The sequence below is a fragment of the Dendrobates tinctorius genome, unplaced genomic scaffold, assembly GCF_039654945.1.
Source record: "Dendrobates tinctorius isolate UK_male_01 unplaced genomic scaffold, ASM3965494v1 ptg000046l, whole genome shotgun sequence".
Classification (NCBI taxonomy): Eukaryota; Metazoa; Chordata; class Amphibia; order Anura; family Dendrobatidae; genus Dendrobates; species Dendrobates tinctorius.
This window is the reverse complement of record NW_027361714.1, coordinates 48,581,241-48,725,419: the sequence shown is the minus strand read 5'-3', so window position 1 is coordinate 48,725,419 and position 144,179 is coordinate 48,581,241. Positions and strand designations below refer to the sequence as shown.

At 44.8% G+C, this 144,179-nt stretch overlaps 2 protein-coding genes across 4 annotated transcripts; one reads left to right on the top strand and one right to left on the bottom strand.

Moving 5' to 3' along the window:
- Positions 1-55,748: 55,748 nt before the first annotated feature.
- On the bottom strand, positions 55,749-109,146 carry RSPH3 (radial spoke head 3). Of its 3 annotated transcripts, none has more exons than XM_073575900.1 (10): positions 108,934-109,146; positions 99,753-99,916; positions 99,403-99,490; positions 82,683-82,824; positions 81,378-81,523; positions 80,697-80,900; positions 80,445-80,607; positions 78,875-78,961; positions 76,628-76,712; positions 55,749-55,867 (listed from the first exon to the last, which is right to left on the bottom strand). In XM_073575900.1, exons 2-9 carry the CDS (start codon positions 99,863-99,865, stop codon positions 76,642-76,644), a joined length of 1,014 nt encoding a protein of 337 aa, XP_073432001.1. In that variant the 5' UTR covers positions 99,866-99,916; positions 108,934-109,146; the 3' UTR covers positions 55,749-55,867; positions 76,628-76,641. The 3 variants fall into 3 exon arrangements, with proteins under 3 accessions (XP_073432001.1, XP_073432003.1, XP_073432002.1); XM_073575902.1 differs by lacking the exon at positions 108,934-109,146 and adding an exon at positions 108,852-108,925; XM_073575901.1 differs by lacking the exon at positions 108,934-109,146 and adding an exon at positions 106,063-106,134.
- Positions 109,147-111,530: 2,384 nt separating this feature from the next.
- LOC141089468 (uncharacterized) lies at positions 111,531-120,357 on the top strand. The gene is made up of 2 exons (XM_073575899.1): positions 111,531-111,751; positions 116,986-120,357. The coding sequence occupies exon 2, from the start codon at positions 116,992-116,994 to the stop codon at positions 119,653-119,655; it is 2,664 nt and encodes an 887-aa protein (XP_073432000.1). The 5' UTR covers positions 111,531-111,751; positions 116,986-116,991; the 3' UTR covers positions 119,656-120,357.
- The last annotated feature ends 23,822 nt before the right edge of the window (positions 120,358-144,179 follow it).

Here is a 144,179-nt window from a genome sequence, read left to right as displayed (position 1 = left end):
TGGTAGCATTACGATCTGGCCATGGATCCCACCGGTACTTCTGCTGCTACCCAAAAGTAGTTGCTCTTTTTACGGGAGAATCAGGGACGCATCATGTCTGTGATGAAGTCTATGGACAACTGTTTGTCGGCCCTGCAGGTGGCTGATCCTGGAAATGCCACTCAACTAGCCAGTCTTCAACAGGAGCTGGGTCAGCAACGGGATACTCAAGCCCATATTTTGAGTTATATGGCCTCTGTTGATAGCCGTTTTTCGGTCCTTCAGTCTGCCGCCGTGATCCCGCCTCCGCCTCCCGTGTCTACAGCTCTCCTGACCCCCCGCCTCGCCAAGCCGCCTCGGTTTAGTGGCGATCCCAAGCTCTGCAGGGGGTTCTTAAATCAGTGTAGCCTCCATTTTGTATGGTTGCCTCAGCAATATCCCTCTGACTGGGCCAAAGTGGCCTTCATTATGTCCCATCTGGAGGGAGAGGCCCTGACCTGGCTGAACCCTGTCTGGGAACGGGACGACCCCATTGTCTCGAGTCTTCCGGTCTTCTTGGATACTTTTTGCATGGTTTTCGATGAGCTGGGACTGTTAGCCTCTCTTACCAAGTCTCTTTTTAACCTTCATCAGGGTTCTCTCACGGTCGGGCAGTATGCGATCCGCTTTCGAACTCTCTCCTCTGAGCTTGGTTGGAATAACGCGGCATTGGTAGGGGCATTCTGGCACGGTCTTTCGAGCAGAATAAAGGATGAACTCGCAGGTCGGGATACCCCGACCACCCTGGAGGACCTTAGCTCTCTGGCCACCCGCATCGACCTGTGCTTCCAGGAGCGTGCCAAGGAGTCAGCGAGAGACAGGAGGTCCACTAGACCGGCTTCCCTTTCCAACCGGTCTGCTAGTCCCTGTCCTGCCGGGTCCTCTTCTCCCTCCTCGGTCGAACCCATGCAGGTGGATCGCCTCAAGTTGGCTGAGTTGCATCAGAGGGAGAGACGGGCACAAGGCCTATGCCTCTATTGCAGGGGTTCGTCGCATTTTGTCCACACCTGTCCTCAGAGACCGGGAAACTCCTCCACCTACGTCAGGTAAGAGAGGCCTCCCTAGGTGCTAATGATTCCTCTCAACCTCTTACTATATCTGTTCTTGTGGTTTCAGGGCAGAGACGTGGGTTCGAGGTGGCCTACGTGGATTCGGGCTCAGCAAATAACTTCATCCGGCGTGAAGAGGTGGACAAGTTCCAAATTCCCGTGGTTACCCTATGTAATCCTTGCCTTATTGCCGCAGTGGATGGCAAACCGCTACAGGAGACGTCACCTTGGTCACTGAGGACGTGGAGTTGCAAGTCGGAGGCTTACATCGAGAGAAGATAGCCTTTTACGTTTTGCCCAAGCTCTCCCATGTGATTCTACTCGGTCTCCCTTGGTTAAGGACTCATCAGCCTGTCCTCGACTGGTCTTCTGGGGAGATACTCCGCTGGGGCCACCTGTTGCTTTGCTGCCATGTGCCTGATCATGCTGGTGGTGGTAAGGCTGGTAGTTTTACTACCCCTGCAGAAGCACCCATAGACAGTAGTGCAAATGTCCTTTTGGGGTTATTGGCAGAGTCTTTAAAAAACAAGAAGACTGGTAGGGGGACATTCATTGTCTCCCTCTACCACACCACCTCCTCACCTCGACACCTGTCTTTCATTGTGGCCCAAGGCTCAGTTCTAGGAACCCTACTGCTCTCCATCTACACCTTCAGCCTGGGCCAGCTGATGTAATGGCACAGTTTGCAATATCACCACAACGCCGATGACACGCAGATCTACCTAGCTGTACCTGACATCACCTCCTTACTGACCAAAATCACACGTCTTCCCGCATAATCATCCTTCTTTTCTGCTCACTTTCAAAAAGTGGACATGGACAAATCAGAATACATCATCTTTCAAGCATCTCATGCTGAATACCCCAGAGAGCTGTGTATGCCTCATTTGGAACCACTTTAGTAGGAGGTAAACTTTGACCTAGAGAAAATGATTTTCAAGACATTCACTGCCTTTTTGGAACATTTTTTGCATCTGTGATGTTCATCTTCTTGGTGTGGATGTGGAAAATTTCTAAGTCGTCATCAATACCATCATCGTCCATACAGTCATATGTTAAAGTTTGGGCACCCCTATTAATGTGAACCTTTTTTCTTTATAACAATTTTGGTTTTTGCAACAGCTATTTCAGCTTCATATATCTAATAACTGATGGACTCAGTTATATTTCTGGATTCAAATGAGGTTTATTGTACTAACAGAAAATGTGCAATCTGCATTTAAACAAAATTTGACCAGTGCAAAAGTATGGGCACCCTTATCATTTTCTTGATTTGAACACTCCTAACTACTTTTTACTGACTTCCTGTAGCACTAAATTGGTTTTGTAACCTCATTGAGCTTTGAACTTCATAGCCAGGTGTATCAAATCATGAGAAAAGGTATTTAAGGTGGCCACTTGCAAGTAGTTCTCCTATTTGATTCTCCTATGAAGAGTGGCATCATGGGCTCCTCAAAACAACTCTCAAATTATCTGAAAACAAGATTACTCAACATAGCTTTTCAGGGGAAGGATACAAAAAGTTGTCTCAGAGATTTAACCTGTCAGTTTCCACTATGAGGAACATAGTAAGGAAATGGAAGAACACAGGTACAGTTCTTGTTAAGCCCAGAAGTGGCAGGCCAAGAAAAATATCAGAAAGGCAGAGAAGAAGAATGGTGAGAACAGTCAAGGACAATCCACAGACCACCTCCAAAGACCTGCAGCATCATTTTGCTGCAGATGGTGTCACTGTGCATCGGTCAACAATACAGCGCACTTTGCACAAGGAGAAGCTGTATGGGAGAGTGATGCGAAAGAAGCCGTTTCTGCAAGCACGCCACAAACCGAGTCGCCTGAGGTATGCAAAAGCACATTTGGACAAGCCAGTTACATTTTGGAAGAAGGTCCTGTGGACTGATGAAACAAAGATTGAGTTGTTTGGTCATACAAAAAGGCGTTATGCATGGAGGCTAAAAAACACAGCATTCCAAGAAAAACACTTGCTACCCACAGTCCCACAGTAAAATTTGGTGGAGGTTCCATCATGCTTTGGGGCTGTGTGGCCAATGTCGGCACCGGGGATCTTGTTAAAGTTGAGGGTCGCATGGATTCAACTCTGTATCAGCAGATTCTTGACAATAATGTGCAAGAATCAGTGACGAAATTGAAGTTACGCAGGGGATGGATATTTCAGCAAGACAATGATCCAAAACACTCTTCCAAATCTACTCAGGCATTCATGCAGAGGAACAATTACAATATTCTGGAATGGCCATCCCAGTCCCCAGACCTGAATATCATTGAACATCTGTGGGATGATTTGAAGCGGGCTGTCCTTGCTCGGCGACCATCAAACTTAACTGAACTGGAATTGTTTTGTAAACAGGAATGGTCACAAATACCTTCATCCAGGATCCAGAAACTCATTAATAGCTACAGGAAGCGACTAGAGGCTGTTATTTTTGCAAAAGGAGGATCTACGAAATATTAATGTCACTTTTATGTTGAGGTGCCCATAATTTTGCACCGGTCAAATTTTGTTTAAATGCAGATTGCACATTTTCTGTTAGTACAATAAACCTCATTTGAATCCAGAAATATAACTGAGTCCATCAGTTATTAGATATATGAAACTAAAATAGCTGTTGCAAAAACAAAAATTGTTATAAAGAAAAAAGGTTAACATTAATAGGGGTGCCCAAACTTTAACATATGACTGTATGTTGTAAAGAGGAAATGAGGTTTTTCAAAGGGTTGTGCTTATTTTCGTTTTGTGGCATTCCTTTAACAGTGTTGGTTACACTCGGACAATTAATATTAGACTGTGACCTTTGTATATTATTGGTAATATGTATGGGTGTAGATGAAGAAGCTTGTTGCACGGGTGTGTTTATAGTTATGGTTGGTGCACTCCTCTTTAAACTTAGTTTTTTAAGAGCATCCATCAGTTTGTTTGGTTTTTCTCCTACACTGATCTGCTTTCTATAATTCAGCATTTTAATAACATGTTGCACTTTGCCCTTTATACAGACACGTGTGTGTTTGGCAACATATTTTGGACTGGCATTTCTTAGGGCAAGTCTCATAAGAAAACAGAATGGGAGTACAAAATGAATAATGTGAAGTGGATTATCCTGTGCTAATCCAGTACCTGGGTCCAAATGCATATTGGGGTGCAGATGACTTGGCAGCAGGGCAGGCCTTGCTGTCCATGCATAAGAAAACAGAATTGGAGCACAAAATGAATACTGTGAAGTGGATTTTCCTGAGCCCATCCAGTACCTGGGTTCAAAAGCTTATTGGGGTGCATAAGACTTGGCAGCAGGGTAGGCCTAGCTGTCAATGCATAAGAAAAGAGTATGGGAGTACAAAATGAATAATGTGAAGTGGATTTTCGGGGGTTATCCAGTGCGTGGCTTGAAAAGCATATTGGGGTGCATGTAACGTTGGGGCAAGCCGGGCCTTGCATTCAATGCAACATTTTTTCTGGAAGCCCTCCTGTACCTCTCGTGAAAGGGGTATTGTGGTGCGTCGTAATTCTTGGCAGCCCATCCACTCACTGCATAGGCAATAACGGTTTAGGAGACCCACTGTTTAATAATGGCCCTTTAAGAAGATTAATGCCTGATGCCCCTCTAAAAATAGGCTCTGTGACTTTAAGAGTCCCTCCTTCATAAATGAAGCAAGATATGTCTGCTTATGTGTCACACACCACATGGATAGGTAGGATTTATATTCATGCACACTCAAGTGGAATGACTTGCATAAAGAGTAAATTTTATTGTGATACAAATATTAAGCCAGGGAGCAGATTTACATATGCGATTAAAGACACACCACATGGCCAGCTAGGGTTGTTAAATGTTACAATGATATTTCCAAGTAAATGCATTGGTATTGGTTGAAAGCAATGTTAAAGTTGAAAAACGCTTCAAAAACGCTGCATCTGAACATAGCCCAAGTGGGGGAGGAATATTTTGGTCTGGGGTTAATTATTTTGCCTTATATACAAGACATTAACCTGGAAAGGATGAACCTTTACATATTTCCCAGCAAAATCCGTTTTGGTATGTTTTTTGGTGCACCGGTAAAAATGGCATGAAATTCTGACAACATTGTTTCAAACTGTGAACTAAGAGTCAGAAATGCTTCCAGGGGCGATCCCCATGATGTCCCCGTGTCATTTGAGCCATGTTTCCATCATTTTTAGATGTTTTTAGACCTTAAAAGGACCCCCGGTGGGATCGCTGTAAAAATGCTTGGGTCTCCCATAGACTTACATTGGGCTTGTTGTTCTGTTCGAGTACCCTAGTATTCCAATTTGCTCGACCCGAGCAACGAGCATCCAAGCATTTTAGTGCTCACCCATCACAGCACTAGATCCTTTATTTAATAGACCCTTAATGTCTCTTTAATTGAGTCTACCAATATACCCACGTGCTACATTTATTGCACGTTGCCCTCATATCAATACACACAACATAATCTAAAGGTTGTGTATATATTAACTACAAGCACTATAGCACACTGATTATCATCACCAGGTGTCAGTAGGATAGACTCATTGGTTGAGCTCTACATACAAAGATATTTGTGAAATGGTGCTAAATGTTACATGAATAACTATCATACATAACATATCATTTCACCTAAACAAAAGCTGCTCCCAATATTCCGTATAAAGGCAGCGTTTTAACAAATCAGCCTATTATATCAGCTCCTCATATTATAAGCGAGAGATGTTGCATATCACATGATATTCCATGTCATATGTCACATATCATTCTCCCTAGACATTTGCACTGTTCCTCATGATTATGCTGGGACCAGAGCTAAAGCCTGTGAGCATCTTCAAATTGCGCACACCTGTTACTTGCCACAGGTGAGCTTGAACGAACATCAAATGCTTGAAATAAAGTTGTTTACCAACAATTTTAGAAAGGTGCCAACAATATTATCCTGCCCATTTAGGGGGTTTTGTGTGAAATTATGCCCAATTTGCCTTACTTTCTCTGTTTTTTTTGTGTTGTTCCAATACACAGAGAGGAAAGAAACGTGTGCGAGGGGGCTGCTGATAAGTCTTTGGCTTTGTGTTTTTTTTTTTCTATTGTAACAAATGTTACATCACATGAAAGCCTTATGGGTCTAATATATGTTTTCAAAATTTTTAGCTTATGGCAACAGTGTTCTATGCACGTGGGAAAACAAAATGGTGGAGTCTCATGCGATATTCACAGCAAATGAGAGCAGGGGAGTGATAAAATTCTTGTTTCTGCATGGAAAGTCCACAAAGGATATTCATGGTGATATGTCGCAGACACTGGGGGATCAATGCCCTTCATATTCTACAGTTAAGAACTGGGTTGCCAAATTTAAAGCAGGCCACTTCAGCACCAACGATGAGGAACATCCTGGACAACCGAGAGTGGTTGTTGTTCTGGAGAGCGTCGATGCTGCGTGCAACCTCCTACTGGAGAATCAGCAAATTTCAGCTAAATGTGTAATTGTAATAATTTTCTTGGAGAAATATTTCATTTTCTGAAACAATTTCAAGGGTGTGAACACTTTCGTCCATGACTGTAAGATATGCCGGGACTGCTTTATACAGTACATCAAAAAGATACACTGAGGCTATTGTATATATACATCACATAGGAGACACAGACTGCTTTATACATCAGATATGATAAACTGAGACTGTTGTATACACATCACATAAGAGATACTGAGACCTGTTTATACAACAAATAGGATATATTGAGATTGCTGTATATTGCTGTATTTACATTACATAGGAGACACTGAGACTGAAGTATACATCACATAGGAAACACCAAGGCTGATGCATACATCACAGAGGAGACAGTATGACTGGTGTATACATCATGTGGGGTTCACTAGAACTGCTGCATTGGAGATTGGACCAGGAGAGGAGTACAGAGAGTGTTGATTTTGCCCACAAAGGATGTCCTGACACTGGAGTTCTAGAAAGCAAAAATAGTGTCTGTGTCTCCTTGCCTCTCTCTCTTTCTCACTGTGCACCCCCTTCCTGCTCCTACTTCTTCTCTCCATAGACTTCAATAGGAAGCTATAATCTTGCAACTGACAGTCTATCCTTTTTTGACCAAGATATACCATTTTATTAAAAAAACTTTTTTTCCTATTTTTCTCCTCAAAATTTGGGGTGCGTCTTATAATCCGGAGCGTCTTATAAAGCGAAAAATATGGTATTTAAGCTCTTTTTCACAATGAACAGTGAGTTCAGAATAATGAATGGGGTGTGAGAGGTTTGAGGAAGGAGAGGAGGGTTGCTCATAACTTAAGAATGCATGTTTCTTGTTGATATATCGCAACATTTTTCATATTCATTTGTACTATCAATTTATGCAAAGTTTGTTGAATGGATAGTAATTTTACTATTATAAATCAATTCTACTTGGACAGAAGTATGGCAGATATGCTATTAGGTGTTGAGAAACACTAGTTTAAATATAACTATATCTTTGTTTCACATTTTGTTATGATTTCACAGATGCAGTGGAATTTACTGTGTATTTGGAAAGGACAACACTTAACCATTCTGTCTTACATCATTACCTTGAAAGTGGTTGTCTCATGAACAAAACCCTAATCCATATGCCTTATACAGCTCTAATCAGTAGATCATCATTATTTTATGGTCTGCATGAAAAAGCAAGTACTCTGACAGAAGTATAATTGTCGTGTGGTGTTTTTTAATCACTTATTGTAAAAATTAGATGTGTAAAATTGTGGCACAATTTGGAATCGCTGCTCATTTTACTTCATATTTTATCCAATTGCCACAGCAATTTCACACATACTACCCAGCTCTTGTCTAAAGGAAACCCATCCTACACTTTGGATGGGGTCATATGTTCTACTTCACAGCACATACTGTACATCTAAAGCAAAAAATGCATTTGAGCAGAGTCCTAATCAGGCATTTATTATGTGAGGATAATAGTAAATCACACTGTGGACATTTGGCAAGGCATAATAAATGACAAAAAAAGAAATAGTGGAACCAATAATGAATAACGGATTCAGGAGTAGTTTACAGACTGCAATTGTACAACCATCTGAATGAAATGCAGCCAGCATATTCTACATCTGTTACCTTGCATGTGCATATTTTTGCATTGGAGGTGTACAAGAAAAGTTTGCACAAATGGTATAGACTTTTTTCTTACCCTAAGGTTATGTGCACATGGAAGTTTACTGCGGCAACAAGCAGCGCAGACGTAAATGCAGAACTGCTGTAGATTTGCAATACATGTAACTTGGATGAAAGACGCAGTGAAATTGGCAGCATAAATTGACATGCTGCAGATTTAAAGGAAATCTATCACCAGGTTTTTGCTACCCATCCGATAGCAGAGTCATTTAGGGACAAAGACCTTGATTCCAGCAGTGTGTCACTTTCTTGACTGCTTGCTGCAGATTTGATAAAATCACTGTTCTGCCTGCTGCTGATCTAGCAGTTCTCTGATTTTTCAGCGCTCTATAACCCACCCATAGCACAAATTGACAGTGTGGCGCCCCTGAGGGTTCAGTCGCCACAGAGGTACTGCACCTCCTCCTGAGGTGAGGTGCCCCACCATTCAGGTAAGGTGGAGACACCTGACCACACTCCAACACCTGCATCCCACACAACATAGTAGTGTAGCAAAACACCCTTTGGTGGCTCCCTGATTGGAACACGAAGAGCGCTGGGAGGTGGGTGGAGCTTAGTCTGCACCAAAAGATTGGGAAGAGTTTAGGATTGGGGGAGTCTGACTCGAGGAGTCGGAGAGAGAAGATCCCCGGAGAAGGATGGACGAGGGAAGTGCTGCAGCGGACCTCAGTGACCTCGGTCTGCTGGCACAGGAAAGAGACATTGATGGAAAGCCTGACTCTTTATAAGAAAGATAGATTTGAACGGAACATAAGGAGAAGAGGAGGACTGAGGATTAGGGTTAGAGCAGAACCCTTCCCAATTTCACAGCGCAAGGCCGGGGTCCGGTCCCCGAGGTTGTATGGTTACTAATGGTCCTGCAGCAGACACCGGAGGAATAGAAGTTGTCACCACTTTATTCCCACACAAGACTTGGGGGCACAACAGCAACATGAGTGAGTCGGGACTTAGTAGCAAGGAGTCCCCGAAGCAGGCTACAGCTGTCTGCCGTACAAGTAGAGTTCATAGGAACATCTGACAGGAAGAACTCCAGTGTAACTCAGTACTGAGAGTACTTCACTATAGGCGCAAAAGGGAGACGTTCAGAAAAGGCACATATGTTGGCGGAGTGTTGGAACGGAGTACTTCATCTTGCCTGGAAGTTGGCTGAGCTCCTGACCCGGAGGACACGGCACGGATGCAGGCACCTGTATGCACAACAGACTGTATGTAAAACTTTGGAACTACATGCTCTGGTGTCCTCCGCTTATTCTTGCGCCAACACCCTCAGCACTGCTACATCTCTGTGCCTGACACTGCACCATCTATGTCTCTCCCTTATCTCTTCACCTACACTGCCCTGGGACTACTGCCCTACCTGTGAGGGCCACAACATCATTGCTGCACTACACCATCTGTCCCAGAGGATCTGCTCGCAGCGTCGGCTTAACACCTTTCTTGCCGAACACCACAGGTGGCGTCACGAATCATTCAATGAACATTTCTGCTATTTACAATGGGCACCCAGGGCCACGGACCGGGTCATAGCTGCCGTGACAACAACCCCACTCGTGGAGATCCGCGGGCCCGGTACCGAGTACCCCGCCGCCCTGGGTGTGAGGGCGACCCAACAGCTTTCTGTGTACAATGTGGATCGCCCGCCAGGGCAGTGGGGATACCCAGTACTGGGTCGCTTCTTAAAGGGGCAGTGTCACGGCAGCAGTGACCCGGTCCGTGGCCCTGGGCGTCCAATAAAAGGGGATATTTACAAGGGATAAATAAAGTTTGAAGAAAGTTCGTAATAAAGTGTTCGTGACGCCACCTGTGGTTTCTGGTCAGAGATGACCAGCGCTGCAGGGCAGATCCTCTGGGACTGATGGTAATGCAGTTGAGTTGGTACAGCTCTCCACAGGCATAGCTTTGTCCAAGAGCAGTTGTCATAGAGAAGATGTTGTATTTGATGATGATAGATGTAGCAGATTTGGTGGGTGACACAGGAATCATCAGAAGACACAGCTGGATGCAGTTTCCAAAGCTTTACTCACAGTTCTGCAGGTTACTGCCTCCAGCCGCGTGCTGTGTCCGGCCTGTGGTCCAGCAAACTCCCAAGTAGATCAGGATACACCTTTCCAGGACTCCTTTCAGGGTGTACCCTTTTCGGGCCGTCTCACTGTGTTGGCTTACCGCCTCTCCTGCCCAACACCTCACAGTCAGTGTCCCAGGCCAACAGCTGCGGACCTTGTCGGCTAACGTCCTCTTTGCGTTCCCTTGCTCCCGTATGGCTGCCTTTCTGGCGAAGATAACTGTGGCTTGTGGCTGAGGTACTTACAAGTGCCTCTGCCTCCGGCTTGCTAGTTGAGTCTGATGATTTCTCCACTAGGCTAGGGGGCCGGCAACCCTTGCGACCTGGTCTCTCCAATACTGGATTGGGCCTCACGGGTAGCTCTCACACGTCCTGTTCCTCTAAGACCCCTTCTGCTCCCCTCCGGAAGCTTACTTCTGTCTCGTTTCCTTTCTGCAGCCCCTTCTGACAGGGAGCTGCTTCACAACATGTCTCTCCACTTTCGCTTCCTCCTGACATTCTGCCTTACTCTGCACTGTCCTTCCTTATTTTCTACTGTGACACTCCACCCTCCTCCCAACACCCTTTATTACCCAGCAGGGATGACAGGAGGCGCTGTTACTGTAGTGTGTGTGGGGTGCTCCCTCCTTACCTGAGAGTGAGGTACCACACCTCTGGATGAGGTGCAGTACCTCTGTGGCGACTGAACCCTCAAGGGTGCCACAAATGTACATAAGCAAAAACTTATGGTGTGGGCGGGGTTACACAGAACTCAAAAGATTTTAGGACACACTTGTTATTCACTGAATTTTGGGTTTTTCATTCAGTGTCATTGCCACAGGTGTATAAAATCCAGCCCCTAGCTTTGCAGTCTGACTTTCCTAAGATTTGTGGGAGAATGGATCATCCTAAAGAAATCACTGAGGTCCTGTAATAGCCACTATTGCAACAAGTCAGTTCATATAACTTCTTCCATCTTAAATATTCCATGAAGAACTGTGAGTGCTATTATTGAAAAACGGAAGTGTTTGGAAACTTAGTCACAAAGTGACGCAACTTGTATAGCTTCTATAGATACAGAGTGACACTGCTGAATGCTGAGACGTGTAGTGCATAAAAGTTCCTCTGCCATAAGCAGCAGCACAAGAACTGAAGGCCTGAAGCTTTATTTTGTGCGCATCGAGCTGACATTTTTATTGATACCATTTTGGTGTAGATACGATGTTTTGATCACATGATATTGCATTTTAATGCAGTGGTGTGGCGACCAAAAAAACGTAATTCTGACGTTTTGATATTTTCCTAATTATGTGGTTTACTGATCTGATTAATTCTTTTTTGTAAATTGATAGGTCAGGAGATTTTGAATGTGGTGATACCAAATGTGTATACTTTTTATTAACTTTTTTAAAATGTTTTATTTTGAATGTGGTGTGATTTAAACTTTTATTTTTTTTATATTTTTAAAAACATTTTTTTTTTACTTTTTACTTGCTTGAATAGTCTCCATAGGAAGCCTGAAGCTGCGATCTTCTGATCGCTTGTGCTACACACAGCAGAGCTTCATCCCTGCTTTGTGTAGCAGAAATGCCCACTTGCTATGAGATGCTAACCACTGGGTGGCGCTCATAGCTATCCAGCTATGACAACCACAGGGGTCTTCTGCACCATCCTCGCTATTCGTTCACCAAGTGTAAGACTTGGACTCTGTTGTGCTGGTGCACGATGTCTAAAAAGAAAATGTGAAAGGACTCACAGAAATTGCTTCTTCCACTTACACTACTGCTGCTGTTGCTAATGTTTTGGCATTGGTGAATTGACAGGCCGGAGGTTGGAAGTCTAGAGCTGAGATGCGAACTGTGTGCATCACTGCTGTCTTGGGGAAAAGCTCTCTTAATGTTGTGTAAAAGCATGTTTCGATACTCCAGCATTCGCGGGTCCCTTCCCAGGGTGGGAAACATGTGGCAAAATTTTGGTTTCATAACGTGGATTTAACAGAGTGGCAACCCAGTAACCAGCAGTACTCCTAATTATAGCTATACAGGGATCATGTTGCAGATATGAGTGCCTTCTTGCTGCACTATGTGGGCTCTACCATGAGGTCCAAGCCCATGCTATGTTGGTGGCTGGGTAAAAATGAGGCTTGTTTCCCACCAACCATGAACAACAGAGAGGGGAGGATTATCCTCTTCATCTGACAGTTGCTCAATACTCACCCATCACTTCTTCTTCCTCCATTTGTTCCTCGGATCTTGCACCTTCGATAACAGTTGGTTATCACTAGCCCCCCTCGATCATAGTTATCCACCCTCCCTTGGCACTCGCCTGTGTGATGACAGTCTGGAACTTAGAGACAATGTTATCCCTTCCGCATCCTCCTCTGCTTCCTCCTCTTCTTCTGGGACCACCATCTCCTTCCACAGGCTATTCAAAGTCTGTGCCAGCATATAGATGGCCGGAATAGTGATGCTGATGACGGCATTGTCAGAGCTAACAATCTTAGTAGCCATTTCAAACCTGTGCAGAAGGGTGCAGAGGTCCTTAATCTGTGCCCACTCTGTAAACGTGATATGCGCCACGTCCGTACTGCATTGGACCAGGCTATACGACATGACATACTGCGTCAGGGCTCATTGTTGCAGCCACAGTTGCTGCAACATGTGCAGAGTGGAATTCCACCACGTCGGCACATCGCATATCAACCTGTTAACTGGCATGGACAAAGAACTCTGTATCGATGCAAGTCGATGACCTGAGGAGTGCAAACGGTGGAAATGAGCACACAGCTTATGGGTTTTCTGAAGCAGCTCAACCAGGCCATGATAGTGGTGGAGAAAATGCTGTACCATCAGGTTGAGGATGTGAGCCATGCAACACGTGTGTGAGTTTGCCTTGCCATAAGATCCCCATCAGGTTGGCACCATTATCGGACACGGCCGTCCCTGGATGCAGGTTTAGCGGAGACAGCCATTGATCAAGCTCAGCCTGGATAGCTGTCCATAACTCTTCAGTTGTATGACAGCAATCTCCAAGGCATATTAATTTTAAGACTGCCTGATTGCGGTGAGCCCTGGCTGCTCAGTACAGAGGTGGTGGGGATTCGCTCTGCACTGTTGGAACATGTGTCTCATTAAGGCAGTGGTTGAGGACGCAGGTGGAGGCCGTAGAGGAGACAGAGGAGGATGCAGAAGTGGGTCGCCCTCCCAGGGCTGTGGGGTACTCGGTACCGGGCCGGTCTCTCAGAGGGGATTGTCACAGCAGCGGTGACCCGGTCCATGGCCCTGTGCACCCATGTAAAAGGGGTTGAGTTGGGAATAAAGTTTATAAGTGATTTGTGACGCCACCTGTGGTGTTCGGCAAGGGAGGTGTTAAGCCGACGCTGCAAGCAGATCCTCTGGGACAGATGGTGTAGTGCAGCAATGATGTTGTAGCCCTCCACAGGTAGGGCTGTTGGTCCCAGGGCAGTGTAGCGGAATGTTTAGGAAGAGGGTGCAGTGTTTGGCACAGAGATGTAGCAGTGCTGAGGTTGTTGCAGGAAGGAGGCAAGGACACAACAGGGTGCAGTTTCTTTACCTTTACTTGGCAAATGCAGTCCAGGGTCCCGATTACAGATGGCACAGGAGCAGGCTAGCCTGGAAGCAACTCAGGAATCTCTCTCTCAGATGGGTTGTGTAGTCTCCTTCCTAGCGCTTAGTTGAGGTACATGCAGCACTGTGTAACACTGAAGTTCCTCCTTCTTATCGTCTCTTAGAACTACCTCGTATGGCAGACAGCTGTAGCCCTCTATCTCTCTTGGCTCACCCGTCACTGTTGTGCCTCCGAGTCTTAGGTGGGAATAGAGCATTTACAGCTTCCTACTCCTCTGGTTTCTGTTGCAGGACCTTCAGTATCCATACAACCGTGGAGACCAGGCTCCAGATCATGCGCTATCACTGGGAGGGAGCTCTCTATCCTCAGCTCAACCTCCAGCTTCTCTCCACATGTCTACACTCTTTGCTCTCCTCCCACTAACTCCTAATTTCCCTTCCTGGCCCTCAGAGAGCACTCCTCACCCAATTCTGGTTCAGAGCTCCCTCTGCTGGCCCGGAGTGGGAACTGTGTTGCATGACATGGTTAACTGTTAGAGAGACCCTTCATTGCCTCCAAGCCTGACATCACCCTCCCTGGAGGAAGGCAATGCCACTGTGGCAACCATACTCCTGGGGGCGCCACATTCCCCCCTAGTGAAAATCAGTACTCCTGGACTGATAAAAGAAAACATGAAAAACATATAAACATATAAACAGTATAAAGGTTACAAGATTTAAGAAAAAAATGAAAAATTTACAAAAACCAAAAGCTCCAAAAATAGTCTTATGATGATAAGTCCAAACATCAATGTCCATGGTCCATTCCTGGGCAAATGGTGAACTATTTACAAGGGTAGTGACCACACACAGTCCTGTGGCCAGAATGTCCATCAAAACTAGACTGGAATATTCAAAAAGGGGTTTCTTACAGATTATCTGTAGGCACAAACTTGAACAGTTACATATATACACACAATTTCAACATTTACATAAACTTATCTATACACGATATCTGATGGGCGGTATACCTTGTGTAGTACAGGTAGACCTGTGTAACTCTGGTGTGGGTATACTGGATAGTATCCTCCTATGGACTCTTAGTCTCACCATGGGTATGACAGATTCACCACTGGCAGGGCGAGGGTTCTCTGGCTCCACTGCTGGTATGGCATCTGCTACCTGAACTTCCTGATTTTCAGAGTTCTCATGAGTCACTTCTTCTTGTACTACCAGTTGGGGAAATGTCAACACTGGCACCACTATGGCATCATTCACTTTAGTCCAATTTGCAGGGAATTCTCCAAATATAGTGTTGACCTTTTCTTCTTCTATGTGTTGGATGTTATTTTGTTCTTCCGTTCTTTCTCTTAACTGGTCAGGGCATAATTTCAAATGCTCCCTTGATACTGCTGCTGAGGTTTCTCCTCCATCTTTACTAATAAGGCACACCTTGGTATTGTCAAAATTTGAGGGTAGAATGGTGTAGGGTTCAGCTTCCCATTGGTCATCCAATTTATGCAGTCTTCTTTTCCTCTTGAGGACTTGTTCTCCTGGTGACAAGGGGACTGCAGGGGCATGTTGGTTGTAGTGCCTTTCTTGTTTTTGTCTTGCCTGAGCTAGACTCTTCTCCACACACTCTTGTATTCTACGGTACTGTTGTTGTTGTTCTGTATCCCAGTCAGCATCTGGTGATGTTACTTCTGGTGTCAGGACTCCCATATCCAAATCAATAGGCAATTTACCAGGCCTCTCTCTCATTAGGTGGCTGGAGTGCAGTTGGTGGAATTCAAAGGAATGTGGTTGTAGAGGTCTACCAGATCTGGCAACTTTTCTGGCCACAGATTCCTCTCTTCCAAAGGCAAGGTCTTCAGCAGGTCGATCACCACCTGGTTCATCTTTTCACACATGCCATTGGTCTGTGGATGGTACGGTGTTGTCCTGATCTTATTGCAACCATACAAGTTACAAAATTCCTGGAACACTTCTGCCTCAAAAGCTGGACCTTGATCTGTAAGCACTCGCTCAGGATATCCATGTGGTCTACAGAAGTGCTGTTGAAAGGCTCTGGCTGCTGTCTTGGCTGTTTGATCTTTGACAGGCACAACTACCAGGAATCTTGAGTAGTTGTCCACGATGGTAAGAGCATAGATGTAGCCTGAGCGGCTTGGGACCAGCTTCACATGGTCTAGGGCGACCAACTCAAGTGGCTGTTTGGTTATTATTGGCTGTAGAGGAGTTCTCTGGCTATTTCGATCCCTTCTGTGCAGGTTACATTGTCCACACTCTCGGCACCACTTTTCAATGGCTTTCCTCATACCAGCCCAGTAGAATCTCTCCCGGAGCAAGGCTTCCAACTTCTTCCATCCGAAGTGTCCAGCTCCATTGTGGTATGCTTCCAAGACCATTGATGCCTCTCTCTTTGGGACTACCACCTGCCAGACCAGCTCATGAGTAGGGGCATTGATTCTCCTCCAACACAGCTTTCCTTCATAAATGAACAGCCGACCTCTTTCACACAACTACTGGGTTTCTTCAGGAGCATTCGACTCTGGGCGTGAGTCAGCTTGTGACAGTAGCTCCTTCACCAGGCGGACTGTGGGGTCACTATCCTGGGTTTCTGCCCAGTCATGATGGGGCAATGGCTTTAGGGTGGCCTCTTTCAAGCCAGACCTTCTGTTTCTCACTCCTTGAGCACGCTGGGCCGCAACTGGCCAGTGGAAAGGAGGTAACAGTATTTCTTAAAGAGCTTCAGGGTCTTCTCCTGCATCGGGCAGATTAGGCATTCTGGACAGCGCATCAGCATTGGCATTCTTGTGCCCTGCTCGGTACTTGATGGTAAATTCATAGTTAGACAGCCGAGCCATCGACGCTGCTCCAGTGCACCTAGTTTTGCAGTTTCCAAGTGAGTCAACGGGTTGTTGTCTGTGAAGATGGTAAACTTGGCTGAAGCTAGGTAATGCTTGAATCTTTCAGTCACAGCCCAGACTATGGCAAGGAACTCCAGCTTGAAGGAACTGTAGTTGTCAGGGTTCCTTTCAGTGGGACGAAGCTTCCTGCTGGCGTAGGAGATCACCCTTTCTTTGCCATTCTGTACCTGTGACAGTACTGCTCCAAGTTCCACGTTGCTGGCATCAGTATACAACACAAATGGTTTGTCATAATCTGGATAGGCCAGAACTTCATCCCCTGTGAGAGCCATCTTCAGTCGAGTGAAGGATCTCTCCAACTCCTCAGTCCATTCAAAGGTGGAACTTTTCTGTTTGGCCTTCTTGAACTGCCCCACCAGAAGATTTTGCATAGGAGTGGCTATTTCAGTGAAGCCCTTGATGAACCTTTGGTAGTAGCCTACCAACCCAAGAAATTGGCGTACTTCATGGAGGTTGCTGGGCTTCAGCCAGTCCCAGATGACTGTGACTTTGTCAGGGTCTAGTGCCACACCTTCTGCACTCACTACATGACCAAGGTATTGTACCTTGGGCTTCAGGAGGTGGCATTTGGAAGGCTTCACCTTCAGGCCAAATTTGGACCGGGCTTCGAACACCTCAGCCAGGTGCTCCAGATGGTCTTCATAAGTCTTGGAGAAAACAATGACATCATTAAGGTACAACAGGACTGTCTCAAAGTTCTTGTGTCCCAGACAGCACTCCATTAGCCGTTGAAATGTCCCAGGAGCGGTGCAGAGCCCAAATGGCATATAGTTGAACTCACAGAGACCCATTGGGGTGGTAAATGCTGTTTTCTCCTTGTCTGCCTCTGCCACGGGAACCTGCCAATACCCACTAGTGAGATCCAAGGTGGAAAAGTAGTTAGCAGTTTTAAGTGCAGCTAAGGACTCCTCAATTCTAGGTAATGGGTAGGCATCTTTATGTGTAATGCTGTTAATTTTTCTGTAATCAACGCACATTCTCTTGGTAGCATCCTTTTCTTTACAAAAACTATTGGAGCTACCCAGGGGCTACAACTGTCTCTGATCACCCTAGCCTCCTTCATTTCTCTCAACATACTTTTGGCACATTGATATTGTGTTGGGGTATAGGCCGGTACCTTTCTTTTATGGGTGGATGATCTCCAGTGGGGATATGATGTTGAACCCCTTTTGCCTTCCCAAAATCTAGAGGGTGTTTACTGAATACCCGCTCATACTCCTGGGTCACTCTGTAAACCCCATTTTTCTGGTATGAAGGTGTGGAGTCAGTTCCCACCTGCAGTTGCTGGCAACACTCCTCCAGCTGCTTGACAGAGCCATTGTCCTCCACCTGGTCGGATGAGACCAAGGGCTCTGCTGTCTGCATTGCATTGTTACTGACAGTGAGCAGCTTAGCAACTGTGGCATACCGAGGTATTGTGGCCTCCTCCTCCCCACAATTCAAAAGGCGTACAGGTACTCTCCCTTTACGGACATCAACTACCCCTCTGGCTGTCAGGACAGTGGGCCTGCTATCAGAGTATACTGGTTCTACCATTGCCTGGTAATCTTTTCCTCTGAGGCCTATGGCTGCCCAACACCAAATCAACATTTCACATCTGGGGGGTATGGCAATGGGGAAAGCATCACTCACTCTGACGCTGCCAATTTCTCCGCCAGAGAGTTCTACCTGCTGTCTTTGCATCAGGGCCTTGATCTCCTTCTGCAGGACTCGTTGTTCACTGGAGCCAGCAGTCTCAGCCACCTGTTGCAATAAGACAATAACCTCAGGAAAGACAATTTTCAATTACATTTGTACCAAGAGTCATCATGGGATTACATTCTCGTCGATCAATATCCACAGCTATCAGACCTTGAGATTTTAACTCCACCCTCCCCACTTTAACAGTAATTTCTTTACATCCCACTTGTGGTAAAGACTGACCATTACTGGCAACTACTGTTAGTTCATCACTTGGGCCACGGGTGAGTTCAGAGTCAGCCAAATACCGCTTGTAGAGGATATAGGGCATAGTGGTCACCTGGGAGCCAGTGTCCAGCAGAGTGTTCATGGGGATGCCGTCAATCACCACAGGGAGAATCGGTCTCCCTCCAACATACTTGGCTCGCCAGTTCCTTGGGCCTTGTGGTCCTACTCCTGGGGGTTGGCGCTCTGCCCCAGGGGTTGCTCGTTTAAATAACAGAATCTTGCAAGGTGGCCTGCCTTGTGGCTGTGACGACAGATGGGACGTCCGTCCTGGTCATAGCGATCGTTGTTCCTCCCTCGGAGTGGCGGGGTTCTCCTCTTCCGGAGCCACGGGACATCCTCTGGACTGAAAGCAAGCTGGATCTTCTCCTTGGAGGACACCAGCAGGGACTGCACGGTTTTAGTAAGTGCAGCCATACCTTTGGTCAACTCCTGGACCTGAAGACGCAGTTCTTCAGTTGGATCTTTATCCAGAGTCTGTGCATCAACCTCCACAGGGATGGAAGGGAAAGATGTTGCTTCCTGGTGGTAGGTGATCGCTGGGCGCCTAGGGGGCGCTGGACAGCTGACATTTGGTTCATGCAGCACCTGGATAGCCCTGTCTTTGAAATCAGCAAAGTCTAGATCAGGGTTCTGTAGGGCTATGATGCGCAGCTGGGCTCTGTGGGTGCTGGATAAGAGTCCCTCAATGAATTGCTCCTTTAACAGTCCGTCTCCATCTTTCACACTGTCTGAGTCAATCTGCTTGACAGCTCGCAGCGCCTCCTGCAGGTTAAGAGCATAGTCCCGTATATTGTCCTGCGCTTTCTGTTTACATCCAAAGAATCTCATCTTGATTTCAGCGGCAGTGCGGGTGTCAAAGGTGCTCCTTAGCTTAGCCAGGATCTTTAAAACAGTCTCTTTATCAGTGTCCTGCCAGGCTTTTACTTCTCTCTGTGCTGCACCTGTTAGCTGCCCAGTCAGGATGTTCACCTTCTGGCTTTCAGATAGAGGATACACCTCAAACAAACTGCACAGTCTTTCTTTAAGTTCACTCAGGGTATGTGACTCCCCTGAATACTGCAGTAGCCAGGCTGCTCATGGTTTCTAAGACATAGACAGCGGCATTATGGGGACCGCTGCGGTGGGCGCTGTTTCTTGCAGTGCCCTGGAAGCAACACTGGCTGCTGGATTCAGCGGCGCTGTGGAGTCTGCGGGGGCATCCGCCGCTGCATTGGCATTGTCCTCAGACATTTTCTCTCCCCCCTAGTTAACGTGGGCCACGCCGCCGGGTTGCGCTGGTTTACCGGATGCCGCTCCTTGGCTGGATCCGGGGACGCCGGAACTGCAGGCCTCAGCTTTTCACTTCCCGAGCGCTCTTCTCCTTTCGCGCTTCTCGGCTGGCTCCGCCCATGAAGGCCTGCCCTTTTCTTCCCGCGCGCGCCAATTAGAGGGATAATGGCGGCAATGGCGCCAATTTCGCACACAGTCTATAGCACCAAACACAGTCTCTGGCACACAGGACACGGGGATACCGGGCTCCGTAATCCTGTTCGTGACACCAAAATGGGTCGCCTTCCCAGGGCTGTGGGGTGCTCGGTACCAGACCGGTCTCTCTGAGGGGATTGTCACAGCAGCGGTGACCCAGTCCGTGGCCCTGGGCGCCCATGTAAAAGGGGTTGAGTTGGGAATAAAGTTTATAAGTGATTCGTGATGCCACCTGTGGTGTTCGGCAAGGGAGGTGTTAAGCCGACGCTGCAAGCAGATCCTCTGGGACAGATGGTGTAGTGCAGCAATGATGTTGTAGCCCTCCACAGGTAGGGCTGTTGGTCCCAGGGCAGTGTAGCGGAATGTTTAGGAAGAGGGTGCAGTGTTTGGCACAGAGATGTAGCAGTGCTGAGGATGTTGCAGGAAGGAGGCAAGGACACAACAGGGTGCAGTTTCTTTACCTTTACTTGGCAAATGCAGTCCAGGGTCCCGATTACAGATGGCACAGGAGCAGGCTAGCCTGGAAGCAACTCAGGAATCTCTCTCTCTCAGATGGGTTGTGTAGTCTCCATCCTAGCGCTTAGTTGAGGTACATGCAGCACTGTGTAACACTGAAGTTCCTCCTTCTTATCTTCTCTTAGAACTACCTCATATGGCAGACAGCTGTAGCCCTCTATCTCTCTTGGCTCACCCGTCGCTGTTGTGCCTCCGAGTCTTAGGTGGGAATAGAGCATTTACAGCTTCCTACTCCTCTGGTTCTGTTGCAGGACCTTCAGTATCCATACAACCGTGGAGACCAGGCTCCAGATCATGTGCTATCACTCTGAGGGAGCTCTCTATCCTCAGCTCAACCTCCAGCTTCTCTCCACACATCTACACTCTTTGCCCTCCTCAAACTAACTCCTCATTTCCCTTCCTGGCCCTCAGAGAGCACTCCTCCCCCAATTCTGGTTCAGAGCTCCCTCTGCTGGCCCGGAGTGGGACCTGTGTTGCATGACATGGTTAACTGTTAGAGAGACCCTTTATTGCCTCCAAGCCTGACATCACCCTCCCTGGAGGAAAGCAGTGTCACTGTGGTGACCATACTCCTGGGGGAGACAAAGAAGCAGTGGAGGAAGTGTTAAATGGAGAGGTTTGTCCTGTAAGCCTAGAAGATTCCAAGACTTGTGGAGCAGCGCCTACCCCCACAGCCACCAGAGTCACCCATTGCCCAGTCAGCGAGATGTAACGCCCTTGGCCATGCTTACTCAACCCAGTGTCTATGGTGAAATACACCCTGGCAGACAGAGGTTTAATCCAGGAATGGGTGATATTGTCTGTGACATGCTGATGCAGTGTAGGCACAGCTTTCCTAGAAAAGTAACTGCGACAGGGCAATTGGTACTGGGGGACTGCAATAGCCATCAGCTATTGGAAACCATCTGTATCTACTAGGTGGAAAGGCAGCATTTCCATGGCCAACAGATGGGAGATGGTGGAGTTCAACCTCTTAGCTTTGTTATGCGTAGGGAAAAACAATCTTTCATGTGATCACAACTGCAGAACAGTGGGCAGGCTGCAGTGCTGAGAAAGGGTGGAGCACGGTGAACCGGACAAACTGCTGGACCGTGAAAGAGGTGCAGGTGGAGATGTTACGGTGGATTGAGAAAGTTGTGGTGTACTTGTTCTCTGAGATCAGTCAAAAACAACAGGCATGACAGCTTCCGTTACAGCTGACGGCGGGCTCTCAGTCAACATGACTGGAACGAGTAAAGAACCCGAGGTACTGTGGTCGAAGACCTGCGTCTCAATAGTTGCAATGGTAACAGAGGTGAAGGAAGCGGCAGACGCGATTGATGGGGTGGCTGATGGTTGTTGAGGTCTGCTGGTCCACATTGGGATTCCCACAGTAACACATGTTGATTGTGCATGTGAAGGTTCATACATGTAGTAGTCAAATTATTGTACTTTTACCTTGACTCAGTTTTTTTTTTTGCAAAGTTGGCAGATTACGCGAGTTGGTTCATCCTCTGCAGTGTCACAAAAGGCCCAGGCTAGGCAACCCTTGCAACCCCTGCGAGTTGCAGACTCACGGACGCTGCTGGTCACAGGCTCAGTTGTGGCTGAAGATGCGTTGCTCGTCATTGCTGAATTACTACGTGTCTGCATTGTACAGCTCAACATAACCTCGTCTTCCTCCTCGGATGACCTACTCAGCTGTGTGCCTCTGTGTTCATGCCAACTGGGATCTAACACCTCATCATCATCCTCTCTGTTATCACATTCCTCGCCCTTGGAGTCACCCTCCTCCTCTTCCTGCCGTGAAAGCACAGTACAGTCCGCATGAGCCTCAGATATCTGAGTTTCATCAGGATCACCTCCCCCCAAGGATTAAGATGCTGTTTAGAACTTACTTCGGCCTGCCCTGGATCCAAGCTAAAAAAATTTTTGGCATCGGTGCAGATTTCCTCCTCTTGACTCTGCTTTTGAGTACACTTCTAAGGACCATGGCATAGAATGTGTGAATAGCTGTTCAGACTCACCCATCTGTTGTTCCGTACAGTTAGTTGTACGGTTGGAGAGTTGGGACGCGAGGGGAAATGGGGAATTTGGGTACCACCTCTGTGGACTATACTGGGTGTGATGTTGAGGTGGAGGAAGAGGAGGAGAGGCTTCTTGAAGCTGCCCTTGCCAACCACTCGAGGACATGCTCTTTCTGGGCCTCATCAACAAGGCATACCACTGTGTGTCTGCCAAAGAAAGGTAGTGGAGTAGCCTGTCCAGTATCAAAAGCTGTCTTTGCATAGGATGTGACATTGGTTCACCAGTGCTTTCACAAACATTACCACCTACCCCACATACACCTTGAACACCAAGACTAATTCCCCTTCCACCATGACCTCACTTTTTCCAGTCATGTTGCTCAGATAGTGTGCTAGGAGCACAGTATTAGCAACAAAAAATGGATTTTAAACTCTGCACCACCTCTGCAAACAGCTGAATTTCAGCGACAGTAAATTCCAAGGTAAAATATGGCACGCTGTATCGTGTTAGTCACAGAAGAAAAAATTGTTTGAGTGTGGATGAGGCCTGTATGACAAAGAAGATATGCTACAATTCAAAAGTCAGATGTCCTACTGTATGACGTTAGGAACACGAGAATTTTTGTGGCCTTTGGATCAGGCCTCTATAGCCCACAAGATGCTACAAACTATTTTAAAGTCAGGTTCCCTACTGTATGGCACTAGGAACAGAAGGATTTTTGGTGGCCTGTGGATCAGGCCTCTATAATACACTAGATGCTACAAACTATTTATGTACATTTATTGTAAGTACATTTATCAAAGTATCTGGCAGTTAAACAATGGCAGTTACACAGGGCAGGATTCAGGTAAGACAATTAAACAAACCTATTCCCAGTGCATTTGGATTACAACAAATATTTACCATATGCATTTGTATCATTTATATCCTGGCTACTGCATTCACTTACATCCACCGTCCTTGCATTAACTCTTTACACTCCATCCATATCAGCCCCTCAGTTCCATCCTCTCCTATGTTTAGCACTCATGCTCTTTTCACATTGCTAAACAGCACAGATCCATTAAGTCGCACCATCCAACACAAGAGACGCTCTCACAAATCACTTAAACATCTGTTTACTCTATCTATCCTCCTTCCCCTAGTCGCAGGAGATATCTCTCCCAACCTCGGCCTCCCATGTTATAGCAAGTCAAACCCCCCAACTGCTACACTCAGAAACCCCTGTAACCTTATTATAATATTCCCTACGTGCCTTCTGTCTCTTAATTGTGCCCTTTGGAATTCTCGCTCAGTGTGTGATAAACTCTCCTTCATCCAGGAATTCTTCCTCTCTGATTCTCTTAAACTTCTGGCTCTTACTGAAACCTGGATTCAGTAGTCAGACACCACCGCTGCTGCTGCTCTTTCATATGGTGGACTACACTTCTCTCATACCCCAAGATCGGACAACAGAGCAGATGAAGGCGTTGGTCTGCTCCTATCACCCAAATGCACCTTTCAGGTTATCCCTCAAATACCCTCACTTGCCTTCCCTTCTTTTGAGGTCCATGCTGTCAAACTCTACATCCCCTTCTCCATGCGAGTGATGGTGGTGTATTGTCCTCCAGGCCCCTCCCATCAGTTCCTGGATCATTTTCTCTCCTGTGACATCCCCACCCTCATTATAGGCGATTTCAACATCCCTTTGCTTTTACCCTCTCCCCATCTGACACCTTTTATCTCTAGCCTCCTCTTTCGGCCTTTCGCAGCTTACTAACTCTCCTACGCATGAAGACGGAAACTCCCTCGATTTGGTCTTCTCCCAGCTTTGCTCAGTGGATGATTTCACAAACTCCCCTCTTCCGCTCTCTGACTACAACCTTCTTTCATTCTCTATCAAGAACTGCCATCCTGCTCAGGTCACCCCCACTTTCCACACTTATAAAAATATATAGGCCATTAACACCTAGAAACTTATGAAGAACTTGCAGTCATTATTGGCCCCTATCTCCTCCCTCTCATGTCCTGATTCTGCACTGAAGCATTACAATGAAACACTGTAAAGTGCACTGGATGAAACTGCACCTCCTATACATAGAACAACTCGGCACAGTTGGCAACAACCCCGGCACACACTGCAAACATGCTTCCTACATCGGTACTCCAGGTGTGCCAAACGTCTGTGGAGAAAATGCAATCTACCCAAAGATTTCATCCATTATAAGTTTATGCTTAAACCATTTAACACTGCCCTTCACCTCTCCAAACAAACCTATTTCAACATCCTCATCACTTCACTATCCAATAACCCTAAATGTCTCTTTGACACTTTTCATTCTCTACTCAACCCAAGAGTGCAAGCGCCAACCACGGATCTAATGATCTGGACAATTATTTCAAAGAAAAAATTGGCCATATCTGACAGGAAATTATCTCCCAATCCCCTGATACTATTCACTGTCCTCCCTCCCCTACTGCATCTAGCTCACTCTCTGATTTTGAACCAGTCACAGAAGAAGAAGTAAGCAGGCTACCTGCATCTTCTCGCCCTACCACTTGCACCAGAGACCCCATTTTGACACAACTCCTCCAGTCCCTTTCCCCTGCTGTCACCATTCATCTAACAAAAATATTCAACCTCTCTCTCTCTCTTCCGGTATCTTTTCCTCCTCATTTAAGCATTCCATCACACATCCATTACTTAAAAAACCATCCCTCGACCAAAACTGTGCCGCTAACTATAGACCTGTGTCTAATCTTCCCTCCATCTCTAAACTCCTGGAACGCTTAGTCCACTCCCGTCTTATCTGCTATCTCTCAGATAATTCTTTTCTCGACCCTCTAGAATCCGGTTTCCGCTCTTTACACTCTACTGAAACTGCCCTCATTAAAGTCTCTAATGATCTACTAACAACTAAATCTAATGGTCACTACTCCATGCTAATTCTCTTGGATCTTTCTGCAGCATTCGACACTGTGGATCATCTGCTCCTCCTCACTATGCTCCACTCCATCGGCCTCAAGGACACCATTCTCTCCTGGTTCTCCTACTATCTCTCTGACCGCTCCTTCACTGTATCTTTTGTTGGCTCCTACTCCTCTCATCTTCCCCTTACTGTTGGGGTTCCTCAAGGATCGGTTCTAGGCCCCCTCCTCTTCTCTTTGTATACTGCCCCTATTGGACAATCAGTAGATTTGGTTTCCAGTACCATCTCTATGCTGATGACACCCAATTATAAGCTTCTTCTCCTGATATCACGCCTGCCTTTTTAGAAAACACCAGTGATTGTCTTACCCCTGTCTCTAACATCATGTCCTCCCTTTATCTGAAACTGAACCTGTCAAAAACTGAACTCCTTGTGTTTCCTCCCTCTACTAACCTACCTGTGCCCGACATTGCCATTTTCATGTGTGGTTCCACCATTACTCCACAGTAGCATGCCCACTGTCTTGGGGTCATTCTTGATTCCGAGCTTTCATTCACCCCCCACATCTGATCATTAGCTCGCTCTTGTTATCTGCACCTCAAAAACATTTCTAGAATTTGACCCTTTCTTACTTTCGACTCTGCAAAAACTCTTACTGTTTCTCTTATTCATTCTAGTCTGGACTATTGTTACTCTCTACTAATCAGTCTCCCTCTTACCAAACTCTCCCCTCTCCAATCTGTCTTGAATGCTGCAGCCAAGATCATATTCCTCACCAATCGTTATACTGATGCCTCTACCTTGTGCCAGTCATTACACTGGTTTCCCATCCACTCCAGAATCCAGTACAAACTTATTACCCTCACCCACAATGCACTCCATGGCTCAGCACCACCCTACATCTCTTCCCTCGTCTCAGCTTACCACCCTACCTGTGCCCTCCATTCTGCTAATGACCTGAGGTTAACATCTTCAATATTCAGAACGTCCCACTCCCGTCTCCAAGATGTTTTACGTGCTGCGCCAATTCTTTGGAATGCACTACCCAGGTTAATACAATTAATCCCCAATCCCCACAGTTTTAAGCGTGCCCTAAAAACACATTTGTTCAGACTGCCCTACTGCTGCAATGCATTAACCTAACTATACCTGTGTTGCCCATTCAAAATTTTTACCATAACCAGGTTCCTCGTACCATGTTTTTACATGCTTTATGCATGTAAAAGCAACCTGTGTCTGTACTATTACATACTTAGGCTGATAACCGGTTCATTCAACATTACATGAACACCCGATTCTTACACTATGGCTGGTCCGAACAACAAAAGCAATTGTTACAATCCACCTTTCGTGTCTCCCCTTTTTCCTCATAGATTGTAAGCTTGCGAGCAGGGCCCTCATTCCTCTTGGTATCTGTTTTGATCTATGTGTTTATTGTTATGCTGTAATGTCTATTGTCTGCACAAGTCCCTCTAAAATGTAATGTGCTGCGGAATATATTGGAGCTATAGAAATAAAATTATTATTATTATTATTATTATTATTATTATTATTAATAAACTACAGTGTGTCCGTAAAGTCATGGTGCACTTTTGACCAGTCATGGAAAAGTATACAGTATACAATAAATCCCCAGATCTGATGCCCTTAGACTTTTACTTTTGGGGTTATGTGAAGCAACATGTGTACATTAAACATATCAACGACATTAATCACTTAAAACAGAGAATCACAGATGTTATTCACTCTGTTACACCAGACGCCCTTACCCGTGTGTGGCAAGACCTTCACTATCGTTTGTATGTGTGTAGGGCAACAAATGGGGCCCACATCAAACTGCACTGAATAGGTATGAAACTGGGAGAGTTTTTCCTTTATTTGGAGCAGATTTGACATTTCTATCATCTTTTGTTGCTTTCCAGTGACTGGTCAAAAGCGCACCATGACATTACAGACACACTGTATTTTAAAGTCAGGTTCCCTACTGTATGACACTAGGAACAGAAGAATTTTTTGTGGCCTTTGGATCAGGCCTCTATAACACACTAGATGCTGCAAACTATTTTAAAGTCAGGTTCCCTACTGTATGACGTTAGGAACACAAGAATTTTTGGGTGGCCTGTGGATCAGACCTCTACAGCTTAATTTCAACCCAACAAAATGACTGTGTGATGCGGCTAGTTGTCTAACTTTTTGCAACTGAAATTTATATTTTTTTACTGTGCCTTCACACTAGACCTCCAGCAGCTTGGATTATGTGCCTCTCCTCTCTTCCTCCAGACTCTGGAACCTTGATTTCCAATGTCTAGTGTAAAGTTTCCACAATCAGTGATGGTTTCAGGAGCCATGTCATCTGCTGGTGTAGGTCCACTGTATTTTATCAAGACCAAAGTCAGCGCAGGAAATTTTAGAGTACTTCATGCTTCTCTCTGCCAATAAGCTTATTGGAGATGGAAATTTAATTCTCCAGCAGGACTTGGCACCTATCCAACCTGCCAAAAGTACCAATTCCTGGTTTAAAAACAACAGTATCACTGTGCTTGATTGGCCAGCAAACTCGCCTGACCTTAACCTAATAGAAAATCTATGGGATATTGTCAACAGGAAGATGAGAGACACCAGACCCAACAATGCAGACCAGCTGAAGGCTGCTATCAAAGCAACTTGGGTTTCCATAACACCTCAGCAGTGCCACAGGCTGATCACCTCCATACCATGCCACATTGATGCTGTAATTGATGCAGAAGGAGCCCCGACCAAGTATCGAGTGCATTTGGATTTTAAAATCATTTTTTCAAGCTGGTGTTATAAAGTATTCTAATTTACTGACTTAATAACTTTTGAGTTTTCATTGGCTGTAAGCCATAATCACCAACAGTAACAGAAATAAACTCTTGGAATAGATCACTCTGTTTGTAATGACTCTATATAATATATGAGTTTCACTACTGATACATGTAGGCACAAACGACACGGCAAGAAATGACCTACCAACTATCTGCCAAGACTTTGAAAATTCTGGGGAAGAAAATAAAGGAGCGGAACGTACAGGTTGTTTTCTCATCAATCCTCCCAGTCAATGGTCATGGCATCAGAAGATGGAATAAGATACTAGAGGTGAACAACTGGCTACGAAGGTGGTGCAGGCAGCACGGATTTGGATTCTTGGACCATGGCGTGAATTACCTCTACAATGGACTTCTCGCAAGAGATGGGATACACCTCACAAAACCTGGGAAACACACATTCGCCAGAAGACTTGCCACACTCATCAGGAGGGCTTTAAACTAGAAGAAGAGGGGATGGGAGGAAAAACAGCAGACAAGAACATGCAGCAGAAGGACAAACTAATCAAGGATACTAGATGTGGTAAAGAGGACCCAAGACAGGGTACTCAGAAGGAAGCTAAGAAAAAGGAAGCAAAACTTCTTTCCTGCATGCTGACCAACGCAAGAAGCCTGACCAATAAGATTGAAGATCTGGAGTTGGTAATGTATGAGGAAAAATACGACATAGTAGGAATAACTGAGACATGGTTAGACGACAGCTATGACTGGGCAGCTAACTTGCAAGGATATGATATGTTTAGGAGGGATCGTAAAAAAAAGGAAAGGGGGTGGAGTCTGTCTATATATAAAGTCCACATTAAAGCCCACACTAAGAGAAGATATACAAGAGGGAAATGAAGAGGTGGAGTCTCTATGGGTGGAGATACAAGGAGGGTAAAGTAATAAAATCCTCATAGGGGTTTTATTATAAGCCACCAAATATAACAGAAACCACTGAAAATGTATTATTGAAACAAATAAACAAAGCAGCAAATCACAATGAGGTGATTATTATGGGGGACTTCAACTACCCCGACATAGACTTGGAAACTGAAACCTGCGTATCTCAGAAAGGAAACCAATTTCTGTCAGTGACCAAGGATAATTATCTGCACAACTTGTGCAGGGCCCAACTAGAGGGACAGCCCTTCTGGACTTAATTTTAAGCAACAGGCCAGATTGAATAACAGAAGTACAAGTCGATGGGCACCTAGGCAACAGTGACCACAATATAATACAATTCCACTTGTCCTTCGTGCCCTGGAAGGGGGTTACAAAAACGCTGAATTTCAGGAAAGCAATGTTTGATCAGCTTAGAGAGGACCTTCACCGAATTGGGACAATGTCCTCAAAAATAGGAGCACAGAAAATAAATGGGAAATATTTAAATCAGTTTTACACACCCACTGCGAGCTAGCCATACCGTACAGAAATAAAAGGGCTAGGAACAGGAGAACACCAATGTGGCTAAATAAGGATGTAAAAAGGGCAATAAATAACAAGCACAAGGCATTTAAGAAGCTAAAACAAGAAGGCAATGAAGAAGCATTAAAAAGTTATAGAGAAAAAAATAAAATGTGTAAAAAACAAATACATTTAGCAAAAGTGGAAACTGAGAGACTTATTGCTAAGGAAAGTAAAACAAACCCCAAACTATTCTTTAATTATATAAACAGTAAAATAATGAAAATTGATGGTGTCGGACCTTTAAAGAACAATGAGGGTGAAATCATAGAGAGCCATGTGGGAAAAGCAAATGTTTTAAATACTTTTTTCTCAACAGTGTTCACACAGGAAAAGGATTTGCCAGGGGAAATACAGAGTGATAATGTAAACTCCCCATTAAGTATTACCTGCCTAACCCAGGAAGAAGTGCAGAACCGCCTTAGTAAGATTAAAATTGACAAATCACCGGGCCCTGATGGCATTCACCCTTGGGTATTAAGGGAGTTAAGTAATGTGATAGACAGGCCTCTATTCCTTATATTTAAAGACTCTATAGAAACAGGGTCTGTTCCTTTTGATTGGCGGCAAGCAAATGTGGTACCAATATTCCAAAAGGGGTGTAAAAGGGAACCTGGAAACTATAGGCCGGTAAGCTTAACATCTGTTGTGGGTAAAATTTTTGAAGGGTTTCTAAGAGATACCATTATGGAATATCTCAATGTTAATAAATGTTTAACTCCATATCAACGTGATTTATGAAGGATCGCTCCTGTCAAACTAACCTGATCAGCTTCTATGAGGATGTAAGCTCTCAAATGGACCAAGGAGAATCATTGGATGTCATTTATCTCGACTTCTCTAAAGCATTTGGCACTGTCCCACATAAAAGATTGGTAAGTAAGATGAGAAAGCTTGTGCTAGGGGAAAATGTGTGTAGATGGATAGGTAGCTTGTTTAGTGATAGAAAACAAAGAGTGGTCATTAATAGTGCATACTCAGACTGGGCCAGGGTTACTAGTGGGGTACCACAGGGTTCTGTATTGGGCCCACTACTATTTAATATATTTATTAATGATCTAGTGGATGGCTTACACAGTAAAATATCAGTATTTGCAGATGATACAAAACTATGTAAGGTAGTTAACACAAAGGAGGACAGTTTGCAACTACAGACAGATTTGAGTAAATTGGAGAATTGGGCTAAAAATGGCAAATGAGGTTTAACACAGATAAGTGTAAGGTTATGCACATGGGAAGGAGAAACAGATGCTACAATTACTTACTAAATGGGAAACTGCTGGGGAAATCAGACATGGAAAAAGACAGGCATCTTAGTCAATAAGAAGCCAAATTGGAGTGCCCAGTGTCAGGCAGCTGCCACCAAAGCAAATAGGGTCATGGGATGCATTAGAAGAGGTCTGGGGACACAAGATGAAAACATAATTCTCCCTCTGTACAAATGAATCGTCAGACCACACTTGGAGTATTGTGTGCAATTTTGGACGCCGGTGCTCAAGAAAGACATTACTGAACTTGAAAGGGTTCAAAGGCGGGCTACTAAAATGATAAATGGAGTTGGTTCACTACAATACCCAGAAAGGTTATCAAAATTAGGTCTATTTACTCTAGAAAAGAGAAGACTTAGGGGAGACTTAATATACCGTATTTTTCGGACTATAAGACGCACCGGACCATAAGACGCACCCCAATTTTCAGAAGGAAAATAGGGGGAAAAAAAATAATGTGTCAAATGGGGTCCGTCTTACAGTCCAAATTCAGCTTACCTGGGAAGGGATCCAGCACAGGTGGAGAAGTAGTCACAGGGGTCACTCAGTAGTCCAGGCTCGTGCGGTGGCGGCTTTGTGCTGGGGAAGGTTGGTTGTGCTGGGGCAGCTGCACTGGGGTAGGTGCAGCTGTGCTGGGGCTGTGGCAGCTGTGCTGGGGTAGGTGCAGCTGTGCAGAGGCAGCTGTGCTGGGGCAGGGGCAGCTGTGCTGAGGCAGCTGTGCTGGGGCTGGGGCAGCTGTGCTGGGGCAGGGGCAGCTGTGCTGGGGCTGGGGCAGCTGTGCTTGGGCAGGTGGGCTCTGTGGTGGTGGCAGCGGGCGGCGCTCTGCGGTGCGGTGGTGGCAGCGGGCTGTGCTCCGGTGCAGGGGCGGCGGCTCCGCCGGCATTTCTTCGCAGCACGGAGGCCCCCGCACTTCCCTTGCTGGCCGCCTCCATGTTGCGGTGGCCTCCGGGAGCATGGACGCCGGGAAGATGGCCGCCGGTCGGGACGGCGCATGCGCGGCTTCAGATCTCATCCCGATATCTCGGGGGACGAGATTCAAATCTCGGCAAGGAGATCTCATCCCCCGAGATCTCGGGACGAGATCTGAAGCCGCGCATGCGCCGTCCCCTGATCGGCGGCCATCTTCCCGGCGTCCATGCTCCCGGAGGCCACCGCAACATGGCGGCGGCCAGCAAGGGAAGTGCGGGGGCCTCCGGGCTGCGAAGAAATGCCGGCGGACCCGCCGCCCCTGCACCGGAGCACAGCCCGCTGCCACCACCGCACCGCAGAGCGCCGCCCGCTGCCACCAGCGCACCAGCCAGAAGGTTAGTACCGTGTATTGCGACCATAAGACGCACCCCCACTTTCCCCCAAAATTTTTTGGGAAAAAAGTGCGTCTTATGGTCGGAAAAATACGGTATATGTACAAGTATATCAGAGGGCAATACAGAGATCTCTCCAATGAACTGTTTGTACCAAGGACTGTGACAAGAACAAGGGGGCATTCTCGTCGTTTGGAGGAAAGACAATTTCTTCACCAGCATTGAAGAGGGTTCTTCACGGTAAGAGCAGTGAGGCTCTGGAATTCTCTTCCTGAGGAAGTGGTGATGGCCAACGCACTGAATGAATTTAAGAAAGGAATGGATGCTTTTCTTGTGAGTAACAGTATAGAAGGTTATAAATAACATAATATTATAGGTAGATGGTTGACCCAGCTTAGGGGAAGGAATTTTTTTTCCCTTTTGGAGAAAATTGGCTTCTACTCTGTAGGTTTTTTGCCTTCCCCAGGATCAACAATGCAGAACAGCTGCACTAAAAATAGGCTGAACTAGATGGACTTAAGGTCTTCCTTCAGCCTTCAAAACTAAGTTACTATGTTATTTTTGTATTGAAGAACTGAAATAAATTAACTTTTTGATGATATTCTAATTTTATGAGATGCACCTGTACAACCACCTAGTCAACTAGTTAACTAGCTAAAATCTTGTCATGAGCAGCCTATCTGCGATGTTACAGTATCAAAATGGCGCTAAAACAAGATGTCCGCTCTTTATATGGAGATCGACATGTTATTTCAGCAGCCAATGACACAAGCAGTTGTGTCAGGACATTGTAGGTGTTTCCTGTGCTCTGATTGGCTAGTCGCAATGTGCACACATCAATTTAGGGGGAAAAAATTACTGCTTACAAGAACACCGCACCACTGAGCTTTGCAAACCCCCACCCCTCATCAACCACATGCCAAACGCTTATGATACACCACCATTATCATTGCTAAAGTGCTGAAAAAAGATTTGTGGCAACACAAATATTTTCCTGCACTATTTACTGAATCATACCGATTTTTTTCCGATTTTATAAAATTTTGCTCATGTTTCCAATCACGAATCTGAATGAGTCATATTCGAGACAAATTTATGTTTGGTGACCGTTTTCCAAACAAATTTGCTCATCACTAGCATTGACGTCAATCCCCAACATCTATGAATGGCAGGAACTTTACTACAGAGACAGATTTGAGGAACGTGGACTAGATCGGACCTGCGTGGCAACATTCTGGGTAACAAATTGGTGAACGAGGGATAGTCTTTTGTGTTTATTTCTGTCTTTTTATGTTTTTCACGTAGCCTTTTCTGGACTTTTTCAATTTCGTTGGATTACTTTGGACCTGCACGAGATTTTCTTTTTTTTTAAATAAATTTTGGTGAACGAAGAATATTGAGGGAGAGTCTTTATCCAAATAAAGTGTTTTTTTATTACCAGGTTAGTAATAGGGTGTCTGGTAGACACCTCTCCGTTACTAACCCCAGAGGTTGATGGAATATGTAATTTTTCACAAATCACTGCTGTCATCAACCCCAACTGCCATTATCCCAATTGCCACAGTACCAGGGCAAAAGTATCAGAATTGGCGCATCTAATATAATGCTCCTATTCTGTGGTGGCTGTGGGCTTGTATTATTAGGCTAGCAAGGGCCCAATAACCATGGGCTGCAGATGACTGTTTTACCTTGGCTGGTTATCAAAAATAGGGGGTCCCCAAGTCGCTTTTTTCAATTATTTATTAGGTTAATATAAGTACAGTAAACTACACACGCACAGCACTAATTCTATATTTTATGGATATCTATCTACCCCATTTCTATCTATATATTTGCACATGCGGCTTATTCACTTCACTCAATAAATGCAGGGAAGTGCTAGGAGAAGTCCCCACACTTAACTGATTTCAGTCAGCTGGATGAGATCAAGACGGGTGACACTCAAATGGATCAAATCTGCATGGCCAGTTGAAATGGAGAGGGAACTGCGCATGTTCGGCCTCTAGAAAGGGCTAGATGGACCGACATAGATACCAGTAATGCTATCACTAGGAGGCGCCATACTGACCTTTAAAGGTACATATGTTTTAAATGGGGCATAATTTGCAATAGGTTTAATTTACAAAAGCATTTCTTTACATGCTTTCTACAGCATTACCTATATATTCTATGGTGGCACAACCTCTTTAAGGTTTTTGATATTTATAGTGATTACTAGATGGAGGCCCGATGCTACCATATCAGGAGGGCGGTAATGTCACGATGGGGTAGGCTTTGCAGCATTCAGAATCTCTCCCCATGTGCTCACCCACCTATCCACTCTCTCTTTCCCCATGTGCTGACTTCTCCCATCTGTGCTGTATTCTTTGACCTGTCTACCCCATGTGCCATCCCCCTTGTCTGCGGTCTGTCTCCTTCCTGTGCTGTGTTCTCCCCTCATGTGCTGTCCCATTTGAGCTGTCTCCCCCCTGTGCTCTGTCTCTATCACCCATGTGTCTGACCATGTACAGAACATACCTCAGCTCCTGGGCAGGGGAGGAAGCAAAAGACAATACTGACATTTCAGCAGGAGATCGCAGAGGATACATTTTGTGAGGTAAAATATTGTTTAAAAACAGTCAGTGAAATATTTTACCTCACAAAATGAATCCTTTGTGATCCCCTGCTGTAATGTCAGCATTGTCTTTTGCTTCCTCCCCTGCCCAGGAGATGTGGTATGCTCCATACACGGTCAGACACAGACAATTTTTAAAATGAACTTTCATTTGTGGGAAAACCACTTTAATGTGACCGGCTTCCTCTGCCTGTAGACACACCATGCATCTGCCACCGGGATCATCCGAATGATTCACTGCGCCTGTGTGGAATTCGTGCAGGCGCAGTGCGACGGTATTCCGCTGGTGGTACCGTACAAGAGGCTGCATGGGTGTGTGAGTGTGTTTGTGTGTGAGTGTGACTGTGTGAGTGAGTGTGAGTGTTTGAGTGTGAGAGTCTGAGTGTGAGAGTGTGAATGTGAGTGAGTGTGTGAGAGAGTGAATGTGGGTGTGTGAGAGTGAGTGTGTGTGTGTGTGTGAATGTGAGTGTGAGTATGTGAGTGTGACTGTGAGTGTGTCAGTGTGAGTGTATGAGTGTGTGAGTCTGAGCGTGTGATTGTGAGTGTGATTGTGAGTGTCAGTGTGAGAGTGTGAGTGTATGAGTGTGTGAGTCTCAGTTTGTGATTGTGTGTGAGAGTGTATGAGTGTAAGTGTGTGAGTGTATGAGTATGAGTGTGTGAGTCTGTGTGATTGTGAGTGTGTGAATGTGAGAGTGAGTATGTGAGTGTGAGCGTGAGCGTGTGTGTGTGTGTGTGAGAGAGAGTGTGTGTGGTGCGACGGTGTTCCGCTGGTGGTACCATGAAATAGGTTGGTACCAGCAGCAGTTTCCATATTGAGACACCCATCACTTGGGTGTCCCAATATGGCAGTCGGTGAACTTCCTCCTTTTGGAATTCGGGGATAAGGTGACATCTGGACAGAACAGGAAATGAAAACATTACAAGGTAAGTATATACGGTAAATAGATTATTACAGTGATTATCACTATAGTAATTATACTGTATTTGTCTATAACGTTGAGAGATAAAAGAATACATACCTGTTTACTCAAATCCATAGGGGCTGATACAGAATTATTGTTGCCAAGATACATACTTATAAGTGTATTGTGAATTACAGGAGAGAGAACACATTGAGGTGATCTAACGTCTCGATATATCTTTTCAGCAGACTGTTCATTATATACACACTTTTTATGTTTAAATTTTGAATAAACTATTTGAATACCACAAAAAATATCTTTCTTTCTTTCTGATCTCTATTTTGGGCTACATTTTCTGTGGCTATTATTCCACATATTATCCTTAATACCCGGTTTATAATATTATTCCATAGGATGTAATGGGAGAAATTCTTTATCACATGAGGATTTTATAGTTTGTTGGTGTTGCAATGTTGCTGCAATACAGCAGAGCTCATAAAGCGGAAAAAAATAAGTTTGCAGGAAAACAAATTTCATTTTTCCTGTTCTGAGTTAGTTCCTTGTTTCACACTGGTAACTCCCCTCACATGTAAAATAAGCTCTGGAGGCAGAGTTATCTTCCAGGCAGCATCCTCCCCATAGCCTGGAAGAAGTCGTACATATAAAGTGATAAAAGATGATTTCTCGGCACAACACATCTGATATGAGGCACACAGGTAGGACTTTTCAGCATTCTATAACCTGTATGCCCATATTAATGGTTTAGATAGGTCAAATGTGGTGACAGATTCCCTGTAAGAACCATGGCATATTATGGATATGCTCCCACCATTGCTTATATAGGGAACCTTTATGAAAACACTATGGCTGGCACTCAAATGTAAGAAGAACTTTGGCACTCATTGGAAAACTTTAGAGGTCTTTTGTCCATACCTCCATGGGTCTTAGCTGTTTTGGCAGGAGAGCGCCTTCACATTATCAGGGTGGAAGAACTTCATACAGGGTTATTGTGGTTGGCAGTGTGGGCAAATTGTGGGGATATTATTTTGCTTGGTATTCTTTGGCGCCCTAAAAGCTTGTCCCACCTAAGCAATTGTAGCCCTATTCATTCAATGTCTGACATACAGTGTTATGACACCATATAGGTAAGAAATATTAACAGTTTCGCAAACAAAAATAAGTTAATTTCCAATATTCCTTTCTCAACGATATCTATGGATTTTGAAGTAGATACCTATACGCAATCACAAAAACTTGCTCTGATCAATGCTGGAGCGCCATCTAGTGGGTAATACCAATATCACACATTTCTAAGGACTTGTCTAAGCAAAGTAGGCTTTCTTGAATGAAAATTGTGGCTTTAGTAGTGCTTACAGCATTGCGGTTTATCAGATTGCATTATATGTGAATGCCTTCTATCGTTGCAATGCAAAATTCTGATCTACTAAAAGTCTTTTTTGCTCTGCATTGCCCACAGATAATACTATCGGATTGATTTACTATCATTTCATTCATTTATATTAGACTTCCACAGTGGAGATGACTTTCTCAGCCTGCTGAGATAAAGCATTAAGTGAATGCACAGTCATTTTTCAAACCAAAAGATATATAATGTTAAAGTAATTAAGGGAATGTATTGTATGAAGGCTTAACCAAATTGGGCTTTATGTTAACATTAACATATGCAACACAAGTCTTCTACACTTCCAATCATATAATTCAAGCCTTAAAGGGAATCTATCACCAGATTTTTGACACTTAATCTGAGAGCAGCATGAGGTAGGGGCAGAGACTCTGATTCCAGCGATGCATCACTTACTGGCTGCTTAGTGTAGCTTTCATAAAATTACAGTTTTATCAGCAGGAGATTATCTGATTATCAATAGGGGACTAGTATATAATCCTCCATACTCATGAGCTCTGTATAACTACACCCCACCACTGATTGGCAGCTTTCTGCCTATGCCTAGAGTACGCAAAAGCTGTCAATAAGTGATGTGGGCGGGGTTATACAGAGCTCAGTGTTCAGAGAACTGCTACATCTGCAGCAGATAAAACAGTGATTGTATCAAAACTGAAGCAAATGGTACAGTAATTGACAAGTCTCTGTAATCAGGGTCTCTGCCTCTACAACATGCAGCTCACAAATGGGGTAGCAAAAATACTGGTCACTGAGTCCCTTTAATACATGGCCTCTTTGGATGATAACTTAGAAAATTTACATAAATACCCTTTTACCCCCGGAAACACAGAAATTATTTTGTTTTCTTTCATTTTTTTCATATACGTCATAACTTTACTTTTCTGTCAACATGGCAGTGTAAATACTTGTTTTTTTGCAAAATGATATCAAATTCCAGTAGTTATATATGTAATATAAAAAAAATGTCAGGGTAAAAATACTGCGTATAAGGGCAGGAGCAGATGATGGTTTTATCCACATCTGAAAAATATCGGTCCGATTATGCTAATCACACTCTGTTCAGAGTTTGATGAATGTGTGAGCTGATTTTCTCGGAAAAGGAGAAAAAAAAAAGTTTCCCCACCTTTTCTATATACCGTATGTCATCTGAGTACGGTCTGATTTTTCCCACGGATGCTTAGAGTTGAATTCCGATTCTTGGAGGCAAATTGTGCAAGGTTGTGATATTTTCCCTAGGGCTGACATTGGTCAGAGGAAAAAAAATCTGATATGTGCGCAGCCCATAGAATAGCATAGTGCCAAGTGGCATCCCTAAATGACAGATAGCACTTGTCTGAGTTCTATGGTCACCTGCACAAGCCCTAGGCAGACTGGTTTAGTAGTGATACCACTGTAGAAACTTTTCAAATAACGTTCAATTCCTCAAATATCTTTCTGTTACAATGCAGCTGCGGCCTCCAGTATGTACAGTGGTTTTGGAAAGTAATCACCTCCTTGGCATTTTTTCACATTTTGCTACCTCATAACCTGGAATTTCATTTTTTTTTTAAGATTTGCATCAGTTCATATAAAGAACATGTCTACAACTGTGAACATTTGATTTTCTTTTTATTGTGAAGCAAACAACAAATAGGACAAAATAACTGTCAGTACTTTGTAGAGCCTCCTTTTGCAGCAATTATAGCTTAAAATTGATAAGTCTTTATGATCTTTCCACATCTGGCCACAGGGATTTTTGCCCATTCCTCAAGGCAAAACTGCTCCAGCTCGTTCAAGTTAGATGGTTTCCACTGGTGAACAGCAATCTTCAAGTCTGACCTCAGATTCTCAATTGGATTAAGGTCTGGGCTTTCACTAGGCCACTCCAAAACATTTACATGTTTCCCCTAAGGGTATGTGCACGCGTTGCGGATTTGTCTGTGGAATTTTCTGTGCAGATTCTGCATCTCTTGACAGAAAACACAGGTAAAAATCCACACATTTTTGATGCGTTTTTTCATGCGGATTTGTAAGTTAAATAAAGATATATTATACTGCTCAAAAATATAAAGGGAACACTTAAACAACAGAATCTAACTCCAAGTAAATCAAACTTCTGTGAAATCAAACTGTCCACTTAGGAAGCAACACAGATTGACAATCAATTTCACATGCTGTTGTGCAAATGGAATAGACAACAGATGTAAATTATTGGCAATTATCAAGACACACTCAATAAAGGAGTGGTTCTGCAGGTGGGGACCACAGACCACATCTCAGTATCAATGCTTTCTGGCTGATGTTTTGGTCACTTTTGAATGTTGGTGTGCTTTCACACTCGTGGCAGCATGAGACGGACTCTACAACCCACACAAGTGGCTCAGGTAGTGCAGCTCATCCAGGATGGCACATCAATGCGAGCTGTGGCAAGGTTTGCTTTGTCTGTCAGCGTAGTGTCCAGAGGCTGGAGGCGCTACCAGGAGACAGACCAGTACACCACAAGATGTGGAGGGGCCGTAGGAGGGCAACAACCCAGCAGCAGGACCGCTATCTCCGCCTTTGTGCAAGGAGGAACAGGAGGAGCACTGCCAGAACCCTGCAAAATGACCTCCAGCAGGCCACAAATGTGCAAGTGTCTGCACAAACGGTTAGAAACCGACTCCATGAAGATGGTCTGAGGGCCCGACGTCCACAGATGGGGGTTGCGCTCACAGCCCAACACCAAGCAGGACGCTTGGCATTTGCCACAGAACACCAGGATTGGCAAATTCGCCACTGGTGCCCTGTCCTTTTCACAGATGAAAGCAGGTTCACACTGAGCACATGTGACAGACGTGACAGTTTGAAGATGCCGTGGAGTGTGATCTGCTGCCTGCAACATCCTTCAGCATGACCGAATTGGCAGTGGGTCAGTTTTGGTGTGGGGTGGCATTTCCGTGGAGGGCCGCACAGCCCTCCATGTGCTCTTCAGAGGTAGCCTGAGTGCCATTAGGTACCGAGATGGGATCCTCAGACCCCTTGTGTGGTTGACTCTGGGTTCCTCCTAATGCAGGACAATGCCAGACATCATGTGGATGGAGTGTGTCAGCAGTTCCTGCAAGATGAAGGCATTGAAGCTATGGACTGGCCCGACCGTTCCCCAGACCTGAATCCAATTGAGCAGATCTGGGACATCATGTCTCGCTCCATCCACCGTCACGTTGTGCCAAACTGTCCAGGAGTTGGCAAATGTTTTAGTCCTGGTCTGGGAGGAGATCCCACAGGAGACCATTCGCCGTCTCATCAGGAGCATGCCCAGGCGTTGTACAATAGGGAGGTCATACACTCACGTGGAGGCCACACACAATACTGAGCCTCATTCTGACTTGTTTTAAGAAACATTACATTCCACTTTAATTTTGTGTGTGACTCCAAATCCAGGCCTCCATTGGTTAATAAATTTGATTTCCATTGATGATTTTTGTGTGATTTTGTTGTCAGCACATTCAACTTTGTACAAAACAAAGTATTCAATGAGAGTATTTCATTCATTCAGATCTAGGACGTGTTATTTGAGTGTTCCCTTTATTTTTTTGAGCAGTGTATTTAACAAAAAAAAAAGAATTGTGATGTCATTTCCTTGTCCAACCTCTTCTTTTACACACTTCATTGAAGAATAATGTTTACACACATAGATCGATAGATAGATATATCTGTAGATAGATGGATAGATATATCTATAGATAGATAATACCAAGCCCGATGTTTAGTAATAAACATAAAATGGTACATAAAGAGCTAAATAAAGCCACACACCCACACAATCTGCATTAGGCTGGGGTCGCACTTGCGAGAAACATGCACGAGTCTCGCACCTCAGTACCCGGCACTGCCACCGGCACTCGGACCGGAGCGTACAGCTACATAGAAATACATGCAGCCGCACAGTCTGGTCCCAAGTGCCGGCGGCAGTGTCGAGTATTGAGGTGCAAGACTCGTGCGAGTTTCTCGCAAGTGTGACCCCGGCCTTAAACACAATGTTTAATTTTAAAAAAATGGCACCAGAGAGGGAAAGCCAGCGACTGAGGGATGATGTTTATAGCCTAGGAAGGGGTTAATACCCATGGATTTTCACAGGCTATGAATATCAGCCCGCAGCTATATATTTAGCATTTACTTGCTATTTAAATAGGGGGACCTCCCAAAAAAAACAAGTGGGGTCCCCCTATAATAGCCAGAAAATGCTATGCAGATGCGGGCTGATACTAATAGCCTAGGAAGGGGCCATGGATAATGCCCCCCCCAACCCCGGCTACAAACACCAGCTCACAGCCGCCCCAGAAATGGCGCATCTCTAAGATTCACCAATTCCGGCACTTAGCCTCTCGCTTCCCAGTGCCGTGTAGCGGTGGCATAAGGGGTAATATTTGTGGGGTTGATGTTACCTTTGTATTGTATGGTGACATCAAGCCCAGATTAGTAATGGAGAGGCATCAATAAGATACCTATACATTACAAATCCTATAGTTGGTAAAGGGTTAAACACACAGCCAGAATAAAGTATTTTAATGAAATAAAACACTGAACAGTTTCCCATCTTATTACTCCTGATTCCTGCAATGCCCTCGATCACCTGTAAAACAAAATAAATAAACCAACAGTATACTCCCTGTTCCGACATAATCCATGTAATAATGAGTTCCCCACGATGATCTCCCATATAGAGCTGTGGATGGGACCTTTCTATAGGGCCTCCAGTGACACACTGACAGGAGACAATGGCTCCTGCAGTGTTATCACTGAGGATTCACTGGAGTTCATGCTCTCCCTTTACGGCACTGCTGCATGAGAATTTTCCCATGCAGCAGTGCCGCAAGTGACAGCCTGAACTCCATTGACCTCTGACGGCGGAGTGATACACTGCGGGAGGATACCTGCCGTCATTGTATCACCGGAGGCCCCTGAAGAGCAGTCTCATCTGCTGATGTGACAGCTCTCCATGGGAGATCGTCGTGGGACAATCGTTATTACATGCATTACATTGGAACAGGGAGTATACTATTGCTTTGTTTTGTTTTTTTTACAGGTAATCGAGAGCATTGGGGATTAGCAGTATGGTGAGTATGTACTGTATATGTGTGTATGTGTTTTTAATGCTTTTTTTTTTTTACACTTGAACACAGTAGCCGGATGATGGGACTACTACTGACTAGAGTTGAGCGACTTTGGTTGGATCGGGTTTCATGAAACAAAATTTGTTTCAGATGAAACAGGTCCGAATAGGGCAAAAAAAAGTCGGAGTTTCGTCCGAAAGCCGACCCCAATGCAAGTCAATGGGGAATAAAAGTTGGCATTGAGCGGATGACATTCATCCACTCAATGCCGATTTTTATTCCCCATTGACTTGCATTGGGGTCGGGTTTCGGACGAAACTCTGACTTTTTTTGCCCTAGTCGGACCAGTTTCATCTGAAACAAATTTTGTTTCATGAAACCCGATCCGACCAAAGTCGCTCAACTCTACTACTGACCCATCATCATCTAGCTGTCACTGTAGCAGGCATATCCGGATGGGACTAGTAGTCCCATGGGATGATGCCTGCCTACATACAGACCCGCGCGCCCACACACCCTCGCGCATGCGCAGACACACACACACAGCATCCACCCACACATTCTTCCATCTCCCGATCTGCGTTTCCCGCATGCAGCTCCGCAGCAAAATATCAGATCTTTTTAAAGCTGCGGTTTTGCTGCGGATTTGCCTGACTCAATGGAAGTCAATAGGTGCAGAAATGCTGCAGATCCGCAAAAAGAATTGACCTGCTGTGGAAAATAACACGCTGCAAATCCGTGCGTATTTTTCCGCAGCATGTGTACACCAATTCTCAATTTTCCATAGATTAACATTGGTGGTGCACCACACTGCGGATTTGATGCAATTCCGTGCGTCTAAAAACACTGCAGAAACGCATCAAAATCTGCAGCGTGTGCACAATAGAGCCTTAAATTACTCCATTCGAGAGTTGCTTTAGCACTATGCTTTGGGTCATCGTATTGTTGGAAGGTGAACCTCCGTCCCAGTCTCAAATCACTAACAAATAACAAACGACTGACTGGCACATCCAGACTAGTGTGAATACGTGCATACCAGGAGCAGCTACAGCCATACACAATATACAAAAAGGGTTGCACTATCGTGCTAAAGCACTTTATTTTGCTAGGATGTTAGAGGGGTTAAAAGTTTAGCAGCAATTTCTCATTTTTTTAAAGAAATTTACAAAACCTGTTTCTTTAGGGATCTATTCACATTTAAATGGACTTTGAGGGGCCTATGTTTTGGAAACTCCCCAAAAGCGATACCATTATGAAAACACTCCCTTCAAATACTTCAACTGATGTCAGGAAATTTTTTAACCCTTCGGGTGCTACACAGGAGTTAATGCAAAGTGGAATGAAAAATTAAACTTTACTTCTAAAATGTTGCTTTAGCACCAGATTTCACTTTTACAAGTGCTAGCACGACAAAATGGACTGCAAAATTTGTTACTTAGTTGTTTTTTTAAGTGTGCCAATACCCCACATGTGGTCAGAAACCTCTATTTGGACAAACAGCAGGGCTCAGAAGGGAAGGCAAACATTTGAATTTTGTAACACAAATTTAGCTGAAAGAGATGGCGGGTACCACGTTGCATTTGCAGGGCCCCTAAGGTGACTAAGCAGCAAAAGTCCCCACAAGTCACCCCATTTTGGAAACTGCACCCCTCAAGGATTTTATCCAGGTGTATAATGAGCATTTTGAATCTACAGGTACTGCACAAAATTTGATAACATTAGGTTATCATTAGAGTTGAGCGATACCAGCCGATACTTGAAAATATCGGATCGGAATGGATCGGCCGATCTTAAAAAAAAGTATCGGTATCGCCGATTCCGATACCGGGAACCAATGCAAGTCAATGGGGCCAAAATATCGGAATTAAAAAAAACCCTTTCTTTCCTTGTAGGTTAATTCTACATGAAGAAAAACAACTAAGAATAATGTAGAATGTATTGTGGGAGGTGGAGGAGACATTAAAGCCATAGAGGTTTAGCCCAATCAAATGGAATAGCAGGAATTAAACTTTTTTTTAAAGACGTTAGGAGTTACAAAGATATTGACTATGTTAGCCTCATTTATATTTTGCCAGACATGTATGTCTTCTTCTTCTTTCTTCTTCTTTCTTATTCTTCTTCCTTTTTTTACCTTCTTCTTCTTATTCCTTTTTTTACATTCTTCTTCTTCTTCTTCTTCCTTTTTTTACATTCTTCTACTTCCTTTTTTTACATTCTTCTTCTTATTCCTTTTTTTACATTCTTCTTCTTCTTCCTTTTTTTAAATTCTTCTACTTCCTTTTTTTACATTCTTCTTCTTCTTCTTCCTTTTCTTACATTCTTCATATTCTTCTTATTCAACAATTATTATTCTACATATTCAACTTCTTCATCTTCTTCCTATTCTTCTTCATCATATTCTTGTTTGTGTCAGGCATTCCTGTAGTTGTTATCTAGAAAAGTTAGAAGTTTACACCTTCCGTTCTGCCTGTCACAAAAGATTTACAACAGGATTTGTCCGCGTTTAGTTTGGCCTGCAGCAGCAGGCCTTTTCCAGGGGCACCACGAGGAGGAACGGACTCACCCCCATACACTGCTTAGTCTTCTTCTGCTTATAAATAAGATAATATCATTTGCTCAGAGTATTAGTCTTATGCTTAATGTTCTTCTGCTTTGTTTTTTTATGCTTCTTTGTCTTCTCTCTCTTGTTGTTCTGCATCTTGGTGGTTGTCTTCCTGTTCTTTGTCCTCTTGAACCAGCTGACGGTACTGGCACCCAGAGGGGCAGCAGAAGGAACAAGAGCCAATGGCACTACCGAGGACCAGCTGACGGTGCTGGAACCCGGTTACTAAGCAGGAGGTACCTGGAGGTACCTGTGCTACAAAGCACTACCAAGGACCAGCAGACGTTGCCGGAACTCGGATACCGAGATGGAGGCACCTAGGCCAAAGGCTGACGAGAACCAGCTGACGGTGCTGAAACCCGGAGGGGTAGCAGAAGCTGCAAGAGCAAATGGAAATAGCGAGGACCAGCTGACAGTGCTGGCACCCGGAGGGGCAGCAGAAGGAATAAGAGCCAATGGCACAACCGAGGACCAGCTGACGGTGCTGGAACCCGGTTACTAAGCAGGAGGTACCTGTGCTACAAAGCACTACCAAGGACCAGCAGACGTTGCCGGAACTCGGATACCGAGATGGAGGCACCTAGGCCAAAGGCTCTGACGAGAACCAGCTGACGGTGCAGGAACCAGGAGGGGTAGCAGAAGCTGCAAGAGCAAATGGAAATAGCGAGGACCAGCTGACAGTGCTGGCACCCGGAGGGGCAGCAGAAGGAATAAGAGCCAATGGCACAACCGAGGACCAGCTGACGGTGCTGGAACCCGGTTACTAAGCAGGAGGTACCTGTGCTACAAAGCACTACCAAGGACCAGCAGACGTTGCCGGAACTCGGATACCGAGATGGAGGCACCTAGGCCAAAGGCTCTGACGAGAACCAGCTGACGGTGCTGGAACCCGGAGGGGTAGCATAAGCTGCAAGAGCAAATGGAAATAGCGAGGACCAGCTGACAGTGCTGGCTCCCGGAGGGGCAGCAGAAGGAATAAGAGCCAATGGCACAACCGAGGACCAGCTGACGGTGCTGGAACCCGGTTACTAAGCAGGAGGTACCTGTGCTACAAAGCACTACCAAGGACCAGCAGACGTTGCCGGAACTCGGATACCGAGATGAAGGCACCTAGGCCAAAGGCTCTGACGAGAACCAGCTGACGGTGCTGGAACCCGGAGGGGTAGCAGAAGTTACCCCTGAAAAGCAAAGTTGGCATGCCGCAAGCTGGCCGCAGTTACCGAATCACACAGTCCTACAGGGGGTGCTTGTCCTACTGGCACTACAGAACAAGCCTTTCTTACCAGAACTCGCAGTCCACATAGGAAGCACCTAAACTGCTGGCACCCTAGCCTCGGCTAACCCAACCGCAACACGACATGGCAACTTGGGGTGGCAAACTGACATTGACACTTCCCGGAAACAGCAGGCAGGGCTGGAACCAAGCTGGGCAGGAGGGAGTACCCATGCCAAAGTCAGTTATGAGCAGCAACTGGCGATGTTGGAGCCCAGGGACAAGCACTTAGCAGGCTGAGGCCTGATGTGCTGTCAACTGGGAGGCAGCAGGACAGATTGCCATCAAAACAGCAGGGGAACAGCTGACGTTACTGAACCCCACAAACACAGGAGCTAGTGTTTTACTCTGTGAAGACGGCACTTCCGAGCAACAACTGGCTGTGTTGAAGCCCAGGGACAGGAGACTTGCCATCTCCACAGCAGGGGAACAGCTGGCAGTGCTGAACCCCACTAACACTCGAACGAATGTGTTTGGCTCTGTGGAGACGACACTTCTGAACACCAACTGACGCTGTTGGAGCCCAGGATTAGGCGTGGAGCAGGCTGGGGCCTGTTGCTTTTGGCAGGTGAAGGCAGCAGGAGACTTGCCATCTCCACAGCAGGGGAACAGCTGGCAGTGCTGAACCCCACTAACACTTGAACAAATGTGTTTGGCTCTGTGGAGACGACACTTCTGAACACCAACTGACGCTGTTGGAGCCCAGGATTAGGCGAGGAGCAGGCTGGGGCCTGTTGCTTTTGGCAGGTGAAGGCAGCAGGAGACTTGCCATCTCCACAGCAGGGGACCAGCTGGCAGTGCTGAACCCCACTAACACTTGAACGAATGTGTTTGGCTCTGTGGAGACGACACTTCTGAACACCAACTGACGCTGTTGGAGCCCAGGATTAGGCGAGGAGCAGGCTGGGGCCTGTTGCTTTTGGCAGGTGAAGGCAGCAGGAGACTTGCCATCTCCACAGCAGGGGAACAGCTGGCAGTGCTGAACCCCACTAACACTCAAACGAATGTGTTTGGCTCTGTGGAGACGACACTTCTGAACACCAACTGACGCTGTTGGAGCCCAGGATTAGGCGTGGAGCAGGCTGGGGCCTACTGGATTTTGGCAGGTGAAGGCAGCAGGAGACTTGCCATCTCCACAGCAGGGGAACAGCTGGCAGTGCTGAACCCCACTAACACTCGAACGAATGTGTTTGGCTCTGTGGAGACGACACTTCTGAACACCAACTGACGCTGTTGGAGCCCAGGATTAGGCGAGGAGCAGGCTGGGGCCTTTTGCTTTTGGCAGGTGAAGGCAGCAGGAGACTTGCCATCTCCACAGCAGGGGAACAGCTGGCAGTGCTGAACCCCACTAACACTCGAACAAATGTGTTTGGCTCTGTGGAGACGACACTTCTGAACACCAACTGACGCTGTTGGAGCCCAGGATTAGGCGTGGAGCAGGCTAGGGCCTACTGGATTTTGGCAGGTGAAGGCAGCAGGAGACTTGCCATCTCCACAACAGGGGAACAGCTGGCAGTGCTGAACCCCACTAACACTCGAACGAATGTGTTTGGCTCTGTGGAGACGACACTTCTGATCACCAACTGACACTGTTGGAGCCCAGGATTACGCATGCCGCATGCAGAGGCCAATGGGCAGCGGTTTTTATGGAGGTTGTTGACTACTACTGATTCTAACCATGCTCCACTTAGGCCTCTGGCTCCACTGTCTCTACTATTTACCCTGGCCTCCAACCTCACCAGCTACATCTCTGAAGTGGCGTCAGCACAATCTACACTTGTTCCTGTGTTACTGGTGCTCAGTCCCGTCAGTTGATCTCCTGTTTGTCCGGCAAGTTCGCCAGCTCTGTCCTCATTCCCACTACTGGTTATGGGAATGTGGACAGAGCAGGAGACCTTGCCGGACACACATCAGGGGATAAACTGATGGGACTGAGCCACAGGAACACAGGAACAAGTGTAGATTGTGCTGACGCCACTTCAGAGATGTAGATGGCGGGGTTGGAGGTCAGGGGAAATAGTAGAGACAGTGGAGCCAGAGACCTAAGTTGGGCACGGTTAAAAATCAGTAGTGGTTTGAATGTTGATGGAGCTGGTGACTTTGCCGTCCACACAGCAGGGGATCAGCTGGCGTTACTGAACCCCACTAACACAGGAGCTAGTGTGTTTCTCTGTGCAGACGACACATCTGAGCGACAACTGGCTGTGTTGAAGCACAGGGATTATAGTTCAGGTGGTAGAAAAATGAACACACCAGCAGACCTGGATACAGTTGCCAACCACTAATTTAGTGTGTAAGAGGAATGGCAAAGTCTTTGGAGATCCAGGCCTTGTTCATTTTCAGAAAAGTCAGCCGGTCAACATTATCGGAAGATAGTCGCGTGCGACGGTCTGTTAGTACACCACCTGCGGCACTAAAGACACGTTCCGATAATACACTGGCAGCAGGGCAAGCCAGCACCTCCAATGCATACTGGCTAAGCTCTGGCCATGTATTCAGCTTAGAGACCCAAAACTTGAAGGGGGAAGAGCCATCTGGGAGTACAGTGACAGGGCAAGACATGTAGTCTGACACCATCTGACGGAAGCGTTGCCTCCTGCTGACTCGAGGCGTCGCTGATGGTGTAGACAATTGTGGTGGACACACAAAACTTTGCCACATTTGGGCCATAGTGGTCTTGCCTTGTGCTGCGGCACTGCCTCTGCTCCCTCTTTGTGCAGAGTTTCCTCCACTGCCTCGACGCACAGAGCTGCTTTGTAAAGCACTAGCAACAATACTGTCGGGTGGAATGGAAAACATTATGGACTGCACCAGTGACTCTTCGTACTCCCGCAGTTTACGCTCCCGGTTCAACGTTGGTATGAGCCTTTGTACGCTGTCCCGGTAGCGAGGATCTAGGAGGGTGTACACCCAATAATCAGCCGAGACGAGAATGTGGGCGATGCGGCGGTCGTTTCTCAGGCACTGCAGCATGAAATCAACCATGTGCTGCAGACTCCCAACTGCCAAAGAACTGCTGTCCCCTGTTTGAGGCGTGACCTCGGCCTGCTCTGCATCACCCCACCCTCGCTGTACATACTGAGTAGAGGTTTGTGTACCTCCCTCCTCTGGAGAGATGTCTTCCTCCTCCATCGACTCCTCCTCATCCTCCTCACAAAGTGTCCCCTGCCTAGGCCTTTGTGAGGAAACACGTAGCGCAGACTGTCCAGAAGCAGATGGCATTTGGGACTCCTCATCCTCCACCTCTTCCGAAACCTCATCCCTTAGTGCTTGCAGTGTTTGTTGAAGCAGGCAGATAAGGGGGACAGTCATGCTGACTAGTGCATCATCTGCACTCGCCATCCGCGTGGATTCATCGAAGGCACGCAAAACGAGGCAGATGTCCTTCATAGAGGCCCACTCAATGGTGCTGAAGTGTGAACGGCGCACAGTGCGACTTGTTTGCGCCTGATGCAGCTGGTACTCCATGACTGCTGCCTGCTGCTCACACAACCGCTCCAACATATGTAACGTTGAATTCCACCGGGTGGGTAGGTCACATATGATGCGATGTTCCGGAAGGCCAAATCGTCGCTGCAGAGCCGCGAGGCGCGATCTTGCCGTGCTGGAACGCCGCAAGTGAGCGCACTCTATGCGGACCTTGTGCAACAGTGCATCAAGATCCGGATAGTCCCTCAGAAAGCTCTGCACGACCAAGTTAAGCACATGTGCCAGACATGGGATGTGTATGAGGTTGCCTAGGCCAAGAGCTGCCACCAGATTTCGGCCATTGTCACACACTACCAAGCCCGGCTGGAGATTCGCTGGCCCAAACCACACATCGCTCTCCAGCTTGATAGCATTCCAGAGCTCCTGCGCTGTGTGGCTTCGATTCCCCAAAGAAATTAATTTGAGTACAGCCTGTTGACGTTTGGCCACGGCTGTGCTCATATCGGTCGTAACAGGCTCCTGCTCTGCTGTTTCTGAGGAACTTGAGTAGGAGGAGGAGTCTATGTGTACAGACTGGAGTCCTGCAATCCGTGGCGTTGGAAGAACACGTACAGCGCCACTCTCCAGATCTGTACCCGGCTCCACAACATTGACCCAGTGGGCAGTGAGGGAAAGGTATCGTCCCTGTCCATGGTTACTGGTCCACGCATCGGTGGTCAGGTGGACCTTGCTACTAACGGCATTTAGTAGCGCATATTTTATTTTGCCCTCAACATGTTTCTGCAGGGCAGGGACGGCTCGCCTGCTGAAATAAAAGCGGCTGGGCACGTTGTATTGGGGGACTGCCAATGCCATTAAGTCCCGGAAGGTGTCAGTGTCCACCAGCCTGAATGACAGCATTTCAACTGCCAGAAGTTTGGCAATGCCAGCATTCAGAGACTGTGCTCGGGGATGGTTTGCCGAGTAAGGGCGCCTTTTATCCCATGCCTGTGCTACCGATGGCTGTGATGGATGGGAACGTGCTGCTATGGGTGGAATCTGACAGGGTCTCCGGACAACAGTGGCAGAGGTTCTTCCTTGGCGATCCTGTGAGGAAGCCGAACCAGCAGTGCGTGAGCTGGAAGAGGCCCAACACGAACTGAAGAGGTGGTAGGTGGTGCTGTACGTTGGCCTACGTCTTCAGGGTGTCTCTGCAACTCCAACTCGTGCTTGGTGCGCACATGTTTCCACATATTTGTGGTATTGAGGTTGCTGACATTTCTCCCTCTTTTGACTATCTGATGACACAGCTTGCATTTGACAAAGCAAATGTCATCTGCAACTGTGTCAAAAAAGGACCACGCACTGCAACTCTTGGGAGCGCCCGTTTTGCCTTTGGAATGAGGAATGCTCCTAACGGGTGCCGAAGTGGAGGGTACAGGCAACCAAGTCTTCCCCCTCCCTCTGCCTCCTGTTTTGGCCGGTAGGGGAATCTCTTCCTCCGAGCTGCTCCCACCACCTTCCTGTTCCTCACGCCATGATGGGTCAAGGACCTCATCATCTTCCCTCCCCTCTTCAAACAGCTGCTTCTCCGGGATTGTCTCGCCAGCACCGTACGCACCAGAAAGTGGCAACTGAGTCTCTTCATCATCTGATGCGTACTGAGGTGTGCTGACCATAGGCACTGGCCCACTCGCCTCTTCAGATTCAGAGGGACAAAGAAGTTGCGCATCACTGCATACTCCCTCTTCTTCACATTCAGGAATGCTGCTTGGCTGGCCCCCTCTTTCCAAGCCAACAGATTCCGAGAACAGAAGTAGAGACTGTGATGGCTCCTGTCCATGTCTCTCTGACGGCCTGGGCACTTTGGCAGGTGGTGAAGAGACAGATGGTTGCTCTTCGGTGCTCTGGCCCTGAGAGGATGTGGAAGTAATTGAAGTCGATGCGTTAGCTGCCATCCATCCGACAACGGCTTCAATTTGTTCCTCCCGCAGCAGTGGGGTACGTTGAGGTCCTACAAAGCTGCGCATAAAGGACTGTTGCCTGCTAAAACTGGGGGATGCTGATCCACTGGTGCCCGCAGCAGGCCCAGAATCCCCACGTCCTCTACCTGCAGAATCCCCACGTCCTCTCCCTGCAGAATCCCCACGTCCTCTCCCTGCTGAAACTCCACGCCCACGCGCCTTACTCCCTGCCTTCTTCATCTTGCCAGACTGCTTAAGATAGGCAGAAAAGTACAAAGGGGGGCCTTAGTGTGCTTATTCCTGAACAGCTGGTTACAGGTACAAGAAACACTAATTTTATGAAGTGTGTGTGTGTGGACTACACTTTAATAGGAGCTGATGTGGCCTACACAAGTTCCAAATGTAGTGTTTGGTGAACTTTTTCTGTGGTTTCTTTGTTGGAAACAAGCTCAAAGTATGTGAACAAAGAATTGAAACTGATAGTATCACCAACTTTTTGGAGCTATTACAATGCAGGCAGGTAACCTACAATGCAAAAGATGAGGCTCCAAAAAAATTGGGAAATACTAATCTGGCTGCGCCGGCAGGGCACAAGCCAGAAAAAAAGGCTCCTCTATCTACTCCTATATAGTGTTTGCAACCAACCAATGTTGATAGATACGGATGGATGCACACTAATAGAAGAAAAAATGAGCTGCACTCAAAGACAAATATGTGTGAGGCAGTGACGCACGTTGAGCGTCCTACAACCAGACGTAGCTGCAGGACACTCTACTCTGCGTGAGCTGCACTCACAGTCAGAGACCTCTCAGACAGCCGTGAACAGTGCAGCTAAGTGGGCACTGGCACTGACAGGCTGCAGAAAGGCTCCGCTGTGTACTCTTATATAGTGTTTGCAACCACCGTAGATGGAGACGGATGGATGCACACTAATAGAAGAAAAAATGAGCTGCAATAAAAGAAAAATGTGTGAGGCACTGACGCACGCTGAGCGTCCTACAGCCAGACGTAGCTGCAGGACACACTACTCAGCGTGAGCTGCACTCACACACAGAGACCTCTCAGACAGCCGTCAACAGTGCAGCAAAGTGGACACTAGCACTGAAAGGCTGCAGAAAGGCTCCGCTGTCTACTCCTAGTGTTTGCAACCAACGTATATGGATACGGATGGAAGCACACTAGATTGAAATTATGTAAAAAATGCAGCTCAAAAATTAAAAGATGTATGAGGCAGCAGTGATCACACTGGGTGGCCTACAGCCTGACGTGGCTGCAGGACCCACTCCACAGCGTGAGCTGCACTCACACAGCCCTTGCAGACAGCTGTGAACACTGCTGCTAGGGCAAAGGCTACAGTGGTGGTTTATGTAGCCTGGGTAAAGCACTAGAAGTTTGGTGGAATCGCTATTTCTAACTGTCCCTCACAGTCTTCTACAGCAGCCTGTCCCTAACTGAATTCACAGCAGAGTGAACCAGAAATGGCGGCTGCGGTAGCTTTTATAGTGCATCATGACATCATTTCGGCAGCCAATCACAGCCATGCCAATAGTTAACATGCCTACATGCCTAACAGGATGTGCCCACACTTCGGAGGATTCCCATTGGCTTAATCAAAGCAAGCAGGCTCATAGCATGATGGGAACTTCCGATTCCGATTCCGGAATCCGATATGACAAAAGTATCGGAAGTCAGTATCGGAATTCCGATACCGCTAATATCGGTCGATACCCGATACTTGCGGTATCGGAATGCTCAACACTAGTTATCATATTGAAATTTTTCTTTTTTTTTTTCACTAAAATGTTGGTTTAGCATCAAATTTCTCACGTTTACAAGAGGTAACATCAAAAAGTGGACCCCACAGTTTGTTACTCACTTTCTTCTGAGCACATCGATACCACACATGTAGTCAAAACCTGACCTGAATTTCCAAGAACATTTGTGGGGTCCACATTCTAGAGTATACGGACTTGGGCACGCGGACAAGAATTTATCTGAATAAAAGTGTGGTATGTGATGATCAAGTCCTGGAATTCTCAGATGACCTGTCTTTTCAAGAACATTCAAGGGGTCCACATTCTGGATTATAAGACACACCACAAATTTTGAGGAGAAAAATAGGAAAAATTTGTTTTGTTTTTTTTTTAATAAAATGGTGCTTCTTATAATCCATGCGTCTTAATGCTTACCGGTGGTGGGGGGTGTGGTGAAGCGGGGTCCCAGGGTCGCTGCTGGAGGAGGCAGGAGTGGGGTGATGCTGCAGGCCACAGGCTGGGATGAGGGGGGGCTCCAATGTGGGTGTCCGTTCCTGCTGTGGGTGTCCGGTGCTGCTACGGGTGTCTCTGGTGCAGCGGAGGACTCTGCTGAAATTTTGTGAAAGGTCAGAGCCCCCGCAATTCCATGACTTCCTATGCAGTGGACTTCGGGAAAATGGGGGGCGGCGCATGTGCAGATGTAGATCTCAGCACCAAGATCTCAGGAGATGAGATTTCAGCGCCGAGATCTCATCTCCCGAGTTCTTGGAGCCAAGATCTCCATCTGCCCACGCACCGCCACCCAGCGGCAATTTTCCCGGAGTCCACCGCATAGGAAACCATGGCATTGCGGGGGCTCTGACCTTTCACAAAATGTCGGCAGAGCCCTGCAGCAGCCACCCCCTCATCCCAGCCTGCGGCCTGTAGCAACGGTACTGGTAAGGTATATCCACATTATAAGACGCACCCCCATTTTCCCCCCAATTTGGGGGAAAAAAGTGCATTTTATAATCCGAAAAATACGGTATACAGAAGTGGGCATGTGGATAAGCATTTGTCTGAATAGTAGTTTTGTATGGGAGTCAAGTCCTGGAATAATCAGAAGACCTGACTTTTCAAGAACATTTGTGGGGTCCATATTCTGAACTTTACAGACGTGGGCATGTGGATGAGAATTTGTCAAAATATTAGTTTGGTAAGTGATATACAAGTCATGGAATTAATTGTTAAATGGGGTAAAATGTGTTTTACTGATACAAATATTCTTTTTATTACTTGTCCAATAAACATTCCTCTCTACTGGGGCCAACTAAACAGAAAACAAATATAAAATATTTGAAAAAATAAAAATAAAGACCCTATCACACAATTGGGTGTCATTCATGGTAACTTACAGTAATAATGGGAAGATGTGGTAGATCTCAAAACAGCGCTACAAACAGATAAATAATTCCAAATTGTGTGGAATTCAATGAAAATAAGTAACATCACCACTGATTTTTGGTTTCTGTGATACTAAATTTAGCCTTTTTAATTTTTACTATTAAAGCAATTTTTAAATTGTAATTTTTTTTTATGTTGCCATATTCTGAGAGCCATAACTTTTACATTTTTCAGTAGGTAGAGTTGTATATGGGCTTTTTTTCCCCGTACGTTCTGATATCTTTTTATTCCATTCTTTTGGGAGGTAAAGTGATCAAAAGCAAGTGATTTGGCCATTTTAATATTTTTTTTTTTTTTTTTTAGTTCAGACAGTTGCACAAGTAGCAAAACCAAATATGTTTTTGTTTTCTTTATTTTTTTTTAGATTTTACTACTTTTAGTAGTTTCGGAAAAGTTGGTTGATTTGACTTTTTATATTTTTTAAAAAATATTTTTACATTTCTTATAAGCCCCCATAGGAAGATTGATCCTACAATTGCTTATAGAGTAAAATTAACAATCTCTTATTACTATTCTCCAACTACCAACCACCTAAATGTTGTTGTTAATGACAGCAGGATCTAAGAGGTTACTATGTTGTTGAGCCCACTCCATAAGTGAGCACATGTGCGGCAGATTACACCAAAATGTAAAGGAGTTTGGTTTGTGCTGTACATACTTGGCTTTTGGCTTACATACTGATCAGCCGTAATATTTAATCCAGTGAAAGGGAACATCTTGTGAACATGTCATCTGTCAAGCGGTGGAAATATTATATTGCAGGTAAACAGCAACAGGATATATAAAATATGTAAAATAATATAATTTTATTTATTGCCAAACTGGTGAAAATATTTTGTCTTCGTACATCTGGTCTGCATACAGTGTGGCTTGCCAGATGTTTCATACATGTAGCTGAAGCGTCCCCTGCAAAGAAGCAAATTTTGTTTAACATGTATTAATAAAATTATTTTATTATGAATTGTAGCACATATGTTATAACATTAAGGGCTACAGTTTTGCTGCAGGAAAAACATCTTTGTACAGTGTTAGACGATAGATAGAAAAATATCAAATTTGAGAGTCCTCAGGGGTTGATACCTTTTAATGGCTAAAGCTAGTTTCACATTTGCGCTTTATAGCGCAGCGATGGCCTGCGCACGGCCGCCGCTAAGCCCCGCCCGACTCCCTGTCCGCCCCATCCGGTCATCGCCTCCTACTAGCGCACATGGGCGCTTGCGATCTGCGCACCCTATCTTTAGCATAGGGTGCGCAGATCGTGCGTTAGCAGGATTTTGCCATGCACTGCGCACTTTTGAAGGTGCGCCCGTGTGCGCCGAACGCAGCATGTTGCATTTCGGCGCGCACGGCGCACCTTCAAAACTGCGCAGCGCACGGCAAAATCCTGCTAGCGCACGGCCAGCGCACGATCTGCGCACCCTATGCTAAAGATAGGGTGCGCAGATCGCAAGCGCCCATGTGCGCTAGTAGGAGGCGATGACCGGATGGGGCGGGCAGGGAGCCGGGAGGGGGCGGGGCTTAGCGGCGGCCGTGCGCAGGCCGTCGCTGCGCTATAAAGCGCAAATGTGAAACTAGCCTAACTGAGAAAATGGTAACAAATAGCAGCTTTAAAGACTACTCAGGTCTCGTTTCCAAGCATACTACTGTTCCTGATGAAGAGACCGGAGTAGTCTCCAAAGCTTGCAATGTGTTACCATCTTTTCAGTAAGCCATTAAAAGGTATCAACCACTGAGGACTCACAAATTTTTAGTCGTTTTGCTGCAGTAATTGTAAAACATAACTATCTGAGAATGAATGAACTCTTCATTTCAGGAGGCTATAGGCTAAGGACAGATGTCAAAACTACAGAAAGTGTATCATTTTCTTTACGAGTATACCAAGCTATCCTTTTACTTTATTAGGTCATTTTTTCGTTTTTCGCTCCCCTTCTTCCCAGAGCCATAACTTTTTTATTTTCAATCAATCTGGCCACTTTTGAATGAAACCATTGATTTTACCATATAATGTACGGTACTTGAAAACGGGAAAAAAAATTCCACGTGTGGTGATATTGCAAAAAAAGTTCAATTCCGCAATTGCTTTTTGCATTTTTTATTTACTATGTTCAATAAATGTTAATAATCATCTGGCAATATGATTCCCGAGGTCAGTACAAGTACAAGATCCCAAACATGTATAGGTTCTTTTTTAGTTAAGTTATGAAAAAAATTCCAGCGTTAGTAAGGGGGGGGGAAAGGCCAGTTTTCAAGACCCGAAGTGTCTCCATTTTTTTGGATCTGGGACTTTGAGTCTGACGTTTTTATTGATATCATTTTTAGGTAGATATGATGTTTTGATCGCCCGTTATTGCATTTTATTGCAATGTTGTGGCGACCAAAAATATTGCAATTCTCACATTTCCATTTTTTTCTCATTATGCCGTTTACTGATCCGATAAATTAACTTTATATTTTGATAGGTCAGACACTTCTGAATGCAGCTATACAAAAAAAGTGTATTTTTTATGGTTTTATTTTGAATGGGGCAAAAAGAGGGTGATTGGAACTTGTATTTTTTTTTATATACCATATTTTGCGGATTATAAGACGCACCCCACATTTTGGGGAGAAAAATAGGGGAATTTTTTTTTTTTTTTTTTAGTAAAATGGAGGCGCTTCTTATAATCCATGCGTCTTATTGATTACCGCGGGTGGTGGCTGCGGTGAAGCGGGGTCCCAGGGTCGCCGCTGGAGGAGGCAAGAGTCGCAGGCCGCGATGAGGGAGTGTTCATATGTGTGGTGCGGCGCACCGCTGCAGGTGTTCGGCAGAGCTGCGGGGGCTCTGCCGACATCTTGTGAAAGCCCAGAGCCCCCGCACTTACATGGTTTCCTATGCAGTGGACTGAACTCCGGGAAAATGGCTGACAGCCGGGGGCGGCGCATGTGCAGATGGAGATCTCGGCACCAAGATCTTGGGAGATGAGATCTCAGCATTTCCAAGCTGCGCTTGTTAAATGCTGCTTTCAGTAGAACACACAGATATCAACTAGAGTGGTGACCAGCTGATGTTTATGGAGGCCTCCCAACTCCTCCCTGACAGTTGATGTTAAGGAAAAGAAGGATCAGGCCATTGCTATTTCAACAATTCTTTTGTTTTCAGGGGAGACAAGCCGCTGCCACTTGGCAGAGCTACACATTCATGTGTATGACATAACAAAGAAAAAGGAGTACGCGGTGGCTACGAAAAGAATACTTTGTTGTATAAAAATATAAATGTTTATTGTACATACAAAATATATATAAAGAGTAATACATAATGGAATAACAATAGTGCACCAAGGAACATGCGGGCAAAATTGCAAGGGCCACCCCTCTGGGAACAAGATCCAATGAAGGCAAATACTCCGGTCAAATGGCCAGGAGAAAAGTTTATGTGAAAGGCTGATCAGAAAATCCCCATCATGGGTCGTAATAATAACGTAATATATCTCAAACAGCCAAAATAAACAAAGTGACAATTGAGAAAGCAGGCTTTGGCACCTGCGAAACGCGCGTCGGGGGTGGACATCTGGCCCAGGGGCTCCCTCTCTGGCTACTTTGATCCCGGTAAGCTCAATTGTCACTTTGTTTATTTTGGCTGTTTGAGATATATTACGTTATTATTACGACCCATGATGGGGATTTTCTGATCAGCCTTTCACATAAACTTTTCTCCTGGCCATTTGACCGGAGTATTTGCCTTCATTGGATCTTGTTCCCAGAGGGGTGGCCCTTGCAATTTTGCCCGCATGTTCCTTGGTGCACTATTGTTATTCCATTATGTATTACTCTTTATATATATTTTGTATGTACAATAAACATTTATATTTTTATACAACAAAGTATTCTTTTCGTAGCCATCGCGTACTCCTTTTTCTTTGTTATGTCATAGTCTATCGGAGTTGGTGAATTTGCTTGCTGGGAGGCTCACCAGGTGGTGATGTCATCCCGGTGCATTCTTATGCACACTGCCCTTGTTTCTAACATTCATGTGTATGGGGGAGTCAGGAGAGATAGATGTCTGTCAAACAAATGTTCAGCTATCTTGAGTGTAACCAACTTTAAATGTAGTTCACTGCAATGTACTGTCACCCAGATGCTTGAATTTCCTATCTTCTTTTTTTTTTTTAAAGAGACCCTGTCATATCCAAAAATGCTTTTTACCTGCTGTAGTGCAGCGGTATCTATACTGTGCAGTGATTAGGCACTAAGCCAGCAAAGTTCAAAACAAAAAGTCTCTTTAATGTTCAACTCACATAAACACAGCACACAATATCCTCCCAATCGCAGCCGGGAACATATTCTCTGGATTGCAGTCAAGAAACAGGCCAGTCCTCCTCCGGTTTACCGCCGGGCACAAGACAGTCCACTTCCGGATCACAGCTGGGCACAGGACAGTCTACCTCCAAGACCGGTTGCATCACCCTATACGCTGTGAGTGCCAGGCCTTTCAGCTCTGCTTGCCTGTTGCCTCACACAGGTGGTGCTCTGCCGAGCCTTCTGCTCTGCACGCTTGCCAAACCAAACTAACACTGACCCTGGCACACCCAAACCCTTTACTGCAGCGCTTTTAACTGGAATCTGTGGCCGTGGAACACATGGAAAACCCAGGCCGGGAGCGAAACGGACTGCACCACTACCATCTGTAGTCTGTTTCAAAACACAAAAGCCCAGAGCAGGTTTTCCCTACATCTGCCTTGGACAACCAGCATGTCCAAGACCTATACTCACTTTTATTCTGTATTGCAACCACAGTTACGCTTGTGACTGCAGAGCACTTCCATGGCCTCAATACGCCTCCGTGCGCTTTCTGGGGTGAACACACAGCGACCCCTACATGTGAAACCAGTCGTTGTCTCACATACCCCTTCCCTCTGTTCAAACCTGTGACACCCCACATGGGCATGTGACAGGGCATCCACATGGCCCTGGTACTCTCCCGCCCGACACTGTACTGAGAAACCAAAGTAGGGAACCATTGATTGAAGCAAGCATCCCTCTCTTTCACATTTCTCCTCCTTACTTCATTTCATGACCACCGACCTCCCCATTCTCTGTTGCATAATACACGCCCACTTGCCTCACAGTAGATTTGGGCCAGTTTTGGGTGGTCTCGACCTTATTTAGGGTTCACTAACCCAACTCATCTCATAACCTAAGTACCTGCCCTAAGGCCCTTGGTACCGTTTCCTCCGTACCCTTACCAGAGCCTCGGTGACTACGTCCAGCTGAAACACCGAGGTCCGCCACGGCAACTCCGGGCATACATCTGTACCACGTTGCACCCGAACCTCCTGACGCTGCTGTCTAGCAAGAGCTCTATCCATTTTACCCAGATCCCGGCCACATCCTTGGCCGATAACAGAGGGTTCCTCGTGAGTACGTCCCTAGTCGCCTCCGCAACCACACACTCCCTGTTCCTCCAGGCTTTCTTTTTATTTGCGCGTTTCTGCGTGGGTCCCTGGAACTGAGCTGTCCCGAACTTACCAGGGTACATTTCAAGCTCGGAGATTGGTGGGGTCTCCTCAACCTCTCCTGCCGTTACCTCTAGAGGGAGCCTATCGGGTTTGCACTCTGTCCCAAAGTTGGCGACCCCTATGGCAAGTATCCCTGACTTGAGATCTTTGGGTTCTGCGCCTGAAATATTTACCTTGGGAGGGTTAACCCTGGTCTCGTACAGGGTCCAGAACAGGGGTAAGTCTCTTCCCAACACAGTCCCATATGGAAGGGTCTTCCCCACTCCCACATGTTTAAAGTCTCCACATGATGTGGAAAAATTAACCTCCGTGGTCAGGTACTCCCAGATTTCCTCATGGATACCCATCACCTCCACTTTCCATCCTTTGAGGTTGTCCCTGGCAAGAGACCCATGAACCAAAGTCACTATGCTCCCTGAGTCCAGGACAGGGTCCATTTGGCACTTGTTGAGTACCCGGCACAGCTGCGGTTCACCGCAGGCAGTGCGCGTAGTGGTGGTACAGACTGGCTGGGCATACATAGACACATGGCGAGAATACCTACAGTCCATGGGTTCAGAGGGAAGTTTACAGCCACATGTCCGGCCCTTGACACCGCCAACATTTCATAACTGCAGCACAACTATGCCTTGGAGCCGCTTTAAGGGGAATGGGACCTTTGTCTCCCCACTTCAGGTTACCCCTCCTCACGAGCTTGGTCCTGGTTAGCCCCAAAAGTGGTTTGTGGACTTTTCCCATGCTCTGGTACAAAGTCCTGAGTGGATGTATACCGCTCAATGAAACTTAGCAGGTCCAGAGTGCCCAAGTCCCCTTGCCCCACCCAACGCTGCATGGCAGCCAGCAGAGACCTTACCAGACGGTCGACCACCACCTTCTCCATCATCTGGGCCGGGGTCGAAGTCTCAGGCTGGAGTAATTCCTCCACCAACTGCAATAGGTCATACGTGTGAAACCTGTCAGGACGAGACTCTGCAAAGGACCACTGGTACCCGCTGATCGCCCCTTACCTTCAGGGTATCTTCTTTACACCGCTGTTCGCCCCTCAACTTAGGGGTCTCCTCTTTACACTGTTGATAATCCTGCAGCTGCCACTGCAATACCTCTTGCTGCTGCCACTGGAACTGCAGCACCTCTTGCTGATGCTGCTGGAACAGTAGCTCCTGCTGCTGCTGGAACTGCAGCAACTCTTGCAAAAGCTCCTTCATTTTTCCAGCAGGCTTGCTCACGGACATGGGGTATGCCTTAGTTCACACTGCCCCCATTATCCAACCATATGTAGTGCAGAGGTATCCACACTCAGCAGTGATGAGGCAGTGACCCAACAAAGTTCAAAACAAAAAGTCTCTTTAATGTTCAACTCATATAAATACCACACACAATATCCTCCAGATCGCAGCCAGGAACCATATCCTCTGGATTGCAGTCAATAAACATGCCAGTCCTCCTCTGGTTTACCCCCGGGCACAAGACAGTCCACCTCTGGATCACAGCCGGGCACAGGACAGTCTACCTCAGAGACCAATTGCCGTAGGTGACTGCACCGCCGTGTATGCTGTGGGTGCCAGGCGTTTCAGCTCCACTTGCCTGTGTTGCCTCACACATGTGGAGCTCTGCAGAGCCTTCTGCCCTGCATGCTTGCCAGACCAAACTAACATTGATACTGACCCCTGACACACCCAAACCCTTTACTGCAGGGCTTTTAACTGGAATCTGTGGCCGTGGCCCACATGGAAAACCCAGGCTGGGAAAGAAATGGACTGCACCACTACCATCTGTAGTCTGTTTCAAAACACAAAAGCCTAGAGCAGGTTTTCACTTAATCTGCCTTGGATAACCAGCATGTCCAAGACCTATACTCACTTTTAGGCCAGGGTCACACTGGCGAGTGCAATGCAAGAAACTAACTCGCATCAATACCCGGCTCTGCCGCCAGCACTCGGGACCAGAGCGTGCGGCTGCATGTAATTCTACGCAGCTGAACGCTCCGGTCCGAATGCCGGGTATTGATACGCGAGTTTCTCTTCATTGCACTCACATTCAACAGCCATTCCATTATGGATTACTCCTTAATTGTGGTCCCCTGATGAGCCCTGACACTGGGAGGGGTGAAACGCGTAGGGACGATGCTATTAGGACTGGATTCAGATAAGTAACCTATTATGGTCTTTTCTGGGCAGGCTTTTTTTTGTGGTCTTGGGATTGACTGTACCAAAGACCAAAAATGTGATATAGGATTCCTGTATTTGATAGGGACTATGTGATATAGGATTCCTGTATTTGATAGGGAGTATAAATTACTAAGCATGTTCAGATATTTACTAGCTGAGTAGCCAAAGCATGTTTGAACATCAAGCTTATATGCATTTCAAAATAAGAGCCCATTTTTTTATTGCTTGAGGGAAAGTTTCTAGACTAGGCATATTACATCCAGGTAGTGTAATTCTTGGCCATCTAGTACTTTATATGGCCCAGTCTACAGGTTGACTAGCTGGCGAAGAATACTTCTTATTGAGGGTCAGTTTTTTATGGGCATTTTTTGAGACAATGTTTTCACCAAGTTTAGTGAGCTATACTATAGTTCACACTGCTTCAATTTAGGAGCAGGTGCTCATTTCCTCAAAGACATATAAACTCTACTGGCTGTTCAGCTGTTTTTTTGTGTGTTTGTGGTTGGGTGGGGATAGGTTGGTTTCGTTTTTTGTAATATACTATTAATTTATGTCGTCTTTGTAGCCCTCTATTGCAATAGGACTACTTTTATATATTTTTGTCAAATAAAAATATTGTTTTTATTGGTATTCAAGAGGGCTTATATTTGATATTCCCCTCTTTTTCTGAGATTATCTGTATCGTTTCTTCAAAACCTACCTTGTTCTAGGTGCTGTCAGTTATATTTGTCTACACATATTTACTCTATTGTATCAAAAAAAAAATTAAAAAAAGGCCTTGGGTTTTCTTTATGGTGGTTCAACTGAGTATACCCATATATTAGCAAATGCTTTAGTTGTTCCACTCTCAATGTGACCCCGGCTTTATTCTGTATTGCAATCACAGCTACGCCTGTGACTGCAATGTACTCCCATGGCCTCAATCCGCCTCTGTGCGCCTTCTGGTGGGAACACACAGCGACCCCTACATTGACACCAGTCACTGCCTCACACTGCAGACAGTATATAGTAATAATCTGCAGGTAATGTTTTTGGTGGTGACAGATTCCCCTTTATTCATGTTAGACTAATTTACCAGAAGAACAGATACAAGGAGAAAATGAAGTTATATACTCCCTGAAGCTATTCACTTCCAGTAATAGAGCTGGCGAAGGGAGTGGTTACAGTCACTGCTCACTCCCACACACATTCACTGATAGCCTTCTGACAGTGTGATCAGTCAACAAAAAGTGATAACAATGTGTCATAGAGGAAACCGCACTGCCACTCTACTCACTGAGGTCATTGCACTGCTTCTCCTTGTGTCAGGCTGATTTGATGAGTTTGCTTCTTGCAGCACTCCTCAGCATTGCTGTATCTTCCTGCTGTTTCCACCTTGTTATATAGGGGGGATGAGGCTATTCTCTGCAGAGATTTAACCCGGCTGTGTCCTGAAGAAATTAGGTTACCTTGCCTATCCTATGCAAGCAGAGTATACTTGATGAAGCTCCTTCCACCACTCCTGGCCTAAACGTTTGTTAATGGTTCTTAGTTCGTCTGCTGGTGTTGTGTGCTTTGTTCATATTGTTATTCCCATTATCGACTCGGCTTGCTTACCTGTCTTGTCTGACCTCGGCTACATGTATTGAACCTGTGCTGCCTGCCCTGACCTCGGACTGTCTGACCACTTCTTTGATGCAGACCTGGGGAATGCCCTGGAGTGATACTTGGTGACTACCAGCAGCCAAGACCATCCTCACCATCAAAGGCTCTAGTGAATTCATGGTAGTCACTTTGTCACACCCCTCCAGGGTAAGTCAGGCTTGTGGCACAGTGGGTCTATACCCATTAGCATTGCAATAAGTTCAGGCCCTGGACCCCACTTATAAATTGAGACCCAGAGATCCAAAGTCTAATTTACAAGTTCTGTATGAGGTGCAACATAAGCATCAGGATCACGTGATGCAGGCTATAAATGTGGTGGCAATGCAGCTGCAGTGTCTGTCCACCGCAATGTCCGCCCTGTCTCCCACCTCTACAACATCTGGTCAACCCTCCTCAGGACTATCAGCCTCCCTAAGAGAATATTAACATAATATATATGTTAATGGTGTTTGGCTTAGTTTACTACTACCACTGCCTCCTGTGAGATTACAGAACTAACTCCCTAAGAGAATAGCCTAGGGCACCAGCTTCCGGTGGATTTACGGTATTAAGCCACTTCCATACCACTACAGTAGTGACCCCCTAGGAGAGCCACAGCTTCATAAATCAGTGTGATATCTACTTCACATTTCACACCTATCTCTTCCCTTCATATCAGGCCAAGGTAGCATTCATGGTCTCTCTGATGTCTGGACAAGCCATGACATTGACAAAACCCATTTGCGAGTGCAGTGGTCCATAGACCTATGATATTTGGAGATTCCTGGAGATGTTCTGTGCGGTTTTCAAAGTTCCAGGCCACATCTCCTCAGCTGCATTGTCTACTCTGTCTCTAAGGCAGAGCACAGACACCATAGTCCAGAATGCCTTACACTTTTGTACTTTGGCAACGGAGCTGACTTGGAATGAAGAAGCCTCGGTGGTGACCTTCTGGCAGGGCCTGTCCGGCTGTATCATGGATGAGTTGACAGACAGATCTACCATCCTTGCTGGATGCCCTTATTCGCTTGGCCATTAGGATAGATCTCCGCTTCCATGAGCAAGCTCTGGATCAAGCTTCATTGTCTCCCCATGCCAGAACACCACCCATACTGGCCCCAAACTTCCAGTTTCCTTTGCTAATGCAAGACGCACCACTAGCCACTGAATCGATACAGGCTGAGAGGGCCAAACTTGAGAGGGCCAAACTTTCTGTTGAAGAACAACAGTGCAGGTACAGAGAGAATGTTTGCATACAGTTCTTCCAGCATGTATTTAATCTCCACGGTCTTCCTCTCCACGTAGTCTCTGATTGTGGAGTCCAGTTCCCTTTAAAGCTTTAGCGACCCCTGTGCAAGCTACTGAATGTCCAACTGGACTTAGAGCACCATTTGCAGACCAATGGGCAAGTAGAATGGATTAATCAGATTCTCGAAAGCTAAGTTTGCCATTTTATCTCTGCCCGTCAGGATGACTGGGTACACGAACTCCCTTGGGAGGGTTTTTCTTACAAAAACCACGTTGAGGAGTCTTCTTGAGCATCTCCATTCTTCGTGGTATACTACCAGCATCCTCAAGTGCCCTCTCTGTAACTGCAGCTAATGCCTGATATGGCAACTTCCTTAAGATCTAGCATCAGACACAAGTTTCCCTCCTTAACGCTGTGTCTTGGATGAAAACTCAGGTTGACAAGAAGAGAAGTTCGCCACCTCAGTATCATCCTGGAGACAAAGTCAGGTTGTCATCCCAGAACATTCACCAGAAGGTGCCTTCATATAAATTCTCCATGGCACCTTGGTCCATACAAAATCCTCTGGCAAACTAATTTGATGCCCTACCGTATTTAACTCCTTGCAAATCTATGGATCCCAAACACCTTTCATGTCTTGCTCCTGAAGCTGGATTGCTACTTGACGACCCATACTTCTTCCATTACCGCTGTTCCTGAAGATCCCTCAGATGTCTTCAAGGTTACAGACATCCTGGATACTAAAAAGGTTTGGGGGAGGATCTTCTATCTGGTGGACTGGAAGGGCTTTGTCCCTAAGGAGATATCCTGGGAACCTGTGGAGAATATCTGTGCCCCAGTAATCTCGGAGAGGTTTCATGGTCGGTCTGAAAGAGAGGGGGATTGAGGTGGTACTGTCATGGCAACCCGTACACCTCCTCAGCGCTGCCCTACTCACCACAGTCACTGCACTGCTTCTCCTTGTGTCAGGCTGTCTCATTGGGTTTGCCTCTTGCAGCACTCCTCAACACTGCTGCATCTCACTGCTGTTTCCAACTTGCTATAGGGGGGTGCGGCCAGTCTCTGCAGAAATTTTACACTGCTGTGTGCAACAGATATTATATTTCCTGGCCTATCCCATGAAAGCAGGGTATATTTGAGGCAGCTGCTCCCACCACTCCTTGCCTTAACATTGGTTACTGGTTCGTAATTAGTTCATTTGCTAGTGTCCTGCACTTGTTTTCATTGTTACTCCCGTTATTGACCCGGCTTGTTTACCCGTCCTGCCAGACGTCTCTTCTCCTGACCTCGGATACATGTATTGAATCTATGCTGCCTGCCCTGACTTCAGATTGTCTGACCACATCTTTGCCCTCCTGTACTTTGTACTTGTGTCTCCAACCCTCCAGTAAAAGTGCTCTCATTATGTAAATAGAATTGACTGTAACTACCCCCTGCATCATCTCAATGACTGAAAATGAGTGGCTGCAGGGAAAACATAACTTAATTTTCCGTTTGATGCTCCAGCAAAACAGCCTAGCAGATTTTACTGATTTAACACTATACCTGCAGGTAAATATCATTTTTTGAGAGTGACAGGTTCCCTTTAAACTCAATTTTGTGGACTTGCAGCAGAAAAATACATGTCTTGAGAAATAGCTGACTGCGTGATGTGGCTGTTGGAATTTCCTATCACCTATGTCCATATGCATGGAATAAAGTGATTTTACTATTTAAAGACATAACTGCTGATGGAGATTATATATATACACACACACATATATATGTGTTTTGCCTTGGATATTTACTTGTCTATGAACTTTTTTTATACAGAGAACCACTAGCCAAGTAGTATAAGCCTGCAACTGCCAGTACTACAACCTAAATTGATAAGGTTGTGGAGGTAGTTACGAATAATCTACTACATGGACTGTAGATCTAAATCGTGCCAGACAATTTATTTTGGAATGAACTTCCCTATGTACTTGTAAACTAACCAGCACCATAAGCCTAACAGTTAAGTCAACAGGCACCACTAGTCGAATATCATAAGCCTGGAACCACCACCACTACAACCAAAATTGAAGATGTTATGAAAGTAGTGGCAAATAATCTTCTACATGGACTGTAGATGCAAATAATCCAAAACAATATATTTTAGAATGAACTTCTCTATCCACATTTAAACCCATTTAGCACCAGTAGCCTAATGGTTAAGGCAATAGCCTCCTAAATCGTGAATTGTGAGTTTGAGTCCCATCTTTGGTGCTTGTCAGCCTCCTTTCTCCAAAAAATCTGCTGGAATTTTTAAGCTGCAGAAAAAAATTCTCTTATGTGATGCCCTGGAAGAAGCTGAAATTGCTGGTGAAACCCATGGTTGGGCTGATCAGCCAGCGTTGCCACAAGGTGGGTGTACAGTACATGGATTGCTCACGTTGTTAACTAGGTTTGTGCCTATAACTAATAAAGTATGTGTTACTTATATACAAATATTAGTGGATTTTCATTATGTCCTCTTTTGCCGGTTAGATGTTTTTACGTACGGTATTTGATTAATGACCCCATTGGATTTTAAGTACTTCTGCACAGACAGACACCTGTGGAGGATTTTTACACCATTGCTACCAACATACAGAAACCTGTTGCCGTTTCCACATCAAGTTCATTTCACCTGAACCATAAAGCGGTGCTGAGTGGGACGCTTTTCTATTTTTGTGACTATAAAGCTTCACAATACAAGTTTTTTTTATGCATTTTACCTGAGCTTGTAGTTGGGACTGGAGAACGTATTCCTTTTTAAACCGACAATTGCTCTGACAAACTTTGTAATGGACTGATGTGGCAACACATACCGTAATTTATTTAGTATTTTGATTGACCTGTGCTTAGTTTGTAGTGTTTTCCATCATGAGCAGTCTCAAAGAAATGGCATCAACTTTCTTTTCTCCAAACAGGCATTTTTGAAAGCCTGATGTGTAAAAAGCACATATGTCAAACTCTGGTCCGTGGGTCAAACCTGGCCTGCAGTGTGAGTATGTTTGGCCTGCAAAGCCAGGCAAGTCCCCAAGTATATTTGGCCCGTGACGTTGGCGGGTCCCCCGCCCGGCATCGCACTTTCAACTATATCGGCATCCTAGATGCTGATACAGTTGAAAGCAGTGATGGGAGAGTCAGCTGACGCTCCTTCCTCCATCATTCCCCTCTGCCTCTCACATCTCAGCGCAGTGGGCACGATGATGTCATTACAACGTGCCCACTGTACTGAGATGTGCAGAGGATCTGAAGAGACTGGAGCAGCAGGGGAAGGGGCAGTGGTGAGTACTTATTTATTTTTAAGGTGGGGCCTATTATACTGTATGGAGAACTATGTGGTGCCATTATACTTTATGGAGCACTATGTGATGCCATTATACTGTATGGAGCACTATGTGAGGCCATAATACTGTGTGAAGCCATTATACTGTATGGAGCACTATATGGGGCTATTATACTGTATGGAAGGCAATGAAGGGCCCTGTTATACCGTATGGATGACTATGTGGGGCCCATTATACTGTATGGCGAACTTTTTGTGGCCATTATACTGTATGGAGGGCTGGGTGTGGATTACAGCTGAAGAATCATACTGTGATGGGGTCATCATTCCTTGTTGGGGGAATTAAGGGAGGGGAATACTGTAGGGTCATCATACCATGAGCGTGGAGAGTATTCTGGAGGAATTCACTGTGAGGGTACTTAACTGTGTTAAAATTATTTAAATTAGGCTATTGGGCCATATGCTTTTTAAAGCTCTTATATAACATATATTATTCCAATATTTGATTCAAAATCTAATAATCAAAATGTATTTTCTTTGTGGGACAACCCCTTTAACTTTGCTTCCAGATGAAAAAGTTACTTGTTAAATTTGTTCATAAAGAAAAACTTCCTCAACTGTAGACATTTTTTAAATAAATATCAAGGTTGGCCCACGACTTCATCCAAGCCTTTAATTTTTGCCCTGTGTGTTTTTAAGTTTGACATTCCTGGTTTAAAGGGAAATGGTCACCAAAAAAATGCTATTACCTTGCAGATATAGGGTTAATCTTCAGGCTAATAGCGTTATTTACCTGCCCGGCCCCTGCACTTGGCAGAACACTGCAGGGAGAAAATTAACTTTAGTCCCCCAGGACGCGTTCAGGCATCAGTCACAGGGGCAGCACCGGCGCTGGTTCAGTCACCACTCTGAGTACCACTCATCCGATGACGTCCTGAGGTGGAGCTCTGGGTGCGACCGACTGCGCATGTGTCACCATGGAGCTACATCACATCCCCTTCATAAAGCCGCCCGGATTGGCCCTCACTTGGTGTTCTGGGGATTTGTGTGTGGCGGACTGCACATGCACCGCTCGAAAACTACATCATATCCTCCGCACATAGCTGCCAGGATTGGTTCACCTTATGTATACTGCTCAAAAAAAATAAAGGAAACACTTAAACACCACAATGTAACTCCAAGTCAATCACACTTCATGGGAAATTAATTTTAATTTACAATAATCATTTTCATGTTTTATTGCTCTCAATCCATTACAAGTGTAATGAATAAAGATTTGCAACTGGAATATTTCATTCAGTGATATCTTGGATGTGTTCCCTTTTTTTTCGAGCAGCATATATAAACCCCGATATTTTTACTGACCCCATACCCCCGGAAGAAGGCACTATGCCAAAACGCGCGTTGGAGTGGGTGGCACCATGGTCCTTCAGGTAACCCCTCAGGCTTTTTTTGCACTTTATATTTATGGTCTTGGCTCGCTACTTTCTTTCTACTTTGGCTTTTTTGCCTTCATGGATATTCTCTGCAGTCAGTGTATCTTTACTTTTGAATTCACTTGTATTGATATACTCGGTTGCACATTGCACATGCAATTTTGAGCTGACCTTTCTGTTTACAATGGTTTGATTTGCCTGTGGTTGCAATGGCTTTGCCTGATTTATTTCTGTGGTGCCATCAGTGTTCTGGCACACTATTTTCATTTCCCTGTCATTTTTCCATGCTCTTATATTGTGTTTTATTGTTACCCCAATAAAGTTTCTTACTTTTATTATCTTCGGCTCTATTGGTGCTTCTCTCTGATATGATTTTCTCAATTTTTGCACTGAACCTTCATAACACATCCTCATACCCTTGCATGCTGATCTATTGATTATTATTACTACTTGTGGGTGTTGGCTTGGTACATATGCTTGACCACTCTTAGTATACATAACGGCCGCTGTAACAGTGCCCCCAGTCCTGACTGACACTGGCTCTTTATTGTGAGCGGATGTCAGTGGGCACTGGTGGACGGTTACACCCCTCCAGGATAAGCCTGTTTTCCCAGAGCGTTGACTGAAACCCAAATGATGCTGCAGGCAATAAAATTAATTTTCTCCCTGCAGCAGTTGGTTAAGTATGGGTGCTGGGTAAGTCAATAATGCTATTAACCCCTTCATGGCCAAGCCTATTTTGACCTTAATGACCAGGCCATTTTTTGCAATTCTGACCAGTGTCCCTTTATGAGGTAATCACTCTGGAACGCTTCAACGCATCCTAGCGATTCTGAGAATGTTTTTTCGTGACATATTTGGCTTCATGCTAGTGGTAAATTTAGGTCGATAATTTTTGAGTTTATTTGTGGAAAAATCAGAAATTTGGTGAAAATTTAGAAAATTTCGCAATTTTCACATTTTGAATTTTTATTCTGTTAAACCAGAGAATTATGTGACACAAAATAGTTACTAAATAACATTTTCCACATGTCTACTTTACATCAGCACAATTTTGGAAACAAAAATTTTTTTTATTAGGAAGTTATAAGGGTTAAAAGTTGACCAGTGATTTCTCATTTTTACAAGAAAATTTACAAAACCATTTTTTTAGGGACCACATCACATTTGAAGTCACTTTGAGGGGTCTATATTGCAGAAAATACCCAAAATTGACACCATTCTAAAAGATGCACCCCTCAAGCTACTCAAAACTACATTCAAGAAGATTATTAACCCTTCAGGTGCTTCACAGGAACTAAAGCAACGTGGAAGGAAAAAATGGACATTTAATTTTTCCAACAAAAATTTTCTTTTATCACTAATTTTTTAATTTTCACACGAGCAACAGGATAAAATGGATCGTAAAATTTGTTGAGCAATTTCTCCTGAGTACACCGATACCTCATATGTGGTCATAAACCACTGTTTGGGCACACGGCAGGGCTCGGAAGGAAAGGAGCACCATTTGACTTTTTGAATGGAAAATATGCTGGCATATTTAGCAGGTTGCCATGTCGCGTTTGGAGAGTCCCTGATGGAAAACATGCTGGCATATTTAGCAGGTTGCCATGTCGCGTTTGGAGAGTCCCTGTGTGCCTAAACATTGGAGCTCCACCACAAGTGACCCCATTTTGGAAACTAGACCCCCCAAGGAACTAATCTAGATGCATAGTGATTACTTTTAACCCCCAGGTGCTTCACAAATTGATCCGTAAAAAAAAAAAAAGTACTTTTTTTTCAAAAATTTTTTTTTAGCCTCAGTTTTTTCATTTTCACAAGGGTAACAGGATAAAATAGATCCTAAAATTTGTGGGGCAATTTCTCCTGAGTACACCGATACCTCATATGTGGTCATAAACCACTGTTAGGGCGCACGGCAGGGTCCGGAAGGGAAGGAGCGCTATTTGACTTTTTGAATGGAAAATTAGCTCCAATCGTTATCGGACACCATGTCGCGTTTGTAGAGCCCCTGTGTGCCTAAACAGTGAAAAACCCCCACAAGTGACAACATTTTGGAAACTATACCCCTTAAGGAACTTATCCAGATGTGTAGTGAGCACTTTGAACCTCCAAGTGCTTCACAAAAGTTTATAACGCAGAGCAGTGAAAATAAAACAATCATTTTTTTTCCTCAAAAATGATTTTTAAGCCCGCTATTTTTTATTTTCACATGGCTAACATGAGAAATTGGACCACAAAAGTTGTTTTCCAGTTTGTCCTGAGTACGCTAGTACCCCATATGTGGGGAGCAACCACTGTTTGGGCGCACGGCAGGGCTCCGAAGCAAAGGAGCGCCATTTGACTTTTTGAAAGGAAAATTAGCTCCAATCGTTAGCTGACACCATGTTGTGTTTGGAGAGCCCCTGTGTGCCTAAACTTTGGATCTCCCCCACAAATGACCCCATTTTGGAAACTAGACCCCCCAAGGAACCTCTCTAGATGCATAGTGAGCACTTTGAACCCCCAGGTGCTTCACAGAAGTTTATAAAACAGAGCCGTGAAAATAAAAAATATTTTTTTTCCTCAAAAAATTATTTTTTAGTCCGCAATTTCTTATTTTCACAAGGGTAACTGGATAAATTGGACCGCTAAAGTTGTTGTCCAGTTTGTCCTGAGTACGCTGGTACCCCATATGTGGGGGGGGGACCACTGTTTGGGCACACGTCGGGGCTCGGAAGGGAAGTAGTGACACTCTGAAATGCTGACTTTGATGGAATGGTCTGTGGGCGTCATGTTACATTTGCAGAGCCCCTGATGTGCCTAAACAGTAGAAACCCCCCCCAAGTGACCCCATTTTGGAAACTAGACCTTCCAAGGAACTTATCTAGATGTCTGGTGAGCACTTTTAACCCCCAAGTGCTTCACAGAAGTTTATAAAACAGAGACATGAAAATAAAAAAATCATTTTTTTTCCACAAAAATAATTTTTTAGCCCACAATTTTTTATTTTCCCAAGTGTAAGAGGAGAAATTAGACCCCCAAAGTTGTTGTGCAATTTGTCCTGAGTACGCTGATACCCCATATGTTGGGGTAAACCACTGTTTGGGCACACTTTGGGGCTTGGAAGGGAGGGAGCACCGTTTGACTTTTTGAACGCAAAATTGGCTGGAATCAATGGTGGCACCATGTCGCGTTTGGAGACCCCCTGATGTGCCTAAACAGTGGAAACCCCTCAATTCTAACCCCAACACACCCCTAACCACAACCCTAACTCCAACACACCCCTAACCCTAATCCCAACCCTAACCACAAGCCTAACCCTAATTCTACCCTAACCCTAATTCCAACCCTAACCTTAATTCCACCCTAACCCTAATGGAAAAATAAAAATATTTTCTTTATTTTATGTGCCTACCTATGGGGGTGATAGAGGGGGGGGTTTATTTACTTTATTATTTCATTTTGATCACTGTGAGAGTTTATCACAGTGATCAAAATGAATGAATCGAATCTGCAGCCGGCAGATTCAGGCGGGCGCACTGCGCATGCGCCTGCCATTTTCCAAGATGGCTGCGCCCATGATCCGGGACCGCGGGATACCGGGAGTGACAGCGGCACTCAGTAAGCACCGGGGGGTGGGAGGGGGGGTCATCGGACTGTGGGGGGGAGCGGAAGGAAGGCGGGGGACAGATGACGACAGCGGCAGCACATCGCCACTGTCATTCAGTGGCGGGGCCAATCACCCCCGCCAGCCGGTGTATGGGGGGGGGGGGGGGGGGTCAGGTAACTCTCTCCAGCCATGTCCGATGCTACTGCAGCATCGGCCATGGCTGCATTGTAATATTTCTTCAATTTTCATTGATGAAATATTACTATCGCTCTGATTGGCTGTTTCACTTTCAACAGCCAAATCAGAGCGATCGTAGCCAGGTGAGGGTGAAGCCACGCCCCCTGTGGTGAAGTACAAAGCCCCCTGTACCTGCGGGTTGGGTGACCTTTTAGTGACCCCGGTCACCCGACCCGCAGGGGGGCTTTAAACTCATGACACAGCATATGCGTCATTAATCGGATTGGCTACGACTTTCATGACGCATACGCTGTGTCACTGGTCGGGAAAGGGTTAACATGAAGACTGACTCCATCTCTGCAGGTTAATAGTGTTTTTTCTGGTGTCAGGTTCCCTGTAAAAAATGCTCAAAACCCTGAAAATATGAATGGTAAATGGTTTGTCCGTAGAAATGAATTGGGAAGATTCTTTGAGCATTTTTTGTAGTTCTTTTTCTGGTGTGGCTGCTCAAAATCAAAAAAAAATACATATATGCAGTATGAACAGATCCTAAGGGTTTCAGGAGGGAAAGCTGTCAAGGAGGAGGCATAACAGGTACCTCTCACTTGAAGAAACTTTTCCAGGTACTCTCTATTTTTATATTTAGGTTTTTTATATTTAGATTTTTTTCATAAGATACAGCTGCATGACCAGTTTTGTGATTGGTGATGGCTGTCTACATGAGGGTTATTACTTTGGCACAAAGAATAAAATTTCTCCTAAAAAAATTTCTCCTTAAGGCCATTACGAGGCCATATACGTAATTTCATCCAGAAGGCCCAAGAAGCATAACTGTGGTTTATGAGGGATGAGGTCATTGAATATTTCCTATCTTTGTACAGTTGTGGCCAAAAGTATTGACACCCCTGCAATTCTGTCAGATAATGCTCAGTTTCTTCCTGAAAATGATTGCAAACACAAATTCTTTGGTATTATTATCTTCAATTAATTTGTCTTAAATGAAAAAACACAAAAAGAATTGTCCTAAAGCCAAATTGGATATAATTCCACACTAAACATAAAAAAGAGGGTGGACAAAAGTATTGGCACTATTCGAAAAATCATGTGATGCTTCTCTAATTTGTGTAACTAACAGCACTTGTAACTTACCTGTGGCGCCTAACAGGTGTTGGCAATAACTAAATCACACTTGCAGCCAGTTGACATGGATTAAAGTTGACTCAACCTCTGTCCTGTGTCCTTGTGTGTACCACATTGAGCATGGAGAAAAGAAAGAAGACCAAAGAACTGTCTGAGGACTTGAGAAACCAAATTGTGAGGAAGCATGAGCAATCTCAAGGCTACAAGTCCATCTCCAAAGACCTGAATGTTCCTGTGTCTACCGTGAGCAGTGTCATCAAGAAGTTTAAAGCCCATGGCACTGTGGCTAACCTCCCTAGATGTGGGCAGAAAAGAAAAATTGACAAGAGATTTCAACGCAAGATTGTGCGGATGTTGGATAAAGAACCTCAACTAACATCCAAACAAGTTCAAGCTGCCCTGCAGTCCGAGGGTTTAACAGTGTCAACCCGTACTATCCGTCGGCGTCTGAATGAAAAGGGACTGTATGGTAGGAGATCCAGGAAGACCCCACTTCTTACCCCGAGACATAAAAAAGCCAGGCTGGAGTTTGCCAAAACTTACCTGAAAAAGCCTAAAACATTTTGGAAGAATGTTCTCTGGTCAGATGAGACAAAAGTAGAGCTTTTTGGGCAAAGGCATCAACATAGAGTTTACAGGAGAAAAAAGAGGCATTCAAAGAAGAGAACACAGTCCCTACAGTCAAACATGGCGGAGGTTCCCTGATGTTTTGGGGTTGCTTTGCTGCCTCTGGCACTGGACTGCTTGACCGTGTGCATGGCATTATGAAGTCTGAAGACTACCAACAAATTTTGCAGCATAATGTAGGGCCCAGTGTGAGAAAGCTGGGTCTCCCTCAGAGGTCATGGATCTTCCAGCAGGACAATGACCCAAAACACACTTCAAAAAGCACTAGAAAATGGTTTGAGAGAAAGCACTGGAGACTTCTAGGGGTGGCCAGCAATGAGTCCAGACCTGAATCCCATAGAACACCTGTGGAGAGATCTAAAAATGGCAATTTGGAGAAGGCACCCTTCAAATATCAGGGACCTGGAGCAGTTTGCCAAAGAAGAATGGTCTAAAATTCCAGCAGAGCATTGTAAGAAACTCATTGATGGTTACCGGAAGCGGTTGGTCGCAGTTATTTTGGCTAAAGGTTGTGCAACCAAGCATTAGGCTGAGGGTGCCAATACTTTTGTCTGGCCCATTTTTGGAGTTTTGTGTGAAATGATCAATGTTTTGCTTTTTGCTTCATTCTCTTTTGTGTTTTTTCATTTAAGACAAATTAAATTAAGATAATACCAAAGAATTTGTGTTTGCAATCATTTTCAGGAAGAAACTGAGTATTATCTGACAGAATTACAGGGGTGTCAATACTTTTACATTAACATTTATCGATTTTCATGCAATGGATTAAAAACATACAAAAAAACACAGTATAAGTAAAAAGATGAACTAAGTTAAGGTTGATATACTGTATGTATTCTATGTTGCATCTCAGCAAGTGTATACCTTTAGGTGTCTCTTCAGGTCAGATCACTCTCCTCCAACTTGCTGTAATCATCAATCCGCTTTTCCACTACTTCACGAATTAATACTAAAAGTAATGAAAAGAAAATGAATTAATAACAAAAATACAAAAACTAAATTTTCCTTGCATTGGGATTTTACTGTAATAAGCAATTATTATTAGAGTAGATGTTTAAAATGCAAAATAATGTACTTCTTGATAGCTAAATTCAGCTAATAAAGTAGATTTTTAGAAAATATATAAGGGTATTGAAATTCAAACTGCCATACAAGATCTTTAGTATGTAGATGAATTGAAAAGTGGGAGCAGTGCAAAAGATACTAAACTATTTTGAAACTTATCAGATTTCACTACCACTAGGGTTATTATTCATAACACTTTGTACAGGGGGTGTCGAGCAAAGAACTTCACACTATACACTACCGTTCAAAAGTTTAGGGTCACTTCGAAATTTCCTTATTTTTGAAAGAAAAGCACAGTTTTTTCCAAGGAGGCTAACATTAAATGATTCAGAAATACACTCTATACATTGTTAATGTGGTAAATGACTATTCTAGCTGCAAATGTCTGGTTTGTAATGCAATATCTTCATAGCTGTATAGAGGAGGCCCATTTCCAACAACCATCACTCCAGTGTTCTTATGGTACTTTGTGTTTGCTAGGTGTGAAATAAGGCTAATGAATGGTTAGAATACCCTTGAAAACCCCTGTGCAGGTATGTTAGACCTTCCTTTGAGCTAGTTGAGAATCTGGAGCATTACATATGTTGGTTCCATTAAGCTCTCAAAATGGCCAGAAAAAAAGAACTTTCATGTGAAACTCGACAGTCTATTCTTGTTCTTAGAAATGAAGGCTATTCCATGTGAGAAATTGCCAAGAAACCGAAGCTGTCCTACAACGGTGTGTACTACTCCCTTCAGAGGAGAGCACAAACAGGCTCTAACCAGAGTAGGAAGAGAAGTGGAAGGCCCCACTGCACAACTGAGCAACAAGACAAGTACACTAGAGTCTGTAGTTTGAGAAATTGATGCCTCACAGGTCCTCAACTGGCAGCTTCATTAAATAGTACACACAAAACGCCAGTGTCAACATCTACAGTTCTGGCCTTCAGGGCAAAGTGGCAAACAAAAAGCCATATCTGAGACAGGCTAATAAAAGGAAAAGATTAATATGGGCAAAAGAACACAGACATTGGACAGAGGGAGATTGGAAAAAAGTGTTATGGACAGACGAATCTAAGTTTGAGGTGTTTGGATCACACAGAAGAACATTTGTGAGACGCAGAACAACTGAAAAGATGCTGGACAAGTGCCTGACGCCATCTGTCAAGCATGGTGGAGGTAATGTGATGGTCTGGGGTTGCTTTGGTGCTGGTAAAGTGGGAGATTTCAACAAGGTAAAAGGGATTTTGAATAAGGAAGTTTATCATTCCATTTTGCAATGCGATGCCATACCCTGTGGACAGCGCTTGATTGGAGCCAATTTCATCCTACAACAGGACAATGACCCAAAGCACACCTCCAAATTATGCAAGAACTATTTGGGGAAGAAGCAGGCAGCTGGCATTCTATCTTTAATGGAGTGGTCAACGCAGTCACCAGATCTCAACCCCATTGAGCTGTTGTGGGAGCAGCTTGACCGTATGGTACGCAAAAAGTGCCCATCAAGCCAAACTAACTTGTGCGAAGGGCTTCTGGAAGCAAGGGGTGAAATTTCTCCAGATTACCTCAGCAAATTAACTGCTAGAATGCCAAAGGTCTGCAATGCTGTAATTGCTGCAAAGGGAGCATTCTTTGACGAAAGCAAAGTTTGAAGGAGAAAATTATTATTTCAAATAATCTTTTTTTTGAACCTTGTAAATGTCTGGACTAGATGTTAAATTCATTTGGCAACTCATTTGATTAATAAAAGTATGAGTTTTCATGGAAAACACAAAATTGTCTGGGTAACCCCAAACGTTTGAACGGTAGTGTATTACATCCACATTCCCTTCAATTCCTTTAATTGGTGAAAATTGGTCCTAACAAGGACCGCAATGCATGGACTGACCGCAGGTCACCCGACCCGAATGTCACAATGAAGATGTGATGCTCGGGTAAGAAGAGCAATGACCAGTCCGTGCATTGCGGTCCATGATTGGACAGATTTGTACGGACGTCTGAAGAAGCCTTTAAGGATACTTTTACGTAACTTTTGTCTCGAAATATTTGCTACAACACATAACTTACTGTCAAGCACCGTCCTGCCCAGTTCATTCCTCTCTAGTGCCTTCGTCACCTCACCCATTAGCCATGGCATGAATCCCGTCTCAACATCTGTTAACATATAAATACTTTGGTAAGTGGAAAACTTTAGAAAAATGCACAATAAGGAGATGTGCTCATGACACATTTATGGCACCGGCAAACCCGCCAAGGTTTTGCTAGGCAAAGCCGTTAAGGAAAAGGATGGCGGTCTTTTATCTGAAGTATGCCGCTTTTACCATAGTTGTTACGTCTTTTTTCTATTTCAATTATATTTAGCGAGCCACTTCCCAGTGGAAGCCGCCTGCAGTACGAGTGTGCTACTTCTTTAAAAACTCTATGGTTTACGAACACAGAAGAGGTTAAAAGAAGTAACAAATGAATGAACATTTATATAGTTTTTACATTGTGGTTTATTATATTCGTTTGCTTGCAGTGATCTCGGGGCGCTTTTTCAGGAGGGTTTCAGCCAGAATCCGTGTGAAAAAAGACGTCATGTGCACATACCCTAAGAAAGCAAACATGGATGGAAGAAGCAAATGCCAACTACACATTATTATATGATTAAAGATAAATGCGTAGATTTAAAAAGTTACTAATGACTAACACTATACAGTCAATAAAAATTATGTAATTATGTTATCTCTCCAGACTCCCCCATATATGTGAACACGCAACTCAGAGTCAGTGGAGAGTTCAAGTGTTTTCAGTGGAGAGGTGGCAGCTTATCTACAGGGAGATCAGAAGGATTGGGTGATTAAATTCAACCACATGATCATTATTTCCCCCCATACACATCCGCTGATTGGCTGAATTTTATATATGTGGCTTTAATAATTCTATTTTGTATAGGGGGGCCCTACTGTACAATGAATGCACAAGTAAGTCAATGGACCACATTTTGCCACAAATATGTTAACAATGGTTTTAATTAATAAAAAAATAGTCTTCTATAAGAAAATTGAGGTCACCTTAAGGCTGGGATCACACATGCGAGAAATACAGTCGAGTCTCGCATGTTAATACCCAGCACTGCCGCCGGCACTCAGGAGCAGAGCGTGTGACTCCATGTATTGCTATGCGGCTGCACGCTCCGCTCCTGAGTGCCGGCAGCAGTGCTGGGTATTAACATGCGAGACTCGGCCGTATTTCTTGCATGTGTGATCCCGGCCTAAGGGTATGGGAAAATGACATCTTCTAGACACCTGCTAAATGCAGAGTTTTTCAAGGATAAGACACTTCAAAGAAAACGCTGGTGTTTTTTCCTTAAGTTATTTTTGCATCTCTTTGGTCTTTTTTTTGCAAGAATGGTCAAGTCACTTCTTTTAACCACTATATGGCACTGAAAGTCTGGCGAAGTTAAAAAAAATAAATAAATAAATAAAAGCTGAAAAGACTGAACATAATATGCACAGCAAGTCATTTTTACATTGCAGTGCATATGTTCAACCTTTTTAGGGTTTATTTAGCGCTTTTTCAGGTGGGTTGAAAAAAACCTGAAAAGCAACTGCTACAATATAATAAAAATGCAATGCATAGTTTAACACTGACTAACCTCTTTCCACAGGATCATAGAAATATCCATTGTCCCTTAAGCTGCTGAATACAGAAGGAATCAGATCAGCCAGGTATTGCTGGGCAAAGGCGCGAGCTGCCACTTTCTCTGCCGTCTCCTTTTCTTTCAGTAGCATTTCTCTCTGTTGCCGTTTTCTCCGTTCCTGAAAAGAGAAGGAATGACACACTGTAGATTTCTTGAGTCGCAGACATTGATCTTAATGAGCCTTAAATGAAACTTTTAGGAGGTTACCTTTTCCTCTCGATGCCGTCTTTCTTGTTCTTCAAGCCGCTGTGCTTCAGCAAGCTCAGCATTACGCAGTTCCTCAAAGGCACATTGCTGTGCCCTTAAGTTTGCCAGTTCTTCTTCTTCCATCACTTCCAGAAGAGCCTGCTCAATTGTCTTTCCAATCAACACCTCCAATATCGGCTTTACTTCCAGATCAAAGTCAAAAAGCTGAAAGAATAATGGGAGTGGGATCTCCACTGATCAGCTGGCCTATTAAAATGCTATAAAAGTCTACATTGGGAACAGTACAGCACCCCATTTCCAGCACAAAGCACCATGCAGGTTGATAATGGTCACCAAAAATCAACAGAAATAATAAAAATGTACAAAACAGCATTGGCTGCTTTCGGAAATCCATGTGCACACGCTGAACGCCTTAAGGGACATCACGTGGCCACCACCACCTTCAGCGCTATAGACGTATCAGCAGCTGCCATATACTGTTTATAGAATGGGGTTATGGGCAGCAGGGGGCTTAGGAATGGGATGCTGCAATAACAAAAGAGGGAGCTAAGGTGTAACTTGCTAAATTATCTGCAACTGAAATAATACAGTCTAAAAGAATAATAGAAAGCTTAGAAAGCGTCTCTACTGGTTTAGAATACATTGTTTGTTTAGAAAACTAAACTGGTTATAGATATGTACTTCTCCTTCCAGGATCTGAGTTGCAACATCAGCACCAGTCTTAGCTGGGATGAAGAGGGGCGTCGGAGGTCTGTCCAGGAACGCATCTGTCTGGCATTCCATATCCTTTTCCTCGACGCGGTCACTGAGCTCTTCTAAGTAAAGCTCTGAAACAAAGACCATATAATAAGAAGAATTTTTATTTCTATAAAACCAACATATTCCACAGCACTTTACAATGCATATGGTACAGAAATAACACGTCATCTATCTGCCATGCCTGCTTTACCCAACCCAAGTTTTAAACAATTAACCCACAAACCGTGGTGTGTGATTGTTTGTGAACCCTTCATTATATTTTTCCATAAATTTGACCTAAAAATGCAACAGATTTTCAAATAATAATAGTAGATAAATCAAACAAATGAGTCAAACTTATTTGGCTTTGTCATTTGTCATTTTTTTTTAAGAAAATAATTCAATATCAAGTCTGTGAGTGGAAAAAGTATGTGAACCATTAGGATTAGAAGATAATTTGACAATAAGATTTGACGTCGGGTGTTTTCAATCAATGGGTTGACAATCGGGTGTGAGTGAGCGACCTATTTTACTTGATGATCCGGTATCTATCAAATTCTGACATTCACAGTACATGTTTGTGGAATTATTTCACAGCACAAATAAAGAAGGACCTTAGTAAAAGATTTGTACTCCACCGATCCACAGCAAAGATTGACACTGGAGAAATGGAGGAAATTCAAGACCATTAAAATCCTCCCCAGGAGGTGTCGATCAACAAAAGATCACTCCAAGTGCAAAGCATAAAATAGTCCGCAACATCACAAAGGATCCCAATGTAACTTCTAAGCAACTAAAGGCCTCTCTTGCATTAGCCAATGTTAATGAGATCACCATCAGGAGGACACATATCAACAATGCTGTGAATGACAGGATTGCAAGAAGCCACTGTTCTTTATATTGACTCAATTGTTAGCTTTGGTTCTCTTTATCTACTTTTAGAATGCAGATATCTGCAAAATTCTGAAGGGTTCACAAACTCTTTGTAAATCACTAGATTTATCCAGCCTTGTGTCACCAGTTAGATTTATGAAACTTTCAGCAAACTATGTCACAGACACCAAGCATATCCTCAAGAATGGAGAAGGACCATTTGATTCTAACCAGTGTGGGCTGTTCTATTCATGGATGATGCTTCAGATATGCCGAAATGCCACAATGACCCAATTCATGTCAGTCACAAGGAAAATCACAACTGAGGATAGCCATAATAGCATTTTATAGTACAAGTCACATTGTCCTTCTCACCAGTCTGCACATCAATGTGTTTCCGGCCTTCCACAGGTTCTGGTGACCTAGACCTTAGTATTTCTTTTGCACGTCTTTTTGCAAGTGCTCTCCTGCGCGCTTCCTGAATCCTCTGAATCTCTACTGGATCTGGCTGCGCCAACTAAATGAAAAAAGCTATAGTAATTTTCAGACTATAAGATGCACTTTTTCCAATAAAAAGTGTGTATGCATTATTCTCTACAATCAGACCAGAATGTTGTGCAGACAACTCAGAGAGCACAGTATACTGTCATGACAGCCACTGCACAGTTAGAGATTACTCACATTTGGGAACATATTTATTTTACTCAAATGCATGTGTTTGGGAATAAAAATAATCTTTCAAATGGGTTTCATTAAAAATGTTGGACCACTGGTCTTTTGTCACAGAGTTACCGCAACAGAGCGGAGCCAGAAGATCGCAGCGTCTGTTGGCTCCTGCTCCTCCACTGAGAAGAAGCACTTCTCCAGTATATGAAAGTATGAAACATGCTTATTTCTTTCAGCAGAACATGGGTTAATCGGCCATGTGGGAGATTCCGGCATTCCGCTGTGCTCGGTTAGCCATTCCTCTCCCCTATAAAAGCTAGGCCTGTTTACCAGGTCCTTGTCTGAGTTAGTATTTGCTACATACAGTCATATATTAAAGTTTGGGCACCCCTATTAATGTTAACCTTTTTTCTTTATAACAATTTTGGTTTTTGCAACAGCTATTTCAGTTTCATATATCTAATAACTGATGGACTCCGTTATATTTCTGGATTCAAATGAGGTTTATTGTACTAACAGAAAATGTGCAATCTGCATTTAAACAAAATTTGACCAGTGCAAAAGTATGGGCACCCTTATCATTTTCTTGATTTGAACACTCCTAACTACTTTTTACTGACTTCCTGAAGCACTAAATTGGTTTTGTAACCTCATTGAGCTTTGAACTTCATAGCCAGGTGTGTCAAATCATGAGAAAAGGTATTTAAGGTGGCCACTTGCAAGTAGTTCTCCTATTTGATTCTCCTATGAAGAGTGGCATCATGGGCTCCTCAAATCAACTCTCAAATGATCTGAAAAACCGGATTACTTACCGGTAATACTCTTTTGTAGAGTCCACGACAGCACCCACTGAGAGAGGGGATCCGCCCCCGGAACAGGAAACCTACAGAGAGATAAATGGGGCGGGCTCCCTCAGTTTGTGTTACCGAGAACAACGGAGGAACCGCCATACATGTTTTAGTCAATTTGTTTGGGCGATTCATCTATCTTACCCTTACATCGTTTAAGTTTGCTAAGTTTAACCACGTATAAAATTTTAATTACAATCTCCGCCACCAAGGAGACCCATGTGAAAAAAGTTTTACGGGAGGGAAGTGAGCGGGTGCTGTCCTGGACTCTACAAAAGAGTATTACCGGTAAGTAATCCGGTTTTTCCTCTTCGCCACGACAGCACCCACCGAGAGATTTCCAGAGATAATCACTTGGGAGGGCACACCGTGTTAAGGACTGATCTACCGAAAGACAAATCCTCGGTAGAGGATAAATCTAGTCTATAGTGACTATAAAAGGTAGATGGAGAAGACCAGGTTGCAGCCTTACATATTTGCTCAATTGGGACGTTTGCCCTCTCGGCCCAGGAGGATGATATGGCTCAAGTAGAGTGCGCCTTAATCTCCAGCGGAGGTTCTTCTCCTTTAGCCAAATATGCCATTGTGATCGCATCTCTAATCCACCTGGATAATGTGCCTGTTGTAACTCCAGACCTCTTTCTGTTGCCCTGGAAGGAGACAAAAAGAGACCTACTCTGCCTCCAGGGACTGGTCCTATCAAGGTAGGCTAGTACAGCTCTCCTCACATCTAAGGTGTGATATTTCACCTCGTCCTGGTTTGACGGGTTTTCGTAGAAGGAAGGTAGGCATATCTCCTGAGACCTATGAAATTTAGTTACCCGTTTGGGAAGGTAGGACGGATCTGTCTTCAAAATTAGTCTGTCTCGTGTTATTGACAAGAACGGAGGGTCTATTGATAGAGCATGAAGATCACCTACTCTTCTAGCTGATACTAAAGCCACTAGTGTAGCAGTTTTCAATGAGAGGCACTTCACTGATGCTGAATCTATGGGTTCAAACGGGGCCTGAGTAAAGGCATCCAAGACCAGAGTAAGGTCCCATGCCGGAAGCCGAGGAATATGCACCGGTTCTGATCGTTGACAGGCAGAAACAAAATGGGTCACCCATCTATTTGCTGCCACGTTATAGTTAAATAGGGCTCCTAAGGCCGATATATGGACGTTAAAAGTATTTACTGAGATGGCCGTAATGGGTGGTTCACCGGCTAGCCCTGCTGGGTGAAAGGTCAGGAATTTCCTCCACACCTTGGCGTATATCCTTGTTGTAGATTCTTTTCTACTTTGTAGCAGGGTATTAATCAGGTTTTTCGAAAAGCCTTTCTGCTTTAATAGTTCCCTTTCAAATTCCAGGCCGCTAGGTGTAGTGCTTTGACCTGTGGATGGTAGCAGGGTCCCTGCGAGAGAAGATCCTGGTGCAGCAGCAGGATCCACGGGTCGGTTATTGACATGGCTCTTAGCCATGAAAACCACGGCCTTTTGGGCCAAAACGGGGCTATCAAGATGACCCTCGCCCTCTCTTGTCTTATTTTCCTGACTACTGTTGGCAGGAGAACCATTGGAGGGAAGGCATAGGCTAGCTGGAATGTCCAGGGTGCTTGGAGGGCATCTAGAATGTCTGGGTTGTCTGACCTGTAGAGCGAAGCAAACCTTCTTACGCGTCTGTTGGCTCTGGTCGCGAACAGGTCTATCTCTGGTCTGCCCCATTCTGACGCTATCGTCTCGAAGACGTGCCTGCTGAGGACCCACTCACCCTGATATCGTACCTGGCGACTGAGATAGTCTGCTTGAGAGTTGTCCACTCCTCTTATGTGGAGCGCCGACAAGGAGTGAAGATGTACCTCGGCTACCTCCAGGATCTTTTCCGCGATAGACATCAACGGTCCCGATCGCGTACCTCCTTGTCGGTTTATATAGGCCACTGCGGTGGTATTGTCTGTCTGGACCCTTACATGGGTTCCTCTTAACTGCGGGAGAAATTGAGACATCGCATAGTAAATTGCTTTTAGTTCCTTTACATTAGAGGAGGTTTCTATTTCATGTTTACGCCACCGGCCTTGCATCATGTGCTCCTCCAGGTGGGCCCCCCAACCTAAGGGGCTAGCATCCGTGGTGAGCACCTTGGAGGGAGTTACCCACCATTGCACTCCTTTTGACAAATTGGTAGGATTCAACCACCACTTTAGGGAATTAACCACTTCCAGCGATAGGGACATCTTCCCTTCCAACCGTCCCTGCAGTCTATCTGTTTCCTGCAGAATAGCCCATTGTAGCTTTCTGGAGTGGAACTGAGCCCATTGCACCGCTGGGATGCACGATATCAGGGATCCCAACAAGGACATACCCTGTCTCAATGATATTACGGGTCTTCCTATAGTATTTTGTATCTTATTGATTATAGCCACCGCTTTAGCGTCTGGTAGAAAGCATTTTTAGCTTACGGAATCTACTTGCAGGCCTAGGAACCTCTGACAGGTCACCGGTTCTAGCCTGGACTTCTCCCAGTTAATTAGCCAGCCCAGTGTTTGTAAGGATGAGATAATCTTAGCCATTCTTGTTTCGCACTGAGAAACAGAATTCCCCACTACGAGTAGGTCGTCCAAGTAAGGGATCACTAGGGTGTCATTCAGTCTTACATACGACATCACCTCCAGCATCAATTTGGTAAATACCCGAGGAGCCATGGATAGCCTGAATGGCATTGCCGCAAACTGGAAATGCTGAATCCGACCCTTGAACCAGACCGCTACCCGCAGGAACTTCTGGTGCTCTCGGAATATGGGGAGATGGTAATAGGCATCCTTTAGGTCCAAGACTGCCATATAACACCTGGGAAACAAGAGTTTTATTGCAGAATTTATTGACTCCATCTTAAATGGCCTCAGCCTCAAGAAGGTATTAAGCTTCTTTAAATTTATTATAGTCCTGAAAGAGCCATCTGGTTTTGGGATTAAAAATAGAGGAGAATAAAAGCCCATTCCTCTTTCGTCCCCTGGGACCTCTATCAGGACCTGTTTAGTTAGCAGTACTGCAATCTCCATCTCTAGTGCTTCCTGCTGTATCTGGGATTTCATGGAAGTCAATAGGAAGAGGTTCGGTGGATGCCCAACGAATTCTAGTTTTAGGCCCGATGAGACGATATCAATGGCCAATGGGTTTGATGTTACCTTCCCCCATTGGTGGCTGAATTTCAGTAGTCTGCCACCTACCGGTGTACTGGTATTAGCGGAACCTGTCTCCTCTGAAGGGACGTTTTCCGAATAGATTGCCCCTTTGTTTGGGGTCCTTATTTCCCCAGCGATCCTGGGGTTTAAAGTCTTTCTTTTTGCCAAACGGCGGTTTTCTGTAGGCCCTCTGATTAAAGGGAATATACGGGTTAGGAAAACCTTTCTTTCTCTCCCCCGCTTTTGTTAAGATCTCGTCCAGTTCCGTACCAAATAAGTACTTACCCTGGCAGGGTATAGCACACAGTTTAGTTTTTGTTTGCGTGTCTCCTTTCCACCCCTTCAACCATAAGGCCCGCCGGCCTGCATTGGTTAGTCCTGCTGCTCTAGCGGATAAACGGAGAGAGTCCGCTGAGGAATCGGAGAGGAAGGCAGCTGCTCCTTTAATGAGGGGCATAGAGGACAGGAGTTTACTCCTGGCCACTCCATTCTTAATATTGTCCTCCAGGTCATTCAGCCACACCAACATTGACCTTGCCGTGCACGTGGCTGCTATTGCGGGCTTAAAAGCTGCCGCACATGCTTCCCAGGATCGTTTAAGGAGTGTATCGGTCTTACGATCCAATGAGTCAGCCAACGTTCCTGAATCCTCCACCGGCAGGGAGGATCTACGAGAGGTAGAGGCCACGGCCGCATCCACCTTGGGGGCTCTCGACCAAGCCGTCAATTCCTCGTCGTCAAAAGGATATTTACGCTTTGACGTTAAGGGGAGGAAGGTTCTCTGCCCCTGTTTCTCCCACTCCCTTTTTACTAGCTCTTTTATAGCTGGGACCACTGGGAATACTCGGACCTTTTTACGGGAAATGCCTGCAAACATTATGTCTTGCGGAGTCTTGGGGTCCCTACTCTCTGGTAGCCCCATGGTATTCCGGACCGACTTAACCAAGTTACTGACGCTATCTGTAGGGAAGCACATCTGCTCCTCAACCTCTGAGGAAGGGTATTCCTGGGATCTATCAGAGTCTAGATCCCCGGTTTCTGACAGCGAGTTTGACGCCGGCGAAGCTCCCCCTCTTGGTGAACCTATTTCTCTCACGGAGGAGTGACCTCCCAGACTACTGGAGCTGCCTAAGGCCCGTAGCTCTTCTCTAATTATCGCTCGGATATCCTCCTTCTTCCGCGAGGATTCGTCCTGTAAGGCCTCCTCAATACACGACTGACAATCTTTTAGGGTGGCCGTCTGGGAGGGGCTGAGAACATAAGGCACACTCTCTATTTTTCGCCTTCTCCGTTCTTTTGGCCTAAAAAAGGGGGATGTGGACCAGAAAAAACGGACATCAGTTATTTATTCTGACTAAAAACACTCACCCGTGAGTTTCGTCAGTAAACTACCGGCTGCGGGGTCCGCGACTCAGGCTTAGGCGAGGCGTGGGACGGTTTCTTCTCTTTACGTTTTTTCTCTAAGGGCTCGTCTTGTCTGGAAGGTCCGCTAGATTCCTTCCTGGAGCTGCCACTTCTTCTGGTGCTACTACTTCTCCTTGTAGTACGGCTTTGTCTGCTGCCATGTGGGGATTCCACTGGCTGATTTAATGGGAGCGAAGCTGGGTCATCTATGGATGACATGACTGCGCACTGGCGCTATGCTCGTGGCTTCTTTTTATAGGTTTTTCTTATTGATGCTCCCCTATTTTTTTATTTATTTTTTTTGCCCCATCTGCGCATGCGCGGGCGTTTCCCCGCGATCGCCGCCTCCTGTGTTGACCCCGGAAGTTGTCCTACCACTTCCGGGTCGCCTCTGCCTGGGAGCGCCGCTGGAAGTGCTTATGCAGCGGCCGCCGGACAGTGATCCCCACGCACCCCGCCGCACCCCTTGCCGCAGGTATGATCTCCCGTAGCGCTGCCTGGCACAGCGCTCAGGCCTCTCTGCTTTCTCCAGGGGGGACGCACGGCCACCATCCTGGATATAGCCTCATGGCATCTGTAATGCGCTCGCCCCGCCATCCCGGATATGCCCTCATAGCATATGTAATGCGCTTCTCGCCCCTTCCTGGGGGGGGGGTATACGCCCCGTCCCTTCAGTGAGCCTTGGCACCTTTCTTACCTCCGGCCTCACCTGCATTACCAGCTCTGGGGGGGGAAAAAAAATCGCCTCTCCGCCCGACGCTGCTTCCAGTTCTGGGGCCCCTGCTGCTCATATTATGCACGCAGGCGGCTACCAGACCAGGTATCCTCTTCTGCGGGTTCCTTTCCAGGAACAGGAAACCAAACTGAGGGAGCGAGGGGAACCGCCCCATTTATCTCTCTGTAGGTTTCCTGTTCCGGGGGCGGATCCCCTCTCTCAGTGGGTGCTGTCGTGGCGAAGAGGAAAACAAAGATTATTCAACATAGCTTTTCAGGGGAAGGATACAAAAAGTTGTCTCAGGGATTTAACCTGTCAGTTTCCACTGTGAGGAACATAGTAAGGAAATGGAAGAACACAGGTACAGTTCTTGTTAAGCCCAGAAGTGGCAGGCCAAGAAAAATATCAGAAAGGCAGAGAAGAAGAATGGTGAGAACAGTCAAGGACAATCCACAGACCACCTCCAAAGACCTGCAGCATCATCTTGCTGCAGATGGTGTCACTGTGCATCGGTCAGCAATACAGCGCACTTTGCACAAGGAGAAGCTGTATGGGAGAGTGATGCGAAAGAAGCCGTTTCTGCAAGCACGCCACAAACAGAGTCGCCTGACGTATGCAAAAGCACATTTGGACAAGCCAGTTACATTTTGGAAGAAGGTCCTGTGGACTGATGAAACAAAGATTGAGTTGTATGGTCATACAAAAAGGCGTTATGCATGAAGGCTAAAAAACACAGCATTCCAAGAAAAACACTTGCTACCCACAGTAAAATTTGGTGGAGGTTCCATCATGCTTTGGGGCTGTGTGGCCAATGCCGGCACCGGGAATCTTGTTAAAGTTGAGGGTCGCATGGATTCAACTCTGTATCAGCAGATTCTTGACAATAATGTGCAAGAATCAGTGACGAAGTTGAAGTTACGCAGGGGATGGATATTTCAGCAAGACAATGATCCAAAACACCGCTCCAAATCTACTCAGGCATTCATGCAGAGGAACAATTACAATGGCCATCCCAGTCCCCAGACCTGAATATCATTGAACATCTGTGGGATGATTTGAAGCGGGCTGTCCATGCTCGGCGACCATCAAACTTAACTGAACTGGAATGGTTTTGTAAACAGGAATGGTCACAAATACCTTCATCCAGGATCCAGGAACTCATTAATAGCTACAGGAAGCGACTAGAGGCTGTTATTTTTGCTAAAGGAGGAACTAGGAAATATTAATGTCACTTTTATGTTGAGGTGCCCATACTTTTGCACCGGTCAAATCTTGTTAAAATGCAGATTGCACATTTTCTGTTAGTACAATAAACCTCATTTGAATCCAGAAATATAATTGAGTCCATCAGTTATTAGATATATGAAACTGAAATAGCTGTTGCAAAAAACAAAATTGTTATAAAGAAAAAAGGTTAACATTAATAGGGGTGCCCAAACTTTTCCATATGACTGTAGATCTGGAGTGGGAGAAGCTGGTGTTTGGAGAGCTGGAGGAGTTTATTTGCAACTGTTGCTTGGTTTGTATGCTGGGAAATTCCTCATCCTTTCCCGTCTTACTTTCTTCCCCCTCCCTACACACCCTGGTGAATACCTCTGTTATATGTGAGTGTATATTTTGTGTGTGTGGAGTCTTCTTTGTACCCTTGTCTTTGTCCCCGTCTGTTGGGTTGGTGTACTCCAGTACACAGTAGTGCCTCTCTTCTTCGGGTGGGGGAAGGGGACAGATGTAGGGCTGTTGTTGGAGAAAGGGTAAGGGCGGAGGCCCTGGCATCTTCGCCATCTGAAGTATCCCGGGGAACAGGGCGAGCTAGGGCGCCCCCTAGTGTTAGGGCCAGGAAAGGTGCCCCCTAGTCCCATGTCACTCGCCAGTCGAATCATGACATCTTTTCAAGCTCTTTGTTTCATTGTTCATTCCTCTTTCGTGTGGTCTGTGGTCATAAATCAGTTGAGAGGAGCTCAGAAAATGAGAGATGCAAAACCATTATAAACTCTTACGTCAGACCGTCATAATGAGCTCGCTGAAGGATTCTCAGTTACTTATTTCTGCAACTAGCAACAGACAGTGCAATCCAGAGACTATAAGGCAAGCGATGCAAACTTTTTAATGAATTCCAATAGCAAAAATAATTTTTATCTCAAAATACATGCATATAAGTTAAAGAAAAAATAAAGTCGTCAAAGTTTGATAATCAGTTTTCCAGGCAGCCCATAAACCTTAAAAGTATTCTGCTTGCACAAAATCCTTGCAGCTGCTGTAATGGGAGGCTGGTTGTCAGAGACAGTCAGACTTCCCATAGGGAGGGTAAGGCTTGTTATAAACTATGCCTTCCTAATTGCTGTAAATACAGTGCTGAACAAGTGCTGTGCCTACAGTATAAAAAGCACTGACAGTGCTTCCCCCTCTGGACCCAGTGATTATGGGAAGCGAACAGAAGCTATTGGGTCCTAAGACACCCAGTCAGTTCTACTATGCAGGCAGGACACTAAATTTCCCTGCCCAATACACCAGCCCCAGATAGAGGGGAAATCAGCAAGAATAAGAATATAAAAAATATGTCCAATATATAAAAATAATTTATACGAAAATCGGGAAGGCAATTTAAAGTGTTTTCCAGGGGTCCTTTGTGGCCTTAAAAAAAAAAATGCAAAAAAATACGTATAGACAAATAATTTCTATTTTTCTTTACATTTGCCCCCTATATCAGCAACAACAAAAAAAAAAAAAAAATACATTAACATTAAGCTCCATGTATCACAAAAAAGGTAAAAATGTATTGACTATAAATTTATTAGAGCTATTAAAAGTGTAGGAAGGAAAAAAACTAAAATATGCCTGGTCAGGAATGAGAAAAAAATGGCCTAGTTCTGGACTGGCTAATACTTAAATTATTTGGTTGCTTCTAATCATAAAAATAGTGTTAGCATTGAGATAGACTGTTCTTGCACTGTGACCCCTATTTATCAAAGCAATTGTCCCAGAATTCTGACATAAATAGCTTTGAAAAGTTGCAAAATATTTGCACAACGATGAACTGTGCAATACTTTTGTGAGTTTTGGCGTTTTCAGTTCAGTTTCGCCCAAATCGCCAGTGACGCCACAGCTCGTATAACTGATCCCTGTTGTGAGTTCATTTTTCCCTTCACCATTGAGGTCTGATGAACTCCCTCCTCTGGTGAAGGAAGGTAGTGAGGCTGATTACCAAACACCTGGGCAGCTAGATGATGACTGGGTGGCTGGAATTGAGGACTGGATATAAGGCTGCCGACGCCCTTCTTCCTGGCTGGTGATTTTCCTGCTGGATTCTTGGAGACCAGTCTAATTCCTGCATCTCAAAGCTAAGTTTTTCTGCTCTGCTTTGTACACTTCAGTTTTGTTTTTGTTTTGCCTTGTTTTTTGGGAGTTCTGCCATCCCCGGCCAGGGGTGAGCTGAATTCCATTTTTGTCTCTGATCTGTTGATATTTTGCTCTGTCTTCAGAATATACCTGAGTGCTGATATAGTCTTTTGAAGCCTAGCGACTTCAGGGCCTGTTTTTCCTATCAGTCGGTTGGCTCATTTTGATAGGGTTTTTGCGGATGGCAGACAGCAGCTTTCCTATCCTGTCCTATGTAGTTAGCTTGGGCCCCATCATTTGCTCAACCTATCTTTCTATCTGTGTTAGTGTTTTCATCTTGCTTCACCGTCATTATATGTTGGGGGCTGCCTATTGCTTTGGGGTCTGCTCTGGGGCAGTTTAGTTTTTCCCCTTTCTGTCTTTAGGCTATATAGTTCTCCGGCTGTGATCGAGGGGTCTAGGGCACCGTAGGAACCCCCCACGGCTACTGCTAGTTGTTGTGGATAGGTTCAGGGGTCTGCAATCCGATAGCTGCCAACCTCTCTGGTTTTTCTGGACTTAGCTGGCATTTTGTTTTTTCCTCCTTTGGTGACTCATCATAACAGAATCACCAGCCATACCGCAGATCCTAGGGTACTCAATAGCAGGAGAGAATTGTTAAAAAAAAAAAAAGTGTCAGAATTTTTTTTTTTTTTTTTTTTGTGTGCATATTTTTTCCTCTATATCTCTGAGGCTGTAGGGGGAATTTTTCTCTCAATGGAGATGAAGCAATTATCTGATCATGTGGAGCAGCTCGCTGCTGAAGTGCGGGGAATTTCCGCCTATCTTGCTCATTCACATGCTGCTGAACCAAAGATTCCTACTCCTGATGTATTTTTGGGGGATCGGTCTAAATTCTTGAATTTCAAGAATAATTGTAAATTATTTTTTGCCTTGAAGCCTAACTCGTCGGGGAACTCCGCGCAGCAGGTTAAAATTGTCATCTCTTTGCTGCGCGGCGATCCCCAGGATTGGGCGTTTTCTTTGAAACCTGATGATCCTATTCTGAATAATGTGAACGCATTTTTTCAAGCCTTGGGGTTGTTGTATGATGAACCTAATGCTACTGATCAGGCTGAAAAGACCCTGTTGGCATTAAGCCAGGGTCGGGATTCGGCAGAGTTGTACTGTCAAAAATTCCGAAAGTGGGCGGTCCTTACTACCTGGAATGATGGTGCCTTGGCAGCCCTCTTTCGGAAGGGTTTGTCAGAAACTGTAAAAGATACTATGGTGGGATTTCGTGTTCCCTCTGGTCTTGACGATTCTATGTCATTAGCCATTCAGGTGGATCGGCGTTTACGTGAACGCAAAACTACACGAGAGATGTTGCCACCTGTTGAACAAATGTCTGAACCTATGCAATGTGATAGAGTTTTGTCTAGGGCGCAACGTCAGGAGTTCAGAAGGCGTAATAAGCTGTGTTTCTTTTGTGGAGATGCCTCGCATATTATTTCTGTCTGCCCTAAACGAGAGAAATGTTGTGCACACACGTTTTCTGTGGGTGGTGTTCATCCTAAGTTTCTTCTGGCAATTACTCTGATCTGCTCCCTGTCCACATTTTCCGCCAAGGCTTTTGTGGATTCAGGAGCAGCTCTGAACCTGATGGACTTGGATTTTCCTAAACGTTGTGGATTTCCTATGACACCTCTGCGGACGCCTATCCCTTTGAGGGGTATTGATGCTACTCCTTTGGCGAAGAATAAACCTCAGTTTTGGACCCAGGTGGTAATGCGGGTCGCCCCAGACCATCAAGAAAATTGCAGATTTTTGGTGTTGCATAATTTGCATGATACCATTGTTCTGGGGTTTCCCTGGTTGCAAATCCATAATCCAGTTCTGGATTGGAAATCTTTGTCTGCGGTGAGTTGGGGTTGTCGGTGTGCCCTTAGTGATGCTCCTGTTTTCTCCACCTCTCCCCAGTCGCATGATGTTCCTGACTATTTGGCTGACTTTTATGATGTATTTAGTGAGAATTAGTCTGCGTCTTTGCCTCCTCATAGGAGTTATGACTGTGCAATTGAGCTGAACCCGGGGTGTAAATTCCCCAAGGGTCGGCTTTTCAATTTATCTGTACCCGAGCACGAGGCTATGCGATCCTATATTAAGGAGGCATTGGAGAAGGGTCATATTAGACAATCCTCTTCACCCTTAGGTGCTGGGTTTTTTTTCGTGGCTGAAAAGGATGGTTCATTAAGGCCTGGTATTGACTATCGTGCCCTCAACAAAATTACTGTTAAATATCAGTATCCGTTACCCCTGATTTCTGATCTATTCTCCAGAGTTAAAGGTGCTTGCTGGTTTACCAAGCTTGACCTCAGGGGGGCGTATAATCTTATTCGCATTAAGCATGGGGATGAATGGAAGACGGCGTTTAATACTCCGGAGGGACATTTTGAGTACCTGGTGATGCCTTTTGGGCTCACTAATGCCCCTTCTGTCTTCCAGTGCTTCATGAACGATATATTCAGAGACTTTGTGGATAAATTTTTGATTATCTATCTGGATGATATTTTGATCTTCTCCAAGAATTGGGACTCTCATGTGAAACATGTTCGGACTGTGTTCCGGATTTTGAGGGAGAATTCCCTGTATGTCAAGGGATCGAAATGCCTTTTTGGGGTACAGAGGATTTCATTTTTGGGATTTATTTTGTCTCCGTCAACTATTGAAATGGACCCGGCCAAGGTACAAGCCATTTATGATTGGGTTCTGCCCACTTCTTTGAAGGCCCTCCAGAAGTTTTTGGGTTTTGCTAATTTTTAGCGGAAATTTATAGCTAATTTTTCTGGTATTGCCAAGCCATTGACGGATTTGACTAGGAAGGGTGCTGATGTGCTGAATTGGTCTCCGGAGGCTGTTTCTTCCTTTCAGGAGCTGAAGCGAAGATTCACTTCTGCTCCGGTTTTGCGGCAACCTGATATCTCACTCCCGTTTCAGGTGGAGGTGGACGCTTCTGAGATTGGTGCAGGAGCGGTGTTGTCCCAAAAAGATCCTGTGACATCTAAAATGAATCCTTGTGCTTTCTTTTCCCGAAAGTTCTCTCCATCCGAACGTAACTATGATGTGGGGAATCGGGAACTGTTGGCCATGAAATGGGCATTTGAGGAGTGGAGACATTGGTTGGAGGGAGCCAAACACCAAGTCGTGGTCCTTACTGACCACAAGAATTTGGTTTACCTGCAGTCGGCCAAGCGCTTGAATCCTAGACAGGCTAGGTGGGCCTTGTTTTTCACACGTTTTGATTTTGTGGTCTCTTTTCTTCCGGGTACTAAGAATGTCAAGGCAGACGCCCTCTCTAGGAGTTTCCTTGCTGATTCTCCTGTTGTGACTAAGCCTGCTACCATCTTAGGCGAGGGGGTAGTTCTTTCTGCCATCTCGCCCGATTTGAGACGTGCTCTGGAAGAGTTTCAGGAGGACAAACCTGAGCGTTGTCCCAGTGGAAAGTTGTATGTTCCTGACCAGTGGAGGAAGAGAGTGATGTCTGAAGTTCATTGCTCTGCATTGGCTGGTCATCCAGGTATTTTTGGTACTAGAGATCTGGTGAGTCGGTCTTTTTGGTGGCCCTCCTTGTCTCATGATGTCAGGAATTTTGTGCAGTCCTGTGGGACTTGCTCCCGGTCTAAACCTTGTTCTCGCTCTAGTGGCTTGTTGATGCCTTTGCCGATGCCCAGGAGGCCATGGACCCATATTTCAATGGATTTTATCTCTGATATGCCTGTCTCTCAGAGAATGACTGTTATTTGGGTGATTTGTGATAGATTCTCTAAGATGGTCCATCTTGTACCACTCCCTAAGTTGCCATCTTCCTCTGAGTTGGTGCCCTTGTTTTTGCAACAGTTGGTTCGCTTGCACGGGATTCCTGAGAACATTGTATCTGACAGAGGAGTTCAGTTTGTGTCTAGATTTTGGAGGACTTTCTGTTCCAAGCTGGGAATTCAGTTGTCCTTCTCCTCTGCGTTTCACCCTCAGACCAATGGGCAGACGGAGAGAACAAACCAGACTTTGGAGTCGTATTTGAGATGTTTTATTTCTGCCGATCAGGATGATTGGGTTTCATTTTTGCCCTTGGCCGAATTTGCTTTAAATAATAGAGCTAGTTCTGCCACTATGATGTCACCTTTTTTTTGTAACTTTGGTTTTCACCCTCGATTTTCTTCAGGGCAGGTGGAGCCTTCTGCCTGCCCAGGTGTTGACACTGTGGTGGAGAGAATGCACCAGATCTGGGACCAAGTAGTGGATAAGTTGTCTCTCTCCCAGGAAAAGGCCCAGCGGTTTTCCAACCGGCGTAGGACCGTTGGTCCCTAGTTTAAGGTGGGTGATATGGTTTGGTTGTCATAAAAAAATATCGCTATGAAGGTGGCTTCTCCTAAGTTTAAGCCTAGATTTATTGGACCTTACAAGATTTTGGAGATTATTAATCCGGTCTCTTTTCGGTTGGCTCTTCGTGTCACATTTAAAATTCATAATGTGTTTCATAAGTCCTTGTTGAAGAGGTTTGTTGAACAAGTAGTTCCTGTGGTGGCACCTCCTGACCCTATATTGGTTGAAGGTAACATGGAATAAGAGGTAGAGAAGATACTGGATTCCCGTCTGGCTAGACGGAGACTCCAGTATTTGGTTAAGTGGAAGGGTTATGGTCAGGAGGATAATTCCTGGGTCTCTGTCTCTGATATTCATGCCGAAAGATTGGTGCGTGCCTTTCATCGGGCTCACCCGGATCGCCCTGGTGGCATGGATGAGGGTTCGGTGACCCCTCCTCAAGGGGGAGGTACTGTTGTGAGTTCATTTTTCCCTTCACCATTGAGGTCTGATGAACTCCCTCCTCTGGTGAAGGTAGTGAGACTGATTACCAAACACCTGGGCAGCTAGATGATGACTGGGTGGCTGGAATTGAGGACTGGATATAAGGCTGCCGACGCCCTTCTTCCTGGCTGGTGATTTTCCTGCTGGATTCTTGGAGACCAGTCTGATTCCTGCATCTCAAAGCTAAGTTTTTCTGCTCTTCTTTGTACTGTTCAGTTTTGTTTTTGTTTTGCCTTGTTTTTTGGGAGTTCTGCCATCCCCGGCCAGGGGTGAGCTCAACTCCATTTTTGTCTCTGATCTGTTGATATTTTGCTCTGTCTTCAGAATATACCTGAGTGCTGATATAGTCTTTTGAAGCCTAGCGACTTCAGGGCCTGTTTTTCCTATCAGTCGGTTGGCTCATTTTGATAGGGTTTTTGCGGATGGCAGACAGCAGCTTTCCTATCCTGTTCTATGTAGTTAGCTTTGGCCCCATCATTTGCTCAACCTATCTTTCTATCTGTGTTAGTGTTTTCATCTTGCTTCACCGTCATTATATGTTGGGGGCTGCCTATTGCTTTGGGGTCTGCTCTGGGGCAGTTTAGTTTTTCCCCTTTCTGTCTTTAGGCTATATAGTTCTCCGGCTGTGATCGAGGGGTCTAGGGCACCGTAGGAACCCCCCACGGCTACTGCTAGTTGTTGTGGATAGGTTCAGGGGTCTGCAATCCGATAGCTGCCAACCTCTCTGGTTTTTCTGGACTTAGCTGGCATTTTGTTTTTTCCTCCTTCGGTGACTCATCATAACAGATCCCTGACTAGAGTAAGATTTCTGGCAAAGCATACGGAGACACACAACACTTTTCAGATGCACATGATTTACTAAGAGGCGTGCACTTCTTCTTAAAGAATCAGGAGCATATGAAACCTCATCGAGACCAGCGTGAACAACACCGTTCTTGATAAAACGTGCCTGTATTATAAGGTAGATTAGGGAATCTCTAGGACACTGTCACGATCCATTTTTGGATCTGTGTCAGAGTCTGGACTCTCTTATATAATCCTTTTTCCTTTCTGGCCCTCGGGGGTTAATATGGGTTTTAGCCCCCGGTGGCCGCTGGTGTGACTACATTTGTAGTTGGTCGGCTGCTGGGATCCCCCCCCCCAGGTGGCCGCTGGTGTTACTGGTGTTACTACATGTTTAGTTAGTCAGCAGGTAGTGACTACTCCCACTTCCCTTTATAAGGCCACCTGGTGCTGCTGATCACTGTTGGTAATACTGGTCATTTGTTAACCAACCTTGGTGAAGACTGAAACTACCTGGTGCAGAGGGGGTTCAGCTTATCTGGAGCAGTGGTGTTGCTGCTGGATGGTGATAGGGTGCCTTACTCTGCTTGGAGCACTGGCAGCAGATAAAGCTAAGTTTTTGGTTTTGGTTGCTTTAACCCCGTTGTGTCTGTTTTATCTTTCCTTTGGTTTCCGTTCAATTTATTCCCTGTCTCACCTCCTGGGGAGGGTGTTAGGGGTTTAGCTCAGGGCTTAACAAGAGATAGGGACAGGTCGGGGACTTGGGCTTCACTACCATCAACTGTACCCCCAAGTTAAGGAAAATCAGGGCACCTCCTTAGCCTGAGGGGCAGTTCAGGGGCCCAGGTTCCATGTCTCCTGTTTTTCCCTACTGCCCCGTGACAGGCTCATAATTAGTGATGAGCGAGTATACTCGTTGCTCGGGTTTTTCCGAACATGCGAGTAATTTCCGAGTATTTGCAAGTGCTCGGAGATTTTGTGTTTGTCAACGCAGCTGCACGAAAGCCTGAATGCATGTGTGGAGTTCCTAACAAACAGGCAATCGCCACATGTATTCAGCCTGTCTAGCAGCCGCAAATCATGCAGCTGCGTCGTCAAACACTAAATCTCCGAGCACGCCAAAATACACGGAGATCACTCGTGCATGCGCGGAAAAACCCAAGCAACGAGCATACTCGCTCATCACTACTCAAAATGCTAATACTAGAGCTCATAATTGCTTCAATCCTAATTTCATTCTTCCTTCGATTGTACTAATTATGGTTATTAAAGCAAGTGATAATAATCAGGCAGAACACATTGCACAAGTGCAGAGAAAGTCCCGTGTGTCCAACTTACCAAAGGTAATATGTGTTGGGCATAAGTACTGCCGCGAACCACTCTTGGGTCATACATAATATTTCCATAATTGTAGGTCTCTTCAGCCCTATAAAAAATATATATTACTAACCAGAATGTGAAATACCAGGGTTTGGGGGAAGTTCTTTTTCGTGTCCTCCATGACGCATTATTAAATAATTAATCCTATTGCAATTAAAGGTCTGATATAGAGATTAGTAAACCCCTTTAACATGCATCGACGTGCTACCATGGAAAATTTCCAGCAATTGCAATTTCTCATTCCCTTCAACGCACAACGCACCTTGGAATAAGTACAGACTGTATAGATAAATTGATATTCTACATACATGAGTGGCTGTGTTTCTCTGTACTTCCTGCGGTTCTGAACAACTCTGGGTTGACTGGAGAAAGTATATGTCCCGTTTCCCATTTCCTTCTGGCTTGGTAACACAGACGTCATGGCTGCAGTTTGCGTCTTCCCTTTATTGGCTTAGAGAATACGATGCTGGTGCTGCCGAAAAGAAGAAAGAAGCAGAGGACACTTGTCAGCACAATCAACACACTAAAGTATCAATTCATCTGTCTCTGACCATCTTCCTTATATCCAGTATGTAAACACCTACATGTTTGGTTCAGCATTAGACTTTCAAGTTTAGAGGGAGAGTAGCTAAAAGGAAATTAAAGGGCCTTCTACTTACTTAAAGGAAATGTTAAATATCTCATGTAAGGAACTGTTAGGGACGGCGGAACGCACTAAATAATAAATAATAGAAAGTGCGTTCGCCGCCCGGGGTCCACCGTGCAGAAGGTGTTACACTGCTGCTAGGTAATGGCGGACACTCAAAATGGCGGTATATCGCACGTGGGTTGAACGTCACCCGGTGTGCGCTGAGCGTACTCTGTTGATTCACAGAGGCGCCAAAGCAATAAACATAAATACCGAGCCTGTTGGACTCACAGGTCTCAGCGGAATGCACGCACGGTATATGGTCACAGGACTAGTGCCCAAGACACAGGGTCAGTGTCCGTCTAGACCTACCGTGCATGCGGCGTCGCTACCACGGACGCCGACAAGTGCTGCTGACTGCAGCACGGCGACTGACACAGCCGCTATACGACAATGTCCAGGAGAGGGCGCGCTGTCGGTCGCTAGTTCTGTGGAGGTATGCACTGTGGCCTGTAGCGTGCCACTGACTGGAGCTGACTCTATGACTGAGTCCCTATCCACACACAAAATATCAGAGAGAGGGGAATCTTAATGAGTCATTCGCAGGTTCATGCATCCGTCATCATTCACACAGGTAGCAACTTGAGTCTATACTAGCACATGGCCGAGCGGCCATGCAAACCTTTTATAGCCGGGACCTTCCGGAAGCTTCCAGATCCCAGAGATGGACCAATCAGATCTGGAGAAGGACCTGTGCATGTGACTCCCGATTTCCAATGGGAAATCGTCTTGTGAGCATGCTCAGTGGAGCGATGGAAGGACTTAGCCTCTGGAACGACTTGCTGCTGAGCAGCCTGCGTTGCTATTGCTGGCCCAGAGGTGGCAGCAGCAACCAGACCCACAGAGCTGGTCTGAGCAGAGCGTCGGGAACGACGAGCTGCTGAGCAAGCTCCTCTGCGGTCGATGGAAAATGGGAGACCGCAGACATTGTCATCTCAAATGGATATGAGTACCCCTTTAAGGTCTACTCTCCTGAATTTGAACTGGAACATCATAGGACCAGAGGCTCTGTCGCATAAAATGTTTTACGCATCAATGGATCCTGGTGATTCTGACATTGTTTTCTCATGATATATTGTACTTGATAGTGGTAAAACTTCTTTGATATGACTTGCGTTTATTTGTGGAAAAAATGGAAATTTGGCGAAAATTTTGAAGATTTCACAATTTTCCAACTTTGAATTTTTATGCCTTTAAATCACAGAGATATGGCACACAAAAAATAACTTTTCCCCCATGTTTACATTAGCACAATTTTGGAAACCACTTTTTGTTAGGAAGTTATAAGAGTTAAAAGTTAAACAGCCATTTTCTCATTTTTACAACGACATTTTATTTTTAGAGATCACACCACATTTGAAGTCACATTGAGGGGTCTATATGATAGAAGAAACCCAAAAGTGACACCATTCTAAAAACTGCACCCCTCAAAGTGTTCAAAACCACATTCAAGTAGTTTATTAACCCTTCAGGTGCGTCACAGGAATTTTGGAAATGTTTAAAAGAAATGAACATTTAACTTTATTTCTCAAAAAATTTACCGTATTTTCCGCTTTGTAAGACGCACTTTTTTTCCCCAAAATTTGGGGGGAAAACAGGGGTGCGTCTTACAAAGCGGACATGCCTTACCTAGGCTGTGATCGGGGGCGTCCGGCGGTTGCTGGCCGCTGCTGCGGGTGTGTCCGGTGCCGCGTTGTGTGCCCGTCGATGCCCGGGGCTCTGCCAACATTGTGCGACAGGCCAGAGCCCCGGCATTTCCTCAGTTCCCTGTGTGCCGGTAAAAAGATGGCCGCCGGCGCGTGCGCAGATGGGATCTCGGGACCCAGTTCTCGAGAGATGAGATTTGAAATCTCATCTCTCGAGAGGTGGGTCCCGAGATCCCATCTGCGCACGCGCCGGCGGCCATTTTCCCTGGGTTCCCTGTGTGCTCGCGGTGGTGCCTGCAAAAAAATGGCCGCCGCGCGTGCGCAGATGGGATCTCGGGACCCAGCTCTCGAGAGATGAGATTTCAGATCTCATCTCTCGAGAACTGGTCCCGAGATCCCATCTGCGCACGCGCCGGCGGCCATTTTTTTTTACCGGCACTTCAGCGCACATATACAGGGAACCGAGGAAATGCTGGGGCTCTGGTCTGTCGAACAATGTCGGCAGAGCCCCGGGCATCGATGGGCACACAACGCCGCACCAGAGCACCCGCAGCACCGGCCTCCAACCGCCGGACAAGTGGAGAAACCTGACACCAGCACAAGACTCTGCAGCAGCAACAGCACACATCGGAGCCCCCCCTCATCCTTGAATGCGGCCTGCAGCATCACTCCACGCCTGCCTCCTCCAGCAGCGAGCCTGGGACCCCTCTACACCGCAGCCACCAACCCCGGTAAGCAATAAGATGCAAGGATTATAAGAGGCACCACCATTTTATTAAAAAATATTTTTTTCTTATTTTTCTCCTCAAAAATTGTGGTGCGTCTTATAATCCGGAGCGTCTTATAAAGCGAAAAATACGGTACTTCAGATACATTTTTTTTTATAATTTTACCAAGGGTAGTAGGAGAAATTGGACTCCAAAAGTTGTTGTGCAATTTGTCCTTAGTACGCTGATACCTGATATGTGGGGGGATCCACTGTTTGGGCACATGGCAGGGCTCGGAAGGGAAGGAGCGCCGTTTGACTTTTTCAACGCAGAATTGGCTGGAATTGAGGATCGGACGCCATGTCGCGTTTGGAGAGCCCCTGATGTGCAAACCCCCCACAAGTTACACCATTTTGAAAACTAGACCCCCCCCCCCAGGAACATATCTAGATGTGTGGTGAGAACTTTGAATCCCCAAGTGCTTCACAAAAGTTTATAATGTAGCCGTAAAAATAAAAAAATTATTTTTTCGCCCCCAATTTTTTATTTTACCAAGAGTAACAGGAGAAATTGGACCCCAAAAGTTGCTGTGCAATTTGTCCTGAGTATGCTGATACCCCATATGTAGGGGAATACTACTTCTGAGGCACAGTGCAAGGCTCAGAAGGGAAGAGGCGCCATATTGGAGTTCAGCTTTTGCTGGAATGGTTTGAGGGTGCCATGACCCACTGGGAGAGCCCCTGAGCTGCCAGAGCAACAGAAACCCCTATATGTGAACTCATTTTACAAACTACACTCCCCAATGAATTCATCGAGGGGTGCAGCGATCATATTAACACCACATGTGCCTCACAGAATTTTATATCACTGAGTGATGGAAAGAATAAATTATATTTTTACCACTAAAATGTTGTTTTATCCACAAGTTTTTAATACTTCTAAGGGCCAATAGGACTTTTTTTTTTTTTTTTATAACAAGCTGAGGTCCATTTTTTCCTGAGTGTGCCAATACCCTACATGTAACCGGGAAATATTTTTCAGGCACAGTGCAAAGCTCAGAAGGGAAGGAGCGCCAGATTTTACTGTTAAGGTTTGCAGGTGCCATGACCCACTGGGAGAGCCCCTGAGGTGCCAGAACCCCCTATAAGTGACCCCATTTTACAAACTACCCCTCTCAGTGAATTCATCTAGGGGTGCAGTGATCATATTGACACCACGAGTGTATCACATAATTTTATACCAATGAGTAGTGAAGACAAAATACCGCATATACTCGAGCAGAGTTTTTCAGCCCCGTTTTTGGGCAATAAAAGACCCCCTCGCTTATAATCGAGTCACGGTCCCAGCAATTGAAAAAAAAAATGACACTCACCTCTCGTCGCTGGGGGCCAGGTGCCGGTGTCCTGAGCAGGTGGGGACACTGACACACTATGGGGGCCAGGTGCCGGTGTCACCGTTGGCTCAGGCCCTCGGCACTGGTGATACTTACCGGTTCCCGCTCCATCGCTGCTTGCCGCTCTGTCTTCAGGGTCCTTCTGCAGTGACGTTCAGGTCAGAGGGTGCGATTACATAGTTAGTGCGCGCTGCACCTTCTGCTGCCTGAACGTCACTGGAGAGAGACCCAGAAGACAGAGCACATTTATTTGGCGCTATATGCCACTTTCTTTGGGGTTTCCAGCTAAATCTGAGTAAAGTGATTCGGATGAAACCCCCGAGGGATCCATTCACTATAATGAGGCAGCAGAGTTACTCTGGACTCCGTCTGACCTCTGTTCAGTAGTGTCCTTCTTTTGAGAAGTGCACAAAACTGTGGCCGACAGCACTTTTATGCAATCCTAAAAAGACGGACACCGCAAGTTCACAGGTCCTATGGCTTCCACAGTGCCTCCATCTGCCTCATTTTAGGGAATTTTCCACTGAGGGTTCTGTCTGAATCAGAGAATTACACGGAAACCCCAATGTAAGCGCTCAACGCAGCATGCAGGATAAATGTGCGCTGAGCCTTATTGCAATCTTTTGGAGGCAGCGTGAACAAAATCAACAGCAGGTGAAGAATTGGTTTTATTTATTTTTTTACGCAGCTCCTCGTGCGGTATAAGTGATTAGGCAACTTTATTCTTTGGGTCAGTGTGATTACAGTGATACTGGATTTATATAGGGTTTTTATGTTTGGCAGCTGTCACACACAAAGACTTTTTATTGCAAAAAATAGCTTTTGCATCACCATATTTTGAGAGCTATCATTTTTCCATCGTTTGTCCTAGAGAGTCATGTGAGGGCTTGTTTTTTGCAGGACGAGTTGACGTTTTTTATTGGTACCATTAAAAGGCACATGACATTTTTTAATCGCTTTCTATTCTGATTTTTGGGAGGCAGAATGAACAAAAACCAGCAATTCAGGATTTTTATCTTTATTTTTTTTTGGGGGGGGGTTATGCCATTCAGTGTGTGATAAAAATGATAAGGCAGTTTTATTCTTCAGGTCAGTACGATTAGAGCGATACATCATTTATACCTTTTTTTTATGTTTTGGCGCTTTTACACAAAAAAATATTTTATAGGCAAAGTAATTATTTTTGTATCGTTTTATTCTGAGAGCTATAACTTTATTATATTTTGCTGATGGAGCTGTATGGGGGCTTGTTTTTTGCAGGACAAGATGATGCATTCAGCGGCACCATGTTTATTTATATCCGTCTTTTTGATCGCGCTTTATTCCACTTTTTGTTTGGCGGTATGATGACAAAACATTGATTTTTGCGTTGTTTTTTATGGTGTCCACTAAAGGGGTTAACTAGTGGGATAGCTTTATAGGACAGGTCATTGCGGATGTGGCAATACCAAATGTGTGTACTTTTATGTTTACGTATTTTTTTCCATTCAAGTATTTATTTATTGATACAATATGTTTTGATTTTTTAATCATTTTTTTTTTTTTTTAATATATTTACAATATTAAAAAAAGTTTATTTTTTTAACTTTTTTTACTTTGTCCCAATATGGGACTATCATTTTTTTGCAGGTTGATTGTTTCAACAGCATGGGGATGCAGCAGCATCCCCATGCTGTAGCAGCTGTCAGCTCTGCACTGGCAGAGAAGCGTCATCATCATGCACTGGGTTTGATCAGCAAATTTTCTAGCTCTGTTGACCCAGATGTCGTCATGATGACATTGGGTCACCATGGCAACTATCTGGACCCCGCGTCACACAGCGGGGTCTCCGATTCTAAGGCAGAGGGGCTGTCAGCCCTCTGCCGGCTCTCAGAATGCTGCACTCTTTTTGAACGCAGCATTTAGGGGCTTTAAAGTGCTGGGGGCGGTGCATGACCAAACCTGACACTTCGTGCCGGGTATCAGCTATCAGAATCGGCTGACTCCCAGCAGTGATCGCCCATGCACAGCCCGTGTGTGCAATGTCATAATAATACGTCCCTGGTCAGATTGACCCAGAGCACATGGACGTATTATTACGACAAATGTCAGAAAGGGGTTCATATGCAAACCGCTAGTTAGAAACGTAAGCACAATAATATTTCAATTACATTTTTTTGCATGAAATATGTATTGATCACCTACCAACCAGCAGGAATTCTGGCTCTCACAGACCTGTTAGCTTTTCTTTAAGTAGCCATCCTACTCTGCACTCATTACCTGTGTTAATTGCACCTGTTTTAACACATTACCTGAATAAAAGACACCTGTCCACACACTCAATCGATCACACTCCAACATCTCCACCATGGCCAAGACCAAAGAGCTGTCAAAGGACCCCAGAGACAAAATTGTAGACCTGCACAAAGCTGGGATGGACTACAGGATAAGCAGCTTGAATAGAAGAAAACTGTTGGCACAATTATTAGAAAATGGAAGAAACACAAGATGACTGTCAGTCTTCCTCAGTCTGGGGCTCCATGCAAGATCTCCTCTTGTGGATGATTCTAAGAAAGGTCAGGAATCAGCCCAGAACTACACAGGAGGGCCTGGTCAATGACCTGAAGAGAGCTGGGACCACAGTCTCAAACATTAGCATTAGTAACACACTACCTTGTCAAGGATTAAAATCCTGAAGCGCACACAAGGTCCTCCTGCTCACACCAGCACATTTCCAGGCAAATGACCATCTGAATGATCCAGAGGAGACATGCGAGAAGGTACAGTAAGGTGGACATATGAGAGCACAACAGAACTTTCTGGTAACAACTCCACTCGCCGTGCTTGGAGGAAGAAGGATTAGTACAACACTAAGAACACCGTCCCAACAGTGAAAACATATGAAAATACACATGAGTGCTCATACACACAGGAAATTGGGGCCATATATACAGAAAATTAGAATGCTATATATCAGGGCTGATAGGTCTGGCAGCACCTCCTATGGGGCAAACCTCGGGACAGGTTCATTGTAAGGAGCAGCAGCAGTCTGGTGGCCTGTGGGTATAGAGATAGGGGGACTCGCTGTCGCCCCCTGCGGTCTGGTGGCCTGTGGGTATAGAGAGACGGGGGACTCGCTGGCACCCCCTGCGGTCTGGTGGCCTGTGGGTATAGAGATAGGGGGACTCGCTGTCGCCCCCTACGGTCTGGTGGCCTGTGGGTATAGAGATAGGGGGACTCGCTGTCGCCCCCTGCAGTCAGGTGGCCTGTGGGTATAGAGAGACGGGGGACTCGCTGTCGCCCCCTGCGGTCAGGTGGCCTGTGGGTATAGAGAGACGGGGGACTCGCTGGCGCCCCCTGCGGTCTGGTGGCCTGTGGGTATAGAGAGACTGGGGACTCGCTGGCACCCCCTGCGGTCTGGTGGCCTGTGGGTATAGAGAGAGGGGGGACTCGCTGGCGCCCCCTGCGGTCTGGTGGCCTGTGGGTATAGAGATAGGGGGACTCGCTGTCGCCCCCTGCGGTCTGGTGGCCTGTGGGTATAGAGAGACAAGGGACTCGCTGGCACCCCCTGCGGTCTGGTGGCCTGTGGGTATAGAGATAGGGGGACTCGCTGTCGCCCCCTGCGGTCTGGTGGCCTGTGGGTATAGAGAGACAAGGGACTCGCTGGCACCCCCTGCGGTCTGGTGGCCTGTGGGTATAGAGGGACGGGGGACTCGCTGGCACCCCCTGCGGTCTGGTGGCCTGTGGGTATAGAGGGACGGGGGACTCGCTGGCGCCCCCTGCGGTCTGGTGGCCTGTGGGTATAGAGAGACGGGGGACTCGCTGTCACCCCCTGCGGTCTGGTGGCCTGTAGGTATAGAGAGACGGGGGACTCGCTGGCGCCCCCTGCGGTCTGGTGGCCTGTGGGTATAGAGAGACGGGGGACTCGCTGTCACCCCCTGCGGTCTGGTGGCCTGTAGGTAAAGAGAGACGGGGGACTCGCTGGCGCCCCCTGCGGTCTGGTGGCCTGTGGGTATAGAGATAGGGGGACTCGCTGGCGCCCCCTGCGGTCAGGTGGCCTGTGGGTACAGAGAGACGGGGGACTCGCTGGCGCCCCCTGCGGTCAGGTGGCCTGTGGGTACAGAGGGACGGGGGACTCGCTGGCGCCCCCTGCGGTCTGGTGGCCTGTGGGTATAGAGGGACGGGGGACTCGCTGGCGCCCCCTGCGGTCTGGTGGCCTGTGGGTATAGAGATAGGGGGACTCGCTGGCGCCCCCTGCGGTCTGGTGGCCTGTGGGTATAGAGATAGGGGGACTCGCTGGCGCCCCCTGCGGTCTGGTGGCCTGTGGGTATAGAGATAGGGGGACTCGCTGGCGCCCCCTGCGGTCTGGTGGCCTGTGGGTATAGAGATAGGGGGACTCGCTGGCGCCCCCTGCGGTCTGGTGGCCTGTGGGTATAGAGGGACGGGGGACTCGCTGGCGCCCCCTGCGGTCTGGTGGCCTGTGGGTACAGAGAGATGGGGGACTCGCTGGCGCCCCCTGCGGTCAGGTGGCCTGTGGGTATAGAGAGACGGGGGACTCGCTGGCACCCCCTGCGGTCTGGTGGCCTGTGGGTATAGAGGGACGGGGGACTCGCTGGCGCCCCCTGCGGTCAGGTGGCCTGTGGGTATAGAGAGACGGGGGACTCGCTGGCACCCCCTGCGGTCTGGTGGCCTGTGGGTATAGAGATAGGGGGACTTGCTGGCGCCCCCTGCGGTCAGGTGGCCTGTGGGTATAGAGAGACGGGGGACTCGCTGGCACCCCCTGCGGTCTGGTGGCCTGTAGGTATAGAGAGACGGGGGACTCGCTGGCGCCCCCTGCGGTCTGGTGGCCTGTGGGTATAGAGAGACGGGGGACTCGCTGGCGCCCCCTGCGGTCTGGTGGCCTGTGAGTATAGAGGGACGGGGGACTCACTGGCGCCCCCTTCGGTCTGGTGGCCTGTACCACCTCTATGGACACACAGACTGCTCTGCCTCACCACTGTGATGACTGCACGTCTTGCCCCGACTTCTCTCTATCTCTCCCTCACCAGATTAGCGTTCTGGCGCCGGCAGCCTCACCTGTCCTCGGCGGATTCGATCTAAGGTACGTGACAACTCATCCACTGTTCTGTAGTGAGACGTCTCCCAGGGACACTACGTCCCCATGGCAACCGCACTGCCGTATCCAAGTGATGTCATGTGGTCGGCATGAGGGGCGGGGCTTACACTGTACGCAGGGCTGTGGACAGAGGGAGCAGTGACCGGAAGTAGAGCAGATCTCCTGAGGCGCCTGCGCAGTGTACAGTACAAGTATGGCGCACAGTCACGTGCATTTCGAAGGTCCTGTGTGTAGTGGGCGTGTCAGGGGAGAGGCAGTCTCTGTGACCGGCGCCGCTCATTGGCTGTTCAGCTCCGTGCTTTGATTGGTTGTCAAGGTACAATTGGCCTGACGCTGATTGGTGCATCAGAGGGGCAGCGTGGGGCAGGGTAGTAGGTGGAAGGCGCGCGGTGTACGCTATATAGGTGAGCATTAGTGATGGGCAGTCCGGCTCTTTTTGGTGATCTGGCTCACTCGGCTCCGCTCACCAAAAAGAGCCGGCTCTTTTTGGCTCAAAAAGCTGCTCTTCTTGTAAAAAGTGCTACTTTCCCCACATTTATCACTCCAGTCTCTTAACTATAAAGCCTGGGCCTCATTATACAGCTGTGCAGGGGTCTAGTGAAGGCCTTTTAGCCATTTTCTCAGAGTGTAAGCTCCTGGGATCAGGCCCTCCTGCCCGTATTGCTGATTTGTGTCATCCTCTAATATCTGATATTTGTCCATGTGTTCTACATTAGTCAGTGCTGTGACATCTGCCGGCACTGATTATTCTAAGGCTGTGTGCACACGTTGCGGATTTGCTGCGGATCCACAAGTAATGTACAGTACAATGTTATTCTATGGGGAAAAAACCGCTGTGCACATTCTGCGGAAAAATCCAAGCGGAAAACGCAGCAGTTTATTTTCCGCAGCATGTCAATACTTTGTGCAGATTCCGCAGCGTTTTTACACCCATTCTATTATAGGAATCCACAGGGGTAAAAACGCGGGAGAAATCCGCACAAAATCCACAATAAATCTACATAAAAACCTCACGGATTTAGACCTGCGAATTCTGCCAAGAGATGAAGATTCCGCACAGAAAATTCCACACAGCAATCCGCAACATGTGCATATACCCTTATAAGTAAATCCTTGGAGACATGTTCCAGGTTCTTACAGAGTAACTCTGATATCTGCACCATACATGGCACCCCTTACCTACCAATTCTGGTATGCATGGCCCCCTCATCCCCAATCCTGCTATGCATGGTCCCCTAACCTCCCTATCCTGCTATGCATGGTCCCCTCACCCCCCAACACTTTGGTATGCATGGTACCCCTCATCCCCCAATCCTGGTATGCATGGTACCCCTCATCCCCCAATCCTGGTATGCATGGTACCCCTCATCCCCCAATCCTGGTATGCATGGTACCCCTCATCCCCCAACCCTGGTATGCATGGTACCCCTCACCCCCCCAATCCTGATATGCATGGTCCCCTCACCCCCCAACCCTGGTATGCATGGTACCCCTCATCCCCCAACCCTGGTATGCATGGTACCCCTCATCCCCCAACCCTGGTATGCATGGTACCCCTCATCCCCCAATCCTGATATGCATGGTCCCCTCACCCCCCCAATCCTGGTATGCATGGTACCCCTCATCCCCCAACCCTGGTATGCATGGTACCCCTCATCCCCCAATCCTGATATGCATGGTCCCCTCACCCCCCAACCCTGGTATGCATGGTACCCCTCATCCCCCAACCCTGGTATGCATGGTACCCCTCATCCCCCAACCCTGGTATGCATGGTACCCCTCATCCCCCAATCCTGGTATGCATGGTACCCCTCATCCCCCAATCCTGGTATGCATGGTACCCCTCATCCCCCAATCCTGGTATGCATGGTACCCCTCATCCCCCAATCCTGGTGTAAAATATCAGTATTTCTATAATAAAAAATATACAGAGTCTAGTCCAGCTAGCAGAGGCTCTAGTTAGAGTGTGACTGAGCTATTCTGGATTCCTTGGCTCACACAGCTGTCTCTCTTGTCAAATGTATAGGTCAAGATAGTCAAAGCTGTCAAAATGTGACTATTTAGAGATAATGAATGGTTCTAAAGATCTCAGACTTTAGGCTTAAATATCTCAGACTAAGGTAATGCATAAATAACTGTATACATATTGTTAAAATAACTACGGTTCACTTAATATGGAAGAACTTCTGAACATAGTGGCAAGCCACCATATGTGGTTATAGTTTATAGGGCAGAATAGTATATAAAGCCGGTCTAACTCTTGTTCAGGAGATCTCATATCCCTTGAGACTCTCGAACACCCGGACAGCTGCTCAAGACTATATGTAAGAACAATGCTCGTTTTCTCTTCAAATAATTATTGCATGTCATGAACTTACTTTTCTTCATTTTTGTAATCACTTTTTGAATGAACAATTAAAAACAAGATTTATTTTATCCTCAACATTGCTTTTACTTTTTGATTCTCAACCGTGCAAGAAGATATATATATATATTTTTTTACATTTTGGCGAGCCTTAGCCAGACTGATCTTTTGTGCTAATTTTGGCTGGCATTCCTTCCTCGATTGTACAAGGGGGGAGCACGAACTCTGCTAAAAAACCACCTGTTGTACAAGCTTCCTCAGGAATTCCACTATTTCACGGCACAAAAATCACACTGAACCTGAAGACGACGGGTGAGGATCGTAAAGAGCTGCATGCGTCTCATCCAGACGGAGATCTGAGGATTGCATAAGGACACAGAGGACCATCCATTGACGGGAAAGACTCTCAATAGGTGAGAAAAAATATAATGGATTTTATACATGATTATGCTAAGAAAAGTAACATAGATTTCAAGTTTGTTCATAATCATACGGATGCCCAATTATGGTCTAGTTTGTATAATCAATGTGAGGCAGAAAATGTTAAAATTGACAAAAGGTTTTTCTCAGTAAGAAAATTACAAAGGAAACTTCAGAATGTTATGCAGCTAGTTCATGTGTATAATAGCCTAGTCTTTGAGAAAACTGAACCTAACACCTATAAAACATGCATTGTCACACAAGACATTAATCACACTGACACACCAGGTGACACACAAGAGTCTGACGGGGATTACTTTGATTGTCCAAATTGTTTGATTTTGTCAGAGCACATAGAACAATTGGAAGATCAAATAGATACCAGGACAGAGTTATTGTCTAAATTACGACAAGATATAAAGAGGGTTTCTGCTAACACAAGATCAACAGGTAAACAGGAGGACGGTGTTGCCTCTTCATTTGTACCAAATATGCAAAATCCAGATGCTTCAGTAGAGGAATTAGAGGCAGTAGAATTACAACGGAAAAAATTACATGACAGAGCAGCACGCATTAATCTGAAAATACACGATCAGCTAATGAAAATTGTAAAAGACATTCCAAATTACAATGATAAGATGGATGCCTTTTATAATGCGGACACTTTTGAATCAAACACAGACAAATACAATCTGAATGATGAGCAAAAGAATAAAATATTCAAAGTTTGGTTACCTTCACATATGGGAAAAAGATTACAGACCACACCCAGATTAAATGATGAGAATGAAATGGCACATAGTACAAAAGAAGACAGACTTAGACAATTAGTATTGTTTACAACTGGAGAAGACATGCCTACAGTTGATATTTTAGGGAGTTTACAAACAAATATTTCTGAAGACCCATTCTCTTTTTTGGTAAAGTTTGAACAGGCCTATAGGATGGTAATGGATCTCAGGCCTCACGAAGAGCCAGCATCCATGATCAAATTTTTTGTAAAGAAGTTCAAGTACTTAGATCCTGCCTCAGTGCAATTGGCTAACACTCAGCCATCATTGCAAGAAGCAACAGTTTTTATTGACAGAATAAGGAGATCCATGAAACAAAATCAGGTCAAGGCTAAAATAGCGATAGTTCATGAGAAGGAAGACAGTCAGCTGAAACCTAGAGCCACAGTAATCTCCAAGAGCAGGGATTACATTGAGCATAGAGGTAAAAATACTACACAAAGGAGCAATATCCATTGTTATTTTTGTGGTATACCTGGACACTTGAAGTGGCAGTGCAGGAAATTTTTGAGAGCAGAATCAGAGATGGGTACACAAGGAACAGGTAAGCTTGGAAGGGAAAACGGACTCATGCCAAAATCATACACCACACCTTCCGCACCTGCATTACAATTATCTGCACCTGCTCATACTGCCAACAGACAAACACAGTCACCATATGCACCATTAATCAGACAGATCAGAGAAATGACAGTGAAGGAAACAGAGTCAAGGGATAGAATTCCAAGGTCTTTTAAAAAGGACACAGGTCTTCTCCCATCTCCTTCATCTTTCTGACAATCACAGACTATTCCTGTACCACATCCATTGGAATTTGTGACTCGAGTTACATTGGATGACTGTGGAAGACCATTTATCAAAGTAAGTTTAGCAGGACAGAATGTTGTATTTCTCATTGACACAGGAGCTCAGTTAAGTGTTACAAACCTTGATTTGAAGCTAAACCCAGATTCACCAGTTTGTACAATTGTCGGTTTCAGTGGAAAAGGTGGAACTAAAGCAACCTTAGTTCCCAATGTGATTTTGGAAATACCTAGTTCTTTCAAAACAGAAATTGACATCTGGTATTGTCGTGATTCTGAAAATATACTTGGCACAGATTTTATGCAGAAATTCGGATGGGTAGTTGACCTAGGAAATCAAGTGATCTGGAAAGATTCCAATGGTTGTAAACCGGTAGTCATTGATCCTAATGATTATAGCCATGTTGGAAGTATTTGCTTGAATGATGTGGTGTCATCTGACCATTTGTGGCCTGACACTAATGATGACGAGGTATTGACAGAAATTGTACAGCTTTTTCCTTCTCTTTGGGCTCAGTTCAGGAATCAGGTTGGAACAATGAAAGACGTTATCGTGAATGTGGAGGGGCGTGATCCCCCGCCACAGCGTCAGTATAAATTGCCTCCAGAATCAATTGACTCTATGTCAAAGATGATACAGGAATTGTTAGATCAAGGTGTTATCCGAAAGGCTAATTCTGTAAGTAACAATCCTTTGTGGTGTGTTTTGAAATCTGATGGTTCTTATCGAATGATATTGGATTTACGGATGTTCAATAAGCATACACCCAATGTCGCACCAATTGTGGCAGATACTCATGACATGATGGCAAGGTTAAATGCAAAGGCCAAATACTTCTCTGTACTGGACATTAGCAATGGTTTTTTCAGTATACCTCTTGAAAAGAGTTGTCAGTATAAGTTTGCATTTACTTTCTTGGACGAGCAATATCTGTTTTGCAGGTTACCTCAAGGAGCACATTTGTCACCTAGTGTTTTTCATCAGGCATTGGCAAAGGTATTATCCAGATTTTCGAGGCCTGATTGCATTCTGCAATATGTGGATGATATTTTATTGTCTACAGAGGATAAAGAGACACATGTTTCTCTTCTGACAGAATTGTTTGAGTTGCTGCATGATGCAGGGTTGAAATTGAACACCAAAAAGGTCAAATTGATGCAGACTGAGGTCAGATTTTTAGGGGTGCTGTTGAGTCCAGGAAAAAGGCAGCCACTGCAGGAAAGAATTGAGGCAATTGCTTCCCTACCAATTCCGACATCACACAAGGCATTGAGACATTTTTTAGGTCTTATGAATTATTCAAGGGATTTCATTGAGAATTTTGCAGATAAGGCCAGATCTTTATATGATCTTTTGAAAGGTGAAAACAGTGATTACTTTGGTCCTTGGGGTGATGAACAGCAAACCTCATTTGAACAATTGAAAATGAATTTACAAAATGCACCTGCTTTGTCCACAGTAGATCCTTCGGCTCCATTTGCTTTGCAAGTGCATACATCAGGAACATCTGTTTCTGCTGTATTACTGCAATTACAGGGAGAAGAGTGGAGAATTTTGGGCTATTTTTCAAAACTTCTCTCACCTGTTGAAAAAGGTTTTGAGACCTGTGCAAGACACTTGGTAGGTGTGTACTTTGCAGTCAAAGCAACCGAACATATTGTCGGGTTCAACAAAATCATTTTGCAAACTCCTCACTCTACACTAAAACTTCTCTTTGAGAATAATATCCCAGGTGTGTCACATCAGAGATTTGCTCATTGGTTATTGTCATTGTCTCCCAAACAAATTGAGATAGATTACAAGGCCAAATATGTTCTTCCTCAGCTGATGCAATATGAAGGACAAACTCATGATTGTTTACAGTCTTTTCAGGATCCAAGTCCATCACTTTTCAGACGGAAAGCAGAGGTAACAGACGAACCAATTTTTGTAGATGGTTCCAGATTCTATTCAGATGGGCACTATTATTCAGGATATGCCATTTTTTATCCCAAAAGAGGACAGGTTGTGAAGCACAAATTACCGAGTCATTTTTCAGCTCAAAGAGCAGAGCTAGAAGCAGTAAAAATGGTACTACAGCTGAATGAAGCAGATGATCAGTGTCCCATTGTGATCTACAGTGATAGCTCTTATGTTGTAAGATCACTGACAGATTACTTGTCAGTTTGGGAAAAAAGAGGCTATGTAGATTCATCTAATAAGACTCTTGTTCACAGTGACACACTGAAGACAATTTTCAGGATAGCATCAAAAAACCCTAATGGTTTTGCTATTGTCAAGGTTCCGGCCCATAAAAAATCTGATGATGAATTATCTGTTGGAAATGCAACCGCAGATATGCTAGCCAAAGAGGCAGCCCTGACAGGAGAAGAGGTGTTTGAACCTGAACCTCTCGAGGTTTCAGCAGTTCAAAAAACAGACACGCATATCCCTTCTTTTGCGGAAGAACAAGAAAAAGACTCATCTCTTGTTGCTTCCCGGGTTGATCCAAAACCTCCCTTTGTTTGTGAAAACGGGGTTTTGTGTCATGACTTAAACGGGGAGTTGCGTCCTGTTGTCCCAAGACATCTACAGGTTGAGTTCACAAAATACAATCATGAAAGTTTGGGTCATTTGGGCCAACAAAAATTGTTAGGCATTCTCAGAGAGAAATTTTACTGGGAAAAGATGGAAGAGACAGTGCAAAGTGTTGTTCAATCATGTCTCATTTGTGCCCAAATTAATCCAAGACCAAAAGGACAGAAACCGCCACTACTCCGAATCGCACCTGCAGATGGTCCATGGTCTACGTTACAAATCGACTACATTGGACCGTTACCATCAGGTAAAAATGGTCTCAGGTATGCATTGGTTGTAGTAGATGTTTTTTCTAAGTGGGTTGAAATTTTACCTGTCAGGAAAGATGATGCTTTGTCTACAGCTAGAGCATTAGTTAATCATGTCTTTTGTACTTGGGGGATCCCAAGAATGATCACCTCTGATCGAGGAAGTCACTTTACAGGAAAAATCATGCAAGCCGTTTGTGCTATTCTAGGGGTACGACAACAGTTTCATGTACCCTACCATCCACAGTCTGCTGGTATTGTGGAAAGGATGAATAGAACAATAAAATCCAGAATTGCCAAGATGTTATTGGACAAAGGCAATACTTGGGTTGATGCAGTACCTTTTGTACTGTTGAGTGTAAGAGGAACAACCTCTGCCACAACTCAGTTTACTCCTTTTGAACTGATGACAGGAAGAAAAATGCCATTGATTTTTCCTCATGAACCATTTTTGTCTACACCACAAAAAGATGCTGTTGCAAGGTCCAAATGGTTGCAATTGTTACAGGAAAATTTGAAAACGATTCTTCCACATGCTGCATCAAGAATGCAGAGAATGGAGCCACCATATGTATCCAAATTCAAGAAAGGGGCTCTAGTGATGATTAAAACTTTCAGGAAGAATGGACCTTGGGAAAGTAATTGGGAAGGTCCCTTTGAAATTATCGAAACCATGGGACAAGTGATGATACTTGTGCAACGAGCATCTAAGGTGGTTAAAAATACCCGCAGACAACAAAAATTGTGGGTACATGTTGATCAATGCAAACTGTATATTGCAAAATAATGATACTGCATTTCTTTTAGGAAGAAATGGATTCCAATAAGAACTGGAATACGAAACTCCACGTCCTTGATGGAAGGGATTCAACACCAATCCTTCAGGAGAAAAAGAAATTTCCCAGGAAAAGCTACTATCTGATGGGAATCACATTTCTGCTGTTTTGTACTGTTTCAACTGTGATCTACGCTGAAGATATTTCACACCATGGAACAAATACTAGTGAAGTGAAGGAACTTTTCAAAGGAACTTTACATCCAAGGAAACCAAGAGGAACGAATCTACAAAGCTTAATAGATGAGGACATACCGGACGATTCAGTAGATATTACTGGAAACATTTGCATGGGTTTTGGTGCAAAATGCTGTATTGAGCTACACTTCATACATGACACTGACATAATATTACATGCAGCCACAGGACCTAAGACGAAGTTCACACAGTTACAAGGAGATTATATACACAATAATAAGACAGGCACATGGGAATGTAGTCCTACAGATGTGTTATTCTGGAATATAGAGATAAGAGGTGAAGAGAAAGCTGTGTGGTCAGGAGACATTACAAATGATATGATCGCAAAAGGGAAAGTTGAAACATCCAAAACAGATGCTTTGTTAAAGACACAACTTTTTGGGAAAGTTTTAGATCCTTCATTTCTTTCTATTACAGAAGGAGACGAGGATTGGGTAAAAACATGGAATTTTCAGATAACCAGAGAACCAGTACAAGTACAGGTATCTGTAGTTTTTACAGTTTCAAATACTATAGCTCCAGAAGTAAGGGTTACACCACAAGCAGTATATAGTCAAGAAAATATGTCTCCTTTATTACTAAAATGCAGCACGAGGTTAGAGCTACCTTCAGAATCTTTGTTAATATGGACCAAAGATAAATCATTTTTGGGAAGTTTTTCAAATGGTCCAACAAATGTTATACACAGAGGTCAATCCGGTAACATGAGATGGTTAAATAAGGATTTTATTTTTTCTGTAGATAATCCATCTCCTAAGGATTCTGGACTTTATCAATGTTGCATTTTAACGAAATATAACTACAAACAATGTAGAGATGTAAAGGTAAATATATGGTCAGCAGTAGATAATGTATGCACACAGACAAGATTTCAACCATCTACTCCTTTTCAGATCAATCAGTTCCAAACTAAACCTCTGTTACGAGATGGAGTGTTTCTGACCATGGTATGGACCTTTAACATGTCTAACTGGAAAATCTCTTCTAGATATCCCCAGTGTCAACCACATCTCACTAACATGGAGATGGGAATAGAACAATGGTTTGGGAAAAGAACTTCAACACAGGTTAGGAGTAAGAGGGGAGTGTTTGAAGGTATTTTGGGGGGATTAGGAACAGTAGGAAGTTTAATTAACACTATGGACATTCATACACTTAAATCAGATCTGGAAAATATTGGGTATATTGGAGGAAAAGGGGTAAAGATTCAGAAAAGCTTGAATCAAGTCCTTGAAAAGATGGTTTTGAACACTGCTACTGTATTGGGATTTTCTGTATCACATCTTCAAGATGCTACTTTAGCTTTAATGGAAAGTGAACAGGAATCTCAAGTGGCCAAAACATGTCTAGAAATTCAGATTGAATATTCCACCAATCTGAAAATGATTGCACAAGCCTTACAAAGTGGAATTACCCCTTTAGGGCTAATAAGAAATTTGCCCATAGAATATAACTTTGCGTTAAACCATACAGATTTGTGGGTAAATAAGTGGTTAGGATGTGAACAGAACATTTGTGTAGGAACATCACTGATTCCAGTGTCAGGAAGAGAAGAAACCCTGGTTCCTATAGGTGTTCTGGGAATTCCTGTCAGCCCTACACAATTGTTATATTATCAATTACAGTACACAGATTTTGCATTTGATGGTACAAACATTGAACAATTAGACATTTCGTCATGCTTAAATTTTGTTTCCAAGGTAATGTGTCTACCTGGACAGGATAAAGTCATTTATCATTCATGTTTCCATAATCATACTTCTTGTCATGCCAGAGTTGAGAATGTCCACACGATACATGACTTGGTGACACCAGTAAGCGCTAACAAAACTTGTTTCCAAGTCATGTCAGGAAGAGAAGCAGTTTCTGCATTCTTCTCATCTTGTGTACATGTCGAAAATCTGACAATGGGTTTATATTGTATTGAGGGAAATGTTAAAACTCTCACAAAGAAGGAAGGAAGTATTAATATTACGTCAATAAGCTCAAGACGTCTGAAAATCCTTCCGATCCAGTTCAATTTGTCACAAGTCAATAAATTCCCTTGGGATTTGTGGACAAATGAAATAAAGAAAGACAAGGGTTTATTAAATCTGCTGACAAAACAATTAAAAGAAGCTGAAATTGTATTTAGACATGAACAAGGTAATCTAAATGATATTGAACATGAATGGACGAGTATGTCAGGCTCATCTTGGTGGAGAAATTTAGGAAAATCTGTAACTAGTTGGTCACAGTCTTCAGCGAAAATGGCAGCAGGAAATGTATTGTCTAATCCGATTGTTATTCTATTTATCATAGTTTTGCTGTGTATAATATATCAAATAATTATTATGTGTAAAATTAGGAGAATTTATAAGAATATAAAGATAGAAATGAAAAAGGAAGATGATATTTTAAGAGAGATGTTAAAACGAAAAAAATATAACTCTCTGATCTAATTTTTGTTTTTACAATAGGTTTGAAAATTCAGATGACATTCAGGGCAGATGGTGATACAAGGTTTTCAGAATAAAGAATGAATGTGATACGAATGGTGAGAGAATGAGTTAGGATTGATTATGATATTTCTCAAATCATAATCAGGGGGGACTGTAAAATATCAGTATTTCTATAATAAAAAATATACAGAGTCTAGTCCAGCTAGCAGAGGCTCTGGTTAGAGTGTGACTGAGCTATTCTGGATTCCTTGGCTCACACAGCTGTCTCTCTTGTCAAATGTATAGGTCAAGATAGTCAAAGCTGTCAAAATGTGACTATTTAGAGATAATGAATGGTTCTAAAGATCTCAGACTTTAGGCTTAAATATCTCAGACTAAGGTAATGCATAAATAACTGTATACATATTGTTAAAATAACTACGGTTCACTTAATATGGAAGAACTTCTGAACATAGTGGCAAGCCACCATATGTGGTTATAGTTTATAGGGCAGAATAGTATATAAAGCCGGTCTAACTCTTGTTCAGGAGATCTCATATCCCTTGAGACTCTCGAACACCCGGACAGCTGCTCAAGACTATATGTAAGAACAATGCTCGTTTTCTCTTCAAATAATTATTGCATGTCATGAACTTACTTTTCTTCATTTTTGTAATCACTTTTTGAATGAACAATTAAAAACAAGATTTATTTTATCCTCAACATTGCTTTTACTTTTTGATTCTCAACCGTGCAAGAAGATATATATATATATTTTTTTACACCTGGTATGCATGGTACCCCTCATCCCCCAATCCTGGTATGCATGGTACCCTCACCCCCCAATCCTGGTATATATGGTCCCCTCATCCCCCAATCCTGGTATGCATGGTACCCCTCACCCCCCCAATCCTGGTATGCATGGTACCCCTCATCCCCCAATCCTGGTATGCATGGTACCCCTCATCCCCCAATCCTGGTATGCATGGTACCCCTCATCCCCCAATCCTGGTATGCATGGTACCCCTCACCCCCCCAATCCTGGTATGCATGGTACCCCTCATCCCCCAATCCTGGTATGCATGGTACCCCTCATCCCCCAATCCTGGTATGCATGGTACCCCTCACCCCCCCAATCCTGGTATGCATGGTAACCCTCACCCCCCCAATCCTGGTATGCATGGTACCCCTCATCCCCCAATCCTGGTATGCATGGTACCCCTCATCCCCCAATCCTGGTATGCATGGTACCCCTCATCCCCCAATCCTGGTATGCATGGTACCCCTCATCCCCCAATCCTGGTATGCATGGTACCCCTCACCCCCCAATCCTGGTATGCATGGTACCCCTCATCCCCCAATCCTGGTATGCATGGTACCCCTCATCCCCCAATCCTGGTATGCATGGTACCCCTCACCCCCCCAATCCTGGTATGCATGGTACCCCTCACCCCCCCAATCCTGGTATACATGGTACCCCTCATCCCCCAATGCTGGTATGCATGGTACCCCTCATCCCCCAATCCTGGTATGTATGGTCCCCTCATCCCCCAATCCTGGTATGTATGGTCCCCTCACCAGAGGCGTATCTAGGCTTTCTGGCACCCGGGGCAAGAATTTGGTTCAGCGCCCCCCCCCCCAAAAGTACATATGTGACTTGCACACTTAGTCATGTACCCACGAGCTGCTCTCCCTAATCCTCTCAATGTTCAGTAAAAAACTGACAGCAGGAAGAGAAGCTCGTTGTCACAAGACCATAACTATGAAAATCGCATATGAGTGAAGTGTCCATGTGATGACTACTGGAACCTGCAGAGCTGAATCCTGACATTGCTGCTTCTGAATTCTCACAACGAATGCACTGCACACTTTTAGGATTCTCCCTTGCCGATGTACAGTCATGTCAGCACAAGTATGTGATTTGTATACTTCTGGCCACACTCCGACTAGACGTGCCCGGCCTCGCTCTGTTCATTTTCATTGAGTGAGGCCACACATGTCTAGTCAGCAAGTGACCGTATGTATGTAAATTACCGGCACGAAAGAATTCTGACAGCGTTCAGTGAGAACTGTGAGAATTCAGAAGTCTGCAGTCACATAGAATGTCTGCAGACTCAGCACAAGCCTGGACAACAAATAAAAACATGAGAATTAGTCAGTATCACTAATAATATTTACATCCAGGTACCTTATATATGACGTCGTCTCTGCAGTCGTTCTCCTTTTCTTCTTCTTGTCCAGACCCCATGATGAGTTTTCTCATCCACAGCCGTCTCTGCAGACTTCCATCTTCTCCGGTCTTCTGCAGCAAATCCCCACACGATGCCCTTAAAGATAGAAGTGTCATTATAATGCTCCTAAATAGAAATATCTGCAATATACTGTCCCCTCACACTATTCCCCTCCCTCCTCATACTGTCTCCTCTAACATCCCACCTGTTCACCATACTGTCTCCTCATATATTTACCCCCTCACTCTCTATACTGTCTGCTCACACATACCCCTGACTCCCCATACTGTGTCTGCACACATCCCATCACCCTCACTCCCCATACTGTGCCCACATACATTCACCCGTTCGCACCCCTTACTGTCTGCACCCATCCCCCATACTGCTTCCTCATATATGCCCTCATACATACTCTTCATTTTGTGTCCTCAAATCTCCCCACACACGTTAAATACCATCCCCACTCCAAATCCCACCACACATTAAGTATCCCTCGTCCCTACTCCCAAATCCCCCCACACATTAAGTATCCCCCATCCCCACTCAATAATCCCTCGTCCCTACTCCCAAATCCCCCACACATTATGTACCCCCACTCATTAACCCCCATCCCCACTCATTAACCCCCATTCCCACTAATTAACCCCATCTCCACTCATTAACCCCCATACATTAACCCCCCTACACATTAACCCCCATCTCCACTCACTAAACCCCCCACTTATTAATCCCCATCTCCACTCATTAACCCCCACACTCATTAACCCCCATCTTCACTCATTAACCCCCCACTCATTAACCCCCATCCCCACATTAACCCCAACACTTTAACCCCCCACACTTTAACCCCCCCACTCATTAACCCCATCTCCACATTAACCCCCATACTTTAACCCCCATCTCCACTCATTAACCCCCCACACTTTAACCCCCATCTCCACTCACTAAACCCCCCATCTCCACTCATTAACCCCCCACTTATTAACCCCCATCTCCACTCATTAACCCCCATACTCATTAACCCCCATCTTCACTCATTAACCCCCCACTCATTAACCCCCATCCCCACATTAACCCCAACACTTTAACACCCACACATTAACCCCCCACTCATTAACCCCATCCCCACATTAACCCCCATCTCCACATTAACCCCCACACTTTAACCCCATCTCCACTCATTAACCCCCCACACTTTAACCCCCACTCATTAACCCCCCGACTCATTAACCCCCATCCCCACTCAATAACCCCCCCACTCATTAACACCCCCCCATCTCCCATCTTCGGTGGTTCTTCAGCTCCACAGATGAGCACACTTACCACCAGCGTTTGCTCTGGGCGCCGGGGAGTGACGTCAGCAGAGTGATCACATGACATGATCACGCTGCTGACATCGCTCTGACCCGGCAGTCTAAGCTTCAACTGTACAGGCGTCTGTATAGACGCCAGTACAATTGCTGCCTGGGAGCCGGCGCGGCCTCCATCTCTGCGCCGGCTGTCAGCTTGACAGCCGTCACAGAGAACAGCTGACTCACAGGATGGGGAGCAGCAGAACGCAGCAGCCAGGGAGGACACTGCGGTCTGCTGCATTAGGCGGCCCGACTGCGCCCCCCTGCTGGCTGCGCCCGGGGCAACTGTCCCGGCTGCCCCCCCCCCTGGATATGCCTCTGCCCCTCACCCCCTATCCTGGTATGCATGGTACCCCTCATCCCCCAATCCTGGTATGCATGGTCCTCTCACCCCCCTATCCTGGTATGCATGGTTCTCTCACCCCCCAATCCTGGTATGCATGGTACCCCTCACCCCCTATCCTGGTATATATGGCCCCCTCACCCCCAATCCTGGTATGCATGGTCCCCTCACTCCCTTTCCTGGTATGCATGGTACCCCTCACCCCCCCAATCCTGATATGCATGGTCCCCTCACCCCCTATCCTGGTATGCATGGCCCCCTCACCCTCCTATCCTGGTATGCATGGTCCTTTCATCCCCAATCCTGGTGTGCATGGTCCTCTAATCCCCCTATCCAGGTTTGCATGGCGCCACAACCCGCCCTCTACTGACTTCACGGTGAATACCCGATCGGTAATCTTTTGTGCCGTGATGTGAGGGCGGGTTGTTGGGCCGGAATTGGCGCCTGCACATTTCTCTCTTTCTGGCGCCATTTTCTTGAAGACACACTGCAGTGTGTCTTCCACAAAATGGTGCAGGAAAGCGCGGACTGCGCATGCGCCGATTCCGGCCCAACAACCCGCCCTCTGCTGTCATCACCGCCAGAAGCAAGACCCCGCGGCTACACCGAATCGGTAAGGTGTTGTGTCGGAGATCGCGGTATGCGTTCACTGCTTACGCATACTGCGATCTCCTGGGGGAGGGAGTGCGTCTACCGTGATCTCGAGGGGGGTGCGTCACTCTGTCTGGAGCCAGACTGCGCAGGTGCGTCGCACTTGCGCAGTCTATAAAGGCTTCGGACAGAGTGATGCTTAGAGTGTTATATTATAGATATACCTCGGATCTGTCCACAGAGTTTCTCTGCCTCCGCTTTATATTATAACTTTCCCACTGTAGAGCAGCAGGAACTACAGAAAATAATGAGGGATAAGATGGCTGTCAGTGCCTCTGCTCTGCTCATCCTGCAGCTGCCAGACATCCACTGTTATGTCAGTGACAGTCTGTGTGACTGCACATTGTGATCTATCACAGATCATGTGTGTGTGTGCACTCACTGCACTGAGCAACCAATCACAGTACAGCTATGTGGTCATGTGGGAGGAGCCCAGTCGCAAGTCATAGCCTTGCCAGTCACTCCCCACTTGTGCTCACTGCTCTACGTCTCCTCCTCAGCTCCTCCCAGCCCCCAGCCAGGCAGGAAGAAGCTAGGCAAACAGCAGGGGAAAAAAAAAAATTTGGCTCAGCTCCCAGTGGTGAGCCGACTCCCGTCGGTCACATGAAAGAGCCGGCTCTTTGTCTCCGTTCGTTCACGAACGACACATCACTAGTGAGCATCCCCGACCTGATCTATATACTATGAATATGGCTATATACTGTATAGGTGAGCATCCCTATCCTGAGCTATATATTATGAACAGAGCTGTATACTGTATAGGTGGGCATCGCCGACCTGAAGTATATGCTGCGAACAAAGCTATATACTGTAACCAGAGCTGTATAGGTGAGCATCCCCAACCTGAGCTATATACTGTGAACAGAGCTATATATTGTATAGGTGAGCATCCCTATCCTGAGCTATATATTATGAACAGAGCTATATACTGTATAGGTGAGCATCCCTATCCTGAGCTATATATTATGAACAGAGCTATATACTGTATAGGTGAGCATCCCCGACTTGAGCTATATACTATGAACAGAGCTGTATACTGTATAGGTGAGCATCCCCGTCCTGAGCTATATACTGTGAGCAGAGCTATATACTGTATCGGTGAGCATCTCCGACCTGAGCTATTGACTAAAATTGGCCCGCTTTTGTCCTCCTCTTCCTCGGACTTGTCCAATTCCTCCATTTGCAGCTGCTGAATGTACAGCATACACATCAACATATACCATTTTTTTAAACCTCCCTAACTGGGCTGCCCCCCCCCCCGGGGTCACCACCTGGCGCACCCGGCCAAGTGCCGTTGCTCTGAACAGGTGGGTGGGCTCACTCTTGGCCGACGGCGCTGGCACAGGGCCCCTCATAGTACAATACAGTGTCTCTGACGGTGGGGGGGCCTACTCGTCGTCAGATACACCGCCATACTATGAGGGGCCCTGTGCGAGTACTGTCGCCCACGAGTGTGCCCCCCTGCTTGCTCATGGCCACAGCACTTGCAAGTTGCAATACTTACCTCTCCCTGCTCCACCGCTGTGTAGTCTGGGCAGTTAAATCCTTCACAGGGACGGCCACTACAAGTTTGGTGAACTGATAGATGATGGTTAAGATGTAGCTATGGCCTGTCCTGCTGGCCTCTACCTTCAGATGATCAATGGCTACCATTTGTAATGGACGTCAACTTACAAGCGGATGCAGTGGTGGTGTATGATATCCTTTCACAGTTGTGATAGTCACAGACGTGTGACATTCCTGCCACCATTTTTCAATGTCTCCTCTCATGCCAATCCAATAGAATCGCCTACGGCCTATGGCTTCTGTCTTTTGCACTTGAAAATGACCAGACACATCATGATAGGCAGTGAGGACCATGTCTACATCTCTCCCTGTGATCACAATTTGATGGAGATGAGTAACGGTGATGTTATCCACGCTACTGCGATACAGCAATCCTTTCTTCACAAATAACCGTTTTTGCTGTCTCCACAGACAAAGTAATTGAGGGTCAGCATTGCCTCTGAGAAATCTACCGGGAGGTTTTCCCGTGATTAGTAATTCCCAAATTCCTGCAAACACTCGACTTTCCGTCTATACTTGTATCCATCTAGTTTCCAGTAGCGGAGAGAGTCTGGATTGGCTTACTGAGACTGAAATATATACGAAGATTTAAAAGTACCCCAACAATGTATACCGGTGTACGCTTCAAATACATTTCCCTTTTTCTACTTTTTATGTTCTGGTGTAATACATAGTGAGCCTGTGAGTGTCTGTGTCTGACTCCGGAAATATAGACGGAAATTTACAATTACCCCTAGACTGGATACACCTGGTATGTGCTGATACAGTACCTTTGTTCTAAATTTTTTATTACGGTATAATCCATACTGAGTGAGCGTGTGTGGTTTACTCCTTCTATATACAGTATACGGAGATAAACATTTTACCCTATACTATATACAGCTTCTATCTTGTTATACAGTACCTTTGTTCGACATTTAGTATTACGGTCAAATCCATACTGAGTGAGTGTCTGAGGGTGACTACGGGAATATTTATACGGCGATTTAAATTGTACCCTATAATATATATACTTGCTATCTTGTTATCCAGTACCTTTTTTTTCAACATTTAGTATTATGGTCAAATCCAGACTGAGTGAGTGTCTGTCTGAGGGTGACTCCTGAAATATATACCGAGATTTAAAATTTGCCCAACAGTATATACAGCTCTACGCTTCTGATACAGTACCCTTTTTTGCTATTTAGATTCTGGTGTAATCCATAATGAGCCTGTGAACGTCTCTCGTTACTCCGGAAATATATTTGGAGATTAAGATTACACCAACACTGTATACAGCTGTACGCTTGTCATACATTACCCATTTACTGCTTTTTATATTCTGGTATAATCCATACTGAGGAAGTGAGAGTCAGTTTCTGACTATGGAAATATATACGGAGATTTACAATGCCCCCTATACTGTATACAGCTGTATGCTTCTGATTCATTACCCTTTTACTGCTTTGTATATTGTGGTGTAATCCATACAGGGCGTGAGAGCATCTGTGTCTGCCTCTTCAAATATATACTGAGATTTAGAATGTTTAAACTATACTATATATACCTATTATCTGCTGATACTGTACCCTTTGTCAAATTTCTATATTCTTGTCGAATCCATACTGGGCCTGAGAGCGTCTGTGTCTGCCTCCTGAAATATATACGGATATTTTTCCTACTTTCACTAAACTATATATACCTTGTATCTGATACAGTACCCTTTGAGCCAGAAAGTCCTCCTGTTCCCCCCCCACTCTAAGTGCATCATTGACACCTGGAACATTGGCCCACATGTGTGATTATTTTTTGCGGATCTTCTTTTTATATTATGGTGTGATCCATACTGAGCCTGTGAGAGTCTGTGTGTTACTCATTAAATATATATGTAGATTTAAAAATTACACCAACACTGTATACAGCTGTACGCTTGTGATACATTACCCATTTACAGCTTTTTATATTCTTGTCTAATCCATACTGGGCCTGAGAGCGTTTGTGTCTGCCTCCTGAAATATATACGGAGATTCAGAATGTTTAAACTATACTATATATATCTTGTTTTTGGTGATACTGTACCCTTTTTCAACTTTTTATATTATTGTGTAATCCATACTGAGCCTGTGAGTGTCTGTATATGACTCATGAAATATATACGGAGATTTACAATTATCCCTAGACTGTATAGAGCTGTACGCTTCTGATACAGTACCATATATCTGCTGGTATTTTGGGTACATTTTCACAAAAATTAGTAAGTATGGTGGAAGAGGCCATGGACGAGGGCGTGGGGGGCCAGCTGGTACTGATGGTGGTGGTGGTGCATCTCCTGGTAGTGCCAAAAGCACAATAGCCGCTAAGGCAGGAGGTGTTGAGCCTGCGTCATGGTCTGGCTCCGGAAGGCCTGTAAGGCTCCCTTTTCTGGGAGTAGGTAAACTGCTTTTAAAGCCGGAGCATCAGGAACTGTTTTTTTGCTTACATTGCTGAAACAGCCTCCAGCTCTATCGCCTCGTCTTCTGAAGTTTCAAAAAATGCAAGCACTAAGTTGTCAGTGCAGGCTTCTGGTCAGGAGCAACCCCTTTCCTTGGCTCCTTCACTCACACCAAAAGTGACTGATGCAGCAGCCCACACTGCAGATTACTCCATGGAGCTCTTTTCACATACCATGCCTGGGTTCATTCTAAATGGGGCACATTATATACAGAGCATTATTTGGGCCCATAAGACACTGGAGCACATCCATGAGGCCCATCGTATACTGGAGCATTCTAAATGGGGCAGATCAGACAATGGAGCAGCATCTATGGGGCCCATTATACACTGGACCATTAGAAATGGGGCCCATTATATATGGAGCATTATTTGGGCCCATAACACACTGGAGCATCATCCATGGAGACCATCATATACTGTAGCATTATGTGGAGCTCATCATATACTGTATGGAACATTATATGGGACCAATTATTCTGTATGGAGAAATATATGGGGCTCATTATTCTGTATGGCGCACCATGTGGTGGCCATAATACTGTATGGAGTAATATACTGTCCGTTTTTTGAGCTATTGTAGAATTTAAAATAGATATCAGTCATGTCATGTAAGCAGTGAAGTATTTTTCATTGTACTATACCTATATTTCTGTGCCGTATCGGAGCATCATGAATTGTGGTATGTGTTAAAGGGGCGCACTGACACTCTTTGGCCCGGGGCACAGGAAAACCTGGAGCCAGCCCCTCCCCACAACTTTAGCCAAATAATCCCCAGTTTTCAATGCGTAACTATTATTATAAAGTAAATTAAGGTTGAGAAACTTAAGTAATAAGAATTGATGTTGTTGGCGTTGAAATGGGCACTGTAGGTGTGTTTACTGTCCTCCACTCCCTGCCGACTTTGCTTCCCCATTGACTTGCATTGGGTTTCGTGTTTCAGTCGGACCTCCGACTTTTCCCTATAGTCAGCCGATTTCGTTCTACTCGACTTTTGAAAAAGTCAGGTTTCATGAAACCCGACTCGACCCTAAAAAAGCCAAAGTCGCTCATCTCTAATAGTGACCAAATAATACCACATATAAAGAACAAATACCACCTTACCATGACTAGACCATATAGTACCATCACAGAAGTGTCCAGATGCTACAATACTAATGTTACCATAAGTGCCATTATACACAGGAGCTCTGTACATACTATACACTGTATAGCGCAAGTGTACAAGTAATACAGTGATCACCAGTGAAATTATACAAAGGAGCTCTGTATATAGTATCAGTGTACAGGTAATACAGGTATCACCAGTGACATTAACACAGGAGCTCTTTATATAGTGTCAGTGTACAGATGATACAGTGACCACCAGTGACATTATACACAGGAGCTATGTAGATACAGTAGTGTCAGTGTACAGGTAATACAGTGTTCACCAGTGACATTATAAACAAGAGTTCTGTATGTAGTGTTAGTGTACAGGCCATACAGGGATCACCAGTGACTTTATACACAGGAGCTCTGTGTATAGTGTACCAGTAATACAGGGCTCAGCAGTGACATTATACACAAGAGATCTGTATATAGACTACAGTGTATTGTGTATGTGTACTAGTAACACACTGACTCACCGGTGACATCTCTAGTTGAAGTCCTGCATCTTCGCTTTTCTTCATCCAGTGCAGACCTCCATCACTTCTTCCAGCCAGTACTCATCTCTGCAAAAAATAAGTTATTTTGCTCCCCCACTTCATTATATTTACATGCCCCGCCCAATTCACATTATGTCATGTCCTCTCTCTTTCCCAACTCCACTCTCAAGTCACCATTTGCTCTCCCCCACACTCAATTTATAATTTGCTTTCCCCACACTGAATTTATCATCATTTGTTGTCCTCCACCCTCAATTCATCATCATTTGCTGTCTCCCACCCTCAATTCATCATCATTTGCTCCTCCCACCCTCAATTCATCACTTACTCTCCCCACCCTCAATTCATTGTCATTTGCTCTTCCCCACCCTCAATTCATCATCATTTGCTCTCCCTAACCCTCAACTTATCATTTGCTCTCCCCTACCTCAATTTATCATTTGTTCTCCCGCACCCTCAATTCATTATCATTTGCTCTCTCCCACCCTCAATTCATTATCATTTGCTGTACCCCACCCTTAGTTCATCATTATTTGCTTTCCCCACTCCCAAATTCAATTCATTCACTGTCCCCCAACCCTCACCCTCAATTCATCATTCACTCTCCCCGTCCCACACTCTCAATTCATCATCACTTGCTGCCCCTCCAAGCCCATTTAATTCATTTTATTTAGGCGCACAAAAGCCTGGGGCCCGGTGAGCAGAAGTACAGTAGGGGGGCATCTTTACTTCTGCCCACCAAGCCCCATACAACAGTAAGGGCAGTAATTACCTGATAGCGGTCCTGGGGGTGAGTGCCCTATTCTGGATGGCAAATGGATGACAATAATGAAATCGACATGGGCAAATAATAGAAAAAAACAAATGTATCTAGTAAAAATATGTAAAAAAAAAAAAAAAAAAAAAGTACACCTAAAAGGAAATTGGAAGAAAAGGACATTAAAATGAACCAGCAATGAAATGAAAGGTAAAAAATAAAGAATAACAAATACAAAATTAAATAAAAACAAAAAAAGAATAAAAGAGAAAAGAAAATGAGAAATAAAATAAAAATAAATAACAAAGAATAAAATAAAATAGAATATAAAAATAAAATGAGAAAAGGTAAAAAAATGAAAAAGTGAAAAATAAAATAAAAAATTAAACTTAAAAATTAATACTGGAAAAAAATACTTTGGGAATGATGTGCAAAATACAAGGTTCATCAGGATGATGGGCATGCTCGCGCATTCATTTGTAGAAATGGTAGTGCAAAAAAAGTGCACGATAGTTTTGATGAGACCTTAGAGTAACTACTGAATAATCATCAGTGGTTTCTATATTTGCTGCAAAAAAGAGACATATTAGTTCAAATGCCTGTGACAGGGCAATTCTTAGGAAAAAATGGTTAGATCAAATTCTCTGTTCATGGATTTTGGTTCCAGAGTTTGAAAATGGTGGATCAAAAATGCTTCACTTCTCTTTAACTGAATCACCCTGTCTCCACCTTGACTACTGGATGATACCTGCTCAATTACTTGGTATTTAGTTGTTAAAATCTGTCATATTTTCTTGAAATGTTAGGGAAGGGGGAGAGATAATCTCTTACAACGATTAGTAGATTTGTGTTGAGATATTCTGTCGCCAATTTATTGAGCGGTCTCTCCAACATGAAGTAGACCACACGGGCACCTAATCGTAAATACCACATAAGCAGATTTGCATGTGACGTATCCCTTCATTGTGATGCCCTTCCCAGTCTGTGGATGGTATATCATTTCATCCTTGAGTACATTGCTGCATTGAAGGTAGTTAAGAAATAGAAATATACTCTTTTTGGATGTCCTTAAAAAGGACTGTGCAGCCATACTGTGTGGGGATCCAATGTCTGCTCAGATCAACTTATTCTTTAGATTTGGAGGGGCGACAAAAACAGGGAAGAAATGGATTTTGAAATCCCATTGTTTGGCGGTAGCCTATTGTTAAAATAGACTAATGTTTCCGTATTGCTTTATGACTCTTAAATGAAAACGGCTGGTAGGTGTGAATAAAAGCTATTCTTTGACCTGGTTGATTCTGTTGTTTTGGTTGGTGGTTTCTACATTGTTCTAGCTCCCTTTCTGGATAACCTCTTGAATTAAATTTGTATGACATCTCACCCAGACTTTGGCCATTAGTTGTTTTGTGGGATAAAATTCTGTTAACCCTTTGAAATTAAGAAATGGGTATTGATTTCCTAGTGGAAAGAGGCTGGTAACTTGAACAATGTAATAGTGCTATGGACTGACCTGAGTTGGAGTAGTGATATTGCAACCAATAAGGGCAGCACAAGCAGGTATCGTAGTGAGGGAATCGCCAGAGGTTGGTAACAGAGTATTAGGGTAGTGGGTAGGATAATCAGAAATTGTAGTCAGGAGATAGCCAGAGGTCGGTACACTGTAGCAGCAGTAGAATCTTGAGGATATGCAGCAGGTGGGAAGAAGCTAGACTAAAGGCTGGTAGCTCAATAATCTCACAAGGAAAGAAGTGTGGTGACAGGTTTAAGTAGGGTGTTCAATCAGGAGATCACAGGGATGAGCAAATCAGGAACTCAGGGTGGAGACAATCCAAAACTCAGGGTGGAGACCATCAGGAACAGCTCAGGCACTAGTATTTGACAGCGGATTCCATCTTTTTAGGCATACATAAAAGTGCGCTCGGCCATGGTTTTGTGCACTTCTGAAAAGAAGCCAGACTGAGTCCGGAGTAACTCTGCTGCCTCCTTCAGTGTGGAGCGATGGATAAATGTGATCCAAAATGTTATGTAAAATGTTCCCATTAAAAGCTTCAACTTATTCAACTTAATCCACAACAAAAGCAAATCCCCACCAGGTCCATTTTCTGATAACGGAACTATAGGGGGCTTACATGTTACTGGTAGCACAAAGGCTCTGGAAAAGCACTGAAACCCCCAAAAGAAATCCAACAAATTTGCTCTCAAAAATCCAAATGTCCCCTCCCTTCTGAGCCCCCCAGTGTGCCTAAACCACATTCAGCATCCACATGTTTGGCATTTCTGTAGTGATGAGAATACACCTAATTTATGGGTGCAAGTCTCCAGAAGCATGAGCTTGGCACAATGTATGGGCCCTACAATGTACTGGGCACTAAAACATACTGGGCACTAAAATGGAAGATTTGCAGTATTCACTCAGCAACATTCACTGCTGCTTTTTACTGGAAAACACCCATGGAGTCAAAATCATGACTACACCTGTAAATAAATTCCTAGCGTAGTGTAATTTTCAAAATTTGGTAATTTGAGGGGGGATTCTGCTTTTTCTGGAACTTAGGGGCTCTGTATATGGAGTTCGCAAACTATTCTACAATAATTGTTCTACAAGAGTCAGTTAGCACTCTGTCCCCCCGAGTCTCGTCATGTGACTAAGCTGTACTGTACAGTCACATATGGGGTATTGCCACCTTAAGCAGAAATTGTAGGACACATTTTTGTGCCATTTTTACCCATTTCCTGGTGTGAAAATGTAAAATCTGGGGCTAAAACAATTTTTATGTGGTAAAATTTTAATGTCAATATGATCACTGCACCCCTAGATGAATTGAGAGGTGTAGTTTGTAAAATGGGGTCACTTATGGGGGTTCTGCTGTTCTGACTTCTCAGGGTTTCTCCCAGTGGGTCATGGCACCTACAAAACATAACAGCAAAATCTGCACTACAATATGGCGGCGCGTCCCTTCTGAGCTTTGCACTGGGCCTGAAAAGTAGTTTTTGAACACTTATGGGGTATTGGCTCACATTTTAGTGGAAAAAAAAATGATAATATTTAATTTACTCATTTAGCCCATTGTTATACAAGTATATGAATCACCTGAGGGTTTAAAAAATACTCACCACTCCCCTAAATGAATTACATGAGCTGTATAGTTTTCAAAATGGGGTCACTTGTCACTCTGCTGTTTTGGCCTGTCAGGGGCTCTTCAAATGTGACATTGTGTCCACCACCTACTCCAGCCAAAATAGTGCTCCTTCCCTTCTGAGCCCTGCTGTGCTCCCAAACAGTAGTTTTCCACCACATATGGGGTTTGAGCATACTCAGAAGAAATTGCATTGCCTATTTTTTCTTCTTACCCTTGTGAAAATAAAAAAAAGTGGCTAAAGCAACATTTTTGTGGGAAAAATGTGTTTAATTTTCACAGCTCAACATTATAAAATTCTGTGAAGCCCCTGGAGGTTCAATGTGCTCACCACACAAAATTAAATTGTGCTCTTTCTCTTCTGGGCCCTATCGTGCACCCAAACAGTAGTTTTCAACCACATATAGGGTATTGTTATACTCAGAAGAAATTGCATTACAAATTGTATGGTCCATTTTTTCTTGCAACCCTTGTGAAAATAAAAAAATGTGGGGCTAAAGTAACATAGTAACATAGTAACATAGTTATTAAGGTTGAAGGGAGACGTTAAGTCCATCTAGTTCAACCCATATCCTATCCTAACTTGCCCTAACATGTTGATCCAGAGGAAGGCAAAAAAAACCCATGTGGCAACAAGTAAGCTTCACATTGGGGAAAAAATTCCTTCCCGACTCCACATACGGCAATCAGACTAGCTCCCTGGATCAACGCAATATTAAGGAGACTAGTGTATATACCCTGTAATATTATACTTTTCAAGAAAGGCATCCAGTCCCTTCTTAAATTTTAGTAGTGAATCACTCATTACAACATCATATGGCAGAGAGTTCCATAGTCTCACTGCTCTTACAGTAAAGAATCCGCATCTGTGAGTATGCTTAAACCTTCTTTCCTCCAGACGTAGAGGATGCCTCCTTGTCCCCGTCACAGGTCTAAGAGTAAAAAGATCATTAGAAAGGTCTTTTTTGTGGGAAAAAGTAAATCTTTCAGTTTTTTCTTCCACATTGCTTTAGTTTCTGTGAGGAACTTGAAGAGTTAATAAACTTATTGAATATACCTTTGTGCTCTTTGAGTTGTGCAGTTTTAGAATGGTGTCATTTTTGGGTGTTTTCTGTCATATAGGCCCCTCAAAGTCACTTTAAATGTGATGTGGTCCCTAAAAACATTGATTTTGGAAAAATGAGAAATCACTGGTCAACTTTTAGATCTTTTAACTTCCTAACAAAAAAATTATGTTTCAAAAATTGCGCTCATGTGAAGTAGATGTGGGAAATGTTATTTATTAACTATTTTGTGTGCTATAACTCTCTGGTTTATGGGCATAAAATTGTTTTGAAAATTGCTAAATTTTTCCCAAAAGTTCCAGTGTTTTCAGAAGTAAACACAAGTCATATTGAACAAATGTTACCACTATGATGAAGTAAGATATGTAACAAGAAAACAATCTCAGGATCAGTGGGATTAGTTGAAGCGTTCCAGAGTTAGTACCACAGAAAGTGACACTGGTCAGAATTGTAAAAATTGGCCTGGTCATGAAGGCGAAAACAGGCTCTTGCACGAAAGGGTTAAAGATGGTTGGTCATAGATTAACTCCAAGGCCTCTTAGTATCCTTTGCACGTGGAGATATTCAGTTATGCTGCTACGATAAATCTCCAAGTTCATTAAGGCTGTGTGCCCACGATGCGATTTTTAAGCGTTTTTGCCGCGATTTTCGGCGCGAAAACGCTGCGAAAACGTTTAAAAATCTTGTACATGATGCACTCCATGCATTCCTATGGCATTCCGCACATGCTGTGCTAATGCTGCGCTTTTTCCGCAGCGGAATCGCATCGCGGAAAAAATCGCAGCATGATCATTCTTTTGTGCGGAATCGCAAAGAATTGCCGCGATTCCGCACCCATAGGAATGCATGAGAATCGCTTACTTCCCGCATGTGGCTATGCCCACCATGCGGGAAGTTAAGCGTCTCGTGCGGTTAGTACCCACGGTGTGGAGGAGAGGAGACTGTCCTCCAGGCCCTGGGTACCATCCCCCTGTAAAAAAAGAATAAAAAATAAAAAATCAGGGTATATTTACCTTCCGGCGTCCCGCAATGCATTCCTGGCCTAAGCGTTCCCAGTAATGCCTTGCGGCAAGGTCCTGTGATGACGTAGTCTCGCATGACTCTAGCGGTCTCGCGAGATCGCTATAGCAACGCGAGGTTACGTCATCACAGGTCTCGCAAGGCATTACTGGGAACGCTGCGGATTAGCCTGCGGTTTTGCCCTGTGGTTTATCACCTCTACAATGGAGGAGATGGTAAACCGCAGCGGAATCCGCAGAAAGAATTGACATGTCAATTCTTTCTGCGGATTAGAAACCGCAGCAAATCCACGCGGAAAAATCCGCACCGTCTGCACTGCAGTTTCCATTTCCCATAGGATATTATGGTACTGTACACTGCAGCAGAAACTGCTGCGGATCCGCAGGGCCAAAACCGCTGCGGATCCGCAGCAGAATCCGCAGCGTGTGCACACACCCTAAGACTTCTCAGCAGCACCAACCGCAGCCCCCATGCACTGTTCAGAGAGATGCACTGGTTTTCTTCACTGTAAATCTCCTATTTAAGAAGGGTCCATAAGTTCTCAATAGGGTTTAGGTCAGATGGGGAAGGGGCCATGTCATTATTCGTTCATCTTTAAAGGGAACCTGTCAGCAGGATTGTGCACAGTAACCTACAGACAGTGTCAGGTTGGCAATGTTATACTGATTAAAATGATACCTTGGTTGATGAAATCCGTCTTGTGGTTGTTATTTATTCTTTATTTTCAGTTTTTAGTTAATGATATGCTCGTGCTCCAGGGCAGCCTATGGGGGTCTTCATATGGTGCTCTGATTAGGTATTTATGAGTATGGCTTCTGACAGGTCACTGATCCCTCAATGACCTGTCCCCTAGTTTACATAATGAATATTATATATCTTGGGAAAAAATCCCTTTCTGCAGGTGGTGGCACCTGCGCTGCAGCCTGATCGCATATGTAATGTGTTTATAATTCTTTGAGGTTATCCTGAAATTCATAAAAAAAGTAAAGAAAAAAAATCTGTTTGAAAATGACACTGGCCGCGCCTGTGCAGTAGCAGCTATTGGTGATCGCCGGTAGCTGCTACTGAGCAGGCATCGGGGGCGCCATCTTGGAGCACGATTTTTTCTTCTTTCTCTAGCAAGATGGCACCGCCAGCACCTGTGCACTAGCAGATCTCTTTGATTGCCGATATCTGCTACTGTGCAGGCACCAGTGGTGCCATCTTGGAGGAGGACATTTTTTTCAAAGATGGCGCTATCAACGCCTGCACAGTAGCAGCTATCGGCGATCACCAATAGCTGCTACTGCACTGGCACTGCCAGCGACATTTGCTAACATATTATTTTCTCCCTGACGAAGGAGCACTTCTGAAACGCGCGTCAGGGCACATACGGCACCATCGCCATCTCTGACCCACTACTCGGGTAATTACTGCAGCTTTAGTCCTCTTCTTTGACCTGGTCAATGCAGTACATTTTAGATCTTTTTATCTCCTCCTTATGCAAGATTTTCATTCCACACTATATAAATCTTTGACTGAGGAGTGGTCCCTTATTAATAGGAGCAGATTGCATTATGTATGTTTTAACCCCCTGGTGGAATATATAATCTGCTTTTAGAGTAATCCTTTCTCATTATCCAGCAGTGAGCAATAGGGCACAATAGCACTTTATATTTTGGCACATTTTATGTATTGAGTCATTATTACATATCACTATAGCACTTTAGTATATAAATTACATTCGGAATAATTTTCCTTTTTCCAATTTAGAGTGTATCGCAATTGGTACTTCTGGCTTTTTCTCATAACGAGTATTTTGTTCACTAGTGTCAGCTGGGTGCCATTTTGTTTATTTTACACTGGTTACTCTGCACTTTAGTTACTGTTTTTGACTGGTTATTTATACCTTTGACGCAAAGTTTATATCACATAGGTTTGGCATGTGTTCACAATTATTTTTGGATGTATTAGCAATTAGCACTTTACATTTTTACTATTTATTATTTTTTGCTCTCTGCTGATTTTGTGATTTTTGGATGTCATGCTTGCGTATTATGCATTAAATCGGAGCTAAACAAGATAAATACATATAATTTTACTGTGGGACTAAATTTTAAGTGTGTATCAACATTATATCTGTTTTTTATATTTTGGTGCTGTTCTGTGTGCACTGTGTTATATAACCACTTAATAAGGCAAATTATTTATAAAAAATCTTTATTATGTCCTATTTTTAATTTTCATCCGTATGGATTCAGTATTTTTCTGTATCTGATACCGAATGGTCCGCCATTCAACTTCTCTCTGCAGAGAAATATTTTATTTAAGGGAATAACATTTTATTTGTTTTTTTTTATATATATAACTCTTATTTTATATATCTACTCTGCTGCGCTTACTTACACATTACATAGGCGATCATGCTGAAGCACAGGTGCCACCGCCGGCACCTGTCTGTAGAAGGGCATTTTTTTCCAAGCTGTATATAATATTCATTATGTAAACTAGGGGTAGGTCAGTGAGGAATCAGTGACCTGTCAGAAGCCATACACATGAATACCTAATCAGCACCACATGAATACCCCACAGCTCTGCCATGGAGCACGAGCCTATCATTACCTCAAAACTACAAATGAAGATTAAACAACCACTACAAGACAGATTTCATCAACCAATGTATCATTGTAATCAGTATAACGGCGCCGACCTGACACTGTCTGTAGGTTACTGTGCACAATCCTGCTGACTTGATAGCCAAGCAGTGGAGACATCGATGAATGTGATGTGTGGCGCCCCTGAGGGTTCAGTTGCCATAGAGGTACTGCACCTCCTCCTGAGTTGTGGTAACCCACCATCCAGGTAAGTTGCAGGCTCCTGACCACGCTCCAACACTTGCATCCCACACAACACAGTAGTTCAGCAAAGCCACATTGCGGCTCCCTGCTTAGAGTGTAGCAGAGCACCTTTGATGGCTCCCTGCTTGGAACACGAAACATGCTGGGAGGCGAGTGCAGTTTAGACTACATAAAAGAGTGGGAAGGTTTAGAATTTCAGTCAGTCAGTCAGTTCGAGGTCAGTGAGGGAGGAGAGAAGATCCCTGGGAGAGGGATGGAGGAAGGAGGTGCTGCAGCAGATCTCAGTGACCTGGGTCTGCTGGCACAGGAAAGGAAAGAAAGAGAAGGACATTGAACAGAAACATGATCTTCCATAAGAAGGAAAGACTAGTACGGAACGTAGGAGTAAAAGGGAACAGAGGACGTGGGTTAGAGGAAGAACCCTGCCTCGAAGTTCTAAGTGCAAGGCCGGGGCCCGGTCCCCGAGGTTGTATGGACACTAATGGTTCTGCAGCAGACACCGGTGGAGTAGTGGGCTGTAAATGCACTACTCCCATCTAAGATTTGGGGGCATAACAGCAACATTAATAGTGAGCCGGGATTCAGGAGAAGGAGTCCCCGAAGCAGACTACAGCTGTCTGCCTTACAAGTATAGTTCTTGGAAACATCTGTCAGGAGGAACTCCAGTGTTTCACACTTAAAGGTGCTATAGAGGAGACGTTCAGAAAGGCACATGTTGGCGGAGTGTTGGAAGGGAGCGTCCTATCTTGCCTGGAGGTCGATTGAGTCCATGACCCGGAGGACACAGCACGGAGGCAGGCACCTGTGTGTACTACAGACTGTGAGTAAAGCTTTGGAACTACAAGCCCTGGTGTCCTCCATTCATTCCCGCGCCAACACACCTGGTACCGCTGCATCTGGGTACCAGCTTCTACACTGCCTGCGCCTCTCACCTACCCCTCCATCTACACTGCCCTGGGACTACAGCTCCACCTGTGGGAAGCTTCACCATGTTGGCTGCAACACACCACCAGTCCCAGAGGATCTGCATGCAGTGTCGGCTTAGCATCTCCCTTGCCGAACACCACAGGTGGCGTCACGAACTATTCATCAATTCTATTTCATTGTTCTTTCTCCCCCTTTTGCCATGGAGCCCCAGGGCCACGGACCGGGTCACAGCTTCCGTGACAACTCCCATTGAGATCAACGGGCCCGGTGCCGAGTACCCCGATAGCCCTAGCCGGGCGCTCCAGATGGAGCATTGTCCTGCGTAAAAATCTTGGTTTTCTTGAAAGATTCAGAAATTTTCCTGTACCACTGCTTGAAGAAGGTGTCATCTAAAAACTGGCAGTAGATTTGGAAGTTGATTGAGTTCATCGTCAACCTGAGAAAAACCAACCTGCTCATCTTTAATAATTCCAGCCCATAGTAGGATGCCACCACAACCTTGTGGGTGTCTGAATCAAAGTGGAGATCTGTGCCTGTTACTGATCCAGCCATGGGCCCATCCATCCGTCTTTGAAGAGTCACTCTCATCTCATCAGTTAATAAAATATTTGAAAAATCTGTTTTTAGAAATTTCTTAGTCCAGTCTTGACATTTCGATTTCTGTTTCTTATTCATTGGTAGTCGGATTTCAGCCTCCCTTACCTTTACCTTGGCCATGTCTCTGAGCACTTAACACATTTTACTTCTGGGCAGCACTGAAAGATAATGGCTTCTTGGTCTCTTCACGTTTCATTTTCCTCAAATCTTTGGCAGTTAATGTGCGTTTTTTTTCTCAAAATTTATTTTGCGACCCTCTTGACTATTTGCAACAAAGCTTTTGATGGTTCTTTGATCACACCCCAATATCCTAGAAATTCCTAGAGTGCTGCATCCCTCTGTAAGACTTGTAAAAAATTTTTTACTTTTCAGAATCATTTAAATCTGTTTTTTTTTTTGGTCCATTTTGCCTGAGGAAAACAAGCAGCCAAGAAATTCTGCACACCTTAATAAAGGCTGTTGATATCCTTAGGCCACATCTTCCTTCATTACACAAATACACATCACCTGGTGTTTGAGACTATGGAAGCAATCTTGTTGTGCTATGCTGTTTGCAGAACTCCTATTTACCTCTATGTGAATTATAGAAATAATAGAAAGCGATTATGACATTTAGCTTCTCTGTTTTCTTAACCCTGGCCAGATTTTTACTCCTTTTAATGGTAGCCAATGGCTCCCTTTCCTGGAGATTTTTACTCCTTTTAATCGTAGCCAATGGCTCCCTTTCCTGGCAGAAAATGGTTGGGGGAACCCTCATTCAGGATTTAGTTGCACGTTTCAGAGATGTAACTCACGCATCAGACAATTATGGCATATTTAGTGGACATGCCATAAATGTCTTACATGAGAATATTTCTTTAAAAATACAGTATTTCAGTCTAATAGGTCTAAAAATACATAATTATATACAATGTATATATGGTATATTATTTTGGCATAGTGTTGTAAATATCATATAGTATGAAATATCCTTAGTATATGTTTAGTGTCATATTAATTTATTGCTATAAAATATCTAAAAATAATATGAAAGCAGCCCTGGTGACAAAACATATAGGTTTAACTCCCGGGACAATTACCCAACTGTACAAAAATGTTTGGTCCGAGGAAAAAGATGCAGCATTCCATCACCACTAAAGTGAGCAAAACACAATATTGCTTGAGCAAGACTCACTAGTGTGTTTGAATATCACACGAAAGGGAAGCTGTCAGCTGATTCATGCTTCCCAAACTACGGGCAGCATAAATGAGAGCCTGGCTGCACAAAAAGATAGTATGAATATTCATCCGTGGACCCCAACCATAGACAAGAGTAGTCTTGCCCCACTCCATGTCAGCTTCTCCCCGCACTGCTTCTGGTGATTGACAGGTCTCTTCCATGTATGTACTTAGCAAAAGACCTGTCAAGTACATACATGGATTGATTAATTCAGTACTGGGGCGAAACAGGCTGTAGGAAATGTCATTGTAGTGAGGTCAGACCTGGAAGGAACTGGGAAGCAGTCTAGTACGGTCCAGTCCAGGCGTGTACTGCACAGAAGTGAAAGCAAGCAAGGGAAAGATGAGGAAGCCAGCAAATGTTATGATGTACCAACTGTGGATGTAACAAGAGAAATCCTAAGTAAAGAAAGTGTTAAAGTTGTCTCGGACTGTGTCTCCCTTGATGTGAGTTGCCTAGAAGAGGGACCGTTATGGCCTGGGAAATGACCGGGTGAAGATGTGATTGGAGATGTAGGTATGCCGACGAACGTAGTATTATTTCATGAAGGGGAAGGGCTGGGCGCAGCTGCCACCAGAGTACAGGTCACGACTACAATCCTGGCCCTCCCTTACACATCAAACATGCATAATAAATAGCCATATTCAAACTTGTTGGCATAAACAAAAAGCACCCTTTACAATCTTTGTAGCTGCGGGATTCTGCCTGCTCGGAAAACAAGGTTCAGTTCTCTTTAGCACGCATACATCTCTGTAGGACAACTCAGCTTCAGAGCACACACAGAGCAATCAATAAGTCCAGAGGTTTCACCTTTATCTAAGGTGGAGAAATGGTGAACAGCCATCCCGCCCAACTCTTTAGCTGTTAAACTAAAACAACTGGCTCTGTCATGGCTGATTAACCCCCCTCAGCACATAACATGCTGGGGCAAACTTCCAGGTTCATATCACTGAAGATATTAAAGTCAGAGAAACATATCTTCCCTCCAGAACATTATCAGTGACCCTCTTACATATCCCCCCTCTGCCCAAAGCCAGGGGTTTGGCAAGTTCAGGCACTAAACAGGGAAGCCTCGACAGGGCATCTGCATTAGCGTATAGTTTCCCTGGCCTAAGCTTCACTTGGAAACTGAAATTTTGCAGCGCCACAAACCACCTAGTCACCCCACCATTCTTCCCATTTTTTTCCCTCATCCATCTCAGGGTCTCTTGGTCTGACAATCATCTGAAATTTCAGCCTAGCAGGTAGTACATCAAAGTGTCAATTGCCCATTTAATGGTCAAATATTATTTTTCTTTTTTTTATAGTGTAATTCTTTTCACAGGAGGAGAGTTTCCTACTTGGGTATAGGATTGGATGTTCCTCCCCATTTATTTCTTGTGAGAATACGGCTCCCAAACTGACCTTTGAAACATCCTTCTGGACCAAAAACTCCTTCTTGAAGTCTGGTGCTACCAATATTGCCTATTTACACAGGGCTAGCTTTAACTCCTGGAAAGCCACCTCCGCTTTGGAAATGCTCTTAAGGTGGTCAGTCAGGGGTGAAGCTCTTATTGTGAAATGTGGGAAGTATGAAGAGAAAATGAGGTGCTCATCTGTCAGAAATTACAAAATGGTAGAGATACTTTGGCGCTCAAATAATATTATTCAAAAAGGATAATTTAATCACATGACCCAAAAGAAAAATAGATAATATTCATCCAACGTTTCGGCCATGTAAGGCCTTTTTCAAGGAATATCTGTATAGGTAATGAACAGAAAATACCATAATTGATTATAAATGAATAAGAGCATAGCAAGCACTTTGTAAGTTTTGTGGTCTGCAAAACCATAAGGCCATGTGCACACGATGCAGATTTCCAGCGGATCCGCAGCAGATTTTACCGCGCAGAAACGTTGCATATCTGCATTGTGATGTACAGTAGCATGTTAATCAATAGAAAAAAAAAACGCTGCGGATTTTTCCGCGTGGTTTTCCTGTGGTTCAAAATATGCAGCATGTCACTTCTGTTGTGCGGTTTTCCACCTGCTCCATTCTCCAAATCCACAGGGGGAAATCCACAGGGGAAAACCGCAAAAAAACAGGAAGAAATCTGCAGGAAAAATGCAGGTCATTTGACCTGCGGATTTCTTCAATTCTGCGCAGAAAAATCTGCAGGGCAAAAAAGTACAGTACATGTGCACTTAGCCTAAGAGGGTGCTGTCCAACATATAAACATATCTAAGCATATGGGATAATTCCTTCAATCTTTTAAAGGGTTCCAAATGAGAGACAGATTACATGAATTGTGTCAGTAAATTTTTATCTCTGATTTTTTAGAAAATTCTCATGCAGCTTCTGACCTTATGTTCATGATATGATCTTCTTTATATTAAAATATGGCTACTATATGTTATATGCCTCTCACTTATAACCCTTTAGCAGATTGAAAGAATTATCCCATATGCTTTGATATGTTTATAAGTTGGACAGCTCCTTCTTACGGTTTTGCATACCACAAAGCATGCAAAGTGCTTGTTCATTCATTTATATTCAATTGTGTTATTTTCTGTTCATTACCTATACAGATATTCCTTAAAAAGGCCACAAAACATGGCCAAAATGTTGGATGAATATTATCTGTTTTTGATTTATTGAAAACACCCATCAGGTGCAGAAAAAGGCATCTTCTCTTTGGCTGTTTAACTAATGGGGATTTGCCAGTCCCCTTTTGTAAAATCAAGGG

Coding starts and splice junctions, on each gene's coding strand:
- RSPH3 (XM_073575900.1), bottom strand. CDS start 99,865: ATGACGTCTGTGTTACCAAGCCAGAAGGAAATGGGAAACGGGACATAT. Junction 81,524..82,682: donor ACACATTGATGTGCAGACTG/GTGAGAAGGACA, acceptor TCTTTGTTTCAG/AGCTTTACTTAGAAGAGCTC. Junction 76,713..78,874: donor GGGCAGGACGGTGCTTGACA/GTAAGTTATGTG, acceptor CATTACTTTTAG/TATTAATTCGTGAAGTAGTG.
- LOC141089468 (XM_073575899.1), top strand. CDS start 116,992: ATGGATTCCAATAAGAACTGGAATACGAAACTCCACGTCCTTGATGGA.